This window comes from Schistocerca nitens, chromosome 4 (assembly GCF_023898315.1).
Source record: "Schistocerca nitens isolate TAMUIC-IGC-003100 chromosome 4, iqSchNite1.1, whole genome shotgun sequence".
Taxonomy (NCBI): Eukaryota; Metazoa; Arthropoda; class Insecta; order Orthoptera; family Acrididae; genus Schistocerca; species Schistocerca nitens.
The window spans coordinates 245,231,019-245,375,197 of NC_064617.1; the positions used below are offsets into that span (position 1 = coordinate 245,231,019).

Here is a 144,179-nt window from a genome sequence, read left to right on the forward strand (position 1 = left end):
AAACCAGATGGCAGTTATAAGAGTTGAGGGACATGAAAGGGAAGCAGTGGTTGGGAAGGGAGTGAGACAGGGTTGTAGCCTATCCCCGATGTTATTCAATCTGTATATTGAGCAAGCAATAAAGGAAACAAAAAAAAAAAGTTCGGAGTAGGTATTAAAATCCATGGAGAAGAAATAAAAACTTTGAGGTTTTCTGATGACATTGTAATTCTGTCAGAGACAGCAAAGGACTTGGAAGAGCAGTTGAACAGAATGGACAGTGTCTTGAAAGGAGGGTATAAGATGAACATCAACAAAAGCAAAACGAAGTCGGGTGATGCTGAGGGAATTAGATTAGGAAATGAGACACTTAAAGTAGTAAAGGAGTTTTGCTATTTGGGGAGCAAAATAACTGATGATGGTCGAAGTAGAGAGGATATAAAATGTAGACTGGCAATGGTAAGGAAAGCATTTCTGAAGAAGAAAAATTTGTTAACATAGAGTACAGATTTAAATGTCAGGAAGTCGTTTCTGAAAGTATTTGTATGGAGTGTAGCCATGTATGGAAGTGAAACGTGGACGATAAATAGTTTAGACAAGAAGAGAATAGAAGCTTTCGAAATGTAGTGCTACAGAAGAATGCTGAAGGTTAGATGGGTAGATCACGCAACTGATGAGGAGGTATTGAATAGAATTGGGGAGAAGAGGAGCTTGTGGCACACCTTGACTAGAAGAAGGGATCGGTTGGTAGGACATGTTCTGAGACATCGAGGGATCACGAATTTAGTATTGGAGGGCAGCGTGGAGGGTAAAAATCGTAGAGGGAGACCAAGAAATGAATACACTAAGCAGATTCAGAAGGATGTAGGCTGCAGTAGGTACTGGGAGATGAAGAAGCTTGCACAGGATAGAGTAGCATGGAGAGCTGCATCAAACCAGTCTCAGGACTGAAGCCCACAACAACAGCAACCAGAGGTGCAGACGTTGAAGTGATTTAAATGTTGAAATGTATTAGCAGCATTAAACGTTCATATAAGGTTCAAAATTTAGTGAGTAGAGCAATGAGTGGTATAACGGACGTTTCATTTACTATATGTAGTAAAGAGTTACAGTGTTTCGTTATCAGGGTAAACATTTATGTACATCTTGTATTAGCTGCTTGCACATATATTTCGGTGCAACCAAATGCTGTACAATACTACACCATTTTAATAAAGAAACCCTTACTGAAAATACTAAAATCAAGATAATGTGAACAGTAGTCCACGAGTTGGCTGAATATGGATCCCGCCATTAGTCAGCTGAACGCGATGTTGGTTTCAATATAAGGATATCATGACGGTATATATTGTCTATGTTCTAAGGCAGTTTCACTCGTACCAGCATTAATGTATGACATTAGATGTAATAAAGTACATTAACAGCAGAAAATCGCATGCCCTTTTACTGATGAGAGAGCAGTAAACCTACATAAGACATCCATTTATGAGAGCCACAATTTTGTTGGTACAGAGACTGTCCCATGGGGTAGTACTTGGCAGTGAAACTGGCAGCAGAGTTAGACCCGGCTGGCCGCTCCCCACGCTGCCCACGTGGCTACGATGAAGCAGACGACGGCCAGCGTCTGGTAGCCTGGTGACGTCACTGACGCGGCGCCGGCTCTGGTCAGCGAATAGTTGAGGAAGTCGGCAAATTTGGACACGTCGGTGTACACGCCAGGGTAGTCTGGCAGACCGCAGTAGTAGCCAAAGCTGACTATTCCGGCAAGTGAACCATTACACACGAGTGGCCCACCACTGTCTCCCTGTGGAGAAGAATGAAGTAGTCAGTAAAAACCAAATATGAATAAATTTCATGAAGAAAACTACCTAATCATATTTTACCTCTAATATTGATTAAATATATGACTGTGTGACACTAACTAACCTTAAAAGCGCACCGTCACATTAACGGTTATAATAATATTTTAGACGATTTTAAATAAAGCAACATCTAAAGTAACTGAGGAAGATAAAAAAAAATGGTTCAAATGGCTCTGAGCACTATGGGACTTAACTTCTGAGGTCATTAGTCCCCTAGAACTTAGAACTACTTAAACCTAACTAACCTAAGGACATGACACACATCCATGCCCGAGGCAGGATTCGAACCTGCGACCGTAGCGGTCGCGCGGTTCCAGACCGTAGCGCCTAGAACCGCTCGGCCACTCCGGCCGGCGAGGAAGATAATCTGCGGCCCTACTTTCCTTGGAAAGATATCCCATAGCCACAAAAATCACATAACAGCTGAACATACAGTTTCCACTCTTTGCAAACAATGCAGTGCTAACATAGTTTAATCATTTCTCATAAAAGTTTCTTAAGTTCGAGTATTACTGTCAGAATAAAGTTACTTATAGTTTAATTGTTATCTTTTCATGAAGTTTAAATGTCACCCAAAGACAGAGAAGAGTGAGACACCACAAAAGAATTATCCACATAGGACGGAAATAGGTATATGTGATGTACAGACAAACAAATGATCACATTTTCAGAAAAATTGGATGGTTTATTCAAGAGAAAGAGCTTCACAGATGGGTGAGACAGTATTCCTTAGGTCCATTTCTGGGAATTACGCAAGCAACTATTTGGCTTGTCATTGGTTGACAGAGTTGTTGGACATCCTCCTGGGGAATATCGTGCCAAATTCTGTTTAACTGGCGATTTAGAGCATGAAAATTCCGATACGTATGGAGGCCCCCGCCCATAATGCTCAAAACGTTCTCAATTAGGGAGAGATCGGCCATCCTTGCTGGTCAACGTAGTGTTTGACAAGCACGAAGAAAAGCAGTGCAAACTCTCGCCGTGTGCGGGCGGGCATTATCTTGCTGAAACGTAGGCCCACGATGGCTTGCTAAGAAATGCAACAAACCGCAGCGTAGCATATCATCAACGTATCGGTATGCTCTAAGGTTGCCACGCATAGCAACCATAGGATCCTGATATGAAAAGAAATGGCAACTCAGACCCAAACTCCATTTTGTCAGGCCGTATGAAGGGGCGACAGACAAGTCTCCAGGCACGTCTTCGGCCTGGAATCTCACTGACTAGAGTAGAATTATTTTCAGTGATGAGTCCCGCTTCGAACCGAGATCTGATGACCAGATGACCAGCGAGGACATGTCTGGAGACGCCCCGGACAGCGGTGGGATACTAACCTCACTGTCGTCCACGATACGTCTCTTCAGTCAGGAGTAATGGTCTGGGGGGCCATTTCATTTCCTAGCAAAACCTCATTGGTTGTCATCCGCGACACCCTTACAGCACAGCAGTACGTCAGCGATCTTCTACGCCCCGTTATGTTGCACTTCACGGCAAGCCACCCTGAGCTTACATTTCAGCTAGATAATCCCGGCCCCCTCTCCCCCCGCACACGGTGAAAGTTTCTGCTTCTTGTCTTTGTGTACGCAAAACCATACCTTGACCAGCAACGTCGCCGGATCTAGCTCCAATTGAGAAAGTTAGCAGCTTTATAGGCAGGGCTTTCCAATCATCTCAGGATTCTGACGATATAATTCACCAATTGTACAGAATTTGGCATGATATCCCTGAAGAGGACATGCAACAACTCTGTCAATCAATACCAAGCCGAATAACTGCTTGCATTAGGGCCAGAGGTGGACCAACGCTCTATTGAGTTGGTCAATTTGTAAAGCTCTTTCCCTTCAATTAATCATCCAACTTTTTTCTGAAATTGTGGTCATTTGTCTATCTGTACATGTAAAGCACATTTACTCGTTTTCATCCCATTCGGATAATCTCTTCGTGGTACGTCGTCTTTATGGCTTACAGTGTTTACACGCTGCCCTCCAATACCAAATTGGTGATCCCTTGATGCCTCAGAGCATGTTCTACCAACCGATCCCTTCTTCTAGTAAAGTTGTGCCACAAACTTCTCTTCTTCCCAATCCTATTCAATACCTCCTCATTAGTTATACGATCTACCCATCTAATCTTCAGCATTCTTCTGTAGCACCACATTTCGAAAGCTTCTATTCTCTTCTTGTCCAAACTATTTAGCGTCCATATTTCACTTCCATACATGGTTACACTCCATACAAATACTTTCAGAAAGGACTTTCTGACACCTAGAAAAATAATGTCGATTTTGATCAGACGATGGCATATGCCACCTGGAGTGTAGTAGATTTACTGATAATGGTATCAACGTCGTCCGCCAACAGATAGCGCAATGGCAGATCTACCAGAGCGCTATCTGTGTCTGTCCTTTAATAAGGAATGCTCATAAGCAGAAGACTCAGTGTGGTTCAAAAGAGTGAAGCAAGCAGCCGATCATGCCATGGAGTCGTACTCGTGCTTCCTACAGGCAACTGAACGAGCTTGAAAAGGGTGAAAATGTTGTATTTCAAGTGCCTGGATGGTCCTTTCGCAGAATCGCCACACAAGTTGGACGTGTTGCGTCAGTTATGTAGAGATGCTGGTGGACACGTGCACATCCTCACAACTGCAGACAGGGTTCTGGACTTCCACGCAGCACAGACGCTCTAATGGCAGCAGTGGCAGATCTTACAGCTACCAAAGCACAGATAAGAGGGTTTCTGCGCCCAGACGCGTCAACACGAATCGGCTATTAGCAGTGGGAGTATGGGCATGCACACCTATAGACCATCTTCCGCTCAACTTTCGTTTGTGTGACACAACTCCTTGTTGTTGTTGTTGTTGTTGTTGTGGTCTTCAGTCCTGAGACTGGTTTGATGCAGCTCTCCATGCTACTCTATCCTGTGCAAGCTTCTTCATCTCCCAGTACCTACTGCAACCTACATCCTTCTGTATCTGTTTAGTGTATTCATCTCTTGGTCTCCCTCTACGATTTTTACCCTCCACGCTGCCCTCCAATACCAAATTGGTGATCCCTTGATGCCTCAGAGCATGTTCTACCGTCTGATCCCTTCTTCTAGTAAAGTTGTGCCACAAACTTCTCTTCTCCCCAATCCTATTCAATACCTCCTCATTAGTTATACGATCTACCCATCTAATCTTCAGCATTCTTCTGTAGCACCACATTTCGAAAGCTTCTATTCTCTTCTTGTCCAAACTATTTAGCGTCCATATTTCACTTCCATACATAGCTACACTCCATACAAATACTTTCAGAAAGGACTTTCTGACACTTAAATCTATACTCGATGTTATCAAATTTCTCTTCTTCAGAAACGCTTTCCTTGCCATTGCCAGTCTAAATTTTATATCCTCTCTACTTCGACCATCATCAGTTATTTTGCTGCCCAGATAGCAAAACTCCTTTACTACTTTACGTGTCTCATTTCCTAATCCAATTCCCTTAGCATCACCCGACTTGATTCGACTACATCCCATTATCCTCGTTTTGCTTTTGTTGGTGTTCATCTTATATCCTACCTTCAAGACACTGTCCATTCCGTTCAACTGCTCTTCCAAGTAATTTGCTGTCTCTGACAGAATTACAATGTCATCGTCGAACCTCAAAGTTTTTATTTCTTCTCCATGGATTTTAATACCTACTCCGAACTTTTCTTTTGTTTCCTTTATTGCTTGCTCAATGTACAGATTGAATAACATAGGGGAGAGGCTACAACCCTGTCTCACTCCCTATTTGTTATTGCGATTTTTTCCACCAGCGTAGTATTTTCACAGATCGCAGTACATACGAGTGTTGGAACTTAAATAGTGGCAACTATTTATTCACAGTCGATACAAAAGAGCTACATGTTTGCAGCTGTTACTGTCCTTCAAAGTAGTCACCAGCGTTGTGTAGAACCCGTTGCCAGCGATGTGGAAAGCGTAGTATACCGTTAGCAGAGTCTGTTCTTTTCATGGTGCGAATGGATCAGTCTGCTGCCTGTCGAATCTCTGGAACAGTTCTGAAGCGAATCCCACGTAGTGGTTCCTTCATCTTCGGAATCAAATCAAAGTCACAAGGACTTAAGGCCGAGGAGTATGGTGGATGGTACAGTACTTCTTAGTCCCATGGACAGAACAGAGCAGCCACAGCTTGCGCTGTATGCGTCCGCGCATTGTCGTGCAAAATGATGGGTGGGTTGCGCAGAAAGTGTCGCCGCTTCTTTCGCAAGGCTGGTTGCAGGTGATGCTCCAAAAACGAACAGTAAAACTGTGCATTGACGGTCTGCCATGGAGGATCGTAGTGCGTTAGGATAACACCATCATAGTCGTACACCATAACTTTCACCATACTGGGGCTGTGACGCACTTTCGACTTTCACGGCGATCCATAACGACGCCATTCGTTGGATTGGCGTTTAAGTTCTGGCTCCTACGATGTGGCCCATGTCTCATCCAGTGTTACGATACGTCGTAAGAAAGCCTCTCCTTCGCGCTCATAGCGCTCCAAGTGTGTCTGAATAGCATCGTAACGCATCCATTTCTGCATTTCCGTCAAGTCATGCGGAACCCATAGTGATGGAATTTTTCGCATGCCTAGCTGTTCCTTCAGGATGAGAAGCACAGTCGTATGCTCTAATCCGGTTTCGTGGGTGAGCTCACGAATCGTATGCCGTCGATCACTGTCCACTAACGCGGCAACAGCATGCACTTCTTCTTCAGAGACGCTAGGACGACCTGCCCGATGCATGTCTGCCAGTTTGCTGACTTTCGTTGAGGGCTTTTACCCAACCACTGTTTTGTACTGCAATGCCGATTCCCCGGACGCCTCTTGAAGACCTTGATGACACTGTTGTGCTGTACGACCTCTGACACATTCAATCTTGATCCAACTTCGTTGTTCCTGTTTCGAAAAGATAGTGACACCGTTACGTTAGACAGCTTGCTCACAAGTGACTGTGTTTCCTTCGATTGTGCGCACGCCGGCGACTTGGGACGGGCGAGGCCATTTGCTCGGAGGTAAGTTAGGTATGTCAACAACGTGTGCTATCAGCGACGATAGTAGCTTCCATTGCATAGTGTCTCCACAGCAGTGTTGCCACTATTTAAGTTCCAACTTATGTATATAGAAATGGCTCATAAATAGTCGCTAAATATACACGAAATATAGGAAAAACATTATCTACGAACGTCCGAAAATTGTGAATCACAGCATAGACCTGCACGGCGCAACTGGTGCCGTCAGAGCGTCACTTGGAAGATGGAGTGGCGCACTCGGTTCATGCACAATGTTGGTAGACCCGTTTTTGCCGTTCTCGTAAAAGAAAGGATATGTGTTGTTCCAACAAGATAATGCTCGCCCACACATTGCCCATGATCTCAACGTGCTCTGCAAGACGTGCAGCACTATCTCTGGACTTGTCTCCAATCAATGTGTGGGATATGATTTGGTGAGAAGTGACTCGTGCGACTCCTCAACCAACAACTCTTATAGAGCTGCGCAAACAGATCGAACAGGTGCGCCTATCGTATCCTAGAACAGCATTCACCATCTGAACGATCGACTGGATGCTAGAGTCAGCACCTGGATTGCCGCTCGTGGCGGCTACAACACGTACTAATATAGGTGTTTCAGCATCGGTCGATACCCGCACCTCAGAACCGCTTTTGCTATTCATCTGTAGACGTAAACATTTCATGTACTCCATATAAATTGTTGCAACAATAAATTTTAAGTGAATTGGAAACCGCTAAAAGGGTGTAACATTTTTTTCCCAGCAGTGTATTCCCTCCGCAACTTAACTAGACTCTGTTGTGTTGGCAGAAGAGCCAACACCGTGTTACAACTGGAGGCCGAAATGCACGCGTTTTAGCCCACGCAGCCTAGCGTGAGGAGAGAAGGACTATACTGACGTGATGTCTGGAACATGACAAGGAATGAGAATTCAGAAAGCGGACGTAATTAGTTTGATACTTAACTTTAATCCATTAATGATGAACGTCGCTCTTGACGGTACATGATTCACAGTATTATATGTTCAGGATACATAGTAACTGAATATGGCGCCTTGCTAGGTCGTAGCAAATGACGTAGCTGAAGGCTATGTTAAACTGTCGTCTCTGCAAATGAGAGCGCATGCAGGCAGTGAACCATCGCTAGCAAAGTCGGCTGTACAACTGGGGCGAGTGCTAGGGAGTCTCTCTAGACTAGACCTGCCGTGTGGTGGCGCTCGGTCTGCAATCCTGATAGTGGCGACACGCGGGTCCGACGTATACTACGGACCGCGGCCGATTTAAAGGCTACCACCTAGCAAGTGTGGTGTCTGGCGGTGACACCACAGACTCAATCCGTAAACTCTTTTCTACATAATGTAATGATTGTCTTTGTTGACATACACTCCTGGAAATGGAAAAAAGAACACATTGACACCGGTGTGTCAGACCCACCATACTTGCTCCGGACACTGCGAGAGGGCTGTACAAGCAATGATCACACGCACGGCACAGCGGACACACCAGGAACCGCGGTGTTGGCCGTCGAATGGCGCTAGCTGCGCAGCATTTGTGCACCGCCGCCGTCAGTGTCAGCCAGTTTGCCGTGGCATACGGAGCTCCATCGCAGTCTTTAACACTGGTAGCATGCCGCGACAGCGTGGACGTGAACCGTATGTGCAGTTGACGGACTTTGAGCGAGGGCGTATAGTGGGCATGCGGGAGGCCGGGTGGACGTACCGCCGAATTGCTCAACACGTGGGGCGTGAGGTCTCCACAGTACATCGATGTTGTCGCTAGTGGTCGGCGGAAGGTGCACGTGCCCGTCGACCTGGGACCGGACCGCAGCGACGCACGGATGCACGCCAAGACCGTAGGATCCTACGCAGTGCCGTAGGGGACCGCACCGCCACTTCCCAGCAAATTAGGGACACTGTTGCTCCTGGGGTATCGGCGAGGACCATTCGCAACCGTCTCCATGAAGCTGGGCTACGGTCCCGCACACCGTTAGGCCGTCTTCCGCTCACGCCCCAACATCGTGCAGCCCGCCTCCAGTGGTGTCGCGACAGGCGTGAATGGAGGGACGAATGGAGACGTGTCGTCTTCAGCGATGAGAGTCGCTTCTGCCTTGGTGCCAATGATGGTCGTATGCGTGTTTGGCGCCGTGCAGGTGAGCGCCACAATCAGGACTGCATACGACCGAGGCACACAGGGCCAACACCCGGCATCATGGTGTGGGGAGCGATCTCCTACACTGGCCGTACACCACTGGTGATCGTCGAGGGGACACTGAATAGTGCACGGTACATCCAAACCGTCATCGAACCCATCGTTCTACCATTCCTAGACCGGCAAGGGAACTTGCTGTTCCAACAGGACAATGCACGTCCGCATGTATCCCGTGCCACCCAACGTGCTCTAGAAGGTGTAAGTCAACTACCCTGGCCAGCAAGATCTCCGGATCTGTCCCCCATTGAGCATGTTTGGGACTGGATGAAGCGTCGTCTCGCGCGGTCTGCACGTCCAGCACGAACGCTGGTCCAACTGAGGCGCCAGGTGGAAATGGCATGGCAAGCCGTTCCACAGGACTACATCCAGCATCTCTACGATCGTCTCCATGGGAGAATAGCAGCCTGCATTGCTGCGAAAGGTGGATATACACTGTACTGGTGCCGACATTGTGCATGCTCTGTTGCCTGTGTCTATGTGCCTGTGGTTCTGTCAGTGTGATCATGTGATGTATCTGACCCCAGGAATGTGTCAATAAAGTTTCCCCTTCCTGGGACAATGAATTCACGGTGTTCTTATTTCAATTTCCAGGAGTGTAGTTATGAAGTTTTTAATAGTGACACTCAAACAAATTTTAGGAATCTGGTCAGAAATATGTTACAGGTAGAATGATTTGGATCAATGATAATCTATATGCATCCGTAAATGAAACTATATTGGTAAAGCACCACGCAAAAGATAGTGGCCGACGTCACTTACAATACTAAAGGAAAAAATAAATTACTTTGAGACGATGTTCGAAACGCTGCATCGGCATCGGCAAGTAGTAGATGCTTTTAGACTCAGCGTTTAATGCTTCACACATGGCTCTTCTCGTAATTAACTAAAACCACGAAGCACTATCTCAGCATTCCAGTTCTTTACCAGCGGTGGCAACGGTCATTCGAGACAACAGTAAGTTTCAGCCTCGAATTCAAACCGACATGCATTCACTACAATGGCTGACAGCACATCGTCGTCCGTTGGCACGCTCTCAACGCCACTTCCACCTTCTCCATTGGCGTGCTTTTGCCTCCTTAACACAGAGATGCTTTCCTCCAGTTTTTCAAAAAATGGTTCAAATGGCTCTGAGCACTATGGGACTTAACATCTGAGGTCATCAGTCCCCTAGAACTTAGAACTACTTAAACCTAAATAACCTAAGGACATCACACACACCCATGCCCGAGGCAGGATTCGAACCTGCGACCGTAGCGGTCGCGCGATTCCACACTGAAGCGCCTAGAACCGCTCGGCCACACTGGCGGGCTCCAGTTTTTCTTATTATATAGTTACAATTATATCGATGCTATACACGGATTAGCAACAATATACACTGACGGAAAAAACAACGCAACATCAAGAAATAAATAATGCAGCGTAATGATCTTTCAGGAATACATTTGTCTAGGTAACATATTCAAATTATTGACATTGCGAGATCAAAGGTTAATGCAAATTTGAAATGCTGGTACATTAATAATCAGTGTAATCGACAGAATGTTGAATGCAAGCACGCAAAGGTGCATGCATTGTGTTGTACATGTGCCGGATGTCAGTTTGTGGGATGGAATGCCATGCCCGTTGGCACTTGGTTGGTTAATGCAGGGACGCTTAGTGCTGGTTCTGGATGATGGATGATGCTGAAGTTTTCGTCTGATGAAATCCCTTATGTGCTCGATTGGATCTGGTGATTGAGCAGGCCAAGATAACATATCGACACTCTGAAGAGCGTATTGGGTTCCAACAGCGGTATGTGGGCGTACGTTATCCTGTTGGAAAACACCCCCTGGAATGCTTTTCATGAATGGCAGCACAACGTGTTTGGATCATCAAATTGACGTACAGAGTTGCAGTCAAGGTGCGCTGGATAACCACGGGAGTCTCCTGCTGTCATACAAAATCGCACCCCACACCATAACGCCAGTTGTAGGTCCAATGCGCCTAGCACTTAAGAGATGTTGGTTGCAGGCCCCAAACTGGCCCCGTTCTTGCCAACACATGGCCATCACTGGCACCGAGGCAGGACCAGCATCCATCAGAAAACACAACAAACCCCCACCCTGCCCTCCAATGAGCTCTCGCTTAGCATCACTAAAGTCGTAAATGGCAGTGGTTTGGTATCAGTGGAATACACGCTGCAGGGCATCTAGCTCAGAACTGTCCATCAAGTAACCGATTTGTAACCGTTCGTTTTGTCACTGTGGTGCCAACTTCGGCTCAAATTGCTGACGCAGATGCAGTACACTGCGGCAGAGTCATAAGCTAAACTAGATGGTCTTCCCTCTCGATAGTATCACGTTGACATCCGGAACCCGTTCTTCCCGTGATCACCGCCGCCAGCAATCACGTACAGTGGCTAAATTCTTGCAAAGCCTTTCTGCAGTATTGCAGAAGGAATACCCAGCTTCTCGTAGCCTTATTACACGACCTCGCTCAAACTCAATGACGTACTGACAATGGCGTCTTTGTCCCCTTAAAGGCATTTTTGACTAACATCAACTAACCACATCCAATCTCAAAAGTAAGTAACGCTCACGACCGTAACAGCGTGTATTTAAAACCAACCTGATTTGCATCCTCGTAGTGACGCTACTAGCGGCACTCTTATGCAATTGGGGCGAAATTTGAGTATACGTCTTGTTGTGGATTGGCAGGAGAGCCAACCCACGAAGTTTAGAGGAAGCCGAAAGGCACGCGTTTAAGCTCACGCAGGCTGGCGTGAGGTCTGGAACAGGATAAGGAATTCAGACTAAAAAAAAAGGATGTAGCTGGTGGAATACTTAACTATAATCCATTAATGTTGAACGTAGCTCTTGTCTGTACATTATTTACAATATCAATAGTAACTGAACATGGCGCCTTGCTAGGTCGTAGCACCGAGCGAGGTGGCGCAGTGGTTAGACACTGGACTCGCATTCGGGAGGACGACGGTTCAATCCCGCGTCCGGCCATCCTGATTTAGGTTTTCCGTGATTTTCCTAAATCGCTCCAGGCAAATGGTTCCTTTCAAAGGGCACGGTCGACTTCCTTCCCCGTCCTTCCCTAATCCGATGAGACCGATGACCTCGCTGTCTGGTCTCCTTCCCCAAACCAACCAACCAACCTAGGTCGTAGCAAATGACGTAGCTGAAGGCTATGCTAACTATCGTCTCGGCAAATGAGAGCGTATTTTGTCAGTGAACCATCGCTAGCAAAGTCGGTTGTACAACTAGGGCGAGTGCTAGGAAGTCTCTCTAGACCTGCCGTGTGGCGGCGCTCGGTCTGCAATCTCTGATAGTGGCGACACGCGGGACCGACGTATACTAACGGACCGCGGCCGATTTAAAGGCTACCACCTAGCAAGTGTGGTGTCTGGCGGTGACACCACACATCTTTCATATGTATAAACACGCCTTTCAACTTTCGTTTTTGTCGCACAATTCCTTTTTGATGTTACAACTTTTTCCCGCCAGTGTAATATTTTCACAGATTACGTTACATATATAGAAATGGTTCGTAAATAGTTACTAAATGTGCACGAAATATAGGAAAAACATTATCTATGAACGTCTGTAAATTATGAATGACGAAAACGTCGATGTTACAGAGTGGCAGGACGCGCCTACGGACTGGGGGGGTGGAATATAGTATGCAAAAACTGTTTGAAATATATTTCATATAGGTATAGTGGACAGTAATTACAGGTAATAGTGCACGAGTAGTGGTAAGTACAGCAGGTTTTTTTAGTGGATGCTGTCGTAATTAACAGCAGTAATCACTGTGGTATGGTAAACAGTAACCTATTAGCTGTAGTAGTACATGTAATTTCATTAGATACCGATGCACAGAAAACAATACTAACTTTAGATAGTAGTGATGTGAAAGAGAGAGCTTAAATTGTACGTAACGGGTAAGAACTGAAGAAATAAATTATTAAATAATAAATAATCTATGGGTATTTCTGTGAGAAGTGTGCTGAAGATGAAATATATTGCGTCATCATCTACTCGAAGAAATCTATGACGGAAGTGGGACACACGTCGTGATTACTACGAGGACTTAACACGTGCGAAGGGACTATTATCTATATAAGGACAGTAGACTCACCTGGCAGGAGTCTTGGTTGCTCACTCCTCCAGCACACAGCATTCCTTCCAGTACGAGCAGCTTCGTGCTGCAAATCGCTATGTCCGTCACATTCACTGTCACGTACTTCAGCTCATTTGAAGTTTGCCCATGCTGCAGAAATAAGATATCAAGCTTATAGCAGCACACTATAGCACACCACAGAGGCATAACACTGAGACTGTACAATTCATCGGCCTTTTCCAAGCGTAAGACGTGCAAGAAGCGATCCACAGGCCAATATGATGTTTGAAGCTTACTGGAAGATTAAAACAGTGTTCCGAACCGGGACTCGAACCTGAAACTTTTGAATTTTTTGCGAAAATCCTGTACAGGCAGAGCTAAACTACTGTCCTTTCAAAATTGCTACACCATGATGATGACGTGCCACACACGCGAAATTTAACCGACAGGAAGAAGATGCCGGAGCGATTAGCTTTTCAGAGCATTCACACAAGGTTGGCGGCGGTGGCAACACCTACAACGTGCTGACATGAGGAAAGTTTCCAACCGATTTCTCATACACAAACAGCATTTGACCGGCGTTGCTCGGTGAAACGTTGTTGTGATGCTGCGTGTAAGGAGGAGTCAACAGATGGGGACGTTTGCGAGACAACAACTATCTGCACGAACAGTTCGACGACGTTTGCAGCAGCATCGACTGTCAGCTCGGAGACCATGGCTGCAGTTACCCTTGACGCTGCATCACAGACAGGAGCGCCTGCGATGGTGTACTCAACGACGAACCTGGGTGCACGAATAGCAAAAAGTCATTTTTTCGGATAAATCCAGGTTCTGTTTACAGCACCATGATGGTCGCATCCGTGTTTGGCGACATCGTGGTGAGCGCACATTGGAAGCGTGTATTCGTCATCGCCATACTGGCCTATCACCCGGCGTGATAGTATGGGGTTCCATTGGTTACACGTCTCGGTCACCTCTTGTTCGCATTGACGGCAATTTGAACAGTGGACCTTACATTTCAGATGTGTTACGACCCATGGTTCTACCCTGCGAAACCCTACAGGATAATGCATGACCGCATGTTGCAGGTCCTGTACGGGCCTTTCTGGATACAGAAAATGTTCGACTGCTGCCCTGGCCAGCACATTCTCCAGATCTCTCACCAGTCGAAAACGTCTGATCGATGGTGGCCGAGCAACTGGCTCGTCACAATACGCCAGTCACTACTCTTGATGAACTGTGGTACCGTGTTGAAGTTGCATGGGTACCTGTACATGTACACGCCATCCAAGCTCTGTTTGACACAATGTCGAGTTGTATCAAGGCCGTTATTACGGCCAGAGGTGGTTGCTCTGGGTACTGATTTCTCAGGATCTATGCACCCAAATTGCGTGAAAATGTAATCACATGTCAGTTTTAGTATAATATATTTGTCCAATGAATACCCGTTTATCATCTGCATTTCTTCTTGGTGTAGCAATTTTAATGGCCAGTAGTGTACATAGGAGCGATTTACGACTCGCTCCCACAGCTTTACTTTCAGGACTACAAGGGTGATGATGATGATGATGTTTGGTTTGTGGGGCGCTCAATTGCACAGTTATCAGCGCCTGTACAAAGTTCCAATCTTGACACACTCCATACTCGCCACTTTCATGAATGCTCAGGACTACAATTCGCGCAAGGTACTGCGCCTGTGGTCGGCGGTATTGCAATCGACAGCGATTGTGTCAAAGACATCGCAAGGTCAGGTGACCTCTTCGACAAGTTATCTGAAGAATGTGAAGTGACGGGCAGGTGGCGTACAGAAGTGGACGTTCCGAGTGGAGAGACACTCATGTGTTTACGAGTCACTCAGACGGAAATGCTGCCGACAGCAGTTCAAATGGCTCTGAACACTATGGGACTTAACATCTGAGGTCATCAGTCCACTAGACTTAGAACTACACTACTGGCCATTAAAATTGCTACATCAAGAAGAAATGCAGATGATAAAAGGGTATTCATTGAACAAATGTATTATACTGGAACTGACATGTGATTACATTTTCACGCTATTTTAAGTGCATAGATCCTGAGAAATCAGTACCCAGAACAACCACCTCTGGCCGTAATAACGGCCTTGATACGTCTAGGCATTGAGTCAAACAGAGCTTGGATGGCGTGTACAGGTACAGCTGCCCATCCAGTTTCAACACGATACCACAGTTCATCAAGAGTAGTGACTGGCGTATTGTGACTAACCAGTTGCTCGGCCACCATTGACCAGACGTCTTCAATTAGTGAGAGATCTGGAGAATGTGCTGGCCAGGGCAGCAGTCGAACATTTTCTGTATCCAGAAAGGCCCGTACAGGACCTGCAACATGCGGTAGGTCATTATCCTGCTGAAATTTTGCGTTCCGCAGGCATCGAATGAAGGGTAGAGGCCCGGGTTCTAACACATCTCAAATGTAAGGTCCACTGTTCAAAGTGCCGTTAATGCGAACAAGAGGTGACCGTGACGTGTAACCAATGGCACTCCATACCATCACGCCGGCTGATACGCCAGTATGGCGATGACGACTACACGCTTCCCATGTGCGTTAACCGCGATGTCGCCAAACACGGATGCGACCATCATTATGCTGTAAAAAGAACGTGGATTCGTCCGAAAAAATGACGTTTTGTCATTCGTGCACCCAGGTTCGTCGTTGAGTACGCCATCGCAGGCTCTCCTGTTTGTGATGCAGCGTCAAGGGTAACCGCAGCCATGGTCTCCGAGCTGACAGTCCATGGTGCTGCAAACGTCGTCGAATTGTTCGTGCAGATAGTTGTTGTCTTGCAAATGTCCCCATCTGTTGACTCATGGATCGAGACGTGGCTGTACGATCCGTTACTGCCATGCGGATAAGATGCCTGTCATCTCGACTGCTAGAGATACGAGGCCGTTGGGATCCGGCACGGCGTTCCGTATTACCCTCCTGAACCCACCGATTCCATATTCTGCTAACAGTCATTGGATCTCGACCAACGCGAGCAGCAATGTTGTGATTCCATAAACCGCAATCGCGATAGGCTACAATCCGACCTTTACCAAAGTCGGAAACGTGATGGTACGCATTTCTCCTCCTTACACGAGGCATCACAACAACGTTTCACCAGGCAACGCCGGTCAACTGCTGCTTGTGTACGAGAAATCGGTTGGTAACTTACCTCATGTCAGCACGTTGTAGGTGTCGCCACTGGCGCCAACCTTGTGTGAATGCTCTGAAAAGCTAATCATTTGCATATCACAGCATCTTCTTCCTGTTGGTTAAATTTCGCGCCTGTAGCACATCTTCGTGGTGTAGCAATTTTAATGGCCAGTAGTGTACTTAAACCTAACTAACCTAAGGACATCACACACATCCATGCCCGAGGCAGGATTCGAACCTGCGACCGTAGTAGCAGCGCAGTTCCGGGCTGAACCGCCTAGAACCGCTGAGCAACTGCGGCCGGCCAGGGTGTTAGCTCTTGGGGGATGGGCAAATGGTTTCTGCGCCGTCGAACAGTACCGCGTTTACCTGCACTGCGGTAAACGGACTCGTAGTTAATATTTGCTGGCGTTACACTAATGTTCGAGTCCTTTCTAGACGGGAACAAATTTTTCCAGATACATATTGCGGCGTACGACTGAGCCTACCTCTACGTGTGTGTTCACAAGAAAGTAACAGCCACATTCAACAAGCAGTGCTGCGCTGCGGGCACTCTCATGTGATGCTTGTCGGGTCATTTTGAATTGGACGATGTTATGGTGTTGGGACCTGGGTTCGGAGTGTGTTTTACGGTACACTGCTGTTAAACATCACCGACTTCTGGCTGCATACGTTCTTGCTTTTCCGTCTTAGTCTAAAGATTAACGCCACCGGAATACTTAATCTGAACAGTAATTATTTCTATTTCCTTAGAGATACACAAGGATTACAGTAGTTCATCCGAGATGATGTATCGTATATTGCGATGCCTGTCTGGTTCAATATTATTGAACTTCTTGTTTCCTATTTGTGGCACAAAGTAAGATTGTGGTCTACGATTTTTACTGTCGTGGCTAACATACAGCTTACCAAGTAAACACGGCTTGCGTTAAGTCTGAGATTTACTCTAGATATTTTTGAGGTGAGATTAGAAGTGTTGAATGTCTCGCTGGACTTTATTATGATTTTTTTGAGCTATTGCGCCTCACCTTAAAACATTTTGCAATCTGTCTGGATGTCCTTGAAAAGTTACTGTCACGGAGTAAGCGCTACTGTTAGTTCTGGCATGTGTATGACCTAACGCCGTTAGCCTGTATCTAAAATATGCATGTTTTAGGAAACATAATGCATTATGTTCAAAGGTATATTTTGAACCTGGGTTATATTGTAATGAAAGAGGACGTCAGTAGCTCCACTGATCGTTAAGAAATGTTTGGCATATGAGAAATGTATGACGTAAAGGGTGCTGCGACTTCGATAGATCAAATTATCTTCCATCCAGCCTGTCATTTTTTGTAACCTTGTTATTGTTCTACTGAAAGGTTCTGTATTTTTTATTAACATGATTAAACAGTCTTTACCTAATGTTTTTCCTTTTTTTTGTTATATTTTTGCACTGAGGAGATAAAAGTCTTGTGGTAACGATATGAACGTATGTTACGGAGGTAGTACCGCGTACGCCGCGTACGTAAAGTATATAAGGGCACTGCACTGGCGGAGCTGTTGTTTGTACTTGGATGATTCATGTGAAAGGAGTTCCGACGTGATTATGGTCGCACGATGGGAACCAACAAACACTGAACCCGGAATGGTATTGGAGCTAGCCGCATGAGACATTCCATTCGCAAATCGTTAGGGAATTCAATATTCCGAGAATCACAGTTGCAAGAGTGTGCCAAGAATACCAGATTTCAGGCATTACTTCTCATCAAGGGCAACGGAGTGGCCGACGGCCTTTACCTGACGATCGAGAGCATCGGCGTTCCCGTAGGGTTGTCAGTGATAACAGACAAGCAACACTGCGTGAATAACCGTAGAAATCAATGTGGGACGTACGATGAACGTATCCCTTAGGACAGTATGACGAACATGAGTGCCTTTGCTGACAGGACAACAGCTGCAGCGCCTCTCCAACGTTAGTGACCATTTCGGTTTGAGTCTACACGACAGGAAAACTGTCACCTGGTCATATGAGTCCCGATTTCAGTTGGTAAAAGCTGATCGTAGGGTTCGTGTGTGGTGCAGACCCAACGATGCTACAGACCCAAGTTGTCAACAAGGCACTGTGCAAGCTGCTGGTAGCTCCACAATAACGTGGACTGTGTTTACATGGGATGGACTGCGTCTTCTGTCCCAACTGGACCAGCCATTGACCTGAAATGGATATGTTCGGCTAATTGGACAACATTTGTAGCCATTCGTGGAGTTCATGATACCAAACAACATTGGAATTTTTATGGATAACAATGCGCCATGTCGCCAGGCCACATCTGTTTTCGATTGGTTTGAAAAACATTTTGGACAAATTGAGCGAATGATTTGGCCGACCACATCACCCGATGTGAATCCCATCAAACGTTTATGGGACATAGTCGAGAGGTAAGTTCGTGCATAAAATCCTGTACTGGCAACACTTTCGCAATTATGGACGGCTATAGAGGCAGCACGGCTCAATATTTCTGCAAGGGACTTCGAGCGACTTGTTCAGTCCATGCCACGTCGAGTTGCTGCATTATGCCGGGCAAACGGAGGTCAGACACGAGATATCCCATGACTTTTGTCACCTCAGTGTATGCTTCTTGTTGTAGAACTTGTGTCTGCTGTATTTACACTACAGGAAACTGTTTTAAAGTTGTTGAGACGTTGTGGAAATTTTTCTGAATTTTTGCGAGGTATTCATTGTTAAAGATATTAGGCAATATCTGTGAACTGCAGTGTTACATTGATATTAAAAACTTCTTGAACTGATATTTTGTGAGTAACGATTTTCTATTCTGTATAACATATAAACGTTTGTTAATTTGGAGGGTTATTTATTCTTGTAATGAATAAACTATTTTATATATATGTTGTATAAAATTGATGATGTAAGGGAGCCTCTGATTGCACTTATACTCCTATCTGCCAGCTCAGTAAGACACAGTGATTTGAATAGGGTGCTTAGACTAATTAAGGGCACCGTATGCAGGAGAACTTCTGTGAAGTTGGAAGGTAGGAGATATGGTAACGGTGGAAGTAAAGCTGTGAGTGCGTAGGCATGCCTGGATAGCTCAGGCAGGTGTTCCGGATTCAAGACCTGGTCAAGCACACAATTTTTATCGCCTCTCAAAAGAGGGTACACTCCGCTGCAGGCTAAAAAATCGTTCTGGAAGATGACACTTGACTTACGTCATTGCCCAACTTAAACCCAATGTTGAATTTTATTGATATTATCACCACCTCTGTGTCAGACCGAGAACTTTCTAATTTCCTTTGTTTCGCATATATAAAGTCATATATTCAAAGTCATGTAGATGAAGTTGCGTAACAATAAGAAAATATATGAAAGTATTATGTAGAAAAAACTGCATATAATATATAACATTCACCCTCTTCAATGATATACTGTCGTATGTTAGGCATGGTTAATAACTTTGTTTGCGTTCACAGCATGTCAATGACTGACCTGTCTCCTTTTTAGTTGCTATAAGCGATAGTTTAATATCTCTACGTTGCAAACATCAGTCTCGTTGCAGTTCAGGCACCATCGCAAGCCAGACGAGCTTAAAGTTGCATAGAGTACAGACAAGGAAACACGTATTTGATCTTCACTCCTGGAACCACAGGTTGACTAAGTGAGTGATATGCAGTATGTCTGTAATCGGGCACGGCCATACATTAGGGCTTCACCTATAGAACCTAAGAAGACAACCAATCAGTCCTAAACCCGGTTCCGATGTAGGTAAGACGCAGCAGAGCTTGCCTCGTAGAGCATAAAGGTAGTGACTATATCAGTTGTCACAGAGCTCACAGTCCAAGCACATACCACAACTTCAGCTTCGCCACCTGAGGACGACGGCTCGGACCGGGACACCAGGCTGTTCGAATTAGCCTGATAGTCAAGGTGCAGAAGTGCCATTATGGATAGAACATCACATGCACTCCATTGGTTCTGTACTCTTTCCAACACGGGTTTACAGAAATAACTCATCAAAAAAAAAGATTTTGTCCATCATCACGCTAACAGTCATACTTAATGTGATATTCTCATTTAAGTAAGACGCGACGCGAAATTCGAGAAAGTTTGCAATAAAATATATGGGCCGCTATGATTTTGCGTTTGGTGAATATTACATCATATGTTACTGGTAAGGAAATTTCACTAAGTCTGCAATCTCGAGAAAATAGTATTTATGTAGCGTGTTCACTCAGAAGCGCACGCATACGAGAATGAAATATTCATAACATACCTCAGATCTTCTAAATCGTTCGAGATATCGAAACGAGAATTTGGTAAATAATAGCACACAATGAGGGGAGTATTTTTCCATATGCCGAACATAAGGAACTTTCTTATCTACGTCGATTTAATTTAAGCTGCAGTTTTTTTTATTTTTTTTCAATCCAGTTCTGCAATTTTTTTAAAAAAATTCCTTGACTGCTACTGAAAAGAGAGTTTTCTAGTATGAAAATAAACGTGAAATTTCTTATCTTTCGTTTCAGCAAGCTGACATAATGAGGTTTTCCTCTGGACGCTTATTGCTTTTATAATGAGACATTGTTTCCTATAACAGTAGCTATTGCAAGGTGAGTTTGTGCAGTTCATACTGTTTTGGCAGAATAGTAAAATTAAGCCTGTCAACAAGAGAAATGTAGCTGTTCCTTATAACCGATAACGCCACTTCAAATGAGAAATGTTTAATGACTCACACAAAAATAAATTGCGAATTCTAGGAGGAATCCCGTAACCCACCATATTTTTAATAGTGAACGCCTAGAATGGAAAACAACCATATTTTTAATAGTGAACGACTGGAATGGAAACTTACCAAAGGATTTTCTCACTGTTTTTCATCTAAGAAATTTGAAAATAATTCGCAACAAATAGTGTACAATATTTCTGTTCCAATCCACATTCAGTGTGAAGTGGTGAACTTCCACAACACAATTATCTTTCAACGTGTTAAAGATGGATTATATATATTTACAATCTATTTTAACCTTAATGAGTAGTTTTAAGCGTTTTTTTCAAGCGGTTCATAAAGTAATACAGTGCATCTTTAATAATGAACACCTGTAACTTAAAACGTAACAGAAGGATTTTCTTTCTACTCCTCAGTTATGTTTGACATATGAAAAAGTACAGCAAATAGCACACGATCTTCCCATTCCCATCCCTGTATAGAGCGAGGGAGTGAATCTTCTTACTACAAATATCTTTTGCTTCATCAGTGATACAGACTTTGACGAATAGTTGGCAAAGTTCTGCAAGTTGTCATTGTGTTCACAGCTTCAGAGATGTGAAACGGTTTCATTGGGTCCGTTTTACACTGCGGTAAAAATGCGGTATTGTTCAATTAGAAATAACAAATCTGGTTCCTGCGTATCTGTGGACAACAATGTTATAAAACATGATAGTCATTACTTTATGAGCCGCTTGAAAATACGCATTAAGGTTTATATATATATATATATATATATATATATATATATATATATATATGTGTGTGTGTGTGTGTGTGTGTGACAGACGAAACTCAGGCACTACAGTATACAGTACAGTTGTACTACCAGAAGCCCTCTATGCATCAGAAATGACCACAATCGTTGCATTAGGCATCACAGAGACAGAAAAGATAGAACGTAATATCCTGAGAAAATTTTTGGAGCAGTACACAGAGATGGTACATGGATGAAGAGACCAACCAGAGAACTATATGAACATATAGACAGACTCACAGACATAATCAGAAAACGTTGGATAATATTCTTTGGGCACATACACAGAATGAACAACACCAGACTCACAAAGAGGATTTTCGATGTGGTCAACAGCTCAATCAAAATAATCAACTGGTTTCATGAAACAGAAGAAGACCTAAAACAAGCAGGAGTCAATAAAGAAATGATAGACGAAAGAGACAAATTCAGAAACAAAATTTGAAGTAAAAGAAAGGAAGAGACCGGGGAAAGTATGGACAGAGGTTTTGGGAAGAGAAAAAGCAGAAGAAAACATTAAAAAGGCGAAAAGTGAATAATCATGTAATATTCAAATTCAATCACTGTCTTAAGGGATAAGCACCATTCATATATATGTAAAGCATAGGAAACCATTGGACGTATTGGACGGTAGCAAGTTCGATCCTTCCTACCATCCAGTGTCCAATTTTTGTGTCGCTCTCTAGCTCGGTTTGAGAAAACCTAATGAAGAACACGCTTGGCATCTCAGTCTCTGGCAGGCTAGTTCAATTTGCACGTGGAACGACTTGACTGGCTAACTTCAATGCTTATGAAATCGGAAACAGCGCAATGTATGGAATTAATATTTAGCTCTGCAACACCCTTACAGAATTTTTTCTGACCATCCTGTATGGACACAGGGTTGTTCATTAGTACGTCTTGTGCATAAAATCTATAAGACATGAAAGAAAATGGCACACGGTGGATACAGTACCTCTCCAAGTTTTTAACTCAAATTACAGGTGCTGAATATGAGCACCGTTTGCGACACGGCAGAAGTCAATACGATCAGAAGGGCAACTCCTTGCAATTCGGTTATATCATGGAAAGGTAAACAGCAGCAGCCCGCTTTGAAAATCCGTTCGTTTGGTTGCCTAACTGCAGAGGCGAATTTATTTGGTGTGATACCCGTAGCAGACGCCTTGTCTTCATCTTGAGCTCCCTTTGTCAAACTACTACGAATCAAACGCCGGACAGATGTTCTGTATCTGGCGCATTGTCAGAATAGGATATACGTTCTACGTTTTCTCCAGAGACAGCTCTGCTGAGATACAATCAACAGGTGCATCACAGTGGGCGAGTGAAACGGCACAATACTGGAAGCGTACATCAAAGTTGAAACACGCCAGATAATACGATTTCTATGGGCAAAGCGTCTACATTGCTCGCAGATTCACAGCAAAACTCAGCTATATATGAACTAAATGCAGTGTAGCGTCTAGTCATGCAGTAATGGTGCTAACAATTTGACCAAGACGACACAGACGTGGGTGATGATGATCGGGAAGGAAAGCCATCGACATCGACCACAGGCGACTATATCTAGGCAGCTGAGGAAAATATTCGCAAGAATCGCAGAGTGGCTATCGTGGACATTCCCGAGCAGACTAGCATCTCGAGAGGCAGCGTTCATTCCACTGTCCCATGTCGTTTGCAGTATCGGAAATAGTCTACAAGCTTGGTTCAGCGATCAATGTTGCATGTACTCGAAGGTGCAAGGTCTACCGTGTCTCTGGACTTAAGTGTCAGCCCCCGTTAGCTGAGTGGTCAGCGTGACGGAATGCCACGCCAAGGAGAACGGGTTCGATTCCCGGCTGGGGCAGGAGATTTTCCCCGCTCAGGGACTGGGTGTTGTGTTGTCCTCATCATCATTTCATCCCCAACTCCGACACGCACGTCGCCCAATGTGGCGTCGAATGCAATAAGTACTTGCCCTCGGCGGCCGAACTTCCACCAATGAGGGACTCCCGGCCCACAATGCCGTACGCTCATTTCCATTGGACTTAGGGTTACCACATGGACGGAAATAACTTCATAAGGCACATCACAATGGTTGCTGTGATATACGACCATCATTTTACTTCTGCGCCAAACAGAGCGTCTATACATCTTAAAACGCAAAGTTGCGCCATGAGCAGGGAGGTTCAGGGCCACATTTTTCGTCCTCTGTGAAGGAGATGTATACACAGAGTTTATACCAAAAGGCATAACCATTAAAGCAGATACGTAATGTGCAAAACTGACATCACTGCGCCACGCTATAAAAAACAAGAGGCGTGGAAAACCAAGCAAAAGTTTTTTTTCTTCATGAGAATGCAACACCATACACTGAAGCGGCATGGAGAAATGCATCAAACCAATCTTTGGACTGAAGACCACAACAGCACAACAATGAAGTGGCAATAGTCACGGGACACCTCCCAGTATAGTGTCGGAACTCATTTTGTCCGGCGTGGTAAAACATCTCCACATACCATAGACTCAACAAGTTGATGGAAGTCCCTTGCAGAAATATTGAGCCATACTGTCTCTACAGTAATTGCGAAAGTATTACCAGTGTAGCATTTTGTGCAAGAACTGACCTCTCGATTATGTCTCATAAATACTTGATTGGATTCATGTCGGGCAATCTACGAGGCCAAATCAGTCCAGCCGAATTGTTCAAGATGTTCATCAAACCAATCGCCAACTATTGTGGCCCGGTTAAACAGCGCACTGTCATCCGTAGAAGTACCTTCGTTGTCTGGGAACATGAGGTCCATTAATGGCTGAAAATCGTCTCCAAATAGCCGAACATAACCACTTCCAGTCAATGATCGGCTCGGTTGGACCAGTGGACCCAGCCTGTTCCACGTAAACACAGTAAACACCATTATGGAGCCACCACCACCTTGCACAGTGCCTTATTGACAACTTGGTTCCGTCGCTTCGTGGAGTCTGTAGCAAACTCTAACCCTACGATTAGCTCTTACCATCTGAAATAGGGACTCACCCGACCAGGCCACGTCCAACCGACACGGTCACAAGCTGAAGAGAGGCGCTGTAGGCGATGTCGTGCTATTAGCGAAGGTACTCGCGTCGGTCGTCTGTTGCCATAACGCATTGACGCCAAATTTCGCCAGACTGTTCTGACGAATAGGTTCGTCGTACGTCCCACACTGATTTCCGTTGTTATTCCACGCAGTGTTGCTTGTCTGTAGGCAGTGTCAACTCTATGAAAAAGCTGCTAGTCTCGGTCGTCCGTGGTGAAACGCAATGCCCGAAATTTGGTATTCTCCACACACTCTTGATACTTTGGATCCCGGTCTACTGAATTCCCTAACGATTTCCGAAATGGGGTATTCCATGCGTCTAGACCCAGCTACCATTCCGCATTCACAGTCTGTTAATTTCCGTCGTGCTGCCATAATCACGTCGGACACATTTCCACATGAAGCACCTGAGCACAAATGACAGCTTCAGCAATGCACCCTCTCATAGCTCGTGTTCGCGATATTATCACTAAGTGCATAATCCTATTCCACGAATTTTGTCACACCAGTGTATATGTATTGTCACCTCAGTTTCATATATTTGTGTCACCTGGAAGTGAAGTGAGCACGTTCTATAGAAGTTATATGGTCTGCAACAGTAGTGTGTAACTTACTTTTTGAAGTCGCCTTGTATACGTATTAGTAGAGATTCAATTAAGTTTAGTAAAATAAAAATAAAAACGTTGCTCTTCAACTTAATCTGCCCTCTGGCACCTATCTAAATAATAGTTAAGTTAAAGACGGTTTAATATTAATATTAAGCACTTTCTTAATGTACTTCATATTCATTTAGGAATCAACAAGTTTTGCATACAACACAGTACACATAGCATAGGCATCCAAGAAAATAAAAACGACAGTCGGTAAAACCACAGTGAACTCACCAAGGTAGTGACACCCCATCCGCTCACGTTGCACGGCGTATTCGTCGTAGGAGTACTGTCCGAGAATCCGATGGGCTGCACGTTACGACCCCAGATTAGTTTCTTCTTAGTCTGCAAATCCATCACATAATTCAATCACTAACTAGAAAACCAGCGAAGAAAAACTAGATTTCATACTTTTTGCCATTCTACACTGCAGATAAATAAAAAGGCATTAGGAAACACAAATATAGTGACGGAAGAAATTATGACACCAAAAAATAATTAATGTAGGATAATAAGATTTCTGGAATACATTTGTCTATGTAACGTATATAAATGATTAACATTGCAATGTCACAAGTTAATGTAAGCGCGAGATAAGCTATTGCAAACGTGAACGGCCAGAATGTTGAATGCAAGCATACAAACGTGGCAGCATTGTGTTGTACAAGTGCCGGATGTCAGTTTGTGCGATGGAGTTACATGACTATTGACTTGGTCGATTAATGCATGGACAGTCGGTGCTGTTGTGGATGACGCTGGAGTTGTCGTCCGATGATGTCCCATATGTGCTCGACTGGATACACATCTGGTGATCCAGCAGGCCAGGGCAACATGTTGACACTTGTAGAGCATGTTGGGTTACAACAGCGGTATGTGGGCAAGAGTCATCCTGTTGGAAAACAGCAATGGAATGCTGTTCATAAAAAGCAGAACAACGCGGAATCATCAGACTGACGTACAGTTTTCCAGTCAGGGTGCGTTGAATAACCACGAGAGAGCTCCTACTGTCATACGAAATCGCATCCCAGACCATAACTCCAGTTTGGTTGCAGGTCCTCAACGTGATGATACCTCCTAACCAAAACATGACCATCACTGGCACCAGCTTTCATCACAAAACACAACAGACCTCCACTCTGCCCTCCAATGAGCTCTCGCTTCACGCAACTTGTGATTAGGCTGTTTAGGTTTTTATGTTGGTGACGCCACGTAGCGCTCTGTATTAAAAATCGCTGACTGCACTGTGTGCAGTCTGCGGCTGGTTGGGCTCATTGTAGGAAGTTTTTCACGAGTGTAGTGTTCGGTAGTTGGATGTGAACAGCGCGTAGCGTTGGGCAGTTGGAGGTGAGTCGCCAGCAGTGGTGGATGTGGGGAGAGAGATGCCAGAGTTCTGAGATGTTAATATGAGAGGACGATCTGGACGTGTGTCCGTCAGCAGAAGGAAATTTGTTAAACTGGATGACATGAATTTATATTGGGTGCTCCACTGATAGTGACCGGGCCAAATAATTCACGAAATAAGCATCAAACGAAAAAACTACAAAGAACGAAACTCGTCTAGCTTGAAGGTGGAAACCAGATGGGGGGCTATGGTTGGCCCGCTAGATGGCTGGCGCTGCCATAGGTCAAACGGATATCAACTGCGTTTTTTTTTTAAAAATAGGAACCCCCATTTTTTATTACATATTCGTGTAGTACGTAAAGAAATATGAATGACTGGTTGGACCACTTTTTTCGCTTTGTGATAGATGGTGCTGTAATAGTCACAAACGTATAAGTACGTGGTACCACGTAACATTCTGCCAGTGCGGACGGTATTTGCTTCGTGATACATTACCCGTGTTAAAATGGATCGTTTACCAATTGCGGAAAAGGTCGACATCGTGTTGATGTATGGCTATTCTGATCAAAATGCCCAACGGGCGTGTGCTATGTATGCTGCTCGGTATCCTGGACGACATCATCCAAGTGTCCGGACCGTTAGCCGCATAGTTACGTTATTTAAGGAAACAGGAAATGTTCAGCCACATGTGAAACGTCAGTCACGACCTGCAACAAATGATGATGCCCAAGTAGGTGTTTTAGCTGCTGTCGCGGCTAATCCGCACATCAGTAGCAGACAAATTGCGCGATAATCGGGAATCTCAAAAACGTCGGTGTTGAGAATGCTACATCAACATCGATTGCACCCTACCATATTTCTATGCACCGGGAATTGCATGGCGACGACTTTAAACGTCGTGTACTATTCTGCCACTTGGCACAAGAGAAATTACGGGACGATGACAGATTTTTTTGCACCCGTTCTATTTAGCGACGAAGCGTCATTCACCAACAGCGGTAACGTAAACCGGCATAATATGCACTATTGGGCAACGGCAAATCCACTACGGCTGCGACAAGTGAAACACCAGCGATCTTGGCGGGCTAATGTATGGTGCAGCATTATGGGAGGAAGGATTATTGGCCCCCATTTTATCGATGGCAATCTAAATGGTGCAATGTATGCTGATTTCCTACGTAATGTTCTACCGATGTTACCACAAAATGTTTCACTGCATGACAGAATGGCTATGTACTTCCAACATGATGGATTTTCAGCACATAGCTCGCGTGCGGTTGAAGCGGTATTGAATAGCATATTTCATGACAGGTGGATTGGTCGTCGAAGCACCATACCATTGCCCGCACGTTCACCGGATCTGACATACCCGAATTTCTTTCTGTGGGGAAAGTTGAAGGATATTTGCTATCGTGATCCACCGACAACGCCTGACAACATGCGTCAGCGCATTGTCAATTCATGTGCGAACATTATGGAAGACGAACTACTCGCTGTTGAGAGGAATGTCGTTACACGTATTGCCAAATGCATTGAGGTTGACGGACATCATTTTGAGCATTTATTGCATTAATGTGGTATTTACAGGTAATCACGCTGTAACAGCATGCGTTCTCAGAAATGGTAAGTTCACAAAGGTACATATAACACATTGTAAGAACCGAAATAAAATGTTCAAACGTACCTACGTTCTGTATTTTAATTTAAAAACCTACCTGTTACCAACTGTTCTTCTAAAATTGTGAGCCATATGTTTGTGACTATTACAGAGCCATCTATCACAAAGCGAAAAAAGTGGTCCAATTAAAACATTCATATTTCTTTACGTACTACACGAATATGTAATAAAATGGTGGTTACTGTTTAAAAAAACGCAGTTGATATCCGTTTGACCTATGGCAGCGCCATCTAGCGGGCCAACATAGCGCCATCTGGTTTCCCCCTTCAAGCTAGACAAGTTTCGTTCTTTGTAGTATTTTCGTTTGACGCTTATTTCATGAGGTATTTGTCCCGGTCACGATCAATGGACCACCCTATATATATATATATATATATATATATATATATATATATATATATATATATATATATATGGTGGTCCCGAATTCATGGTACAAACTTTAATGGTAGGTGCAGGACATTGTAACAAGGATATATTGTATAGGAATGTATAGTCCCAGGTGACGCGGTGAGGCGTAAACAGGGGAAATAACGGCCGAAAGGAAAACGAAAGATTTTATTGAAATCGTTGTTGACAAGTGTCATGTTTACAGTAAGTGTTCAAAATTGCGTCCACCATGAGCGATACATGCTTGACAGCGTCGGTGCAGCGATTGGCGTACACGTTCAAAGATGCCTGGTATTTCACGCACACCTGCAGCAGCTACAGATATGCGAGCAACGAGATCCTCATCTGAGTCAACTGGAGTCTCATAAACAAGGCTCTTAAGATGTCCCCATAAAAAGTAATCGAGGCAAGAGAAATCAGGAGATCGGGGTGGCCAAGGGACTGGTCCACCACGCCCAATCCATCTAGCACCAAACGTGGCATTCAGGTAATTCCGTACAGCAGTGCTGAAGTGTGCTGGCGCTCCATCGTGCTGAAACCACATGCGGTTACGAATGGCGAGCGGAACATCTTGCAGCAGTTCTGGTAACACTTCTTGCAGAAAAATAAGATAGCTTTCGCCACAGAGTCGCGTGGGTAGTAAGTATGGCCCAATCAAAAAGTCGTTCACAATACCAGCCCACACATTAATACCGAAACGTTGTTGATACGCATGTGGACGCGTTGCATGTGGATTATCTGTTGCCCACACATGGGAATTGTGCGCATTAAAGACACCCTCGCGTGAAAATGTCGCTTCATCTGTAAATAGCACATGACCTACGAAATCCGGCTGCAACGCACATTGCTGCAACAACCACTGGCAGAAGTTCACGCGAAGAGGATAATCTGCCGGATTCAATGCTTGTACTTTTTGAAAATGGAAGGGGTGTAAGCGATTTTCATTTAACACTCTGCATACAGTCTGATGACTCACATGTACGTCACGCGCAACAGTTCTTGTGCTTGACTCGGGTCTATCAGCCACTATGTTCAAGATGCGTTCTTCCAGTCGTGGAGTGCGTACAGCTCTTAATCGACCAGCGTCATGTCTGTTGACGTCGAACGTACCTGTTTCACAAAGTTGACGATGTAACCGTTGAAAAATTCTATGATCCGGCATTCGTCGATTAGGATACTCCGCGCGATACATTCGTAACGCAGCTCTGGCGTTACCATTTGCACGGCCGTACATGTAATGCATGTCTGCTTTTTCTGCATACGTAAAGTCACCCATCGTCTACGGCAGCACAATTGTGAATGGCGCTTGTCCCTACTGCGATACATCATGTTCATCTACTGCCCTCTACCGGCAGTGACACCAACCGATCACTCCATTTCTCTTTCCCCTGTTTACGCCTCACCGCGTCACCTGCGACTATACATTCCTATACAATAAATCCTTGTTACAATGTCCTGTACCTACCATTAAAGTTTGTACCATGAATTCGGGACCACCCTGTATATATATATATATATATATATATATATATATATATATATATATATATATATATTGGTGAGTCAGTCACCTAACGTTACCGCTGGATATATTTCGTAAACCACATCAAATACTGACGAACCGATTCCACAGACCGAACGTGAGGAGAGGGGCTAGTGTAATTGTTTAATACAAACCGTAAAAAAATGCACGGAAGTATGTTGTTTAGCACAAACCTACGTTTTTTTAAATGGAACCACGTTAGTTTTGTTAGCACATCTGAACATATAAACAAATACGTAATCAGTGCCGTTTGTTGCATTGTAAAATTTTAATTACATCCGGAGATATTGTAATCTAAAGTTGACGCTTGAAACCTCCGACGTTCAGTTGCGTGTTGTAACAAACACGGGCCACGGTCGGCGAGCAGCATCTGCAGGGACATGTTTATGATGGCGACTGTGTTTACGAGTGTGGCTGTAGTGCACTGTTGTGGTTTGGTCTAGCTGTCGCAGTGTCCGCATGTAGCGCTTGCTGCTGTTGTTATTCTGCATTCGTCTCCGGACGCAGACCAACTGTAGTACAGCGTGTTACCAGACGTATGTGATAGTGTAGTGTTGTAGGAACTGTGACCATGGTGTATTCGAACTCTGAAAAGGCGGAGATGATACTCATCTATGGCCAGTGTCGACGAAATGCAGCTGAAGCCTGCAGGGTGTATGCAGAACGGTACCCGGACAGAGAGCATCCAATGTGCCGCACATTGCAAAACATCCACCGCCAACTGTATGCAACGGGTATGGTCGTAGCACGCAAACGGGTCCGTAACAGGCCCGTCACAGGAGAAGTGGGTGCAGTTGGTGTGTTAGCTGCTATTGCCATGAACCTACACATGAGTACACGGGACATTGCGAGAGCCGGTGGACTGAGTCAAAGTAGTGTCATGCGCATACTGCATCGTCACCGCTTTCACCCGTTTCATGTGTCGCTACATCAGCAATTACATGGCGATGACTTTAATCATCGAGTGCAATTCTGTCAATGGGCATTAACAGAGAATGCGTTGCAGTTCTACCTGTTTACCGATGAAGCGGGTTTCACAAACCACGGGGCAGTGAATCTACGGAACATGCATTACTGGTCCGTGGACAATCCTCGCTGGCTCAGACAGGTAGAGCGACAGCGACCGTGGACTGTAAATGTATGGTACGGAATCATTGGCGACCACCTCATTGGTCCTCACTTCATTGCGGGGGCCCAAACAGCTGCAACATACATCGCGTTTCTACAGAATGATCTGCCAACGTTGCTCGAAAATGTCCCACTGGAAACGCGTCGACGTATGTGGTATCAGCATGATGGTGCACCTGCACATTCCGCAATTAACACTAGGCTGACCCTTGACAGGATGTTCGACGGGCGTTTCATAGGACGTGGAGGACGCATAAATTGGCCAGCCCGTTCTCCTGATCTTACACCTCTGGACTTCTTTCTGTGGGGTACGTTAAAGGAGAATGTGTACCGTGATGTGCCTACAACCCCAGAGGATATGAAACAACGTATTGTGGCAGCTGCTGCGACATTACACCAGATGTACTGCGGCGTGTACGACATTCATTACGCCAGAGATTGCAATTGTGTGCAGCAAATGATGGCCACCACATTGAACATCTATTCGCCTGACATGTCGGGACACACTCTATTCCACTCCGTAATTGAAAACGGAAACCACGTGTGTACGTGTACCTCACCCCTCATGGTAATGTACATGTGCGTCAGTGAAAAAGACCAATAAAAAGATATTAGCATGTGGACGTAATGTGCTGTTCCAGTCTCTTCTGTACCTAAGGTCCATCAACGTTCCCTTTGGATCCCTACGTAATTCGGTGCTCTCCGATACACACGATCGAACAGCGGAGGAGTGGTACTCAAGCGTCAACTTTAGGTTACAATATCTCCGGATGTAATTAACATTTTACAATGCAACAAACGGCACTGATTACGTATTTGTTTATATGTTCAGATGTGCTAACAAAACTAACGGGGTTCCATTTAAAAAAACCTAGGTTTGTGTTAAAAAACATACTTCCGTGCATTTTTTTATGGTTTGTATTAACCAATTACACTAGCCCCTCTCCTCACGTTCGGTCTGTGGAATCGATTCGTCAGTATTTGATGTGGTTTAGGAAATATATCCAGCGGTAACGTTAGGTGACTCACCCTGTATATATATATATATATATATATATATATATATATATATATATATATATATATATATATATAGATCATGAAATAAGCGTCAAACGAAAATACTACAAAGAACGAAACTTGTCTAGCTTGAAGAGGGACATATTCGTGTAGTACGTAAAGAAATATGAATGTTTTAGTTGGACCACTTTTTTCGCTTTGTGATAGATGGCACTGTAATAGTCACAAACATATGGCTCACAATTTTAGAACAGTTGGTAACTGGTAGTTTTTTAAAATTAAAATACAGAACGTAGGTACGTTTATATATATATTATAACTTTTGAACATTTTTAAGGTAAATACATTGTTTGTTCTCTATCAAAATAAGGCATAGGTTATTGTTAGTCAGGGCTATTCTTTCGTAGGGATTATTGAAAGTCAGATTGCGTTGCGCTAAAATATTGTGTGTCAGTTTATAAATGTTGAGAATAAGTAAAGAGAAAACAGTCTCATTACGTTCAGTTTCACTCTGGAGTTTGAAAATCAAGTAACGTAGAAGTTTTACCAGCACCGTTATTCTCTACATTGAAAGGGGACGTTTCAAACTGAAGTCGCAGATGGCGGTGATTTGGGGTCAGTGGATTTATGTGATTGCCGTGAAATTTGATTTCAAGTGTAGAAACATATCTACCAGCTTTCATTTATGGCCCACATCTCTTTCTTGGTGTTGCGATTTTTTCCCGTCACTGTTGATAGTACCCATAAACAAGAATCCAACAAATGCGATGTGTTCATGTAAATAATGACAGAAACAAAACTTCTATAAGAGGTAACAATATCACACTATTCGTCTCTGAAAAAATTTACTGAAATAAATTTAATCTGCATGTATGAGACTGGTCAAAGTGAAACATTTTACTTTTATACGAAATAAATTTAAGATAGTGTTACCAAAATGGTGGAAGAAATCTAATACTGTTCATCCGATTTTGCTCAAAGTCGATATCTGAATATTCCAAGGTAGCATATCGCTAATTCATGGGGATAAAAAACACCACATCCAGTTCCATTTAGTATATCGAAGGAAATTTAAACATTTTTGTGCATTCAATAAGAATAATTTTGATTCTCAATTATACGAGCGCCCCATCCCAAGCCTGCCCGTCAATCCCCTCCAGGTTTGTGGGTGTTCTTCACGGTCTGAAGAGCGTTCACTTAATGGAAAACTTATTTCACGTCTCCGGACCGTTTACGAAATACACTGACGGAAAAAATCTCAACATCAATAAAGAGTTGTGCGACATAAACAAAAATCCGCAGGCGTGTTTCTACATCTGGAAGACGATGTCATTTCAAATTTCACACCAGGCCTGTGCGAGTGGCGCTAATAGAGGCAGTATGAGGATGCAAATCAAGTTTTCTTTAAATACGCATTGAAAAGATGTTTAGCTATGGTTACCTTTGACGATGAACGTGGTGACCTGAGTCAAGAATGCTTTTCCGGCCATGAAGACGCCGTTATCAAAACGTCACTGACTTTGTACGAGGTCGTGTAATAGGACTACGAGATGATGGATGGCCATTTTGCTATATCGCAGAAATACTTGGCATGAATTTAACCACTTTACATGATTGCTGGCAGCGGTGGTCATAAGAGTGTACGGTCGCAGGAAAACCGCACTTTGGACGGCCACGTTGCACTACATCTACATCTACATGATTACTCTGCAATTCACATTTAAGTGCTTGGCAGAGGGTTCATCGAACCACAGTCAAACTATCTCTCTACCATTCCACTCCCGAACAGCGCGCGGGAAAAACGAACACCTAAACCTTTCTGTTCGAGCTCTGATTTCTCTTATTTAATTTGATGATCATTCCTACCTATGTAAGTTCGGCTCAACAAAATATTTTCGCATTCGGAAGAGAAAGTTGGTGACTGAAATTTCGTAAATAGATCTCGCGGCGACGAAAAACGTCTTTGCTTTAATGACTTCCATCCCAATTCGCGTATCATATCTGCCGCACTCTCTCCCCTACTACGTGATAATACAAAACGAACTGCCCTTTTTTGCACCCTTTCGATGTCCTCCGTCAATCCCACCTGGTAAGGATCCCACACCGCGCAGCAATATTCTAACAGAGGACGAACGAGTGTAGTGTAAGCTGTCTCTTTAGTGGACATGTTGCATCTTCTAAGTGTCTTGCCAATGAAACGCAACCTTTGGCTCGCCTTCCCCACAATATTATCTATGTGGTCTTTCCAACTGATGTTGTTCGTAATTTTAACACCCAGGTACTTGGCTGAATTGACGGCCTTGAGAATTGTACTATTTATCGAGTAATCGAATTCCAACGGATTTCTTTTGGAATTCATGTGGATCACCTCATACTTTTCGTTATTTAGTGTCAACTGCCACCTGCCACACCATACAGCAATCTTTTCTAAATCGCTTTGCAACTGATACTGGTCTTCAGATGACCTTACTAGACGGTAAATTACAGCATCATCTGCGAACAACCTAAGAGAACTGCTCAGATTGTCACCCAGGTCATTTATATAGATCAGGAACAGCAGAGGTCCCAGGACGCTTCCCTGGGGAACACCTGATATCACTTCAGTTTTACTCGATGATTTGCCGTCTCTTACTACGAACTGCGACCTTCATGACAGGAAATCACGAATCCAGTCGCACAACTAAGACGATACCCCATAGGCCCGCAGCTTGATTAGAAGTCGCTTGTGAGGAACGGTGTCAAAAGCTGTCCGGAAATCTAGAAATACGGGATCAACTTGAGATCCCCTGTCGATAGCGGCCATTACTTCGTGGGAATAAAGAGCTAGCTGCGTTGCACAAGAATGATGTTTTCTGAAACCATGCTGATTACGTATCAGTAGATCGTTCCCTTCGAGGTGATTCATAATGTTTGAATACAGTATATGCTCCAAACCCCTACTGCAAACCGACGTCAATGATATATAGGTCTGTAGTTCGATGGGTTACTCCTACTACCACTAAAGAGAGGGAAGACCGTCTGTTCGGCATATGGCTCTGGCACATCGCACTGCATCTGCAACAGCAATTTGACCAGCAGTTGGCTCCACAGTAACAGAACGAACGGTTCAAATTGGTTACTTCAAAGACAGCTCCGAGCCAGACTCCCTGTATCGTGCATACCACTGACCGCAAACCACCGCCGTTTGCGACTTCAGTGGTGTTAAGTGACAGCTCACTGGAGGGCAGGGTGAAGATCTGCTTTGTTTTCTAATCAAAGCTGGTTACGCGTCTGTGCCAGTGATGACCGTGAGTTGATTAGAATAAGGCCAGTTGAGGACCTGCAAACGACCTGTCTCCGTGCTAGACACACTGGACCTCTGGGGTACAATTTTATATGACAGCAGGAGCACTCTCGCGGTTATCCCACAGGGCCTAAAGGCAAAATTTCACGTTAGTCTGGTGATTCGACCTTTTGTGCTCCCATTCATGAACACATTCCAGGAGTCTTTTCCAACAGGGTAACATTCCCTCACATACGGCTGTTGTAACCCACCATGCCCTACACAGTGTCGACATGTTACCTTGGCCTGCTCGATTACCAGATCTGTCTCCTGTTGTGCACATATGGGAAATCAGCGGACGACAAATCCAGCGTCATCCACAGACAGCGCTGACAGTCCCTGTATTGACAGACCAAGTTCTACAGTCATGTACACTCCTGGAAATTGAAATAAGAACACCGTGAATTCATTGTCCCAGGAAGGGGAAACTTTATTGACACATTCCTGGGGTCAGATACATCACATGATCACACTGACAGAACCACAGGCACATAGACACAGGCAACAGAGCATGCACAATGTCGGCACTAGTACAGTGTATATCCACCTTTCGCAGCAATGCAGGCTGCTATTCTCCCATGGAGACGATCGTAGAGATGCTGGATGTAGTCCTGTGGAACGGCTTGCCATGCCATTTCCACCTGGCGCCTCAGTTGGACCAGCGTTCGTGCTGGACGTGCAGACCGCGTGAGACGACGCTTCATCCAGTCCCAAACATGCTCAATGGGGGACAGATCCGGAGATCTTGCTGGCCAGGGTAGTTGACTTACACCTTCTAGAGCACGTTGGGTGGCACGGGATACATGCGGACGTGCATTGTCCTGTTGGAACAGCAAGGTCCCTTGCCGGTCTAGGAATGGTAGAACGATGGGTTCGATGACGGTTTGGATGTACCGTGCACTATTCAGTGTCCCCTCGACGATCACCAGTGGTGTACGGCCAGTGTAGGAGATCGCTCCCAACACCATGATGCCGGGTGTTGGCCTTGTGTGCCTCGGTCGTATGCAGTCCTGATTGTGGCGCTCACCTGCACGGCGCCAAACACGCATACGACCATCATTGGCACCAAGGCAGAAGCGACTCTCATCGCTGAAGACGACACGTCTCCATTCGTCCCTCCATTCACGCCTGTCGCGACACCACTGGAGGCGGGCTGCACGATGTTGGGGCGTGAGCGGAAGACGGCCTAACGGTGTGCGGGACCGTAGCCCAGCTTCATGGAGACGGTTGCGAATGGTCCTCGCCGATACCCCAGGAGCAACAGTGTCCCTAATTTGCTGGGAAGTGGCGGTGCGGTCCCCTACGGCACTGCGTAGGATCCTACGGTCTTGGCGTGCATCCGTGCATCGTTGCGGTCCGGTCCCAGGTCGACGGGCACGTGCACCTTCCGCCGATCACTGGCGACAACATCGATGTACTGTGGAGACCTCACGCCCCACGTGTTGAGCAATTCGGCGGTACGTCCACCCGGCCTCCCGCATGCCCACTATACGCCCTCGCTCAAAGTCCGTCAACTGCACATACGGTTCACGTCCACGCTGTCGCGGCATGCTACCAGTGTTAAAGACTGCGATGGAGCTCCGTATTCCACGGCAAACTGGCTGACACTGACGGCGGCGGTGCACAAATGCTGCGCAGCTAGCGCCATTCGACGGCCAACACCGCGGTTCCTGGTGTGTCCGCTGTGCCGTGCGTGTGATCATTGCTTGTACAGCCCTCTCGCAGTGTCCGGAGCAAGTATGGTGGGTCTGACACACCGGTGTCAATGTGTTCTTTTTTCCATTTCCAGGAGTGTATTTCCGTCCCACAAACTAACATCCGGCCCTGTACTAAAAATGCGTGCACGTTTGCATGCTCGTATTCAGCATATTGGCGGTTCCACTGGTTATTAACGTACCAGGTTTTTCCGATTTGCAATGGCTTATGGTTCAAATGGCTCTGAGCACTGTGGGACTTATGATCTAAGGTCATCAGTCCCCTAGAACTTTGAACTACTTAAACCTAACTAATCTAAGGACATCACACACATCCATTCCCGAATCAGGATTCGAACCTGCGACCGTAGCGGTCGCGCGGTTCCAGACTGAAGCGGCTAGAACCGCTCGGTCACACCGGCCGGCGCAGTGGCTTATCTTGCGCATACATTCACCTATGATCTCGCGATATTAACCATTTAAATATATCACAAGACAAATGTATTACCGAAATTTTATTATCCTACATTAAATACTTTTTGGTGTTGTGACTTTTTTCCGTCCGTATATTTTCGGTGGTCACGTTATGGAGATCATACTGTGCAAATGCGAACTTAATCTGAACTCACACATGTTTCCTGCGTGTTTTTCGTTTAACAAACCCGCGATCCTCAGTGGATCATTGAAATGTGACTTATTCCGCTTGTTTGCCGAGACTGTGCTACACCGAAATCATCTGCTTGTCAGAGGATATCTATGCTATAGCTAATATTTGTCATTTTTTGCAATCGAAACGTTTCATTAGCTCCTGCTATTCACTGTTGACCCTCGCCGCTATTCCTCCATCTTGAAATTGCTTTAAAACCACGACAGTGATGTTAACTGAGTTCTCGTGATATTTGCCACATCGTGTCGGCAGTAGAAGAGATGTTAGCGGCGACAGCTGTGGGGGGGAAAAAACTTGTTTTATCTCCAGCTGGATTTGTATTTTTAATTTCCTGGCAATGTACATAACATTTACCGTAAAATGTTTATAAAATGACTCACGGGTTGTTCCAGTTGAAATTTGGAAATCTGTGGTAAGGTCTTATGGGACCAAACTGTTGAGGTCATCGGTTCCGAAGCTTACGCACTACTTAATCTAAATTTAACTTACGCCAAGGACAACACACACACCCATGCCCGATGGAGGACTCAAAGCTCCGACGGGGGGAGCCGCCCGGACCGTGACAAGACGCCCTAGACCGCGCGCCTACCCCGCGCGGCTGTTCCAGTTGAAATTTTCCCATGTATGATGCTCGAATGTTACAGCTAGATGCAGCATATGGCGATAACTCCTACGATGTTTAGTGAAATATGTAGTAAACACGACATCAGGTCTCGAGGTAGTCGACTTTGAACGTGGGTTGATTATCGACCTGTGGCTTATAGCATATTGGTGATGACGCAACAACTAGGATTCCCTAGATCAACAGTGTCTATTATGGTTCTTCAACATCGCACTGTCAATGTTTCCATACTCTTAAACAGAATTTAGGACGATCACAGATGCTTGAAGAACGCGCGTCACCCGGCCTTCCCAGAAAATTCCGGCCTTCGGCATACACTCATGTGACAGAAGTCATGGGACACCATCTAATATCGTTTAGGACATCCTCTGGCCCGGAGTAGTACAGCAACTCGACGTGGTATGGATTCAACAAGTCGTTGGAAGTCACTTGCAGAAACAGTGAACCCTACTGCCTCCACAGCGGTCCATACTTGCGAAAGTGTTGCCGGTGCAGGATTCTGTGCACGAATTTATCTCTCCATTATGTCCTGTAAAAGTTCGATGGGTGGCCAATCACTCGCTCGAAGTGTCCAGAATCTTCTTCGAACCAACAGCGAACAATTGTCGTTCGGTGACGAGGTGCACCGTCACCCATAAATATTCCATCGTTGTTTCGGGACATGAAGTCCATGAATCGTAGGAAATAGTCTCCAAGTAGCCAAACATAACAATTTCCAGTCAATGATCACTTCAGTTGGACCAGAGGACCCAGTCCATTCCATGTAAACACATCCCATACCATTACGGAGCCACTACCAGCCTGCACAGTCCCTTATTGGCAACTTAGGTCCATGTTTCTGTGGGGTCTGCGGCACACTCGAACCCTGCCATCAGCTCTTACCAAATGAAATCAGGACTCATCTGAGCAGGCCACACTTTTCCAGTCGTCTAAGGTTCAACCGATATGGTCACGAGCCCAGGAGAAGCACAGTAGGCGATGTCGTGCTGTTAGAAAAGGCACTCCGGCGGTCGTCACAGATCATTAACGCCAAATTTCGCCCCATTGTCGTAACGGTTATGACTGTCGTACGTCCCACATTGATTATGCGGTTATTTAAGTCATTGTCTGTGTTGCTTGTCTGTTAGCACTGACAAATCTACGCCATCGCGGCTGCTCTTAGTCGTTAAGTGAAGGCCATCGGCCACTGTGTTGTCCATGGTGACAGGTAATGCCTGAAATCTGGTATCCTCGACATATACTGAATTTCCGAAATGGAATACTGAATTTCCGAAATGGAATGTCCCATACACCTAGCTCCAACTACCGTTCTGCGTACAAAGTCTGTAATTCCCGTCGTCCTGACATAACCATGTCGGAAACCTTTTCACAAGAATCTCCTGAGATTAAATGACAGCTCCGCCAATGCACTGCCCTTTTATACCTTGTGTATGCGATACTACCGTAATCTGTATATGTGCATCTCGCTATCCCATGACTTTGTCACCTCAGTGTAGTGGTCTCGAGGTAAAGCTAGTGTGTGGGAGCTGATAGGTCGCATGGTCGAATCCCGATCGGACGATGAAATACTTGAGTTTCCCTTTCATCTAGCCTTTACCCCTCAGGGTCGGGGAGATTCGCGATGAACAACAGCCCGTTCGGATCCAATGTTAAGCCGTACGTTCAGTTCCCTAGCAAAATAACTGAAGGTATGTTCGGGATATGCAGTCGATAAAGTTGTGTTGATTGAAGCACTAGCACCAGGCAGCTGAGTCATACAGTATTTTATTAGTTTAGCCATAGGGGGTGATAGGTCCCTCTACAGTGAGTCTGACTGTCCGCAGTTTGAATGTGGGGCTTAAGGAACCTATTTCTAACAAGACTGTATGGAGACAAATGCACTGCTTAGACTTTCTCACTATCGCCTAGGTGAATTCTACCAGCTCTTTGACACAGTTACATAGAACGAGATACTTTTTGACGTTGCGTCTCAATATACAAGAAATAAACACCAAACTAAACGACTGCAGTAGCAACCCCGATAGCAGAAGTCAGTGCTATCCAACACTGTACATACACTATGTGGCCAAAAGAACTATTTGGATACCACTACGTAATGCGGAGTTGACCATACGATGTCACAGTCGGACCTGCCAAAAAGAGACAGGAATCTTGTGTCACCAGTAGAAATGTGTTAACAGCAGATTGGGTTGGTCATGAGAGCACAGTGACTTCGAAGATGGGCTACTCATTGGATGTCACCCGAGTAACAAATGCATCCCTTCTACAGCTGCCAAAATCCACTAATGCGCCGCAGAAAGAGCTCCTTGACGAATGCAATACTTTTGAAGTCTCTCTCTGGTCAGCACCAAGCCAAGCTAGGGCAGATTCGCGCGCAACGTCTACGTCGGAATGTCAACCACGCAGGAACGCCAATACTGCACAACGTGTGGCACACAACGGAGGCCATTATTACGCATCGCTCAAGTGAGGTGTCTGAGTCGCCAATTCAGCAGTATCACCTGAATGAGAAGGGAGCATAAGAAATTCTGTCAACCATGCGCAGTTGAGTATCAACGCGTAAATCATATTCCAGAACGACTTTCAGCACACTCACACTGCAGAAAGTAATGAGGTGAAAACCTGAAACAAAAGTATGGACACCGCAGTATGCTGAAGCGCGCTGATTGGCCCAGAAAACCAGGCCACATGTCGTCATCAACCAGAGAATAATGCCATTGCCTCTGGCTGACAGCTACTAAGACTCTGGCTTGCAAGCCCTTCTTCTGTTCAGTTGCACAGAGCCTTTGTAAGCTGCAGTCTCTTCCTCCATTGATATGAAGACTTTAACCCTTCTAGCACCTACTCACTGGAGGCGAAACCGCAGGTGTTTGGCACATTGTCAAAATATTGTTGTCCCGGGGACAAGCACTAGCTGCTGCAGCCCCTTAACTTGCATCTGAGCAGACACCCTTCTCTACAGCCGTCATCTGGACGAGAGCACATCATGTAACTCAACACAACTACCTAGAGCTCCTTGCAGAGCTGCTGGGTGCTTACTAGCGTACTATCTTCTATGTCCACTAGTACTCCCTGGTAATCCTTGTTGTTGTGCTGTCAAGTGTCTCGGCTGAACGGCGATGTGTGCCAACAGTGGGGGTTGGCTATCTTGCACAGCACTCCTTGTGGATACATCAGCACATCCCAGTTCCGCATGCCCACTTCTCCTGGCATCGCCACTGCTGTGGAGAATGTGATTCAGTAGTAAAAGTCAAGACAATAAATTCACTAATATTGTCTCATTAGCGCCTCTGGTGCCCCATGTATCAACTCTATTGCACTCTATACTTCACCATCCTGCATCCGAACGAGTCATACCTTACATACATTTTGGTGTCAGCAGTGGTCACAGACCGTGCAGACCCCTGGCGTTGCTACAGCAGATACCACACCCTCACTTCACCTATCATTTCATCACTATGCAAGGCAGTCAGCGACTGTTTTTTTACCTTGTCCTTTTTTCGTTTGTTGTGCCACTGGTGGAGAATAGTGATGTTCGTAGGTAACTTAGGTTTACATTTATGAGGCTACCGGAGCCTGCAGTCTTGTCACAGGTTAAAGGGAGCTATAGGGAAGCGTATTTAACGCCAGTGAGGTGTAAATTCTGTAATTTGTCAGGGCACGGGTTGCAACGCACTAAGGCAATGCCAGCTATATGTGTCATTTGTACACGGGCTGGACATTTGGTGCAACACTTTTCTGAATCACGATGGGCTACGACACGGTGTAAAGAATAATTTAGTTCATTTTTGTTGTGTATTGTAAAGTGCAGATTTTCCAAAAAATTTTCTTTTCTTGTAACGGCAATTGTGAAATACACAAATTTCAAACGCACGGGCAGCTATTACAGGTGAGGCTATTGCCGCTTTTTCGGAACAGATAACCAGGTAATTCTCAGCAGAAAGAGTATAATGAGGAATCACATAGGCAAGTGGAAATATTACAAATCATTCAACAGCAGACACAGTCGGGTCAAGCGGAAGCAATATAGTGTTGACTGTACACCCTCCTTCTGTGGATCCATTAGTAGCCAACCTAATAACGCCTTTTTGCGGGAAAAGGACGGGCCGGCCGCTGTGGCCGAGCGGTTCTAGGCGCTTCAGTCCGAAATCGCGCTGCTGCTACGGTCGCAGGTTCGAATCCTGCCTCGGGCATGGATGTGTGTGATGTCCTTAGGTTAGTTAGGTTTAAGTAATTCTAAGTCTAGGGGACTGATGACCTCAGATGTTAAGTCCCATGGTGCTTAGAGCCATTTGAACCATTTGAACAGGGTGGCGACTTCACAATGTGTCGCGTCATGTCGCAAATCAAGTCTTGCAGTTTCTGGGTCAGTTCAACAATACCTGTGTACCGCATCACAGCTCCGATCTCTCATCTAGTGATTTTTGGTATCCCCATCACTAAAGACAAAGCTTCAGGGCATTCGATTTAAGAACTTTGAAGCAGTGCTCAACAAAAGTGAGGCGATTCTCAAGGAGACGTCGAAGAATGGCCTACAGCATGTGTTTGAGGACGGTCAGAGATGCAATAAAAAGAGCATTCAAGTAGGTGGGGAGGACTCTGAAAAAGAGCATGTAAACATTGAAATGGAGTAATAAACATCTGCGAAAGAAATGAGTCTGAGTTATTGTTGATCAGTCCTCGTACTTACAAATTCCACTTGATGAAGACTTACCCAGTTTACGAGTGCTAAAAATGTCCTTTCGCCTTTACTGTTAAATTATTGATATTCGTTATTGTAAGCAACTTTTCAACAGCTCACTGGATGAAGACTTACACCGTTTAGAAGTGCTAAAAGTGCCCTCTCGCCTTTACTGTTAAATTATTTACATTCGTTATTGTAAGCAATTTCTCAACACCTCACCCGTCTGTCCCCTACGTGACTACCATCTGGATGCTATCATTGTCATTGTATCCCCGTGAGAGCGCTTAGGTAATCTATGCACACGTAGTGAAAATATTAGTATTCTGGCCTGTAGAACAACGTTTGAAAGTATGTATTTTCCTGAAGAGCCTTTGAAAACCTAAATCATATTCTAAGCAAAGAAGGCGTACTCCATGTCAAATAATACTGACAATTTCATGTTCAAAAAACTATAAAGAACTTCAGTCCATCTAAGAGTAGATAAAATATTATCATCTCCACGTCATCCAATTGCCCAGTGCTTAAATGGGCTTTTAAACTGATGCAATTTAGCTCCTGACAACTTTGCCATTGGAATTCCGTTGATTCTAAAATGGATGTCTGCACTGTTTACGTCTAATGGTTAGTCCTAGTTTGCTGCAGTTTAATACATAACGTGTTTTTGCAACAAGTTGCTGGCGAGATAGTCGAAAAATTAACAATGATGTGACATAATAACTTTCATGATAGATGAAAATGTACATATGACTGTGATCAGACTAGGACGCCTAATCTTACCCTGAGAACAGCGATATCGTTCTGGTTTGTTGTGCGGTTGTATTTGGAGTGGACAAAGACTGCGGACAGCTTCACTCTGGAGCCGGACGAGATGTGCACGCTGCCCACTGACACGCTCAGATATTTGGCGGGTATTCTGCAACATCACACGTCCACACGATGCACCATTAGTTACACTCATATCTGCGTATATAACTTGCAAAGTTATTTTTATGCAGTTTGAATAAAATTTGCTGTAATTACCATGCAGCCAGCACCATAGTAACGTGGCGAAAACACAGAAGTAGTATTCTTCAAAACTCCCTATGAAAAACTAGGTACACAAGTCTCAAAATGTGGCACCGATAAGAGCCGGAAGCAAAATGCCAAATTTGTAAAAACACCGGGTCTACCATAATATAATGAAAATCTTTTTGGGCAAAGAACAAATTAGCAAAATCAGGAGTGACCATATACGTGAGGACCTTACATCTGAAAGGATGAAAGTTTCAAACAGTGCAATCTCTCAGTTCTGGTTGCAGACTGTGTGGAGCAGGGATATCGGGATAATCGTAAAGAGAGCAATGGAAAAGCATTCATTGAGTAACAATACGGAACTTAGAAGCCATTAATTTATTGCCAAATATACCAAAATGACAAAAGTCGTGGGATACCTCTTAATATCGTGTCGGACATCCTTCAACCGGCGCAGTACAGCACCTCAACTTGGTACGGACTGAACAAGTCATTGGAAGTCCACGGAAGAAATATTGAACCATACCACCTCTAAAGCCGTCCATAATTGTGAATCTGTTTCCAGTGCAGGATTTTGTGCACGAACTGACCTCTCGATTATGTCCCACAAATATTCGATGGTATTCATGTAGGACAATCTGTGTGGCCAAATCATTCACTCGAACTGTCCAAAATGTTCTTGAAACCAATCACGAACAACTGTACCCTAGTGACGTGGCCAGTTATCATCCATAGTAATTCCACCGTTGTTTGGGAACATGAACTCCACGAATGGCTCTAAATGGTCTCCAACTAGCTGAACATAATCATTTCCAGTCAATGATCGGTTTATTCCATGTAAACACAGCTCACACCAACATGGAGCTATCACCAAATTGCACAGTGCCTTCTTGACAACCTGCGTCCAACTCTTGAACCCTACCATCAGCTCTTACGAAATGAGATCGGAGCTCATCTGACCAGGCCACTGTTTTTCAGTCGTCAAGGACCCAACCAATATAGTCATCTGCAGAGCGTCGCTGCAGATGATTTGCCGTTAGCAAAAGCCTCGCGTCGGTCGTCTGCTGCCACAGCCCATTAACGCCAAATTTCGCCACATTGTCCGAAGGGATACGTTTGTCGTACGTCCCACATTCATTTCACGCAGTGTTGCTTTAGCACTGACAACTCTACGCAAACCCCGCTGCTCTCTGTCGTTAAGTGAAGGCCTTCGGCCACTGCGTTCCCCGTGGGGAGAGGTAATGCCTGACATTCGGTATTCTCGGCACACTCTTGACACTGTGGATCTCGGAATATTAAATTCCTTAACGATTCCGGAAACATAATGTCCCATGTGTCTAACTCCAACTACTACTCCGCGTTCATAGTCTGTAAATCCCCGTGGTGCGGCCATAATCGAGTAAGACACATTTCCACATGAATCGCCTCAGTACAAATGACAACTCCGCCAATGCGCTATCGTTTTATATCATGTGTACGCGATAGTACCGCCATCTGTATACGTTCGTATAGCTGTCCCACGACTTTTGTCATTTCAGTGTAACCATTATATTCATTAGTGACATAATCTCAGGCATATGGTTCCTCAGTTGCTCTTATTGTCTCCTTTATTATTATTATATTCAGTATAATTACCCTTTTATTGCCATTGTCTCGCATCATCACACATTGCTCATCTTGTCGCTATGTTTTATCAATCTTACGCAACTTCAACCTTTACGCTCTGTACCAGACAAGTATACCTGATCTTGAACTTTCACGCTCTGTGGCAGACAAGTGTAACTGATCTTGAACTTCCCACTTCCTCTGGTTTCTAGCTATCATTACTAAAAAGTAACATGGTAAAGCAAAATATCTACACTACTGGCCATTAAAATTTCTACACCAAGAAGAAATGCAGATGATAAACGGGTATTCATTGGACAAATATATTATACTAGAACTGACATGTGATTACATTTTCACGCAGTTTGGGTGCGTAGATCCTGAGAAATCAGTACCCAGAGCAACCACCTTTGGCCGTAATGACGGCGTTGATACGCCTGGGCATTGAGTCAAACAGAGCTTGGATGGCGTGTACAGGTACAGCTGCCCATGTAGCTTCAACACGATACCACAGTTGATCAAGAGTAGTGACTGGCGTATTGTGACAGGCCAGTTGCTCGGCCACCATTGACCAGACGTTTTCAGTTGGTGAGAGATCTGAAGAATGTCCTGGCCAGGGCAGCAGTCGAACATTTTCTGTATCAAGAAAGGCCCGTACTGGACCTGCAACAAGCGGGCGTGCATTATCCCGCTAAAATGTAGGGTTTTGCAGGGATCGAATGAAGGGTAGAGCCACGGGTCGTACCACATCTGAAATGTAACGTCCACTGTTCAAAGTGTCGTCAATGCGAACAAGAGGTGACCGAGACATGTAACCAATGTCTCCCCATACCATCACGCCCGGTGATACGCCAGTATTGCGATGACGAATACACGCTTCCAATGTGCGTTCACCGCGATGTCGCCAAACACGGATGCGACCATCACGATGCTGTAAACAGAACCTGGATTCATCCGAAAAAATGACGTTTGGCCATTGCACCCAGGTTCATCGTTGAGTACACCATTGCAGGCGCTCCTGTCTGTGATGCTGTGTCAAGGGTAACCGCAGACATGGTCTCCGAACTGATAGTCGATACTGCTGGAAACGTCGTCGAACTGATCGTGCAGATGGTTGTTGTCTTGCAAACGTCCCCATCTGTTGACTCAGGGATCGAGACGTGGCTGCACGATCCGTTACAGCCATGCAGATAAGATGCCTGTCATCTCGACTGCTAGTGATACGAGGCCGTTGGGATCCAGCTCGACGTTCCGTATCACCCTCCTGAACCCACCGATTCCATATTCTGCTAACAGTCATTGAATCTCGACCAACGCGAGCAGCAATGTCGCGATACGATAAACCGCAATCGCGATAGGCTACAATCCGACCTTTATCAAAGTCGGAAACGTGGTGGTACGCATTTCTCCTCCTTACACGAGGCATCACAACAACGTTTCACCACGCAACGCCGGTCAGCTGCTGTTTGTGTATGAGAAATCGTTTGGAAACTTTCCTCATTTCAGCACGTTGTAGGTGTCGCCACCGGCGCGAACCTTGTGTGAATGCTCTGAAAAGCTAATCATTTGCATATACAGCATCTTCTTCCCGTCGGTTAAATTACGCGTCTGTAGCACGTCATCTTCGTGGTGTAGCAATTTTAATGGCCAGTATTGTATTTTAAGGGGTCTTAAGCTTTTTAAACCATTTCCTTAATCACACTTACAGCATTCCACAATGCTGGAAGATATTTAAAAAATCATATCGTTTTTTACCCAGTAAATTGGTACTATTGGTCACGCACTGCATGACGCATCATAGGGAAGATGTCAAAGCGAGAAATAGTTAAACTACAGTGAGACTAATGCACTGGCAGTCTAATTAAACAAGAACCGTATTCTGCATGGAGGTATTCCTCTATCAGTTCCGTTTCTTTGACATTTCAATAATAATTCACTTTGTTGATATGCACAAGATACGACAGCAGGCCTTGCTTCTTTCCTTTTTGCACGTGTTTATTGGCAAGCAGACAACACACAGGTAAGTTTTTTGCAAACGTGCACACTAAAAAATGTTGTGGATACGAGCTGAAAATGTAACAAACAAGATGCAGTAACGAAACCAGTAAGCAAACAAGCATCGGTTTCGGAGTTCCAGTTTCATTTACTATCGGTACAAATAAAGTAAAAATGGAATTCAATGGATTACGGAAGCATGCTTTTCACATCACTTCCTTCTATTTCTGTGGCCGAGCGGTTCTAGGCGCTACAGTCTGGAACCGCCCGACCGCTACGGTCGCAGGTTCGAATCTTGCCTCGGGCATGGATGTGTGTGCTGTCCTTAGGTTAATTAGGTTTAAGTAGTTCTAAGTTCTAGGGGACTGATGACCTCCGAAGTTAAGTCCCATAGTGCTCAGAGTCGTTTGAACCATTTTTGAACCTTCTATTTCTGTTTATCCGTAATAAAGTAGCAAAAATCAAGTTACATTAACGAGGCCAAATGTGTCGTTTTACTAGAGCAAAGACGCCCTCAAGAACAGAAACACGTTCGAAATTGCCTTCCTTACAACATGTTGCCCATGTAAGCACTGTAACTTTAGTGTTTAAAACAGCTATTGCGAACACAGGACAGAAATAACGAACAAGAAGCAGTCGTAAACAGCAGTCTGCTAATGTTTTGGGCGCCTTAAAATGGTGGGAGGTATCGCCCACTCTGGCTTTAAAGTCTGTAGTGCCACCTTCCTTCTTTTTTTACCTCCATGCTTCTTATATTCCTTTGAGTTTTATCTCTGGTCTGTGTGTTTTGTTTTGCATATGGCTGTCCCTTTTCGTATTCTATCATGTCAATACGGTGTTCAAGACAGTATTTATGTTTAAAAAATGTGTGTTCATTTAGAATTTCGGGGTCTAGTGAAGCAGGGGGGCGGGGGGGGGGGGGGGCAGTGAAGCAGGGGATACAACCCGTTAGCTTTGACCAATGACGTCAGAATTGCCCAGAGAGCATTTATTACACAGATGAAAGAGCTGACAAGAATGTTCAGAAACGAATGAATACGAGAGACGAAAAATATAGTTGACATATATAAAGGCCAGTAGTATTTTCACATTAAGGATATCGCGTGTTTGTATCGTATTATTTCTCTGGAAAATCAAAGGGAAAAAATATATGGAAAATATTGTTAGCATAGAATACATCACGTCACGTATATATGAGTTGTATCTCGAACCTCATTCGAACTGTATTGTTTAAGTGCAGTACGGGATACAAGTTTGGCCTACGTTGATTTCTTCGTATTCACTAGCATTAGTGTCCGGTTGTTCAGTTGAACTATGTACCCCTGCTTCACTAAACCTTAAATGAAGCATGGGATACAAATTTTACATGTGTTGTTTATTTCGCCTCCACTAGGGTAGTCCGGGGCAATGCCGACACCTTAAGACATTTTTAATTTTTAAATTTTTACTGATTTAGTTACGGTTTTTATTGAGGTACCTGAAGTTTAATTGGGGATTTCTGCTTTCATTAAAAATATAGTTTTGTTAAACTAATTACATTTATAAAGTGAAAAACGCGTATATAGCAATGTCTACTGGATGTCGGTATTTCCCCAGTCGCCGGGGCAATTTCGACATCACTTTGGGGTAATGTCGACATTAGTGAGAAATAATAACATGAATGTATATCAATAAAATGTATATTGTTACAAAGTTATAGATGATACTTATAATAGTACCTCATGGCTATAGATAAATATGACAAATAAGTCTGAAAAGAAAACAAAACATTTTAAGAAGTAGAGCAAAAGTCACAAATGTAGTTTTCAGGAGAATCATAGCCGCTACAGTCTGCGTGTGCCCACTTCCCACAAAATACACACCGATACCACAGTTCAGTTTTAATGCCGTATTCCCCACAGACCAAACACATTTCACAGTCTTTGGGAAATAAACCTATTCCGTCGTCCATTTCATCGTCGTCGCATAACGTTGACTCATCTATTTCTTCTTCAGGAGATGTTTCTTCAAAAGAAATATGTTTGCTGCAACTTTCCTTTCCTCTTTTTTTTTTTTCCTTTGGATGTGGCCTTACATTTGGTAGTGCTTGATTTTATTTTGCGTTTACCCTTAACTTGACCTGACTGCTTCAAAAGATTAAGTTTAAGTTTTGGAACAATCTTTGGGTCATCAATTACCTTTTCTAATCTACGCTTAGCTTTCATATCTTTAATGACTCTTTTCTTCTGTGCTTCCTCCATTACAGTTTTCATGGGTGTGGACGTCATAATAATGGAATGTTGCTTCCTGTCAACTTTTTGTTTGACACCATCGTGAGGTTGCTGTTGCTGTTGTTGCATAGGCGATAAAGCTTCTAGGGCTTCTCTGAAGTGAGTTGTATCCTGAGAGATTTTTTGGAGAAGGTGTTGTTCCAGGATCCGAACTTGAGGAGCAAGCTACTGGATTAGCATAAGGTCCAGAGAAATTCAAGTTGGTGGTTCTCTAGGAACGCTGTGAATTTTCAGCCCTTGCCTGATTTGTGTTTGCAGGCTGCTCAGTGACTGCATTATTCCCATCGTGAACACCATCGCCATTCGTTGGTTCATCAACATATTCTGGGTCAATGATGACTGGAGTTTGGAGTCTGTTCTCAGAGATAAAATCCAAATCACTGGGTTTGTACGGGAAGATCCCTGCTGCACCAAATCCTGATACACCCTTCTCCATGGTTGCGACATTCATGTAAGCTTCATTGAAAATCGAAGCAATATCATAAACTGATATCTTCTCGAAGCGATTAGCTGTCACACTGAATGTTGAATTCCTTCTTGAGAGGACTGTAAAAAGCCAAATCTAAAGGCTGCAATTTGTGTGACGTATGTGGTGGTATAGAAACCTCGTGAATATAATTAGCTCTACAAAACCCATAGCTATCTAGAGAAATGTGACTTCTGTGGTTGTTCATAATTAATAACACAGGGTCTTCCTTGGTTGGTTTGGCGTTCCCTTTGAAGTGCTTAAGCCAATCATTGGAAAGATCTTCGTTTAACCATCCGTTATGTGAACATCTATATATGGCCCCAGTTGACCCTCCTTTTTCCAACTGAGGAGACATCTGCTTCCAGGGTAGATGAATATGGGTGGGATGTAAATTCCAGAAGCACTTAACCGCGCAGACCACCATAATATTCCTCCCTCGTTCCCAACTCGTTGCAGAGCCTACCTGATGTTGGCCTTTAGGGGCTAAAACCTTTCCTGGCTTTTGAACTGTTGATATCCCAGTTTCATCCATATTGAATATTCTTGTTGCCTTAAATTGATGTTTTTGATATTCTTTATCCAAGTTTGAAAAGAATAAATCATCTTCAGATTTATTAAAAGCCATAATTCGGTTGAGGCTTGTTGCAGAAGGCTGCCTAAGGCTTAAGGTTGGGTTCCTTTTGCGGAAACCGGCCATCTTAGTCCTCACCTACCATTTTTGTTCCTTCATTAAAGCTGTGCTTAACATATAAGTTTTCTGCAAGGTCGTATGCAAATCGGCGTAAGTCTGTTAATGTGATACCATAGAATTGGTTTGACAATTGCTTTATATGATCAGCTAGAATAGCTTCCTGTTCGGGTGTAAAATAGGGTTTTCTTCCTAACGCTGGTTTGGCTGCTGATTTTGCTTTTAAGCGATCATGTAGCGTAATTCTGGGCATTCCTTATGCCGCGGCGACGCTCTTTACTGATCTACCACTTTCATCTAACTCAAATGCCCTTTTAAGAGTTTGTTCATCCCATTTACCCTTCTCAGTCGTCCGTTTTCTCGATCTTACCATCTGGAATACAATAAAAACAAACGTTTAGGCATTAACAATCCCTTATAAAATATTAGGACAGATGGGGAAATACCGACACCCTGTCGATATTGCCCCGTAGTGGGATGTTGGCATTACCCCGGAGGGACAAGATGGCGGATACCTAACCCTACAGACTACTACACACTTTGAAATGTTACAACTACTATAACAAAATGTTCGTTAAAATATGTAATATCTAGTTGTATATGTTGTATTTTAGTAACACAGATGATTGGAGTATTACCTTAACTAGTTCAGAAGTCCTTCTTTACACCGAAAACTATAAAATTTAACGATAACGATACTGGCATGCGTAGAAGACAGAAACACACTGAGCGTTAGTTGTGGTGTCGTCAGCAAGGGGGCAGCATTACGGAGCATCGCTCAGCTATCAAAACCTATCGTGTCAGTATTGCACCAGGTGTCGGCATTGCCCCGGTCTGCCCTATCACTATCAGTCTGTTCTTATGTAGACATTAGTGCTATCGATGCAGAACGAGCTACGTACATAATATTTGTATCCCATACTTCCGTTGACCTCTATATGTGTACACTGCTAACGAACACGTGGAAATGGACGTACGTTACATTTGCAACCTGTGCCTCAGTTGAACTACGCGAAGAGGCTATAAGACGACACATATACAATTTGTATCCCGTACTTCACCAGGGGTACAGTTTTGTTTTCGCCTTCGATGCTAATAGCATCCCATTCTTTACTTGAGCTATATAGCTATACACAACATTTGTATCCTGCTTTCCAGTTGAAATATATTGGTAAATCTCATGAATGTAACATATGTCGTTCTTTTTGAATACGTAGTGTCAGGGTAAAGATCAGATGAAGGACGGGATACAAATTTCAGTTGCGTCGGCCGTTTCGTCTTCAATATTGCTAGTACAGATTCGAAAAAAATCGTACTGATACTAGTGCTGTGAAACGAAAGAAGAACTACAGCTGCGAAATTTCTATTACGTACTGGACTTCACAAAAACATACGTACTGGTGTAATGCAACAATGAAATACGTCAATGGTCCAAAAAATATGCGGATGGTCTCATTCAGTGCAGAATTGTATGCCCTACAATTTTTAATTCTACTATGTTTTCGATATTGTGAGTCATTTACGAGATATAATCACAAAACCGAAAAATACCCCTTTTTCGGGTACATTTTTGTCCCCCACCACTTTTCCACAACTCCAATGAGGGGGGAAAACCGAGGATAGTCATATTGAGCCACAAATGAAGCCATTAAAACACTAAAACCTTTTGTAGCAATTATTTCCGATTTGTCTAATTTTTAGGTTTAACCCTACTGGATTATAATATTTCTCTTTTATATTACTCTGATGATCCTACGGTGTTGCCTTTCCTCACATGCCTTATCTGTTCCAACATCTATTTCACAGAGAAGAAGCTCTGCATTGTGATAAAAAGGAGAGTGGCCACAGCTGAGAAAAACTCGTGCGACCGTAATGTGGCAGTGAGTTGAGTGTGAGTTGTAACGTGCTCTAGACAGATAGTATATACCATTCTAAAAACAGTGTAACTGTAAATGAGCTGAAGAAATTCGAGCGAGATAAATATATTAAATCGTGTCATGGTGTCAGTGCACTGATATTTCCGAAGTAATATCACTCAGATTATATATTTCTGTTTACAGTGTATCAGTAGTCGCTGTAACAAAAATTTATTAATACTGCTACCGTGTATGCAACTTCTTAAATTCATTTTTTTTCGTCGCAATACACGTATGAGTATCTATGGGGCGGAAGTAAGTGAAATGAAGCTATTTCTTCTCAACTGCCTATAGTGCAGAGCCCATTATCGAAGTTTCCACATTTTTCGATTGTAGCACATTTCTGAAATATAATCTTTGCAGTTGATGTAGTTACTGTGTTGCCTGAGATCTGCAAATACAAAGATATGTTCTCCTCAGCGTTCCTTCTACATGCAAAGTCTCATTGTCTTTAATTGTAGTCGCTGACAGAGGAGGGAAGTTCTGTTTGATATTTTTCTGTTTTATTAAACGATTTATTAATGTCTTACTATCGTTTCTACGAACAGACATCAGTCATGCAAACAGATATCTAGGCTAATTGACTAATATAGCAAGAAATCGATAAAGCGAAAGCACGTTTCGTGGAATATCAAAGATGACGTACTGTTCCTCAGGGAAATTATAGGTATAAATTTATATCTTATCTTCTGTCACTTTTAAGCCACAGAAAACATTTTCTATAGTCTGAAGCCTTAAGGTAACTTACTCATGAACGCCTGGAAAATTACAAACAACTTTGTTAAAGTTTACATGCCTCTAACTAAAAAACGTGAACTCTTCGTGGGATGAAAATTGTAATATGAATGGTTCTTGCTGAACATTTTAATATACAATTAATCACATTAGTTTACAAGTTGACTTCATTGCAGTTTTATTTGTGAAGGTTCATACTTTGAACCTATGCACTAACTAACTATCTCAGTTAGAAGCTAAAAACTTCATTACACATTAACATTTCTTTCTAAAGTGCAGACTACTATCATACTATTTCAGCCACCTGTTTTTATTCTAGAAATATTTACAGCCGAGAATTAAAATTAAGGTTAGTTTTTTATAAGCAATGTGCGTGTATTTTCCGGCATGTTGATAGTACATTAGCGTTTGTAGTGTATTTTCCTCCAAATAGTATCTTGAAATATCCGAAAAAATTTCAGGCCCCTAGCTCAAATAGATTTTTTGTGCATTAAGTAAACTTGTCAGAAAATATAATACTCGGGAACTTCAATTTTATATTTCATCTGTGACTAACCTCTCTTGTTCCTAATACACTCCTGTTACATAATCAGCTTAGTTTACATGTTCCTCATCTCCTCTTTTCTTCTTTCTCCTTGTTATTCTGGCGTCTTTGGTTGCCTCAAGGACCCGCTTTCCAGCTTCGCCTTCTCTCACGAAATCAATTGCCAACAGTGATGGTCTCATATCGAATCCAGCATATATTCCTAGCAACTCTAGAACTTTACACATGCCAACTGCCTCAAACTAAAACAAATTACAGGCATAGTAACTATCGTGAAGGACAAAATAGCAGAAACTGCAACTACATAAAAATTTATAAGGGAAACAACACTCAAAAACCAGACACACGAAGGAAAGCATATCTTCTGATGCGGTTGTCAATTTGACTAACAGTTGTATAGGAGTCTAATTACAACACTGACATCTGAAAGCATCGGAATTGTTGGTGTAGACATACGCCAAGAGGTCTTTAAGTTGATTTTTAACAACTTCCATACGCCAAGATGTCTTTAAGTTGATTTTTAACAACTTCCTAATGTCCAATTCAGTACTTTTAACCGTCATTTTGTTAAAAGAAACTCTAAATATCGATTTAAGGTGAAAAAAAACGATTTTTGGAGCAGATTCACTGGTAAGTTGCCTTCAAGTCAGTTGAATTCGAATCTATACGAAAGTATTGAAGAAAGCTTGTAATCAAATACTCATGCTCCGTAAAATAACTCTGTAATGAGATGTTTTGGTATTTTTTAGTTGGTACAAGGTAAAGAATATGTTTGTCAGGCGGGGTGTTATAACATTCTCAGCTTTCCCACGTATTTGCATTGCACTCTCTTTTAGAATCTGGACTTTAGTAAAAATGGCAAGGTAGTGTTAATCAGAACACAGCGAGAAGTTGTGATCTAAATGACAATAGATGAATTCATCCTTAACATCACAAGACAACAAAAATGTCTAAAGAAACGCCACACAACCATTTTTATTTGACAAACGCTTTCACTAACATGGGGTCTATGGTGGACAAAGTGATCAGCTGGGGATCAATACACGACACTAACCGGAACACTAATCGCTTTATCTGACTTCATACACATGAATCAGGGTTATGGCAGAGAAACTACACCACCATCAACCATCTATACACTACTATTCCAAAAAAGAAAAATATGGTTCAAAAGAATAGGGTGCTGAGAAATATATATTGGAGCCCTACGCTGTAGCAGCGAGTACTTCACCCTCTTGCTGGTCAGGGCGGCACACCACGATGCGTTTGGCGACTGAAGTCATGGACGGCCGCAATCTGTTATTAATGGTGCGTCCCCGAAAAATGCAAGTACGCAGTCTCACGTTCGGTTAATTTGGAACGCATGTACTTTCCTATGAGCCTCTGAAACCCCTGTGGATTCCAGTGTGCAGGTGGACCCGTTTGCTGGTCTGCCAAACCAATTTGACTCTGTGCCACAATTATGCATGACAGAATATGTCAAATGTTTAGACGGCTGACTTAAGACAAATAAGTACACCCACGTGTCACTCGTTGTGTACATGATGTTAGAAGCAGTACCTCTGATGGTTCAGAAAGAGACTGGCACAGGCTCTAAATGGCACACTAGCAAAGGTCACAAGTCTCACATTTTAGATAGAGACCTTCAGTTCTTTACTAGTGAAGCGCCAGTACAAGAATTATAGGGGTGCCGTGGTCCCGTGGTTAGCGTGAGCAGCTGCAGAATGCGAGGTCCTTGGTTCAAGTCTTCCCTCGAGTGAAAATTTGCCGGCCGGTGTGGCCAAGCGGTTAAAGGCGCTACAGTCTGGAACCGCGTGGCCGCTACGGTCGCAGGTTCGAATCCTGCCTCGGGCATGGATGTGTGTGATGTCCTTAGGTTAGTTAGGTTTAAGTAGTTCTAAGTTCTAGGGGACTGATGACCTTAGATGTTAAGTCCCATAGTTCTCAGAGCCATTTGAACCATTTTTTTTTTAATTATATTCTCCTTCTGTCCGCTTTCCTCCTCCGCTCGGTAGCAAAAGCCTATTTACATCTTAGACTTCCCCCACTTTAGCACAAGCCAATCACAAGCTGGAGCACGGCATTAGAAAGTCAGAAAGCGCCCCTTGTTCTGCATACACCGATTTGACCAATCAAAGACTTTAAGGTAATTGGGAAAAAGGAAAAAGATTCAGCTTTGCGGCCTCTTTCCCACGATTTTACGCGTGTCTTTTGCTAACAACATGACCAGGCTGGAACCACACCCCTCTATAAACAGCTTGTCATCTCCCCTGTTGCGTCCATTGCGAAGTTTCCAAAGAACGGCCATAAACTCGCTTAAAGCCTCGTGCTTTCACAATATGTTTTGTAGCAGAGTCTGGGCATCTGGACGTCAGTGACCTGTCCCACGGAAATTCGCAGAACGTTCACAGTTACCTCATCGGCTTCCTGCCTAACAAGGGCCCATCCTCTGCCTTATTACCTGTCTACAATACGCTGGCCATTGCAGCGGCGACTTCTCGGCGCTAGTCAGTTTTTTTATTTTTTTTTTATTTGTCCTTTGAGTGTGTACTCAATTTAGCCATCGGCAACACATAGTGACAATGTACACATAATTGAATAAACAAATACAGAAATGCATATTTACAAGAATAAAAAGCTTAACTGTTACAGTTTTGTACATAATGTTTTAAAAATTGAATTGAATTGGAAAATAATTAAAAGTGTCTTGGCCTACAATTCACACCAATTCTGAAATCTCTTCATCAGCAAGACATATTTATAATTTACGTACACCATTAAAACCTACAGATTGTAACCAGTACTCTTGATGAAGCTATCACTTTATATAGACGAACGTCTTTAGTACACAAAAGAGAAGAAGCTGATTGAGGAAGATGGTAGCCCATACTCAGCAAAGTCTTCAGAAAGACCAACCGTTCACGGTCAAATTTGGGGCACATAAATAAGATGTGGTTGACATCAGCTTCCGACTCAGGATCACACTCACATGCTGGTGAACTGTAAACGTCATTCCGATGTAGATGTTGTGGGAAAGAGGCATGATTGAAGCGGAGTCTTATGATGGTAGAAATTGTGGATCGGTCCACATGTGTCTTCATGAACCACGGCCAGTTTACCTGGACGTGGCTACCTGTTTACCTGGACGTGGCTGCCTGCCAACCGGCGCCAACCAACGTGTCTGCACAATGAGACCGCAGAACTCGGCTGTCCGAAAATGTTTCCAACCAGGTTCTGCAGAAGAAACTCGCTTCCCACAGCCCACCGTCGCCATGCTTTTACTACAGTCGTTTAAATCGGCACCCTGTTCCTTTGAACGCAGGCAAAGTTACCATTATTCCTTCCCTAAAGCACGCAAGTAAGAGCATTAACTACTGCCCACCATTTCATCATGATGTATGAAGTCAAATCGCAATAAAGATCATATTCCCTAAGAACATGAAGCGGCATAACACCGAATCAGAAGTGAGAGTGCTCTGCAATCTCTCAGCTAGATCTTAGATGATGCGACTGATGAGAACAAACATTTTCCACCACTATTGCCTTATGGGCTGTGGGCATCTAGTTTCTTACATCATTATGTAATGTACATGGTGGTTATAGCTACATTTTCGCTCCTTGAGAGTGCCCTCACGAAAGACGAGTAATCGTAGCTCAGCGAAACTTTGTGGAAACATTTGTAAAGACATGCAGAAGAGAAATAACGAATAAACTAGTGAAAGAAACATGTCTTAATTTCCTCATGAGAGGGTAAAATTTCATAAATGCGTAACAACTTTCCGTTCCAGGTTACAAAAGTTGCTCAGTGTGATGACTATATGCATCCACCAAAGTATGGGACCGCACTGGAGGTACCACTTCACAGTTGTTCACAGCACTTTTTGAACGGTGGACCATGGAATGTTCACCTGCCGTGACACAGATCGTGCACTGCTTGAAGATCGCTCATTGCGTCCAGCAGTCTCAGCAATGGCAACATTAACTTATTCAACAATTTGGGGTGCACCTGGCCGTCGGCTTCTCCCAGGAGCAATACACACAGCGGGAGTTAATTCGAACTTCTGAACCATTTTCCTCAACTCCCGTGTGGAAACAGAACCTCGCCGTATTCCTTTAACGTGTCAGCGTTGGCCAAGAGTAGCGGCTGCATGGAAAACAGATTTATGAGTAAAGTCTTGCTCATGTTGTCCAGACCCATGTTGGCTGTCTCCAGCTCAAATACACGTCCACGCTTGTGTTTCCACCCAACGTCACCGTACCAGTACTGGCGCCCAACGAGAGGCACTAACACTACCAACAACGCAAATACTGCGGCGCACAGCATGAAAATCATTCCAATAAAATTAGATACCTTTATGGTAACTAGTTTTCCGTCTGCTTGCATTACTAGCAAGCACATATTGACGTGCCTCCATGGTAGAGATGTGCGGTGGCATTCGATTCGGAAATGGCGGGATGATTCTGATGCGGGTGGTATAGCTTTTAATATTCTATATAGTGTTTTTAGAAACAGAATCGGGTGTAGCTCAATAAACTGTAGAAACGATGAACAAGAAACACTGCATTTTAGACGTCCTTTGTCTGCAAAAAGCTGATTAGCCACATACGCATTAAATGACATGAATATTGGACAAGAGAATCTTTAGCTGTTTGATTAGGCAAACTCGCAAGTGTTCCATATCTCTCCGCTTAAGAATGAGTAATTCTGTGACGCGTTGTGTCCATTTGTGAACACAAACTTTGAGTTTACAGTCGGTGCGACATCCGCAGTCGTCCATTTATCTCAGCTGCCTTTTGAGAATATAACAATGTAATTAATTGATTGCAATTGTTCTTCTGCAATTGTACTCTGCGTAATAACCTGACATTATTCATTGCATATTTGCGTATATTTAGCCGCAAAAGCTAATCTTTACAGTTCTCCATGCGTTAACAGTTGGTGTGAATATACTAAGGCACATCATAATTGCGTGTTATATATGTTGAACCTTCTCATGATCCAACATTTTCGTCTGCTGACATAGTACTGTATGGAAATATTTTCAGACGCAATGAAAACGTGAGAATCAATTTAATGTATGCATTTAAGTGAAATAAATGCAGTTTACATGATCTGAATTCCACAGCTTTTTCCTTCGTTGTTTCTGAAGGTTAAAAAAAACTGGTCACACATTCAGTCCCCGAAATTGTTCGCCTTTTATGAATAAGTTTTTGCTTACGCTGCCTTTGTGCTTTTGCCATTTTATAAAAGGCGCAAAATTTTGAAAAGTGAATGTGCAACCAGGTTTTATCTAAGTTCAGCCTCCGATAAGAACGAGGCAAAAAGCATTGGTTTTTCAGTAGGCGTAAACAATCAGTATCAACACTTAAGAAATTTTACGACAATTTCATAAAGAAATACTGTTTTAAATCTATAAATGCGAAATGTTGAAACTTATTATGCATAGGTATCATATTTCCAGAATGCCCACAGATCATTTATATTTAAAGGCAATGGGCGTCTCGTGAAAAATCATCTTTAATTGTAGTAAGCTTAAGGAGGAAAAACTAACAATAATGGATAACATGTAACAATTGGCTACGGAAGATGGGCACACTAGCAAATATATAATTAAAAACCAATGGATTGTTCAGATAGTAGTGCGCAGCATGGGCATATGACATTATAAAAATTCAGCAGTGACATAAATGTGTATAGCTCATAATTGTAATGGACACAAAAGTCTAGATACAAAATACATTTAATGTACCTCACGTACAAAAGTCTAGAGGTTGCCCTTCTTCACAAGAAATACAAATGGTTGATTACGATAATGATACAAATATCTAGTTCTAAAGATGAATCTTCACCATTCTGGATGCATTTATAATAAGGATGTTTAACACAGAGCCAAGATGATAAATTTTTCAACTGCATTTTCATTTATTTCATTGGAACTTTCTTGTGGTACACTACATTAACAAGTCGAACTTTATTATTCAAATTATTGTTGTGTGTTTGTTTTAGTGTTAAATATTCTGACAGTTAGATAGTATTGATTTAATTACTTTGTAGCTTCTTCCATTCTTTGCTCAATGAGACTGAGTGTTTTAACCTGTTCTTTCGACATCTAAAATGGCCTGTCGAGCACTGACATTGCTGATTGTTAGTGGTCGTTAGGAGACGTAAAGACCAAATTTGTTAAAAATGTTCTGGGTTATAAATTACTTGGAAGAATTTTTGATACCTAGCTTTTTTGTATTCTCAAAATTAATTCGTGAAAATGTGGATCTTACTGTGTAGATGAGGAGACGATATCCGGCTGTTGCGACTCTGTAGTTTGGTCTACTTAAACCTAAAGCCTGTGTTAGACATGTCTTGAGTTCCGAATTTGTAAATACATCATACAGTGTAAATGATCAGGGTCATTATGTACCACATTAGTGTAGCTATGTTTATCAAAAGGGATTATTTCATCACCATTGGATTATGTACCGCCTCAGACTGCTACCTATGAAAAGACAGCTTAAAAAAAAGTTATAAACGTAATTACGCACAAAACACACTCAGATTAACCATGACTGGCAGAAGCATCTGGCTATGGTTTTCTTGAAAAAACTATTTCAGCATTTACCATACGTGGTTTCAGAAATTAACAGTCAACCTAATTAATGAATGCTGCAAGGAATCATATACTGTTGTGCACAAATGCAGTTCTTGCATTCACAGCACTATTGAATACCGTACTTGATTTGGAGCTCTAGTTTTCCTTCCTTGGCATTCTCCAGAATGCACCAATATGTAACTCTGTTCCATACATGTACGCTATGCTCTGTACCTCACAACCGTAGCAATATCGCTCGAAAAGTAATTGAATACTTCAAAATATTTTGAATCCCATCTTTTACAGACAGAAATTCTGTGAGGCTATTTACGTAATTGTGATATTTGTGTTAACATGCAACATAACGCGTAAGCTACAGGTTTGTGGACAAATCTATAAGATAAATAGTGATATGTGGGAGGAGTGTTTGAGATTTATTCACTCACACGTCTCCTTTGCTGTAGAGGACACAGTGGGCTGCCGTGACGAGATTGTTAGCGTCAGCGATGGTGGCGCCGCAGAACGGCCGACTGCTGCCTCTCATCCACAGTCCAGCCTGCAACAGGAGTGCATTTGACAGTGTAAATCACAACATTCTCCTAGAAATACTGTAGATTTAAATATTTAATGACTCGTGTTTTATTTATGGGAAAACAATGAAGACGAGGAGGTTTCTCTGCCGGAAATGTAAAGCTGCTTCATTTGTTATGTAAACGGCAGATTTTATTCTTTTGCAGATGACACAATTATTACAATCAATACCGAGAGAAATAGAATTAAAGAGCAACTTGCAAATGCAGTATTTAAATAAATTACTGACGAATGTCCTTGCACTCACTTAGAAGGAAAGTTACAGCACCACGGATGAATTTGAGTCATTGCTAGAAATTCATAAATGTGAACGAATATTCATATTTTCGGTATTCAGATTGAAGATAACTTGAATTGAAAACAAATTTTAGAGCTTCTCAGAAAAGTCTGATTAGCTACATTTGCACTTCATGTTATGACAGAATGTGAAGGGAATGAATTAGGAAGGTACCAGACTTCGCTTATTTTCAGTTTGTTACTTCTGTGAAATTATACTCTAGGTATTGTATGTCTTGTATGTTAACCAGGGAGATGCTCCGTCCCCGCCGCAGCCGCAGTGGTCCACAACCCCACGACGACTACCGCAGTCCACTTCACCCCTCCGCCGCCCCACACCGAACCCAGGGTTATTGTGCGGTTCGGCCCCCAGTGGACCCCCCAGGGAACGTCTCACACCAGACGAGTTTAACCCCTATGTTCGCGTGGTAGAGTAATGGTTGTGTACGCGTACGTGGAGAACCTGTTTGCGCAGCAATCGCCGACATAGTGTAACTGAGGCGAAATAAGGGGAACCAGCCCGCATTCTCCGAGGCAGATGGAAAACCACCTAAAAACGGTCTACAGACTGGCCGGTTCGCCGGACCTCGACACAAATCCGCCGGGTGGATTCGTGTCGGGGACCAGGTGCACCTTCCCGCCCGGAAAGCCGTGCGTTAGACTGCACGGCCAACCGGGCGGGCATATTCTAGGTAACTCACCTATAAGATAACGTTTTCAGTGAATAAAAATAATGCTCAGTGCTCATTTATAGCCATTTTGTAAACAACTAGTTAAAGACTCTGGTACTTGAACAACAGCAGAGAACACATGCGCATTGTGTAACATAACTGTTTAGTCACATGTCACTAAACGACGATAAATAAATTTATTGCTGTTGCATTGTACTAAATTTTCTGGCTGAAGGAACAGGGCCTTTGAAATCTTGAGTTTGAGCCCATAAAATTTCCCTTTTGCTGTAAGTGTTCAGAGAGGCCAGCTGCAGGCTTTATGCGTTGGGCGGTGAAGTTGCGGACATTCGAGAGGTTTTTCCCAAATTCCCCAAAGGACTCTTTAGCTGCATGAGGTCGTTTCAGGTAACGGTAATCCCAGACTGGTGACCGCAAAGGGTCTTTCTCTGTGCGAACTACGAGAGGTCCCTGGGAGAGGGGGTTAGTTAGAAATGTCCACAGACTGAAGCGTATGCAGTTAATGAGCCACCTCCATTTCACCGTACAAAGCGTGGGAAACAAGCTAAATTTTGCGCCCAGACAAATTTTCAGCCAGTCAAGGTAAGAGCTCGTCCAGAGCCAGCTGCTAGTCAGTTTACGAAGTACAACAAGCGCTTGTTGAGAAAATTCTGTAGGATTCCCCTGAATTTTGGAAGATACGGAGAAATTCTCGGTTGCCACAGTGGCAAAATTCGTGAATCCTCTCCTCCAACCGGTGGCGTTTAGTAGCGGGGTGGAACGTAGACAGAAAACGACACTCGGTGTTTGAACCACGGGGCGGCGATTCGTCGTAGATATATCAAGAGGTGTCCGGCCCCATCCTGGCGCTTCTTTCGTTGCTTTTTCTGTAAGAATCGCGTTTAGCGTTTGTGGTGCTTTTGCTCTATGCAGCGCCGAATTTGAGTGTTTATTCCACAGCGTGAGTTTCCTCTTTGTAGTAATTCTTTTATGTAGGTAGCATTCACGTGATTTCTGCATTTCTAAAGTATTATTTTATCCGTTTTTGTTGGAGAACACTGCAACTCTTTTCGTTTATTACACTGTAGGAAATTCTGCAAGCAACCACAAGTTTTCTTGAAATGATTTTATTACACCATTACTAGTTTCGGGCCTGAGACCATCCTCAGAAGGTAGTGCTGACTTCTTGCAAGTTTTACATTTTTGACCTAAAATGTAACAAATATCCGCACCCAGTGACACCTGTGGGCAGAGGATGACACGGCGGGTCGGTAGGTACCGGACGGAGTTTAGTTTTTAAATATAACAAAACTTTTGTCCCACATAGTTTACAAAAGATTTTACATATACCCACCTAAAATTTAACAAAGTTTTTATGATTACATACAGAGGAGTCCAGAAAAATGTCGACCTCTTTGGTAGTTAATATCTTTGGAACAAAATGGCATATTGTTGTAATTTTGCACATTAGCGTAGTCCATTGTTTTCTCAACAGATCTTGGCGCGCGTTTTCCAGCAGATGACAGTGCAGCAATGAATGAAGTACGATTGTTGTTTGAGAAAAGCAAGTCCGTATTGTGGTGGTACTGGAAGTACGAAAATATGATGGAGGTACAACGGCAGTGGTATAATGTGTACAAAACTCAGCCACCAATACGTACAACAACTTGTCGTATTTGGGATAAATTTGAAGCCGACGGTATTCTTCAGGATGTGCATTAGGAAAGGTCTGTCCGACCAAAAGCACAAGTGCAGCTTCCAGCCCTGCTGAGTGCAACGTTTTACTAGGTCACCTCAAAAACCTGTGAAGCAGGGCGCGCGTGAGATTTCCAAGATTGCTGCCCGCTGTGAACGAGGACGACCCGGTTTGAAGGATGGATAGAGTACTGCGAGTGGTCTGTAGGCATTCTTCGCGAGGATAAACGTTTTGCAGGGATGGTTATCTGGTCTGACGAGGCGCAATTCAAACTGAACGGTACTTTAAACCGACACAACTGCGTGTGCTCGGCTCCTGAAAATCCTCACGTTCACTTGGACAAACATGTTAACCTGCCGGGTGTTAATGTGTGGTGTGGTCTGTCATCGCGCAATTTGATTGGCTCATTCTTCTTTGAAGTTGCCGTAACTGGTGAGATGTATCTTCATATCCTGTAAACACCGATTGTGCTTGCCATGTGAGAGGTGTTTAGAAATCAAACATTTTAACTACAACAAGATGGCGCTCCTTCTCACCACCACAGAAATGTCAGTGCCTACGTGGGTGAAAATGTAACTGGACCAATGGTAGGTCGAAGAGCATCCACCACGATTTTCTGACTTAATACGTACCATGAAAAATGAAATTTATCAACAGAAGCCAGCTATACTGGACAATCTCCGAGAAACCATCGAGGCGTCTTGTGCGGCTGTCACATTAGCAACACTGACAACCGTAGTTCGGTCAACGGTTCAGCGGACATCAACGTTGTTTTGCTACTAATGGGGGTAACTTTGAACACGTTTATGTGTTTCCCCTCATCATGCAAGAAATGTACCGGCATGTCACTTTGTTCCATTAATATTGACTATCAAAGAGTGTACACATTTTTCAGGACCCCTCTGTAGTTTTACGCTACACAAATGTAAAACTTGCAAGAAGTCAACGCTACCAACTGACGAGGGGCTCAGGCCCGAAAATAGTAATGGTGTAATGAAGCCATTTCAAGAAAATTTGTGGTTGGTTGCATTATTTCCTTCAGTGTATTTTACAAAGTGATTTCAGAACTAATACGCAATTTATCACACTATTGACTAACGTAAATTATTTTTTGTAACTCGACGCCCATTAATTTTTATCCTTGCTAAAGAGAACTCAGCTGTAGTTTACCTTTATCTGAGAAGCATTTTGAAGAGAAATAAATTAATTTTTAAGGACATCGTCATTATTTTTACCCTACAACTGTCTGATGAAGTGACCTATAATCTTAATAAATATCGCCAGTCAGTTCTATATGATTGAACTGTAGTCTCGCTGTGACGGTGCTCCGGTGTAAAACAGGTGCCATCACGAGGAACATCTTTCATTAACCAGGAAAATTAATTGCTGCAGTCCCCGATTTGTTTATTTTTGTACGAGGGTAATCCCAAAAGTAAGGTCTCCTATTTTTATATAAGTACATAGACTTGTTAATTTCTACAATGGTTTACATCAGCTTACAGCTTGAACATTTAGCTACTATTCGACATAATCACCATTTCTGTCGATGCATTTTTGTAGACACTGTGGTAGTTTTTGTATGCCCATGTCACACCAGCTCGCCACCATCCTGTTCAGAAAGTTATGAACCTCTTCTTTCACCTCGTCGTCGGAGCTGAATCGCTTTCCGGCTAAATGTTCTTTTAACCTAGGGAACAGGTGATAGTCACTGGGCACCAAGTCAGGACTATAGAGTGGGTGGGTGATTATGTTCAACTGAAACTGTTACAGGAGAGCAACGGTTTGCCGAGCGATGTGTGGGCGAGCGTTGTCATGCCCTTGCTAAACATTCCTCTTCTCCGGTTCTGAATTGCCCGCTTGAGTTTTTTCAGAGTCTCACAGTACCTGTCAGCGTCAATTGTGGTCCCAGCGATTCAGCTCCGACGACGAGGTGAAAGAAGAGGTTCATAACTTTCTGAACAGCATGGCGGCGAGCTGGTATGACATGGGTATACAAAAACTACCACAGCGTCTACAAAAATGCATCGACAGAAATGGTGATTATGTCGAAAAATAGCTAAATATTCAAGCTGTAAACTGATGTAAGCCATTGTAGAAATAAACAGGTCTATGTACTTATTAAAAAAATAGGAGACCTTACTTTTGTGATTACCCTCCTGTGTTGGGCAATTAAACTCCATCTGCATTTGCACTGAGCAGCGTGAGTGATTATCATTGCCAGTGTCATTCCACTGAGTTGTGAACCTACAAGGAGTAGAATTGCTTATTGACTTTATAGTGAGTTGAGTTAGTAAGTGTGGCAGGCAGCTTGCACTTACTGCTGCCGAATCCCAGTCGAATCACATGCACCGCTACAAACAATACGCAAAAAACCAACCAATATCACAACTGTTGTGAAATTTGTTTATAATCGATTCTAGTTCAGAAGACATTGTGAAAATCAATTGTTTATCCCTCGCATAAAAAACTATTCTGTTATCATTCGCTAAATAGGGAGTGTTATTGTGCTACGAAAATCATTTATCTCTTACCGAATGATATACTGTATAACACTATGATTCCTCCTCTTACTTAACAGGAGAATACACAATATGAAGTTCTGAAATTCACACGGACATGAACAACAAAAAGCGAAGACGAGACAAGAAAGATGATTTTTAAAACTTTTGACGTAACAAGAGCGCCCAGAGAAACTTGCAGGCAAGAGGTGCTACAGTTCTTGATGTCCAAAGTGGCGTTACACACTGGCTTAGCGACGCCAAGGTATTCTGGCGCCCTAACAGGTGAAACATCCCCTTAGAAAAATTATACATGACTGTGCTTAAACTGACACACAATATTTTTAGCGCAACGCAATCTGACTTTCAAATATCCCTACAAAAGAATGGCCCTGACCAACATTAACCTATACCTTTCACAAATCACTTACCTCACAAAAATCTTCGTTACTCACGCTACTGCAATACAGCGAGCGCCACTACCGCCAGCTAAATAAAAGATTCAAACTACTGAAGGCACTAACTACTGATAGGCATAGTTAGCAAATGAAAGATTTTAATACAGAACAAACAATGTATTTACCTTAATAGTGTTGAAAAATCATAATATACATAGCAGTTCATGACATCCAGTCTTACAAATTTCAAAACTCCGCCATTTCTCTCCCCACATCCACCACTGCTGGCGGCTCACCTCCAACTGCGCAACGCTACGCGCTGTTAACAGCCAACTGCCCAACGCTACAATGGCGAGTATTACAACAATGCAAAGCAGCCACAGACTGCACACAGCACAGCCAGTGATTTCCATACAGAGTGCTACGTAGCGTTACCAATAAGAAAACATAAACAGCCTACTTACATAGCCCCCATGCTCCACACAAAAAAATTTACGAATTATTTTGGGCAGTGGCCAATAATGATTTGAAGAAATTTTTCATAATTACAATAACAAGGATATCAGATGCACACACTTATTGATACAATGTTGGTCAAAAGCTAAAATTTTCTCACAGTCCATAAAGACAGTCCTGATCATTCAATCACAGTAAAATTGCAATTATTTTTTCTCAAAGTCTGAGCAGTAAAAGAAAATGCACACGGAAGTAGTGGATTTCCATGCAGTCTTGAAGAAGTAGTCTTGTCCTTCCAACGGAAAGACAGTGCTGACTCTTGACATGCAGACAGGTAATGGGCCACAACAGAGCAAACCCACCGCAGAGTCAGTCGAAGTTTTGAAGAATATTGGTAGGTAGGTCATCACAGAGTAGACCCACTGTAGTCCTGGTAGAGATTACAGTATTGGTGGGCCACCAGAGGTGCAGACCCAGTGCAGTCCTTGTAGAAATAATGGTATTGGTGGGCCATCAAAGATGCAGACCCACTGTAGCCCTTGTAGAGACGGCCAGCAGCCATCTGTTGCGACTGTGCAGGTGCACATTCACCATCGAAGAGTCTTGCGGACAATATAGCATGTCCATAAACCACCACTTGTGCACTCACAAAGTTTTTGGAATTGTCCTTAGAACCAGCAATGCTGTTAACGAGTCCCTTGCTGAATTATTAACACACAATTGCAAACACTGTCAGTCCCTACTTCTCACATATTGTCCATATACTATGACCAACAGAAACGTGTGCAGTGAAATGTAACTTACAAGTTACTTAATTTGATGAAGTGGTGTCAATTACAATTTTATAACATAAGAATACAATAGCAAATGTACAAAATACATCATTAAAGAACATAACAATACAAATAACATTTGTAGTAATACAGGCTTTACAAAAGACTAGAAATAAACATGTACATCAGTGTTACAAGAATTATGACATAAGTACATACATAAAAGATCAGAATAACTTTCGAAACCTCAACATGAGCATTAAAACAAAACAGAATAAATAATGTCCAAACATCTTTACGAAGAAAATAACATAGTATTTGAAAAATTCTACAACATAAATCTTATTAGCTAAACACATAAAGACAGGAAAAACACAAATATACAAGGGTACACAAACACATAGCATAATAATACAAAAGGAAAGGACAAGGTTTGTTTTACTGCAGTATTTTGCAAACAAAACTTTCTTTACTTCTTGGAGATTCATCATTATTCCCAAAAAGTCCTATCTATACCTGCTTTCTGTATTCTATTCATATTTCTTTCAAAATAATTATTTCTCAATGCACAATACTCATTTTTGCCAAATCTGTTTCATATAACTTCTCAATGCATTCTTTCCCTATTCTTCATAGTTAGTTTCTTATATAGTATCCCCCCTCTTAAGCTAACTTAAATCTACTGAGCTCAGATGCTAAACTAAGGGATGAGGCAATGCAGCAGCATAAAACAATTAATACAAACAGCAATGAAAAAAATGGAAATTGTCAAAGCAAGCTACAGTAAATCTAAATTACCAAGCCATGCAACATTACAACTAATATGAGCCAATGTGCAGCAACAAGAAAAATAAATCAGTAGTAAAACTAGCTTAACAGAGTAATACAAAGTGAAATTTAGTAGCACTATGCCTGGTAAACAGCAGCAGAAAATGCAATAACTTATGTCTAAACATGACATAGCTCAAGCAGAAACAATATTACACTAAAGATAACAATGCAGATAAGGGAAATGTATAATCACATCTTAATGTCTATGTAATTAAAGTGGTGCACCACAACTATTTCTACAAAAGAAATTACCAAGTACTTGAAAAGAAAATTATATATGCAGTTACGGTTATTAGTCCCTTCTTATTGTTCTTTCTATTCCAAGAGCTCCTTTTTCGAAGAATGTGGATCATAAAGTAATTATTTAATAGATCTGTTGACAGAAAGTGTTCACATTAGCAAATGCATTTAATTTTATTTTATAAAACCAATGCTGCAACACAGCTGGAAACCAGATATTAAACAAAATGAGCAATCTCTCAACTAGAAAGACAATAGATGTAAAATGTTTCCCATCATTTCATTAGGCATTTTAGTAAATATCGTAAATTAAGAGCTCCACAGTGTAATCATATGTTTTCAAGTTTGAGCGTGTCGTATTTGCGATGCTTTCTACAAAGAAATGTCAATAGCGAGGATAATGACCTCTCTTTCTTTTTTTTTCTCCACCTGGGCCTCTGAAAGGCACACACCAATGGCTTTTTTCCAGGCGATTGCCGTACAGCTGGGTGCCCGCGACGCATTACGTGCAGGTGGTCACTTAACTTTCTTACCGAAATATTTACGACAGCAGTTTCCGCTACAGTGGCAGTCTCATATAAAAAAATTTCACAGGTTGAGAATTTGCATTACAAATGTGTAGAAACAAAATCCTATAAATATAACAGTGTCCAAAAAATTTTCGTTGGCATTGTGATACATTACGCATATACACACATTTCATAACTCTTAAAGTACGAATCTTGGTTTCCAACAACCTTTTTCACAAACCAGAGTCCCTAACCACTACTCATTATTCCTTACCTTTTTACACATATACATATTCGTCGACACTTCTTCAATATTTCATCATAACAGATACGTAGCATAATCAAATAACTCATATAGCATCATCTTATTAATCATAAACATACCTCAGCAGCATAATACACATCGTCGTCGTAATAACAACATCATAACACCTCAGTCAAATCTCAAAAACGTCGTAGCTTTCTGCAATAATTTCAAAACCTAAAGAAAATTCTCTGCTCATTTCAATAGTGCCATCTACTTCAAATGTACTTTAAAAATCATGCTCCCTTACCAAATACATCATTCAAAGCTCTCATAGTATCACCATGGTTCCGAAAAAATATGAACAGTTCACAAAGTACAGACAAAATACAATTTCATAAGTGTGAAGTTATCCATCTGTGTAATTGTGTAAACATGTGTCACTGACGTAGTAAAAAAAATGTTTATCTCTCAGTTAAATGATCAGATAGCTGTGTAATTTGTGTGTTAGAGAAATATGGTACCGATGTGTAAAGTTGTATAAGCAAATACCATATTAGCTGGGGCTCCTTGTGCTTGCCAAACACATGGTACACAAAGTAAGCGTGTACCCCCCTGAGGATTTATGGAATTATACCCTCAGGTGTTACGGATTACAGCAATGGAATGAAATGTATCACGGAAAACCTTTGTATGTTTGTAATTCAAAAATCTTTAAAAAGAAATGTTTTATGTACAAAATTAATCACTCAAATGCGTGTCCTGTAGCGCTAAATGTGCGTCTTGCTGTAAGATAATTATGTGGAAGTGTCGTAGTTATCGTCCTCTGTAAGCAAAGGTCTGCTGATGTTAATGTACTTACCTCACCATAAACAAAAGTGAAATGCTTTGTGTATAGATATCATAGTTATTACATACCTTACCGTAATCAAGAATGTACTGTAATATAACGTATTGTTGTGCTACGGAAAAGGCTGTCTCATTGTAGCTATACCACAAAAGTTACTACTAAAACATGTTTTACTTTCCAGAATAATACATAAAAACTGTGCAGATATAAAACAGATACACCACAAAAGCAACAATGTAAATTATGTCACATATTAGTAGCGTCGTGATATAATCGTGTATCTATCAAAGAAACCAAATGCTAAGTCATCTTTACTCTCACCAAGTGAACTTCAAATCCAAAATGTATTTTCAAGTAAACCAAAATATTGCATTAAAATCTCATTAGCAGTACCGGTATATGTTCTAAGTATGTAAGCCTTATAGTCGTTACATAATCGTGCAACTAACAAGCAAGGATGTACACACACAATAACACTGTGACGTCTGTTCACTATAACAATGCATTCGTAATTTCTGTTTAAATAAGTTCTCTTGGTTCTTGATTGGATATTTAACTTCAAACATTGTTGCATGGTAACAGTTTCTAAGTCTGACAATGCATACTAGAAATGTGAAGTGAAAAGTTTTATGGCAAAGACAAAGTTAAAAAGCAGATTATCTTTCAATAAACGGTTTTACACGTGAAATGTTGTGTAAACCTTTACTCTTCCTAGTACGCAGAGTTTCAACCTGAACGCAATTATCATGCGGTATACGACGATAAAGAATACTGGAATTTTTCTCAAGGTTAACGTCTATGTTATTTTTCTCTGAGCCAGCCGGCGCACGCGGCTGCCTGCGGTGCGAGTCATTGTCTGTCTCTTTGTTGGCGTGCGTCGTTATTGGGATTAGGAGACCTAACTTCTACAAATTCACCTTGTCGAGAGTGCCCTGCTCTGTTTGAATCCCGCCAGTTCTGATGGAATTCAGGTCTGTCGTTTTATCGGTAGTTTACATAGTTTCTTGTTTGTCGGTCATGTGGTGGAGAATTTCTCCCAGAATCATAACTGCGTGCTAAACTGTTGCGTCTGAAGTTATTCTGTCTCCCTTGATAATAATTGTTTTTGTTCCCATATTGTCTGTTTCTGTGGTAATAGAGATTATAAACTACGGAAATGCGATCTTTCTCTGTAACTATTATTACTCTGCCAATGGTTGTCACATGGGTGGTGTCTGTTTTGCTCACGATTTGCGTTGTAAGAATAGACTTGTCGTGTCCAGTTATTGTTTCTGTCATCACGGAATTGTGACGGATGTGACCTGTAGTGGTTGTTTTCCTGTTTTCGCATTCCGCGACTGTCTGTGTCAATTTCTAATTCTTGTAAGAGTCCCTGAAAAGCTTCAATGTCGTCTTTGCAACGTCCTGCCAAAATAGTATTTCTTAAATGTTCAGGCAATTTCATTAAGCAAATGCGGATGAGTTCTGAAGGGCTGTATGGGTTTGAAAGATATTGATTCTTATGCAACATGTCTTCAAAATATTTGACAAGGCTGGAAAATTCAGATTGTTCAAAGTGTTTCATCATCATGATGCTATGTTTTACTCGGTCTTGTGTAGCTTGAGACCAATATGCTGAGAGGAAGGCATGGTAAAATTATCGTTCACTGTGACAATCATGAATGACCGATCGCATTCTTACAGCTGGTTCATTCTCTAAATAGCCACACATAAATTCTAATCTGTGTTCTAACGACCAGTTGGGAGGAAAACAATGAGAGAATTGATGGAGCCATGCTTGTGGATGAATGTCGTTGCCAGAATTCTTAAATGTTCTGATTTCACGTGTAGTAATGAACAGCTTATAGTCAAAATCATCATGTCTGCGAGTCGCATGTCGGTCATTGTTACGTCGTTTCGGCGGTTCCATCTCAAAATTCGGTGTGCCTTGCCAATTTCTTTCATAATTTCCGAAGTGTCCTGTGTTATTATTTTGTGGTTGTTCCGTATTTCTAAGTCCCTCTTCCCGTGTTGGAGCGCGAGTGTCCTCTGAAATATGTAATTTTTGTATTACTTGTGCCAACTGATCTTGTACTTCCCGGATTTCTCTTTTGTGTTGCGTATTAATTTGATTCTGATTTTGTTTGAATTTCTTAATTTGTTCATACTCTTCTGTGTCAGTGATGGCTACAGGTCTTGTGTCATTCAGATCATCATCTACCTTTGTAGATAGTGAACAGATCCGAAAGTTCGGCTACTTTCTCTGATAGTGTATTTATTTCCTCAGTGTGTTTTTCTGAACCAAGATTCAGAGTATCTACTGTGTCCTTTAAGTTTTCCTGAGTTTTTGCAAGTTGCGTAACCGAATCGGTAGATGCAACTGAGTCAATTTTAGCTTGCAAGGTGTCGTGATTTTCATGAACAATGGTTTGCAGTTCTTTTATGGCTGCTTTGTGATTCTGTAATACATTTTCATGCCGCGAAAAAATAGGTTGAAAATGCTCACAAATTTGTGGTTTTACTTCATTACAGACTTTTTGACATTTCGATTCAATGTTATGTAACTCAGTAGTTAAATCTTCACGTGTTTGTTCAAGTGTGGTGTCTAACTTTTGAAGCTTTTGCTGTGTTTGTCTCTGATTTTGTTCCATTGTGTCTAACTTATGAAGCTTTTGCTGTGTTTGTCTCTGATTTTGTTCCATTGTGTCTAACTGTTGCTGTGTTTGTCTCTGGTGTTGTTCCATTGTGTCTAACTTTTGAAGATTTTGTTCCATTGTGTCTAACTTTTGAAGCTTTTGCTGTGTTTGTGTCTGATTTTGTTCCATTTGTTGCATTAACTGTAATAACAATGCATTAGTGTCTGGAATCTGTTCCTCTACGCTTTTCGGCAGTGCATTTGCACCGGCAACATTCACATTTTGACAGGCAGAAAATGTGTCTTGACTTATTTGAGAAAACGGCGAGGACGCAAAACCTGAATCTACAGTATTTGCAAAATTGTGTCCTGTCATTTCGGATTCCTGAGGCGAGCTGTTGCCGAGCGATCGATCGATAATGCTTCCCTGTTCACTAATTGTTTCACTGCCATGCCATTGTTTGCCACCCGCTCCATTTCCCTATGCACAATTACCAAATTACTACGTTGAACATTAGTTAATTCATTACACGATGGCGCTAACACACTGCTTTCGTCTTCACTGTCAGTTCTCAGTTTACTTTGGAGCCTAGTATTACGTTTTTCACACGCCATAATTGTCACAATATTTCACACGATAACACAGAAAAGCACAATTTGAAGAGCAAAATAAGACAACACAGTAACATAGCAATGGAAATAATGTCTACTTAATTGCAAGCGCAGCTGCGAAATACTTGGTGCATATCTACATGCATGTCACAACTGTTTTACTGTACAACAATGAAAAACTACAATTACAAAGGAAATTCTCTCTATGATTACGCGCTAGCAATAAACAAAGGCTACACTAATTACACAAACTACAAGAAAAAAATCAGAAGATTCCAGTGAGGTATCCTCGGCTAAGGGTCGACATATGAAACGTCCCCTTAGAAAAATTATACATGACTGTGCTTAAACTGACACACAATATTTTTAGCGCAACGCAATCTGACTTTCAAATATCCCTACAAAAGAATGGCCCTGACCAACATTAACCTATACCTTTCACAAATCACTTACCTCACAAAAATCTTCGTTACTCACGCTACTGCAATACAGCGAGCGCCACTACCGCCAGCTAAATAAAAGATTCAAACTACTGAAGGCACTAACTACTGATAGGCATAGTTAGCAAATGAAAGATTTTAATACAGAACAAACAATGTATTTACCTTAATAGTGTTGAAAAATCATAATATACATAGCAGTTCATGACATCCAGTCTTACAAATTTCAAAACTCCGCCATTTCTTTCCCCACATCCACCACTGCTGGCGGCTCACCTCCAACTGCGCAACGCTACGCGCTGTTAACAGCCAACTGCCCAACGCTACAATGGTATTACAACAATGCAAAGCAGCCACAGACTGCACACAGCACAGCCAGTGATTTCCATACAGAGTGCTACGTGGCGTTACCAATAAGAAAACATAAACAGCCTACTTACACAGGTAGCTGTGATTATACGGTAGCGGTAGCGGATTAATTTCCTAACGAGTTATCTACAGCTGACAGAACATTAAGAGATTATTACAGACTTGATTGCTGATCACCACTTATGATTGATCTACATGTTCCCCTACTTTGCTTCACGCCATGCCTATGACAATCTCCTTCCGATGCGGCCAATAGTAAGAACTTGTCTATGGATAACTTGAGCGTGTAAAGCAGGGATTCCCAAAGTGGTCGATATAGACTCCTTGGGGTCGATATCGGTTTCCCAGGGGTCGACATAAACGAAAACTGATTTGGGGGCTCGACGAGGTCTAAAAATCGACCACTATTAAATTAACACAAGTTCTTATTCAAAACTTTCAAGATAGGTAGGTATTGTATTGTTTATGTTGTGTTACGTGTACTAAAAATAATTAATATTTTTGTAGGAAATAGAATTGTTGTAGTAATGTAAATTCTCAAGTTCGTACAAGATGAAAAACTCGGCAAGTCTGTGTGGACAAGTTTGTTCGAGCGTACGTCTTTCAGGCGCGTTTTGACTTGCTCTCTATTTGACGCTTACGCGACTTAACACGAACGAATTCATGATCAAGTCCAAACATGTTCCTGATATTTTACTATTTAACGAGCTTGCACTTAGGTTGAAAGTTCATTTGCGTTTTGAAATTCGTTGGAGCTTGAACGATAATAACTCATATAAGTACTCATTTATTTCAAGAGATTACAAAGTTATTACATAGCTAAATTAAGTGAAGTAAAGTGACTGAAAAAGAGGTAAACACAACATACAACATATTTGTAGGTAATTTGGCCATGGGGGTCTGAGGTAACAGTTCATTTTGGAAAAGGGGTCACTTGTCCAAAATAGTTTGGGGATCCCTGGTGTAAAGCATGATTTACACCGCAGCGAACACATACGAACTAGATGCAGTTAACAGTACCCGAGCACGAGCAACAGCATTCAGTCTTGTTCGGTTCGCATTCGGAAGTGTTCGTTCGTGTTCTGCTCCTTAACGGTCTTTCAACGAACGATCAAAGAAACTTCGCGTTTCCTCCGCTTCGGCAGTCGCAGCACAAAGAGCATTCGTCTGCTGTTTCGCGCGAGAACTATTTTTGTTACTGAATGCATGCCACTTGAGCGATTGAGTGGTCAGAAAACAGTATAATGTTGCTAGTAGAAGAATACAGGCATCGTAAGTACTTCTGGAACACGAGAGACTCATAGCACAAAATGCGGAGAAAATTAATATGCTTGGTAGGAAATTCCACAATCACTCAAAGCTTCCAGTGGGTACACGGAAAAGAAGGTACACCAAATACTTGCTTCCAGCCTGCGGAAAGGAGTGAGTGGGCACAAGCAAAGGTATTTCTTTTTAATAAAAAGGATCAGCACAAAGAATTGTCTTGAAGTGAACAAATACGAATACGTATCTATAAATGTGTCTATAAATGAAATTACATGAAAGACCCGATCAGTCTCGCACATTAGACTCAAGACAGATGTAACTTCATTGCACATATATCACTGTAATTTTAAGAACTTTTGACTTAATGTCCGAATAAATAAAACTTGATTTGATTTTCTCCCGATCTGTCTATCTCCCCCCCCCCCCCCGTCCCCCCGTCCCCCCGTCCCCCCGTCCCCCCGTCCCCCCGTCCCCGCCCCACGAGATATACTGGTACTGGTACGGCAGATTTTATCGGGCAGCATGTATATTTCATTTTATTTCAGCAGGGCTGCATTTACGCATAGGCCAAGTCGGCCCGGATCTAGAGCGTCGAAGAGGGAAAGGATGCCGACGCCACTCACCTGGTAGGGGAAAGCGCCCTCGAGTGCGTTGCTGCCTCCCAGTATCCGCGACCCAGACGTTGTCGAGGATGTCGGATTGACTGGAGTGACGTTATCACGAGCGGGCAGGCTTTGCAATGTAGTCGCACCATCTGTAAGAGATGTTCCATCAGGCATAATGAGATGAATTTGAGGCTTCATACCTGTCATTAAACCAGAGTAGCCGAAGTTGTTAAGATAAAGCTAGAGCGGAGGTTGACAGTTCGATTTTTATTTTAAGGACCAAAATAAACTGATTCAAAAAAAATCACAACACCAAGAAGGAGTTGTGCGACTTAAACGAAGGTTGGCTGTACAACTCTGTAATTTCAAGGACACTTCCGAGCCAGACTCCCTATAGCGTGCATTCCACTGATAGCAAGCAACTGCCATTTGCAACTTAAATGGTGTCAAGCCAAAGCTCATTAGAGGGCAGGGTGGAGGCCTGTTTAGTCGGCCGATGTGGCCGAGCGGTTCTAGGCGCTTCAGTCAAGAAGTGCGCAGCTGCTACGGTCGAAGGTTCGAATCCTGCCTCGGGCATGGATGTGTGTGATGTCCTTAGGTTAGTTAGGTTTAAGTAGTTCTAAGTCTAGGGGCTGATGACCTCAGCTGTTAAGTCCCATAGTGCTTACAGCCATTTTTTTGGAGGTCTGTTCTGTTTTCTAATGAAGCTGGTTTTGCCTCGGTGCCAGTGATGGCCGTGTGTTGGATAGGACGGCAGTTGAAGGCCTGCAACCAGCTGTCTGCGTGCTAGACAAATTGGACCTACACCTGGAGTTATGGCCTGGAATGTGATTTTGTATGAGAGCAGGAGCACTCTCGTGGTTACACCATGTACCCTGACTGCAAATTTGCACGTCAGTTTCGTTCTTCGACCTGATGTGTTACCATTCCTGAATAGCATTCCAGAGGGTGTTTACCAACGCTCCCTCACATACCCCTGTTGTAAACCAACATGCTGTACAGAGTTGCTCAAAAATGGTTCAAATGGCTTGAGCACTATGGGACTCAACATCTGAGGTCATCAGTCCCCTATAACTTAGAACTACTTAAACCTAACTAACCTAAGGATATCACACACATCCATGCCCGAGGCAGGATTCAAACCTGCGATCGTAGCAGTCGCGCTGTTCCGGACTGAAGCGCCTAGCACCGCTCGGCCACCGCGGCCGACTACAGAGTCGACACATTTTGACTTGGTCTGCTCGACCACCAGATCCGTGTCCAGTCGAGCACATGTGGGACATCATCGGACAACTCCAGAGTCATCCACAACCAGTATTTATGATCGCTGTATTGACCTACCAAGTGCAATAGGCATGGAACTCCAACCCACAAACTAACAATCGGCACCTGTACAACACAATGCATGCGCATCTGCAGGCTTGCATTCAACATTCTGGCGGTTTCACCGGTCATTAATGTACCAGCATTTCACTTTTGCAATGGCTTCTATCGCTTTTATATTAATCTGTGATCTTGCAATGTTACTCACTTAAATACACTACTAGCAATTAAAATTGCTACACCGCGAGGATGACGTGCTACAGACGCGAAATTTAACCGACAGGAAGAAGATGCTGTGATATGCAAATGATTCGCTTTTCAGAGCATTCACACAAGGCTCTCGCCGGTGGCGACACCTACAACGTGCTGACATGAGGAAAGTTTCCAACCGATTTCACATACACAAACAGCAGTTGTGCGTCGAGTGCACAGACGGCGTTATTATACGTTTGACTCACAGTGTGTGGAGGGTGAAGTTCAGTCCAGAGGCGGTTCTGTTATTTTTGGTTTTTATTTATTTATGTTCATGGTTTGGGGCCGCCCATTCAGGTTACCATTAACATGGATCGGGTTATTTATTGGAAAATTCTTGGTGCCCAAGTGGTTGGTTTGATGAACACCCATGCATCTTATCGTATCTCAATTCGCCTGCTAAATCACTTGATCTCAATCCCCTGGAAAATGTCTGAGGCTATAGCAATCAACATCCACACAATTTAGCAGCTCTGCGAGATCTAAATAAACGCGTGGGTTTAAGTAAATATCAAATATTTGAAGAAGCTTGTAGATCCTCTTCCTTGCCAAACTGAGGCCATTACCAGGAACACAGCTGGTTATACGCAGTATTATCGTGATGTCACCTGAAGGGCTTACTAACTTTTTGTCCTGTATGCTTAATTCAAGAATCAGATTTGTAGGGAGTGTTGGTGACCTACAATTTCTTATAATCAGACCGCGCATAAGTATCCTATGCTACATTTCACACCCCTCAACCGTTCCACATTCAGTTCCCAATGTCCCATGGAGTGAGGGCATGGGATTCGGTTGATAGCGATTCATCCATCGAATAGGGACGTTTAGTTTGCTAGTGTACTCTGTCTTCTTCCACCAACATCGCAAATACATAACACTCCACGTAGCACTCTTCGCTATTAATTGTAGAAAAACATGTTGTTAAGTCACAATACCCACATATTCCAAAGAACACACAATTATGTATGTGGAAAGGAAGAAATCTGGTAACAGAGAAACCACTCTTGGAGCAACCTATTGACTGTAACTTACTCTTGTGCTGTTGGAATAGACACCTTTGTCCAGCATACATACAAACATAAATATACAACATTTTAATTTTTTCTCTGGGTCAGTGTCATGAAAGAGATTAAATTTAGTTCAGTCTTTCAGTCATGACTAAGATTTTTTGGAAGATTTCCCATGTTTAAATTGAGATGAACAATTACAAGTACCAGCCAGAGTACGGTACAGCAGCTCAACTGTGCTTAAACTATGTAAATCAAGACCAGCAAGGATGTTGTAAAGATCGATGGAAGAGACCTAATCGTTATTGTTGCAGTCATCACCCCAAAGGCTGGTCTAAGTGAAGATCTCCTCGCAAGTCTACCAATTGCAAGCCTCTTCATCTCTGCATAACTGCAGGGTATCCATAGGTGTGGAACCACCCCTCCAAAACAAAAAAGATGGAAAAATAAATATTTTAAGTTAAGTAGTTTGAAGTGGGAGAGGTGGAGAACCTGTTAAGCTCTCTTATCAGTATGATGTGCATTTTGGAAACCACCATCTTCGGTGTAACTCACGTGACATATCAGAAAAAATAAAGAATTACACAATAGAAACAATAGTGTCTTTTATTGGAGTACAACTTCATTCATTCTGGATTTATGCCCCATTTTGCATAATCAAGGCAAATGCTGGTGATTACTCAAAAAAGGTTACGGGGTGTGCTTGGCGTGTTGTCCAGCACATTTCAAGGTTATTACTATTTGCTTCACCCATTGCTCATAGACTTTAACTAACACATGTACCGAACTGCATACACAACCATCAACAATCCGCTCCCTGGTATATCCAAGGTTTCTGATGCTCACCACATACACAACTACCTTCGCATGTCGCCACATTGATTTAAATTCGATGAATGTAGCAAGCCCTCCACAAGACCTCTACGACCTATTCATCACCAGGAAACTATGAATTTCGACGCGCCAACCACCGTCTATGTATTCATCCAGGGAGGGTTAACGTCTGACTGGTCTCAGTGATTCTGTTTATTTGCCTCTCCGTTCTCAGAGAAATTAGTATATTATGCTAACAATAAGTCATACGGGTAATGGCGACTTGCGTCTAGTTTGCGTGTTACCCATTCTACAAACTAAACCGGACGATCTGGATCGTCCTCGGTGAGATAAAACATTCGCATTTTGTGAAAGTGCCGTTTATGAGTGGCCAAAATTCTCCATATTAATGTACAGCGGACACCAGTTTCTTATTAGTTGCTCTGGAGGCACTCTGGACTAACGCTGTCGTTTTGTTCATGTAATTCTCTATCACCTGAATGTGTCACACGATACCCTTTCCATTTGAAATTTACGAGTAACATCCAAGATGGTGGCTATCAAAATGGTCGCTATGTTGGCATCACAGATTCACAGGTTTCCTCCTTCTCTCGTCTCATACTACTTGACTTAAAATTTCTGTTTATGCACCTGCTTTTGTTTCAAAAGTGTGTTCCACACCTACGGACCACACTGTACTGTAATTTACATTCATTTGGACTTGGTTAGTGTAATCAAGCTGTGGTTTTTCTCTAAAAATTTTTGGCTTCACAGTTCTCCCTTTAATTACCAAATTAATCATTCCATGATGCCTCAGGATATGTCACATCAAACCACCAATTCTTTTAGTCATGTTATGCCATTTAAGCTGTTTTCCCTCCAACTCACTTCAGTCCGTTATTCGATCTACCTATCTAATTTTCAGCATGATTCTGTAGCTTCACATTTCATCTTCCATTATCTTTTTGTTTGTATTATTTATCGTCCACGTTTCAGTTTCATATATGGCTACATTTCAAAAAAAGATACTATCAGAAAAGACTACTTATCATCCAAATGTAACCGACAAGTCAAAAGATCACGAACACTAACAAACGCGAGACTGAATGCCCCTTGGTGCCGTTGCAGCTACGTGACGTGGTAAGGAAGGTATATGAGTGGGACAGACACGAATGGGGGAGCATTCTAGCGACATACGGCCCGCAAATAGGTAAATCCACATATGTAAGCGCCTTTGATAAATAGGAGTTTGTTATGGCTTGGTGCTGGCAACCAGCATCTCGGAAACGGCGAAACCGGGCGGGTGTTCGTATTCTACAACCATGAGCACTATGGAACCGCTACTAGGCGACGAAGTGTTGGATTTTCAGGCCCCATGACAGATCGTGGAGGTTGGAGACTTGTGCACTGTGTAAAGCACAGCGGTCTACGGCAGACCTGATGACAGAGTACAATGCTGGTGCAGCCACAAGTGGATTGGAGCAAACTGTGCAGTGCATATTGTTGATCCCTACATTTTCTCAGACTGATTCAACGACTTTGCCAGTTATGATTGCAGTGGCCACAGGATACCCGAGATTGGACCATGGATCAATGGAAATATGTGCTCTGGTCAGATGAATCGCGTTTCTTGCTTCACCAGGTCGATGGTCACGATCGGATATGCCAACATCCGGATAAACAGCTGCTCGAAGCAAGTACTGCACCGAGGATGCATGGCGACAGGGCCAATGTTATACTATGGACGACATGAACCTAGGATTCCGTGGGTCCCGTGTAGTGATCGAAGGCATCCCGACAACTGTGGACTACTTGAACATTATTGTGGATCTCCTGTGTCCCTTCATGCCTGACGTTTTTCCCGGCAGCTAGTAAATCTTCCAGCAGGATAACTGCCCATGAAATACAAGACCAGAACCCTTTTGCAGTGATTTGAGGAGCATCATCGTGAATTCATGTTGAAGTCCTGACTAACAAATTAGCCTTATCTGAACCTGATAGCACGCATGTAGTTCGCTGTCAGGTTCCAGTTCCAATCCCGACAAACCATCGGTCCATAATTTATGGGAATTGTTTTGATCTGCACATAGACATTTGGTGCTGCATACATACAAAGACCTAGCAAGGACTTGTTGAATTCATGCTACACAAAACTGCTTCTGTATTGTTTTCCCAATGTGGATCAACACACTATTAAGTATGTGGTCATAATAATAGTTCATCAGTATATAGTAGATATAGCTACATTTTCCTTTTTCAAAAATGCTTTCCTGCTACTGCCATTCCACAATTTATATTCTCTTTATCAGTTATTTTCTTCTCCAATCTGTCAATTGTAGAGTGTCTGTTCATAATCTAATTCCCTCAGCATCACCTGACATACACGAACCCATCACATTACCATGACCACCGCCTGTGTTCGACGGCATTGTACAGTAACCATAGACTGCAGGTAGCAGCAATAGCAGTGGAGGGTGTATAAAGGGTGTCGGGGGACACAAAAAACACTGCAGTCGTTTCCATAATGCAAAAACGGGGTGATTTATGTGGAGTCCAAAAGAGCATGATCATTGGCTTCCATACCAAAGGTGGAAGCATTTCCAAAATGGCTAAGTCTGTAAACTGTTTTCGTACGCCATAGATAAAGAATGCAATGCATGGCAAAATGGCGCTATTGAAAACTGGCGCCAAGGCTACTGAGATGCGCCATGGGCCATAGATGACGGGGGTGAATGACTGCTGCGAAGATGTACACAGATGAAAAGATATGCAACTGTTGACCAACTGACCTCCCAGATCAATCAAGTGGCTACCAATAGTGTCTCCTAGCCTTTGGTCTAAGATAAAATGCAAGATTAATGTTGCATTTCTTCTGAACTCAAACTGATCTTCAACTAGGTTGGCTTCCATATTCTTAAGAGACGCAAAGTGAACAAACCAGCTGTACCAGTAAAAATCATATCAATCATTAATTTCCAGCTGTATGAAACGCAAGTTCACTGGAAAAAGACATTCATGCATTGGCACAAAAACTGAGAAAGGCACAACACGCTGGTTTGATAAAGTGACGTTTTGTACGCGAATGCATGTCACAGCATGACGATTACTACTGGTACTTCTAGTCTACACTCAACTCGCCTTCTCCATATGCAAAATCGGAAGATGGATTTTACTAACAATCAAAAAAGCAAGGCGTCTTATTTCAGTTGTAAATATGAACTGTAATTAAAAGCATTTTGTACAAAAATTTCTTTTGTAGTTCTAATAAATTACATAATGACCACTTCCTCCATTCCTGACAATCTCAGGTTTTACTAAAATAATTCGTTAAAATATTAAAAGTGTAGACCAATGGATATATAAAGCTGTAAATGTCATAAAATAGTAAATATAAACCTGGGAATCAAAGACTAAAAGTGAATCAGTGCCTTAAAAAATTAAAAGTGTGAAACACTGAAAGCACAAAACCATAAAAGTCTCAAATTAAAATTCTAAAAAGTGAAACTGTATAAAAACTCTCATTAAAAGATTAAAAATACGGAACATTGAATCTACAGATAGCAAAAGACATAAGAAAAGCAAAATTATAAAACTGGCGTTATCTCGAATACTAAGAATTGAATCAAGTGTCATTAAACATTAAATATATAAAATATTGAAAGTATAGAACTATGAAAAGCATAAAACAATAAATTATAAAAGTGAAATTATGTGCAGAATCTTAAGTTACGGAGAACAGGGTGTGACAGGTAAGGTTAATTGCAATTGCTTCTGCTTGGTGGCGTTTCATGGCACATAATTATACTTTTAATAATTTTCCTTAAGATCCACCCTTGTTAAACTCATGACAGCCTCACCATTCCCTTCCCCCTGCATCCTTTCCCCTCTTCTAATCTCCCTCACTCCATTTTTCCCCTCCCCTCCTTCCCCTTCCCACTTCTGTACCTTCATCAGATACCAATTTAAAACATTGATCGCAGTTGCAAAATGCAGTGCTCTGATATGAGGTTTTGATACAGACAAGACAAGTTGCTGATACAGCGACAACGACACAGGTAAATCTACATTTATGTACAGTCCTTTGATACTTGTAAAATAATAGAAATTACGTATTTAGTTTTACCTTTTTTATGTCTGTAGATGATCCAGCGTGTTCAACACATGTAACATATTTAAAAATGTGCGTCTGAGACTGAAGAATTCAAAAGTGACTGAAATTGAGGTAGCTGAAAGTAAAATGGGGTGGGAATTCCATCTGAATAAATTTTGTACATTATTATATTGAGATAATCTTTAATTTAGGTGTTTCTGACTGTATCAGGGCCCATTTCTGAAAGATTTCGAAAGAAATGGTGAATATGATTTTAAAATTCTGGAGTTAGTCAGAATCTCTGCAGGATTTGCAATATTACTCTATGTAATCTTTCCTTGGGCAGACAGTAGAATCTTTAAGACTCTGAAAAGTCTCTTGAATTACTTGTTGTTGTTGTTGTGGTCTTCAGTCCTGAGACTGGTTTGATGCAGCTCTCCATGCTACTCTATCCTGTGCAAGCTGCTTCATCTCCCAGTACCTACTGCAACCTACATCCTTCTGAATCTGCTTAGTGTATTCATCTCTTGGTCTCCCTCTACGATTTTTACCCTCCTCGCTGCCCTCCAATGCTAAATTTGTGATCCCTTGATGCCTCAAAACATGTCCTACCAACCGATCCCTTCTTCTAGTCAAGTTGTGCCACAAACTTCTCTTCTTCCCAATCCTATTCAATACCTCCTCATTAGTTACGTGATCTACCCACCTTATCTTCAGCATTCTTCTGTAGCACCACATTTCGAAAGATTCTATTCTCTTCTTGTCCCAACTAGTTATCGTCAATGTTTCACTTCCATACATGGCTACACTCCATACAAATACTTTCAGAAACGACTTCCTGACACTTAAATCTATACTCGATGTTAACAAATTTCTCTTCTTCAGAAACGATTTCCTTGCCATTGCCAGTCTACATTTTATATCCTCTCTGCTTCGACCATCATCAGTTATTTTACTCCCTAAATAGCAAAACTCCTTTACTACTTTAAGTGTCTCATTTCCTAATCTAATCCCCTCAGCATCACCCGATTTAATTTGACTACATTCCATTATCCTCGTTTTGCTTTTGTTGATGTTCATCTGATATCCTCCTTTCAAGACACTGTCCATTCCGTTCAACTGCTCTTCCAAGTCCTTTGCTGTCTCCGACAGAATTACAATGTCATCGGCGAACCTCAAAGTTTTTACTTCTTCCCCATGAATTTTAATACCTACTCCGAATTTTTCTTTTGTTTCCTTTACTGCTTGCTCAATATACAGATTGAATAACATCGGGGAGAGGCTACAACCCTGTCTCACTCCTTTCCCAACCACTGCTTCCCTTTCATGCCCCTCGACTCTTATAAGTGCCATCTGGTTTCTATACAAATTGTAAATAGCCTTTCGGTCCCTGTATTTTACCCCTGCCACCTTCAGAATTTGAAAGAGAGTATTCCAGTTAACATTGTCAAAAGATTTCTCTAAGTCTACAAATGCTAGAAACGTAGGTTTGCCTTTTCTTAATCTTTCTTCTAAGATACGTCGTAAGGTTAGTATTGCCTCACGTGTTCCAACATTTCTACGGAATCCAAACTGATCTTCCCCGAGGTCCGCTTCTACCAGTTTTTCCATTCGTCTGTAAAGAATTCGCGTTAGTATTTTGCAGCTGTGACTTATTAAACTGATAGTTCGGTAATTTACACATCTGTCAACACCTGCTTTCTTTGGGATTGGAATTATTATATTCTTCTTGAAGTCTGTGGGTATTTCGCCTGTCTCATACATCTTGCTCACCAGATGGTAGAGTTTTGTCACGACTGGCTCTCCCAAGGCGATCAGTAGTTCCAATGGAATGTTGTCTACTCCCGGGGTCTTCTTTCGACCCAGGTCTTTCAGTGCTCTGTCAAACTCTTCACGCAGTATCTTATCTCCCATTTTATCTTCATCTACATCCTCTTCCATTTCCATAATATTGTCCTCAAGTACATCGCCCTTGTATAGAGCCTCTATATACGCCTTCCACCTTTCTGCCTTCCCTTCTTTGCTTAGAACTGTGTTGCCATCTGAGCTCTTGATATTCATACAAGTGGTTCTCTTCTCTCCAAAGGTCTCTCTAATTTTCCTGTAGGCAGTATCTATCTTACCCCTAGTGAGACAAGCCTCTACATCCTTACATTTGTCCTCTAACCATCCCTGCTTAGCCATTTTGCACTTCCTGTCGATCTCATTTTTGAGACGTTTGTATTCCTTTTTGCCTGCTTCATTTACTGCATTTTTATATTTTCTCCTTTCATCAATTAAATTCAATATTTCTTCTGTTACCCAAGGATTTCTATTAGCCCTCGTCTTTTTACCTACTTGATCCTCTGATGCCTTCACTACTTCATCCCTCAGAGCTACCCATTCTTCTTCTACTGTATTTCTTTCCCCCATTCCTGTCAATTGTTCCCTTATGCTCTCCCTGAAACTCTCTACAACCTCTGGTTCTTTCAGTTTATCCAGGTACCATCTCCTTAAATTCCCACCTTTTTGCAGTTTCTTCAGTTTCAATCTGCAGTTCATAACCAATAGATTGTGGTCAGAATCCACATCTGCCCCTGGAAATGTCTTACAATTTAAAACCTGGTTCCTAAATCTCTGTCTTACCATTATATAATATATCTGATACCTTTTAGTATCTCCAGGATTCTTCCAGGTATACAACCTTCTTTTATGATTCTTGAACCAAGTGTTAGCTATGATTAAGTTATGCTCTGTGCAAAATTCTACAAGGCGGCTTCCTCTTTCATTTCTTTCCCCCAATCCATATTCACCTACTATGTTTCCTTCTCTCCCTTTTCCTACTGACGAATTCCAGTCACCCATGACTATTAAATTTTCGTCTCCCTTCACTACCTGAATAATTTCTTTTATTTCATCATACATTTCTTCAATTTCTTCGTCATCTGCAGAGCTAGTTGGCATATAAACTTGCACTACTGTAGTAGGTGTGGGCTTCGTGTCTATCTTGGCCACAATAATGCGTTCACTATGCTGTTTGTAGTAGCTTACCCGCATTCCTATTTTTTTATTCATTATTAAACCTACTCCTGCATTACCCCTATTTGATTTTGTATTTATAACCCTGTAATCACTTGACCAATTGCTTACTTAAATTACTTGAATTACTTAAACTTCGCCTTTTCAATAAATGAAGAAATTCGAAAGTGTGTGAGAAGTAAGCCAGAGTCCTCATTTCATATCTACTAATATAGATAATGGTGACAAAACCTACTTTCGAATACAAATCTTTCTAAGTGCATATATGTCATTATTGCTGAGCTAATGTCTACACGACCTTATAGGGAAATCTAGGCTCTTGTTCAGAGTTCATTGTTATCCGCTTCTGGTCATTTATATTTGCCAAATAGCTCCTACCTGTTTGACTGTACATGCTGTGTAGCATTGAACAGCAGCCACTCAAAAATTTTCTGTCCAAATACAGGAGTGTCCCAACGACTTTAACTCCAACACACATCTCACATTCCAGAACATCCCCTCCACTGTGCCTTCTCTATTACCCTGATGATAACGCCTTAACTATAGTCCATCTAACCTTTCATTTATCTTATCATTCCCTGCAGTCGACCTCAACAGCTTCACCTCCATTTTTCATCTATGGCCACTGTCTATCAATCTATCAATAACTGAGGTTATAATTATATCTGAAAAATAGTTCATGCAATACTTGCCTGTGACTTCTACCTAATAATCCACAACCATACAATCAATTTGAAGAATACTCTGATACCTAGAATTGTCACATGACCTAACACTCATTTGAAATTCCCATCTACTGGTCTTCCAAAGGAAATCCCACAGTAGAGTTAAATTACTAGCTGGCCAAATACCTCAACCATAGTCCATACATACGAGACCATATTCCACGCATTCTCACGTACATAAATGTACTGTGGACATCCTCTCTTCTTGAGTTTTATCTCTCGTTTAAGATCATGCCTCCCTCACCCTAAAGATACAAATCTCCTCAAACATCTGTAACACCTTCGTCCATTTTCTTTCACTAGACTAACTAATAACGTTCCGCTATAAGATCATCCCTGAAATCTACCCATTCTATTAACTGTAACTTGCCTCATCTGTCTCATCCTAAATGAAAGATAGCTTCTCATTCTACTTGCCTAACTGAAATTCTACTCATCTTCTGTTCCCTCATCACAACTATGATTTCCTTCATTGATGTACATCTCAAATATATTTTCATACTCAAATATAGTTTCATAAGCGTGTTGTCCAACACTATACTCATCCAAATTCAATGCCTACAGTTACAAGGAGGCTCATCATCACTGTGCCTTCAGAGCAGAAGAACTCCCATCACAGTCATTACCTCACGATATCACCACTGCCTTCTTTTACTAAAATTTTATTTTTATATTATTTTTATTTCTGTAATCCCAACAGTGAATAGCAGCTATAGGGTGACAATTATTGAACTATATGAAATTAAATCGTCACAATTTCTAAATGGTTTGCATTAGAACGTTCAAACTGCACGGTTGGCCGTGGGGCACGATGGGAGTTCGTATGCGCATGGTGTGGCTTAGCCCTCGTTCATTTGGATGGATTCGTCAGTTAACAAATTTGGCGCATTTGAGGGACTGAGAATCCGATTTCGCGATCGAGAAGTCTCTTCACCCCCAACGGGTGACTGTCTGGAGTGCAATGACCAGTCACGGAATAATCAGTGCGATATTCCTTGATGGCACGGTGACTTTCGAACAGTACGTGAAGCTCTTGCAAGATGATTTCATCCCCATTATCCAAAGTGACCCTGATTTCGACAAGATGTGGTTCATGCAAGACGGAGCTCGCCCCATCGAAGCAGGAGGGCGTATGATGTCCTGGAGGAGCACTTTCGGGACCGCATTCTGGCTCTGGGATACGCAGAGGCCACTGGCCTGGGTCTCGACTGGCCGCCGTATTCTCCGAATCTGAACACATGGGACCCCACAAACACTGATGAGCTGAAAACAGCTAATCAGGAGGTCGTCGACAGCATCGATATTCCGACACTTCAGTGGGTCATGCGGATTTATCTGCACCACACCGTCGCCAATGACGGCAGGCACATTGAAAATGTCATGACCTGAATCCGAATACCTTTAGTGACGTTTACATGTTGAATAAAGTGTGTGCAAGCCGTAGTTTGTAACTAATTTAAGTTTTTTTCATATAGTTCAATAATTGCCACCCTCTACCTGGTCAGTACTAGCATGTCCCCTATTGTGAAATGTAAATAATAAATAAACAGACAATGAAAACATTTTTCACCTTGTTTTCAAAACCAAAACAGACAGGAATTTGAATGTCTATGGCCACCACGGCTAAACGTGTTTACATGAACCTGACATGTATTTTGTGGCGGAGCCGTCAAATTGTGGCATGCTGCCTGCCTATTGCTTCAGAAGCGTCCCTGAAGCCGTGCCGCAGTAGAAACTGTTTTAATTTATCACCGGCGTCCTCTCCCGTTAGCAATTTCATTTCTGAGAGAAATCCATTACAGCCAGATAAACTAGAGGATCGCGCCGGATCATCTCTGTAATATCGTTCCTTCCAGATACGCCGGTTGCGTAGTTTTCCACAACAAACTCAAGAAAAAGTTTACCAGTGACCAGACAAAGTTCTAAATCAGAAGACAAGCTCCTAAATCTTTATTGGAAAACGCCCTGGGAAAGCTAAGAAACTGATTCCGCCACAGAGTGGAAGATTCATCTTGGTGACTTCTATTTTCCTACAACCTTGCTGTTTTAACATGGGATTCACATTTCAATATGTACCTTGTTCTTCATGAAAATGAAGATAGACCTTTCTCAGATACCTCAAAGATTAAAGGCTGGATTGATAAATTACAATGTGTCTACAGAATACCTCTGTTTCCTTACACCAGAAAGCTTTCAGGGATAAAGTAGACTAAGTAAGGTCAATTATGTCACTACCAAGAGTTCCGATACGGAATTCCAATATGTAATAGTAATACTAATTCTTTTTCATTCTTTTCGTCACGAAAATTCAATAAAACTATTTTTTACTACACAATATCAACACTGTAGCAATAAATCTTCAAAAGCGAAGTACCTAATATATATCCATTATCATTTTGCGCTGGTTCATTTGTAAATTTCTGAATTGTAAAAACAGTTGAAACAGACAGAATTTTCCACACTTTACTCCTTCATTTATCCTTTCACTAACTATGAGACAGCTTCATAAAGTGATTTTCGTAGTTCAGTTACTTCATTGAAAACCCTCATAACACTTTTGCCATGTGTCAAGTTGATGAGGTCAGAATGATCTCCATGTGTACATGATCCTAGGCTTTGGAAATTAGAGAGTTAGTTCATCCTAAAGTAAGAATGATTTTATTTCTAGTAGATAAGATTTCTTTGTTTCGTCCATAGTTCGTAATACAGCCTAAATCCGAAGTCCACCGACCAAATTGCAGGAGCTGTTCAAGGACATTTGTGTATTTTGGTGTTAAGAAGACGTGGTCCCTTGGTGGCCCAAAACAGAATAGTAACGAAATTATGATTTATTTACTTTGTTACCCCCGTTACCTTTGTTTCTGAGTAAGTACCTTCACCACAGTGAATAAGCCTAAGGTATACAATCACCAAAAATGAACTACACAAACCATAGAATAATGCAACAACCCTTACAATCAGGTAGTTGCCAATGGTCTGCAGTGCGTGGTAGCTGTCGCTGCGAGATCAAAGCAGCATTTCTGTACTACATACTTCGTGTCATTGTTGACGCACAACGAACAATTAAAAAACAATCTATGGCATTTTTTTTCGATGTGGTTGAAGTTCATCCTGCATATATCTGCTAAACACCGTGTTCATATCGCACGAAAAATGCTCCGTACAATCGAAGTATCTCTTCACCTTTATGACGACTTGAACTCTGACAGGGGCACTTTTATTCAGCTGTCTTAATCTTTGTGATGGAAGGACAGCCCATTCTTCCTCAAGAGCCGAAACCAGAGAAGTAAGTGGTGTAGGTCGCTGGGGTCTAAGTCGACATTCTAACTACTGGGTTCATGTCGGGACTATGGGCAGGACAGTGCATTTCGGGAATGTTATTGTCTGCAGACCTCAGCCTCACAGAGCTGCTTTATGACAGCGTGCATTGTCATGCCTACACAGTCAACCACTCCGAACTGTTCCTCTACTGAATGCATTACACAAAACTGTAAAATGTGTTCATGTCCTTCCACATATAGCATTTTCTTAACCGTACTAAGGGGACCACACACCAAGCATTGAAAACACAGCTGAACAGTAAGATCCCCCCCTTCGCACTTCACTATTGGCATTACATGTGGTGGCAGGTAACATTTTCCATTCATTCGCCAAACGCAAGCTCTTCCATCGGATTGGCACAATACACAGTATAGCATGAGTCATCACGCCAAATCTCTAGTTTAAGCTATCCACTGTCCAGTGGCGTCACTCTTCACATCAGCATAAGCGCCGCTTAACACAGATTGCAGAAATGTGAGGCTTATGAGGAGCTGCTCGACCACTGTAGCCTCTCCCCCCTTTTAACGCACTGCGCACAGTTATTGTGCTAAACGGACTGCTGATAGCACTTTGAAACTCTCGAGTGATTCCTTCCGCTGATTTCATGCGATTTTTTACGACCACCATCCTCAGCGCTCTACGGTTCCTGTCCGTCAACACATGAGGTCTACCTGGTCTTGGTTTAGGTGTGGGTGTTCCTTAACGTTTCCACTTCACAATCACATCACCAGCAGTCGTCTTGGGCAGCTTTAGAAGGGTTGAAATGTCCCTGACGGATGTTTTAGTCAGGTGACATCGAATGACTAGTCCATTTTGTAAGTCACTGACATCTCCTGACCAACAAACTTAGCTGTCACTGTTTCTCTGCTTACAACACAAATACTCACCTGTATTAACGTGCCACAGCAATGCCTCAGCGACGTGGTTACCGACGTCGCTGGCGGCGCAGCGTTCCTGTCTATCGTGCTTTGAAGGCGATAGACATTGATCTTGCTGGACAGTTCAATAAACAACAATTAATTGGAGGTCCAAACGTATTTCGTGGACTCCGTTTGAACTTTACATGTGATGTACATGCCGTGTTTGGAGGTAATACATGGCTCACACTTGCTGTAGTATGGGGCAATCATTGTGATTATGGTGGCCTTGAAGCTTTCCCAGATGCAAATATTCTTACATGGAAGACATGGAGTATAGCAGAGACAACAGGACTCTTAGCAAAAGTTCCATATGGTACACTTGTTCCCAGTATGCCATTTGTGTTGAGTACTAGAAGGAAGAAGAAACTAAATGCCGATGAGTATCTGTTTATATGGGCTAAAGTTGGTAATGGAAATTGTAAAATAAAAATCAATGGTGACTGTATGTTATATTACAGACAATAAAGTTTGTCCTACCCGAGAACCATCCTTATCTATCCCGTGAGATTTTTTTTTTTTAATTAGAAACAATGTTCACTTATAAGTTGGTGGCCGTGCGAGTCTTGGTTGCTCGCTAGGCGGGTGACCTTGAAGCGGACTTAGCCGCTGCGCTGGCTGCCGCGCGGCTTGTGATTGACTGGGTAGCCTGTGGCGCTCGATTCAAACGGCCTGGTCAACACAAATACTCACCGCTTCTAGTGACATTTAGCGATCGATTTCCCATTACGTATGGGAGTCACATACTTTTGATCTGATGGTGTAATTACTTCCAGAGGATACTCGACCAGACACTATGGAAAGGACTGTCAAGCACAGTACGACGCCCAGAGGCGGTATTTTGCTACATCCCATCTTCTTGTGAACACTTCAGTTGTTTTGCTATCTGACTACCTGCAGGTTGGTCGTAAGTGCAGTAGTAGCAAACTCGTCCTTGGAGGCGAGCAAAGGCTAGGCAGAAAATCAATAACACTCAATTCGTTGCCGGCTGGAGTGGCCGTGCGGTTATAGGCGCTACAGTCTGGAACCGCGTGACCGCTACGGTCGCAGGTTCGAATCCTGCTTCGGGCATGGATGTGTGTGATGTCCTTAGGTTAGTTAGGTTTAAATAGTTCTAAGTTCTAGGAGACTGATGACCACAGCAGTTAAGTCCCATAGTGCTCAGAGCCATTTGAACCATTTCAATTCGTTAAGACTCGGATAATACATACGTGTGGTTTGTTGACAAGCTGTAATGGGTGTTCGACGGAAACGTTTTAGACACGTCACCTCTCAGAACAGTCCGCCCCAACAGCTGAGTGGTCAGCGCGACGGATTGCCATCCTACGGGCCCGGCTGCGATTCCCGGCTGGGTCGGGGATTTTCTCCGCTCAGGGACTGGATGTTGTGATGTCTTCATCATCATTTCATCCCCATCCGGCGCGAAGGTCGCCCAATGTGACGTCGAATGTAATACCAAAGGGCCTTCCGACCAATGACGCCAAACGCTCATTTCCATTTACCTCTCAGAACAGGTGCTGAAAAGTTTTACCGTGTGGCATAAAGGGTGTCAATGAAACCACCCCTTCCCCTGAGGCCTTGATTAGCACACATTTCGCGGTCGGAAACTACAGTTCGCAGTGTGTTGAGCAACAGGCTCACGTTCTCAACAATCTGTCACACTGCTGACGATTCAGTCCTTCTCTAACGACATTGAACGTGACCACATCCCTTTGAAGCACTGTGCGACTGCAGTTATAGCTCTTGTGTACAGGCTGGGACCACTAGGGGCCAGTCAAAACCATTTGACGATATTTGAACTCGATCGAAAGCAGCAAAGCGTGTTTGTGTTTATTCAGCCCTCCCACTTCGCGGTCTCGTTTGGCGTGCTCACGGATGGGTGCATCATTGACAAATGCATGAATAAAACAGCAAAGGTTCCCTCAAAGACTTCAAAGTTTGGCAGCACCCCCGGCGCCACCCACTCGCCTTTGTTGAGCACTTTAAAAATGTACCTATGCAGAGACAATCGGTGACGAAGTCCTAGGCGCTTACAGACATACAACCCCTTTTATACCCCTGCGATTCCGTATGGCTACTATCAGGCCCAAGAGCAGCAGCGTAAACTGCCTAGGACTCTCGTCACGGGTTATCTTTGTACAGGTACATTTTTAAGTTGCTCAATAAAGACATGTAGGTGTCACTCAGGGTGTTGTCAAACTGAGATTGCAATTTTATTCACTCTGTAACGGTACCACCGGTAGCCTTAAACGGCAATCGATGCTAAAGTTATACCACTGCGAGCATTTTCGAGAAGTTGAGACCGTGAGATAACCTAATGGAAACAGAACAATCAAACTGAGATTCGTTTCCGAAACCCTCCAGCAAAATATAACCAACAGTAAACGGTGGGACAGGAAGATGCTTTCTCCCAGCACAACAGTAAGTTGTAATATTACATATTAAAACCAGTCGCCAGCTTAATTAGGCATTCTTGTGTCAAGCAAAATGATAAAGCAGAAGGAGATGCTAAGGCTAACCTAACCTTCCTTGACACACACACTAAACTCTTTCCTTATATCTGTTCATATTACAACACAGTAACCCAATCTTGCAGATAAATGTGCTACACAAACAAACGGCCAATGAGATAGTAAACAGTAACATATGCCTTCCAACAACACGTACCTTAAATGAACCAGGTGTAACAGTTTATAAAACCGATAACCGACACACATGAAACTAGTAGCACTACTGTACAGGGAAAAGCTTGAAATGATTCTGAATTTAAATCAGCGTCTAATGATCATAATCTGTGACTTCTCTGCTTAGTACAGGGTCTCCATGTCTGTGCATTAACCAACTTGTATTAGAATAGATAACACAGTAAATTGTTATTTCTTAAACTCAGTTTGACGCAACTAACCAGAATGCAAATCAAACTACACTGGTTCTGAAAGAGCCTTTGCATTGCTTCATTAACTAACTAGTCTAGTACATAAGAACCCTTAAACTTTCATTGTTTGAAGAACCATGCTCATTAACAAAACTACACCGGTTTGGATGACAAATGGTAAGTATTCTTATCATTAATGATTAATTAAGTGAAGCAAAACAAACTATAACTCTTTAAATAACAAATGTACTTTGTTATGGAGCCTTTTGACCTATCCAAAGGATAATTGGTTGTACAAATGACAACGTAACATTAAATTCAATTTCAACCATTTTCTCATAATAAATTAGGATATTCAGAATTAAATTCACTAGGACAGGATTCCTATCCAGATTTGTGATTCGGGATATTCACGGGTGTAAGATAAGAGTTTTTAGCAAGACTACAATTACACTCCTGGAAATTGAAATAAGAACACCGTGAATTCATTGTCCCAGGAAGGGGAAACTTTATTGACACATTCCTGGGGTCAGATACATCACATGATCACACTGACAGAACCACAGGCACATAGACACAGGCAACAGAGCATGCACAATGTCGGCACTAGTACAGTGTATATCCACCTTTCGCAGCAATGCAGGCTGCTATTCTCCCATGGAGACGATCGTAGAGATGCTGGATGTAGTCCTGTGGAACGGCTTGCCATGCCATTTCCACCTGGCGCCTCAGTTGGACCAGCGTTCGTGCTGGACGTGCAGACCGCGTGAGACGACGCTTCATCCAGTCCCAAACATGCTCAATGGGGGACAGATCCGGAGATCTTGCTGGCCAGGGTAGTTGACTTACACCTTCTAGAGCACGTTGGGTGGCACGGGATACATGCGGACGTGCATTGTCCTGTTGGAACAGCAAGTTCCCTTGCCGGTCTAGGAATGGTAGAACGATGGGTTCGATGACGGTTTGGATGTACCGTGCACTATTCAGTGTCTCCTCGACGATCACCAGTGGTGTACGGCCAGTGTAGGAGATCGCTCCCCACACCATGATGCCGGGTGTTGGCCCTGTGTGCCTCGGTCGTATGCAGTCCTGATTGTGGCGCTCACCTGCACGGCGCCAAACACGCATACGACCATCATTGGCACCAAGGCAGAAGCGACTCTCATCGCTGAAGACGACACGTCTCCATTCGTCCCTCCATTCACGCCTGTCGCGACACCACTGGAGGCGGGCTGCACGATGTTGGGGCGTGAGCGGAAGACGGCCTAACGGTGTGCGGGACCGTAGCCCAGCTTCATGGAGACGGTTGCGAATGGTCCTCGCCGATACCCCAGGAGCAACAGTGTCCCTAATTTGCTGGGAAGTGGCGGTGCGGTCCCCTACGGCACTGCGTAGGATCCTACGGTCTTGGCGTGCATCCGTGCGTCGCTGCGGTCCGGTCCCAGGTCGACGGGCACGTGCACCTTCCGCCGACCACTGGCGACAACATCGGTGTACTGTGGAGACCTCACGCCCCACGTGTTGAGCAATTCGGCGGTACGTCCACCCGGCCTCCCGCATGCCCACTATACGCCCTCGCTCAAAGTCCGTCAACTGCACATACGGTTCACGTCCACGCTGTCGGGGCATGCTACCAGTGTTAAAGACTGCGATGGAGCTCCGTATGCCACGGCAAACTGGCTGACACTGACGGCGGCGGTGCACAACTGCTGCGCAGCTAGCGCCATTCGACGGCCAACACCGCGGTTCCTGGTGTGTCCGCTGTGCCGCGCGTGTGATCATTGCTTGTACAGCCCTCTCGCAGTGTCCGGAGCAAGTATGCTGGGTCTGACACACCGGTGTCAATGTGTTCTTTTTTCCATTTCCAGGAGTGTATTATTATAAAATCAACTAAGTTTCACAAATACCTGGTCCATTTACAGAGCGCCAAATACAAACAATTTAGTGGAAGGTTGGTGGTACTGGTGCCGTAAGTTGCGGTGGCGGCGATGCAGTCATAGCAATACTGCTGGCCTCAATTCGAGGCCTATAAGTACTGCCCTTAAGCTCTTCTGGCTTCAGAACTCCATAAATATGAGCCACAATAATCCTCTACTGCTAGCGAGGTGTTAACCATGCACTGCTCAGCCCAGACTCCTTACTCGTCACGAAGGACGAATTGCCACTTGCGCGCCAACCACACCTTTTCCACTCCGGCAGGCTACTTTCGTAGCTGCGGGGCTTGTCCACATCTTTTGCATTCAACCCTACGTTCCCTAACTTTTGACCAAGTCATTTACAGTACATTATACAACAATTATTTCAGTAATTCTTCAATTTCTCCAGGCGAATTACGTGACGAAATAAATCTCGGGTGAACAGCCTGGTGTGAGTGTACAAAGGACACAATATATCGGCAATGGACCTTGCTGAAATCATCAGGTGTGCTGATGTATACAATCAGCACATCTGGTAATGGCAACAAAGTCGATCGCCGAAATATTGTGTCATTTGTACATTCACACCAGGCTGTTCACTCGAGGTTTATTTCGTCAATTATTTCAGTAGTTATTTAAATTCACAAACATAACTTGAACAACATCGTTCAAAAGTTTCACATAACTGAAACATGTATACATAGTCAAAGAATTTCCATGACAGATACAACATTATACATAAGCAAGACTACAAATTGACACAGAAATATTAATACAGATACAAAATAGGTCAAAAATAGGTGTTGAAACACATGTGTCAATGTTGCACCTCCACGTGACCATACCACAGGCTGGTGCGAAACATTGAGGGCTGTAAAAGCATAAACAACCTTTGTTACTTCGAATTATGCACAAATTTCGTTGAATGGTTCTGAACGGTCCCGGGTGGTTCCATCCTTAACATCAGAGCAAAAATTGCGGCCGCGCTACATTCCAAAGGGATGTAGTCACGTTCATTGGAGTTGCAGTTACACGGCGTCCGTAAAGAACGGGTGTCAACAGTCTTAAAGGTGGTCAAGAACGTCGTCCTGTTGCTCGTCACAAAGCAAACTGTCGTTTTCGAGGGCGAAGTGTGTGGGAATCAACGCCTGAGGGAAACAGCCGTTTCCTTGGCGGCCTTTATGGCACCCCTGAGGCCTTTTGGTGTCGATACCAATCAACCGGTGTGACTGAAATGATTTCCTCCGCTACTTGTAAGAAAACAACGTGATTTTACCGACAGCCTTCGCTGTTCTGACCTCAAGCTCAGAAGCGTCAAAGGAAGGAGTGAAATGCTAAGGATGCGACGACCTTCTTAACGTATGACAAGTACACGGTGGCGTTGAGCAGATTTGTGGTGAAACTTGGTGTCAGTGTGACCTTACGCCTAACAAGAGATTCTGAACTCTGGCTTTTTTGTCGCATGTGTCAACACCAACTGCTTTAAGCGTCTCCGAGGCCAATGGTGACGTCGCTGGGCGGCACCCTTTTGCAAGATTACAGAGGAAGGTTGTAGGCACCTCTGAGCCAAATTTCAAACGTAATGCCTGGCACTGGGGGAAAATTACGGCGTTTCGAATAAGTGATCATTTAATTGTGTTGCAAAGTGTACATTCCCTCTTGTGGTTATCATTATATAGCCTTCTCCTCGCCCTTTTCTTCTCTTTAAGTACAGCTTATTGTTTTTGTGGTTTTCAGTCTGTATAAGACTGGTTTGATGCAGCTCCTTAGACTGGTCTATCCTGTACCAGCCTCTTCATCTCTGCATAACTACTGCAGCCCGTATCCACTTTAATCTACTTGCTATAATCAAGTCTTAATCTCCCTCTACATTTTTTACACCCCACACTTCTCACAGTTACCAAACTGACGATTCCTTGATGCAGCAGGATTTTCCCTGTCAACTGATCGCTTTATAGAGTCAGACTATGCCATAATTCTCTTTTCTCCCCAGTTGTATTCAGTAGAGTCCGCGCAATATACGGTGACCTATTCGCAGAGACCATTTTCGTCCAAAGCGCTGGGCGAGTCATTTCGTTTGTTCGGAAGGGGAAGCCGCCATCTTTGCTAGCTTTCGGCTGGTCGACGACACACTGCGATGACAGAATAGAGCACTTGCCCTGCGATGACTATAAAGTTATGATAGCTAGAATATGTTTTCAATAATTTTTTAACTATTATACTTTAAAGCTTATCCTTTTATTCCAACTACCACACAATCTCACGTCATCTCCATCAGCGAAGCCTGGATCCCAAGCTAGTAATGAATAAGAAAATAAGAATGCACAGTGAACGTATTATCGCAGCGTAGATAGACACGAAGCCCACACCTATCACAGTGGTACAAGTTTATGTGCCAACTAGCTCTGCAGATAATGATGAGACTGAGGAAATGTATAACGAGATAATAGAAATTATGCAGACAGTTAATGGAGGCCAAAATTTAAGTGTGATGAAAGACTGGTATTCTATAGTAGGAAAAGAACGAGAAGGAAAAATAGTAGGTAAATATGGGCTGGGAGAAAGGAATGAAAGAGGAGGCAGCCTGGCAGAATTTGCGCCGAGCATAATTTAATCATCTCTATCACTTGGTTTAAGAATCGTGAAAGAAGGTTATATACATGGAAGAGATCTGGAGAAACTAGAAGGTTTCAGGTAAGACAAAGATTTCGGAACCAGAGGTTAAATCGTAATATATTTCCATGGACAGATGTGGACTCTGACCACAATTTATTGGTTATGAACAGTAGATTGAAACTGAAGAAATTGTAAGAAGGTAGGAAATTAAGGAGCTGGGACTTTGGGAAGTTGAAAGAATAAGAGGTTGTTGAGAGTTTCAGAGACAGAATTAGTCAACAGGTGAGTAGAACATTGGAAAGAAATACAGTAGAAGGAGTGTGGGTAGCTTTAACATTAAGAGATGAAGTAGTGAATGCAGCAGAGGATCAAATAGGCAAACAGACAAGGCCCAGTAGAAATCCTTGGATAATACAGGACATACTGAATTTATCTGATGAAAGGAGAAAATATAAAAATGTAGTAAAGGCGAAAGGGAATACAAACGTCTAAAAAATGAGATAGACAGCAAGTGGATAATGGCAAAGTAGGAATGGCTTGAGAACAAATTTAAGGATTTAGACGCACATTTCACTAGGGGAAAGATAGATACCGCCTACAGAAAAATTAATTTGGCCTTCGGAGAAAAAAGAAGCAGCTGTATGAGTATCGAGAGCTCAGATGCGAGACCAGTCCTAAGCAAAGAAGGGAAAGCTCAAAAAAGGTGGAATGAGTACATAGAAGGTCTATACAAGGGAGATGAACTTGAAGGCAACATTATTAAAATGGAAGAGGACGTAGATGAAGATGAGATGGGAGATACAGTATGATACTGTGAGAATAAATTAGCACAGCACTCAAAGGCCTAAGTTGAAACAAGGGCCCAGGAGTAGATAACATTCCATTAGAACTACTGATAGCCTTGGGAGACCCAGTCATGACAAAACTATTCCACCTGATGTGCAAGGTGTATGAGTTAGGTGAAAAACCCTCAGACTTCAAGACGAACGCAATAATGCCAGTCACAAAAAAGGCGGTTGCTGACAGGTGTGAAAATTACCGAACTGTCGGTTTAATAAGCCATGGTTGCAAAGTACTAACACGAATTCTTTACAGACAAATGGAAAAACTGGTAGAAGCCGACCTCGTGGAAGATCAGTTCGGATTCCGGAGAAATGTAGGAATACGTGAGGCAATACTGACCCTACGACTTATCTTAAAAGATAGGTTAAGAAAATGCAAACCTACATTCATACAATTTGAGGACTTAGAGAGAGTTGTTGACTGAAGTACTCTCTTTGAAATTCTGGATATAGCAGAGGTAAAAACAGGGAGTGAAAGGTTATTAACAACTTGCACAGAAACGAGACCGCAGTTGTAAGAGTCAAGGGCACGAAAGGATAGCAGTCATTGAGAAGGGAGTGAGACTGGGTTGAATCTTATTCCCAATGTTATTCAGTCTGTACAGTGAGCAAGCAGTAAAGGAAGCTAAACAGATATTTGGAGTAGGAATTGAAGTTCAGGCAGAAGGTATGGGAAAGAGAGGCTAGCAAAGCTTATAGATGACAGCGTAGTGGATGGTAGTGGGATCATTCATGGAAAATTTCCTGTAATAGTTAAGTGTTAGAGCGGCACCTCTTTTAGATTGAAGTCAACTGATAGGTATACCTGCTTAAAGGAAGCCCCTCTAACTAAGGGATCACCTGCAGAGGACATCATGTTTCAAAGTAGAGAAGGAATTAGATATATCATCAAAATATAAGAGGTATTAGAGATAAAGTTAGTGAACTGCTTAGAGATATTGACTCTGCAATTGTTGGTACATCGAAGCACCACTTGAATAATTTGATAAGTCAGATACTTCCTTTACCAGGATACGGGTTAGCTGGCTGTTTTTCAGGTAGTTCCTTGCGCAGTGGGGGAATGGCTATGTACGTAAAAAGCAGTATTCCATTTGAGTCCATAGATGTATCACGGGCCTGCACTGAACAGATATTTGAATCTTGTGCAGGAGCAGTTGAATTTAGTGAAACTAAACTTGTAATTGTTGTTGTTTATAGGTTCACTAACCCTGACTTCAGAGCATTTCTGTTCAAGCTAGAGAGGGTTCATAGTAAGTACCACAAATTAGTTACATGTAGTGACTTCATTATTAATTTTGTATATGATGGTGCAATGAAAAGGATGTTGGTAGATGTCCTAAATTCATATTATCTGATGTAGATCGCGTTTTTCCAACTACAGTGGAGGGGAACAGTAGCACAGCCATAGACAACATTTTTATTCATTCTTCATTACTACATGGGCATTCTGTTAGTAAAAGGGTAATGGCCTTTCAGACCATAATGCACAAATTTGAACACTAAAAGGCTTTTGTATCTAAACAAATGTCACATACAATTACAAACTATGAAGGAAAGTTAATAAAACGGCAGTAGAGAGTTTTTGAAACCTTGTCAAGGAACAAGAGTTGCAGGATGTTTATAGCGCCAATAACATAGAAGACAAATATAATGATTTCATTCACACATTTCTCATGCTCTTTGAGAGTTGCTTTCCATTAGAATGTTCTAAACGGGGTACTAGCAGTAAAAGGCAGCCTGGGTGGCTGACTAGTGGAATAAGGATATCATCTAGTTCAAAGCGGGAATTATATCAAAATGTTAAAAGTAGTCACACTCAAGCTACAGTAGTCCATTACAAACAGTACTGTAAGGTGCTTAAAAATGTTATTAGGAAGACAAAGAGTATGTGGTACGCAAATAGAATGCTAATTCACAGGATAAAATTAAAACCATATGGTAAGTGATGAAGGAATTGTCTGGTCAGCAGCAGTAGGTAGACGATATAAAGTCAGTTCGTAGTAAAAATAATTCTGTTACTGATGAATCAGATATATGTACAGTATTTACCAATCATTATCTGGGCATTGCTGGTGAATTCAATAAAAATTTAGTCTCTACAGGGAATTATACAAATCTCTTGGAAAATGCTTTTCGAAGATTGATGTCTGAAATACTCCTCTGTGAAACAGACAAGATGGAGATTGAGTCAATAATTAAATCACTGAAGACTAAGGACTCTCACGGATGTCATGGAGCGCCTAGCAGAATATTAAAGTACAGTGCTGCTTATGTTAGCCCTGTATTTAGCCATTTTAGTAATTTTTTCTGCAGGAATGGTCAGTTTCCTGAACTATTAAAGCACTCAGTAGTAAAGCCACTATATAAAAAGGGAGCAAGGGATAATGTAGATAATTTTATACCTATTTATATGGCATCTGTACTTGCTAAAGTTGTTGAAAATGCTGTGTAAGTAAGGATAATTGATCATTTTATATCACACAATTTGTTGTCAGATGTACAGTTCGGCTTTAAAAGTCGTTTAACAACTGAAAATACTGTGAGGTACTGGATGGGTTAAACAAAAGGTTTCGAACGCTAGGGATATTTTTGGATTTAACTAAGGCATTTGATTGTGTTGATCACAAAATATTGCTCCAAAAGTTGGACCATTACAGAACATGGGGAATAGCTCACAGTTGGTTCACCTCTTAATTTAGCAACAGACAGCAAAAGGTCATTATTCACAGTGTTGAGAATGACTGTGATGTCGGGTCTGAGTGGGGTACGATCAAATGGGACGGGGGGGGGGGGGGGGGGGGGGTGCCCCAGAGATCCGTGTTGGAGCCACTCCTGTTCCTTATTTATATAAATGATATGCCCTTTAAAGTACTACTAAAATACTAAATAGTATTATGTGTAGCTCTAAAATATTTCTGTTTGCTGATGACACTAGCTTGGTAGTAAAGGATGTTGTGTGCAACATTGGCTTGGTTTCAAATAGTGGAGTTCATGACATGGCTTGTAGAAAATAAACTAACTCTAAATCACAGAAAGACTCAGTTTTTACTGTTTCTAACATACAATTCAACAATACCTGACGTTTTAATTTCACAAAATGGGCGTATGATTAGAGAAACTGAACAGATCAGATTTCTAGATGTTCAGATAAGTAGTAAACTGTCATGGAAAGCTCACATTCAGGATCTTGCTCAAAGATTGATTGCTGCCATTTTTACTATTCGAATGGTATCTGAAGTGAGTGAGCGTTCGACACGACAATTAGTCTGCTTTGATTATTTTTATTCACTTACGTCGTATGGTGTTATATTTTGGGGTAACTCTTCCCATTCTAAAAGGATATTTTTGGCCCAGAAACGGGCGGTTAGGGCAATAAGTGGTGTAAGTTCGCGAAACTCTTGTTGAGTATGGGTATTTTGACACTGGCCTCTCAATATACATATTCTTTACTGTCATTTCTTGTTAACAATATTAGCGTATTCCCAAGAATAAGCAGCTTTCACTCAGTTAATGCTCGGCAAAAACCAAAGCTGCATTTGGATTGGACTTCGTTAACACTTGTGCAGAAAGGTGTGCGGTATACTGCTGCCCCCATTTTCAATAAGCTACCACAATAATTCAAAAATATTAGCAGTAATCCATGAGCTTTCAAATCGAAACTGAAGAGTTTCCTCATTGGTCACTCCTATTCTGCCGATGAGTTCCTCCAAAAATTAAGCTCATTCTTACGTTGTATTGTTGATTGAGTTTACTTAAACTTGTGGCTTGACATTTTTGGGGGTCATAAACATATTTATCTGCTATTACTTTTAGATTGTAATTTCATGTACTGATACGTTCCATGACCCTGGAGTTTTTCTCCTCAATTTGGTCCTACGGAACTTGATGTGTAAATAAATAAATAAATAAATAAGAAATAAAAACTTTGAGCTATTCCAATGACATTGTAATTGTGTCAGAGACAGTAAAAGAGTCGCAAGAGCAGTTGAACGGAATGGACAGTGTCTTGAAAGGAACATATTAGATGAACATCAACAAAAGTGAAACAATGATAACGGTATGTGATCGAATTAAATTAGGTGATGCTGAGGGAATTAGATTAGGAAAAGAGACACAAAATGTAGCAGATGAGTTCTGCTATTTGGGCAGCAAAATAACTGATGAGGGTTGAAGTAGACAGGATATTAAATGTAGACTGGCAATGGCAAGAAAAAGGTTTGTGAAGAAGAGAAATTTGTTGACATCGAATACAGACTTCAGTGCTAGGAAGTCTTTACTGAAGGTAACTGTCTGGAGTGTAGCCATGTATGGAACTGAAACATGGACGATAAACAGTTTAGACAAGAAGAGAACAAAAGCTTTAGAAATGTGATGCTACAGAAGAACACTGAAGGTTAAGTGGGTAGATCACGTAGCTAATGAGGAGGTACTGGCTAGAAAGGGAGAGGCAAGACATTTGTGGCACAACTTGACTGAAAGAGGGTTCTGGTTGATAGGAAACATTATAAGACATCAAGTGATCACCGTTTAAATACTGGAGGGAACTATGGTGGAGAGGGGGGGGGGGGGGGAATCGTAGATGGAGACCCAAAGATTAGTACAGTAAGCAGATTCAGAAGAATATAGGTTGCAGTAGTTATTTGGAGATGATGAGGCTTGCACAGGATACAGCAGAGTAGAGAGCTGCATCAAATTTTGAGCTGGAGACATCGACAACAACAAGAAATACCTTTCTATAAAAAGCGAAAACTGAAATTATAATCATGTAACCAACTTAAAAATTTTATTGTAGAGTCCCAAGATGAGTACAGGATTACTGAACTACAATCATTAACTAATGTCTAAAATTCTTTACTTATAAAGTTTTAAACTCTGCTGAATTAAAATTAAGTATTCTTTCCTAACATTCTATAAATCAGAGTTTAATTGAAGGGTATCACATTTTATTTAGTTCCAATGAGACAGTTACATGTTTTCAATAGTTCCTAAAAATTTCATAGTATAAGCTCATACACATTTTGATAAAAGACTTCTACTAATGCAAAAAATGTAAAACTGAGAAAATGCAGTTTAAATATTTAGTTCATATACTGTATTTCAACATGTAATATGATTTTGTATTTTAAAATACTCTAATGCGATACTCTTCATTCTGCAGGTTTCTCTTCTCTTTCCTTCTAATCTGTCTGGTCTACAGTTATAGATAAGGCATTGTTCCATCAACTTTTTTGAGCCAGTTCTGATCGAGGCGTAAAATGCTTTTGCTTTAAATCGACCTGGATCTAAACAAACTCTCTTCAGCACTTTAATTCTGCCAGAACTTCTCTCGGTGAAATATAAATTACATCATAGACACCTTTTCTAGCGAATTAAATCCACAAAATGTACTTTCTGAACATGTATCCCAAGTGATATTATTTAGGACTTAGTTTGCATACTGTATTGTCCCATGAAAACACTTTCTCAGTAAGTGTGGGTTTGCAAGAAACCTAAATGTAGGATTAATTGAGTTCATAACAGGTTCTGACAATGAGTGTGTAAATGTGTTTCATTTCTTGAGTTGTACTTCCACCCGTCATCTTTCTGGCATGGACTATGCGTTGGTGTTTGACTGGCAGATTGTTTGTGAAAATAAATTGCCCACTCAGCACGCCTTATTGACTCTAAATTGTTGGTATTTTGCCTAATGGTTCTTCTATTAAACAACTGAAAAGAATCCGTTTCTTTAGAATAACCCTGCCTTTCCTTCCTAGCTGTTTTACATTCTCAAGAGCTTGACATTTCTTCTCCTTTAGTAAGTGATGAAGCCCAGCACCAAACCTCTTTTGGAAGTGGCCAACACATTCCAACTTTTCAATTGAGTATTGTATGGTTCATTATATACGGCAGTATTGAAAAAAGAAAAGTCCTCATCATCATTTTCCAAATGTCTGAAAAGCTGGGTGTGGCTGCGAGTGCAGAATTGGAATTTCTAATGTGGCTACCAAAATAAAATTGATACACAGTATAGATTAAACTTTGCAGATTAAGAAAAAAAATTTGAAAATCGATTTTTCGAACCCAAATCCATGACATTCCCTCTTAAATACACAGAATATCTAAAATTGTAATAGCTTCAGCTAATTGGCAACTTTTTTTTTGTTTTTTGCAAATAATATGTGAGTTGCTCCGTCTTTTCAAAATAAACTACACATAGTGAATGTGGATGTATAAAAACATGCAAACAAGAAAATTTTGTGTATCGCTGCAGTGCAGTGTGGTAAAAATCTAACGCAAGTGTATAAAAGAACGCTTGAAACAATGTAGCAACCAAAAAACTGACTATTGGAGTGTTTCAAGTAAAAGGAAACTTCAGAAAGCTGCAGAATACAGAATAGCTCCCATATTACTTGTAAATCTGTGGCTGCAGAAGAGACACCTCAAAAACAAAAATACAATATTTATATATTGTTGCTCCTTCAAATAAGTAACTATCGATGCATTACGACTATTAACAACTAAAGTCATGACCCAATGTCAAATGCAATGACATCTTGTACTTTCATTGTTTTATTATTTAAGAGACAATCGCATGAATATTTCACAGTGCCGAGGATCTGACAGAAATGTCGGTAGTTAAAATTCTTCGGCTGTGCGTTTTCATTTTTCAGTAGCCGTGGTTCATAAGTACCATAACTTTCATGATAACAGAAAAGTGTAACACTAAACAATCGTGGTTGATGATAGTACAGAGTGAGTCAAAAAGGACTTTACAACTTTGGAATCATATAGAAATTTTTTGAGATATCTTACAGTATCGGCAGACGTGTCATTTTGTAGTAAACGACGTTAAGTTTGATTCACATAACGCATCAGTACCTCATTCTACTACCAGAAGCGCCATTGTACTGCACAGTTAAAATGGCCACTTTAACTAGTGCGGTGTGCGCTCACCTTGTATTTTGGTTTCATGAAACGAACTCTGCAACAACTGTTCGTCGAAAATTTCGTAGCGAATACGCTAAAGAACCTCCAAGTAGGTCTACAATATACTCATGGGACAAGAACTGTGATGAAGGGATAGCACAAGTCACACCCAATTTACTCCAATGAGTGTGGGGGAAAATGGATCACCAATGGGATGTTTGCAGCATCACAAATGGTAGTCACGTCGAACCAAAATGACACTTGATACTTATTAAAAACTTTAGGTTGTTTGCTACAAAATAACACATCTGCCAATTCTGTAAATTATCTCAATAAATTTTTATATCATTCCAATGTTGTAAAGTCCTTTTTGACCCACCATCTATTTATTAACTTAAAATATCCTTCTGAGTTCTATCTTTCTCACAAAACCGCTCAAGGTCGAGCAGAGTAAGACATTGGACTCAAACAAAGGAAGACAGTTCAAAACCCCGCTCATGGAGTGAATTATTGCGGCTCTGATCATCTCCTCAGAAATTTAAATCTCATTTATCACAAATAGCAGTCCGGAATCAACTTGACAGAAATTATGCGATAAATCAGAGCTGGCAACACTATTTCCAACTTGAATGTTTAATTGGTCAGATATCTCCCTCACTGTAACTTGAAGATACACACATGCAAAGGCTTCGAGAACTATTGCTTGTGCAGGGTTACTACTGATCAGGAACACCAACGAGGAGAGTCCATAACTTTCCGATACAAACACAGAACCTACTGCTTCATCTTTTGCAAATTTGATGCACTGTGTCATCTTATGTTCGGGAAGTGCTAACACATTTCAAAGGAAAAGACACATTGTTCTTTGATTGGGTACTGCAAACCACCAGAACGGCAAACTATCTAGAGGCAAATATTCTTAGAGATATAAGGTAAAACGATACAATAAAACTGGTTCTGGGAAAGATAAGTACCAGATAGAATCAGTCTCAGAAAATTTATCTTTTGTCAGACCTCATACTCGAAAATTTCACTTCATATGAGTCTTTTTTAAGTGATCGTCCACTACCACCCAGCTACTTCATTTTTATGAAAGTTGTTACAACATAAAGACAGTTCATAACTGGAAAAAGCTATGCAGTAGTACATTAATGCAAACAGTTCTTAAGTTGTGTGTGCAGTCTCCTTTTTTTTTTTTTTTTTTCATGATTGAAATCACTGAGTTCTTCTGGCCGATCAATACTGTTGTTACTACTTCTCTGCTGATTACACAATACTCCCCACCTTCCTTTATGCTGGAAGAGTCATCTCTCATGACATCTATTGGCCAGTTCCGTATTACATACGGGTGTCTGGGTAATTTTGATCAGATAGTGTAGCTTGCATCAACAAATTACTCTGTGTACACATACTCTGGGGTAATTCATCGTTGAGTAGAAAAGTATTCCTTGCTCAAAAACGTGTAATCAGAAAAATTGCTGGAGCCCACCCACAGTCATCCTGCAGACATCTATTTAAGGATCTAGGGATCCTCACAGTAACCTCACAGTATATATATTCACTTATGAAATTTGTTGTTAATAATCCAACCCAGTTCAAAAGTAATAGCAGTGTGCATAGCTATAACACCAGGAGAAAGAATGATCTTCACTATGCAGGGTTAAATCTGACTTTGGCACAGAAAGGGGTAAATTATGCTGCCACAAATGTCTTTGGTCACCTACCAAACAGCATCAAAAGCCTGACAGATAGCCAACTAACATTTAAAAATAAATTAAAAGAATTTCTAGATGACAACTCCTTCTACTCAATGACTGAATTTTTAGATATAAATTAAGGGGGGAAAAAACAACTTAAACATTAGTGTCATGCAATATTTTGTGTAATGTAATATCTTGTACAGACATCTTTTATTAACCTGACACGTTCCACATCATTACGAACTGTCGTATTCATGATCTATGGAACAAGTATTAAGCTAATCTAATCTAATCTAATCTGTCTCACGTCTACCGTTACTTACAGGTAACACATGCGCCCTACATCTACAGTGTCAAAATTGCAGTATCACACAAACTTTGATAGACACAGGCTGAAACTTTAGAAAGCATAGTACAACTCTTTTTCTGATTACCGAACCAGACTCAGAACAAACAGACAAATAATTACTCGTAATTAGTTACGAATTTTTTAACTTATGTTCAATTTTTCCTTTAAAAACTTCACTTTTTCCCTCTGTAAGTAAAAAAGCATTAAAGATAGACGTATTTTAGTGATTCAGTAATTCCAGTGTACTGAGTGGTAACAAGGTATAAAATTAGGTATAGATATCTGTAACAGCTCATGAGATAATGGGTTAACTGTTTTAAAAATGTCATTTTCAGGTAATCAAGTTCAATGCTTTGGTATCAACTCTCATATGGAGGCACTGTCATGAGCTGGAAAAACGGTCAGGGGAGCATCAATACAACACCTGCCACAAAGAAGATATGATACACTCGTCTTCTGATGGACGACAATGAATACTGGCTGAAATAAGGGTGGCCATGGCCGTTAGGGAAAAAAAACTGTGCTAAGGATAAGAAAACTAGTGACAAAACCTTATGGTCGACATCACCAATAATTTGAATTCATTAAGCTTCTTAATGCAAAGGGAAAATCATTTGGTAACAGATATTGCAGACAAGGCTGATGTTGTCAAATAAAAATAACCCATGGAAAAATCAGCTACTAGTTCTTGAGATGAAACATTTCCTGGAACTCAAGGGAGTCATTTTGTGGCCAGACATGACTGACTATGTTTCAATAATTGAAACATTTCATTGTGCATTCTCAAAGCGAGTCCAAGCCTTTGTTCAATGAAGACTGATTTCGATTTATTTATCAGCCCAATCTAGCTTTTGGCTGCTCATGTACACCCTCACTACCTCCAACTTAAGCTGATACATGTAAAGTCCATGTAGAATAAGGTGGCTGATATGCAGCGACCAGCTTTCGTCAATAGCGCTGGGCAAGTTCATTCACTTGTTCGGAAGTGGAGACTGATAGTGTCTTGTCACCTTTCAGCCTGGCGGCGATAACAGAACCGAGACGCATGCCCTGCAATCTCTCTCAAACGCTCTTACAGAAACCATTCAATAAAAAAAAAATTGTTTTTGGTTTACTTGTAGCTTTATACTTCAAGTTCGTGATGATGTGCCCATCACTTCGTTAATGGTCGTAGTTGTTGTGATATTCACTTGGAAGTATGACACTACGCGGAATTCGAAAAAGTTTTCAATGGGAAATAGGGGTCGCTATGATTTTGCGTTTGGTGCATGTTACATAACATATTGCTGCATTCGAAAATTAGCTAATATATTGAACTTTGCCTTAGAATTTGGCGGAGGTCTCTATCTGTTACCAATCTAGAGAAAATTGATCTGATATAGCACACTCATTTGCAATCGCGCCGGGCCAACGATAAAGCCAGAGGAAATATCTAAAACATTCCTCATATTCCTCATAAATGGTTTGAGATACCGAAATGAGATTTTGGAAAATGATAGCACATAAAGGGGAGATTATTTTGCCACATCTTTATTATGCAAACATTTATTATCTACAGCGTTATTCCACTAACTACAGACTTTTTCGATGAAAGAATGTAATTTTTAAGGGCCATCGATAGTTGGTGAAACGAGAAATGTTACACGTTATGGAACAATTTAAGTGAATACACTACACGTTTATTTTGTTCCGAGAATGTGCTTTTTCATAAGACACTGATCTTACTTGTCTCCAGTTTCTGACGTAAAGAACTTAATAAACCGCTGTTTCAGAGTTCTCTCGCAATTGCGTCTACACAACATGTTAGTGAGGTGGAGCTGTGTGAACCCCGCTGTGTTTTGGCAAAAGAAATTTTAACATAGCAACAAGTGAAATGTGTAAGTTTCACTAGAAATTCGCCACCCACGACGCTTCTCTGAAAGTTAAAAATGTTTAACAAGTCACACGAAAATAAATCGCTGCTTTTTTGGCAGAAATCCTTTTATGTGCTAACCAAAGCAATGGTGACTGATCATTTTGAATGGTCACCATGCAAGTGAGGGCTTGGAGGGGGTCCCATTTAATATTTACGAAAAATGTGAATGTAGGTTTTAGTTTAGAACGACACTTCCTCTCCAGCGTTCAGCATTTCCCCTACAGCGCCTTTCTGCAACCCCCACCACTACGACCCTCTCCACACATGCCCTTCCATCTGTGCATCTACTGGCCATGATTTTCTGTGTGGTCTCTGCAGTTTAGCACCTAACTCAATGACCTGACTCTTATAAAATGCTACCGTCCTGTTTCAGTATCACTGTCACTTATCGTTATCATTGTACTTCTCATCTCCGTTGTCCGCACAGTCGACCGTGTACGACACCGCACATTCCACTGACTCATCTTGCAGAAACGCCAATATTTCATCCGCCATATCTTTCTCACTCTACGTAATTCCTTGGGTTCCTTTCTGACGAAATGTCAACTTCGTCTACAGTTCTTGTAGAAATAATGCTATGTTTGCTCTGTTTATCGTTGCCATTGCTATGTTTTGTATCAACACCACTAGCACTGCCCGCCCCCGTTAGCTAAGTCGTCAGCGCGGCGGAATGCCACGCCAAGGGGCCCGGGTTCGACTCCCGGCTGGGGCAAGAGATTTTCTCCGCTCAGGGAGTGGGTGTTGTCCTCATCATCATTTCATCCCCATCTCCGACGCGCAAGTCGCCCATTGTGGCGTCGAATGCAATAAGTACTTGCCCTCGGCGGACGAACTTCCCCGAACGGGGGACTCCCGGCCCACAATGCCGTACGCTCATTCCATTCCACCACTAGCACTGCAGCACTGTTGCTAGTTACTCGCCGACTAAGCGGTTCACCTACACTTCGTAGCCTCATGCTAAGCTCACCTTTGGATACTCCAGTCCCGCCCCCTGCTGCCATTAGCAGCCAATATTGTGATTGCATGGTAGGCAATACGCCGGGTGTCGAATGCCGTAAACATCATTGGCCTTCGGTAACTCACTCCTTGTTTCTACCTTCGACCGATATGAGCATACGTATTGTTCGTTAGTCTGAGACTCTTATCAGATAAGGTTGATAGAGGAGAGCGAATGTGTTACGGAGATGTTCATTCAACACAGTGACAGACGCTACAAAAGAGGTGCGATGCATCATTGAGTGGTTTCCTGTTAAAATTTCGAGATTGACCAATATATTGCTATCACTTAACGTATATCTCGCGGAAAGACCGTGAGCAGAAAATCAGAGTGATTCGATCTCACACACCGACTTACCAACAATTGTCCCCCCCCCCCCCCCCCGCACACTATTCACAACTGGAGCAGGAAAGGAAGGTACACAAACTAATCTCCACAGCACACCGTAAGTTGGAATGCGGAGTATAGATGCAGGCATACACATAGTCGCCAAAAACGAATGGCGGAGTGGATCCTTTCTACAGGTCTCGACCAGTTCCCTTCCCCTGCCTTGTTCGTTTCAAGTTTGTCGCCAGTCTCGAATAACCTCGTTATTTATGCTGCGTTAAAAGCGAATCTTCCTTCCAACTACGTTACTGTGCGGACGAACAACAAGTGACGGGTGCGAATAACAAGTGACGGATGCGGCACCTTAGAAATGTTCTAAGTTTTGAAATGTAGTTTTCTCTGTTATTTGCTAAACATCTATATGTGCAAGAGTAGATGTGGAATTTGTTTTTTACTCACTGGTTGGGATCAACAACGCCACCGAGATGAGAAAGAATGAGGCCGGTGTCCTAGACATACCGACAGCCAAGTTGATTATCGCTTTCAATGTGGTCTGATTACTGAATGGTGCTGCCTGTCCGAGAGCGAGAGTTAGCGACTATCTCTATTGCAGATAAGATACGTATAGACGCCAAATGACAAGTATGTACACATGTCAGTGTACCGCACAGCACTTCCGTCGACAGGGGAGGGGGGGGGGGCGGAGGGACTCCATTCGCTGTTGGATTGAGGCGAGGCCGTTTGCGATAACGTCCAAAAGTCATTTATTGAATCCAAGATTATGCGATGGGTGCTCGAACGCACTCGTGTTTTAATTCACGCAACACATGCTATTTTTATTAAGTCTGATATCGTTACGAGGAAAGTACATCAATTTAATTACGTTTCCATGCATGCGGAAAAATTGCAAGATTTAAAAGAGATTAGATAGCAGAAAGTTCTAAAGAGATAAAAATTACAGTGTATTTAACTAGCTTAGCGCCCACTGTACCGCTCACGTAGACTGTATGGTCTCCAAAGATTTATTTATTTTCATATTTAATTATATCTATAATTATATTTTTTTATGTTGAGTGTTAATTGTAATAAAATGGTGGGTGATACGGATTTAAAGTTATCATGTTTGGATTCGAAACACAAAGAGTCACAAAAATAAGTAACTTCCATTTAAATAGTTTATTCAGTGTCGGTCTTGTTTAGTTCTCGGTTCGATACCTAGCTACATGAAAGAACAGCCTTAAGAAAAGTGCCGAAAAACAGTAAATAACTGCAAGCTATGAGATTGCAGGATAGTGAAAAAAGAAACAAAATGTGAAGAGAACACAAAACTATAAGAACATTCTATTTTAACTTTTCTTGTCATATTCGCATAGAGTAGCCTTTGAAAGTGTTTGGATTTTAAAAAATCACTGTTTACCTTCAAGCAAATGTTGACACATGTCGGGGACCGTCTCCGAAGAAAGAGTTTCAACCTATCATTTTTGGATAGTGTCGACTTGTCTTAATGAATTGAGGCAACATTCACCACAATGGTTCAATACGTTTGTTTTCGAAATAAACTGCTATCACTTACTTGTACATGCTCCTAAATAAACTGATAACAACGAAACGTACTCAATACATCCTCGACAATGAATAGGACATCAGGCAATTGCAACGGTAGACCACCAGAATGGTGTAGATATGGATACGATAAATGTTTTCTTTTGGAAATGAAAAATGGTCGCCTCCGAAGATGTGGCACAATGCCATCACATTTGCATGGGGACATTTGTAGGAGCGACTAAAGCTCCCTTCTGTGGGTGGAAAATGAGCATGTGATGAACTTGAAAATGATGGATCCATAATAACTGGATTTAGACGTCCTAAAAATGTTTACTATTGTTTCGAGTATCGTGGCTGACAAAAATTACAGATATGCCTAGACGGCATCGACGTGCTCTGTGCATGTATGTAATCGAACTTCAGTGGGAGGCGGTATAATTGTGATGAATTTCCTAATGCGTAAGACGATATCTTATCTACGTTTTGACATATATACCTGTGAGGGAGATGTGAATGCCTGTCGTCTTAGTCATGGATAGTAATGGCGTGCAGATGCAACCATGCACCACCACATCAGACATACGACCATTGATAATGGGTGGTGACCGCAGCACAAATTAGGAACAGCGGCAAGCTTAGAGAGTCAGGAGCGACCTTGAGCGTCATACACTACTGGCCATTAAAATTGCTACACCAAGAAGAAATACAGATGATAAACGGGTATTCATTGGACAAATATATTATACTAGAACTGACATGTGATTACATTTTCACGCAATTTGGGTACATAGATCCTGAGAAATCAGTACCCAGAACAACCACCTCTGGCCGTAATAACGGCCTTGATACGCCTGGGCATTGAGTCAAACAGAGCTTGGACGTCGTATACAAGTACAGCTGCCCATGCAGCTTCAACACGATACCACAGTTCATCAAGAATAGTGACTGGCGTATTGTGACGAGCCAGTTGCTCGGCCACCATTGACCAGACGTTTTCAGTTGGTCAGAGATCTGGAGACTGTGCTGGCCAGGGCAGCAGTCGAACATTTTCTGTATCCAGAAAGGCCCGTACAGCACCTGCAACATGCAGTCGTGCATTATCCCGCTGAAATGTAGGGTTTCGCGGGGATCGAATGAAGGGTGAGCCACGGGTCGTAACACATCTGAAATGTAACGTCCACTGTTCAATGTGCCGTCAATGCGAACAAGAGACGTGTAACCAATGGCACCCCATACCATCACGCCGGGTGATACGCCAGTATGGCGATGACGAATACACACTTTCAATGTGCGTTCACCGCGATGTCGCCAAACACGGATGCGACCATCATGATGCTGTAAACAGAACCTGGATTCATCTGAAAAAATGACGTTTTGCCATTCGTGCACCCAGGTTCGTCGTTGAGTACACCATCGCAGGCGCTCATGTCTGTGATGCAGCGTCAAGGGTAACCGCAGCCATGGTCTCCGAGCTGATAGTCCATGCTGCTGCAAACGTCGTCGAACTGTTCGTGCAGATGGTTGTTGTCTTGCAAACGTCCCCATCTCTTGACTCAGCGATCGAGACGTGGCTACACGAACGGTTACAGCCATGCGGATAAGATGCCTGTCATCTCGACTGCTAGTGATACGAGGCCGTTGGGATCCAGCACGGCGTTCCGTATTACCTTCCTGAACCCACCGATTCCATATTCTGCTAAAGTCATTGGATCTCGACCAAAGCGAGCAGCAATGTCGCGATACGGTAAACGGCAATCGCAATAGGCTACAATCCGACCTTTATCAAAGTCGGAAACGTGATGGTACGCATTTCTCCTCCTTACACGAGGCATCACAACAACGTTTCACCAGGCAACGCCGGTCAACTGCTGTTTGTCTATGAGAAATCGGTTGGAAACTTTCCTCATGTCAGCACGTTGCAGGTGTCGCCTCTGGCGCCAACTTTGTGTGAATGCTCTGAAAAGCTAATCATTTGCATGTCACAGCATCTTCTTCCTGTCGGTTAAATTTCGCGTCTGTAGCACGTCATCTTTGTGGTGTAGCAAGTTTAATGGCCAGTAGTGTATCTTGTTGTATGCCTCTAGGCTACGAGCGGTGGTGCCACCCATTCCGCTTCCTATCACACATGCATATTGTCCACTGCATCTGCAGTGGTGTGGAATGGAAGACGCAAAGTTGTGTCTTATGCTGAGAGGTGAGTCTGCCTTTGTGTAAGTGACTGTTTACTGCAAATGCTTTGAAACAAATGGAGATGATGCTGTTGATGTTTGTACTAACGAGCTAGTTAAGTCACACGAGATTGTGCGGTTCGCTGAATCATCTAATAGTGGACGTTTTCCTTATTTCGTTCACTCTGCCCCTTTCCTTGTGAAGTGTTGGCATATCTGTGTACGTAGAAGACAGTTATGAGCTGTTGTACAGTGTAATATCGTTGTTAAAAACGACGAGAGAGAGGTAATGGTTAGAACGAAACAGTGCTCCGGGATAAAAGCTATACCTCTTGTATAACACAAAATATGTTGATAAGATTATCGTCCTCGTTCGAGGTGAGGAAGGAGTTTAGCGATAAACGTACCCTCGACGACGAGGTCATCAAAGTTGGAGCTGACAGGATAAGGTTGGGGGAAAATCGGCCCCGTTCTTTACAAGGGAACCGTTCTGACATTCGTTTGTAGCCATTAAAGGAAACCACGCCAAAACTAAATCTGCATGCCTGGACAGGAATGTGTACCTTGCTTCTACAAATGCATGTCCTGTACCTTCAGCACTGCACCACTTCAATTGGTGTCGTCACCGCAGCAATGAACCATCAAGACTCGTCACACTCCCTGGCTCTGAGCACTATGGGACTTAACTTCTGAGGTCATCAGTCCCCTAGAACTTAGAACTACTTAAACCTAACTAGCCTAAGGACATCACACACATCCATACCCGAGGCAGGATTCGAACCTGCGGCCGTAGCAGTCCAGACTGTAGCGCCTAGAACCGCTCGGCCACTCCGGCCGGCGTCACACTCCCTCATGAAGAGACGCTGCAGGCAGTTTTCGTATTCATTCGAGAACACTGGTGCATAAAAATATGGCAAAAACTAAAGAACAATTATTCAGTGCGAAACAGTGGGTGTGAAACCAGAGATGACATAGGTTATACACTCCTGGAAATGGAAAAAAGAACACATTGACACCGGTGTGTCAGACCCACCATACTTGCTCCGGACACTGCGAGAGGGCTGTACAAGCAATGATCACACGCACGGCACAGCGGACACACCAGGAACCGCGGTGTTGGCCGTCGAATGGCGCTAGCTGCGCAGCATTTGTGCACCGCCGCCGTCAGTGTCAGCCAGTTTGCCGTGGCATACCGAGCTCCATCGCAGTCTTTAACACTGGTAGCATGCCGCGACAGCGTGGACGTGAACCGTATGTGCAGTTGACGGACTTTGAGCGAGGGCGTATAGTGGACATGCGGGAGGCCGGGTGGACGTACCGCCGAATTGCTCAACACGTGGGGCGTGAGGTCTCCACAGTACATCGATGTTGTCGCCAGTGGTCGGCGGAAGGTGCACGTGCCCGTCGACCTGGGACCGGACCGCAGCGACGCACGGATGCACGCCAAGACCGTAGGATCCTACGCAGTGCCGTAGGGGACCGCACCGCCACTTCCCAGCAAATTAGGGACACTGTTTCTCCTGGGGTATCGGCGAGGACCATTCGCAACCGTCTCCATGAAGCTGGACTACGGTCCCGCACACCGTTAGGCCGTCTTCCGCTCACGCCCCAACATCGTGCAGCCCGCCTCCAGTGGTGTCGCGACAGGCGTGAATGGAGGGACGAATGGAGACGTGTCGTCTTCAGCGATGAGAGTCGCTTCTGCCTTGGTGCCAATGATGGTCGTATGCGTGTTTGGCGCCGTGCAGGTGAGCGCCACAATCAGGACTGCATACGACCGAGGCACACAGGGCCAACACCCGGCATCATGGTGTGGGGAGCGATCTCCTACACTGGCCGTACACCACTGGTGATCGTCGAGGGGACACTGAATAGTGCACGGTACATCCAAACCGTCATCGAACCCATCGTTCTACCATTCCTAGACCGGCAAGGGAACTTGCTGTTCCAACAGGACAATGCACGTCCGCATGTATCCCGTGCCACCCAACGTGCTCTAGAAGGTGTAAGTCAACTACCCTGGCCAGCAAGATCTCCGGATCTGTCCCCCATTGAGCATGTTTGGGACTGGATGAAGCGTCGTCTGACGCGGTCTGCACGTCCAGCACGAACGCTGGTCCAACTGAGGCGCCAGGTGGAAATGGCATGGCAAGCCGTTCCACAGGACTACATCCAGCATCTCTACGATCGTCTCCATGGGAGAATAGCAGCCTGCATTGCTGCGAAAGGTGGATATACACTGTACTAGTGCCGACATTGTGCATGCTCTGTTGCCTGTGTCTATGTGCCTGTGGTTCTGTCAGTGTGATCATGTGATGTATCTGACCCCAGGAATGTGTCAATAAAGTTTCCCCTTCCTGGGACAATGAATTCACGGTGTTCTCATTTCAATTTCCAGGAGTGTACATTAGTAGAACATGGAAAGAATAACAATCTGTTTGTCTTCAGTCCGCTCTCCAGAGAAAGAAACGAATATAAAATAGGCTTTATCATATCAAATGGACTAACAATAAAGCTCATTACATTTTTTTCAAAAACTTAACAATTTGTACGGTATGCGATACTCCCAAAGAAGATGTCAGCCTCAATTCACTTACTACAGAAATATAAAAAAGGATTTCCTTTCGAGCTTAAAAACAAGCTTGTAGAATCATAACACTCTCCGTACTTGATTATGGTGATGCTACTCTCCAAGAGCTTTTGTACGAAAGCTCATCGGCTAGAACTGGCGATGAATTCTTTTGTAACATACATTGTGACTCACGCTATCTCGCCCATATCACTCCTGCCCACGATCAACTATCGTGGCTACATCCCGATAACCGTAGTGACTAGCATGCTGTGTCGTTGCTCTGTCGCCTTCTCGGTCATTGCATTCTCTGTAATTTAACTGCCATTCTTACTCTTCTGTGTGAACAGCACGGCAGAAATACTCTTTCTCAACAAAGTTAAAATCCTTTCTCTGCCATTACGTAACACCATAACGTTCTCTAAACCTTTTTCTGTATCAGGAACCCGACTTCGGAACAATCTTCAAAACATCAGAGTAATTATATTCCGTCCATTCTTCAAAAGACAGCTAGTGGCCCACCTTATACCATAATAGCCATCTCTCCCATGTACTAGTCTGTAGCTCACTATCGCCAACGCGCCTTACTCCATGTTTCCCTTCCCCCTTCGGCAGACTTACTCGTGACTTATTGAGGCAACAGCAGGACTTAAGATGGCATGGAATATTCATTGTCTGTTATTATAAGTATTTACTTCAATGTGATTTTTCAAAATGTGTTATAGGATACCAATTCAGAACAATGACCAGCATCAATAGAGAATCGAGCGACAAAGATCGTACCAGTATCGGTGACCGACAGCAATAGCAGTTCGACCGCCAAAAATGCCACAGAATATGGAAACTGCCGACGAAAAGATGATACGACGGCCATATATGAAATGATATTATTGTTAAAAGTATCAGTACATTTGTTTGTGTACGTTGTTCCAAAATCGTTTTACATGGGTCTTGTGGTTAGTTACGGTATAGATATCGTTCTGAGAAGTCACAATGAAGTTGTGCTGAGAAGCCAGTTCTCGGTGAAGGCGTGCGGACAGCTACACTTAACCGCAGTGGAGTGGCGGAACTCGCGGTAGTAACAGAGTTTGGAGTACTTACACGCCGAGTGATCACTGACCTGATTTAGTTAGAAGTATATTTGAAGGGTTTGGTAGGTCGACTGCAAAAGGTGATTACAGTAGATTTGTTCAATCCTGCAAGTTTGTGCAGATGAATTACTGTCTATTTGGTTCACATTATTAATAACTGAATTGTCAGAAAAGGAGATCTTGCTAAATAATGACGTAAAGAGCGGGCGTTTAGAGAACTGTGCTGAGCCCAAGCGTTTATTGTCTGTGAGTGAGTCGAGGTACGGTCAGGTACTGATCGGAATTCCTACGTTTAGTATTTATGATGTTCCTGTCGTTGAGGGTTTGCCGGTTTTTTGTGGATATGTAATTGGCACTCTCTGAAAGAACTGAGTGTACTTATTCGGAGAATTAGCGCGCGCTAATGCGATAGTGTGGTGCTTCGAGGGTGTACAAGTTGGATGGGTAGTTTGAACTGAGCGCTTGTGACTTAATTTGGAAAATAATTTATTGGATAGGCACCAGAGAACTTCGGAATGGAACTATACTTTGGTCGTACAGTGTGAATTGCCCGTAGACTGTGAAGATCTCTGTCGTAACAGTAAATAGTAACCCACTGGAACCATTGCGTGCAAGTACGTGATAGTACTATCATTGCTATCAGCTCTGAAGTGGCAAGTGGCCATTAAACTAGGATAGTGGGACGCGATTCGCCAACACCTGAAGACGTGTAATTTTCTTGAACTCTTTAACTTCAGGGTCTAAAATGGTCATGAAATTCAGGTTCTTTGTACATATTTCACTTTGTTTTTAATTGTTGCGCAGTGGGGTCTAGAATCATCTACTGCTGTCGAATTTTGATGTAAACGTAAAAAGCAAATAAAGCGTCGGTACGTCAAGTGAACAAACCAGGAGTTTCCGAATATTATTTGAAGGAAAATAAAGTTATCCTCAAAACAATTTAAGCCCCCAAAGAAACTGAAATAATAAAATTAAACTAAAGAAAACGAAACTTCGGAAAAAAAGTTCGGAAAAGAAAGATATAGACTTAAATATATTACTAGTTCGTTGTTAGTTACGTGAACGAAAAGAACAAAGTTCGAGCATTCAGTTTAATAGTAATATGTCTAACATAACTGATATTATCTGGGTAGAATTAAAAGCGAATAAAAAAATAAATACTATCGTTATAGGTTCTTGTGTCCACAGAAATATATCACAGTAAATATTATTTTGTTTATTGAAAGAAAAGCGGGATAACACGGTGTCGACTGATATTATATCGCTGACTCAGTGCTGAATTAGCGGTATTGTTTTATTGAACAACATTAATTCACAAATTGCGGCGAAGCTACTGTAATTGCTGACTGCAAAATACTTTAAGTAAATTAAATTCTTAAGCAGTAGGTTTGTTCCGAATCAACTTACCTTGTTTTGATAAAGACGCTAGTTGAAAATATATGGCGATATTAATCATTACGGGACTGAATCGTACACAACAGTCAGCGATGTAATTGTGGTCGAACAGCGCAACATGGCGCGCTGTGTTATAACTAACTAGTACTAAACATTAGCTGCAAAATCATTTTAAATTTACTGTTATTACAAATTCATTAAATTGAGCTACTTTTAAGTAAATTCAACATAAAAGGGTTATATACAAATTATCAACTGAGCGCGACGCTAGTAGCTAATATGTAGCAGCGTCGTACAGTCTCTCGTTAAACAGATTGCTTACCAACAAGCAGTACGTTATAGAATACTAAAACACGTAACACAAAACAAATAAAGACTATATATAAATATATATACTGTGGTTTAACTTGAGACAGTTAAATATCTCGAAAGCGACACATCGTACGAAAAAAACCTTCTAGGTGAATAGTTAATATTAGCAAAGGGAGCAAAGGGGATGTCTGTCAGTCCTACAACTAGCCATCTCCTGGCCATCCCTCCTGCGTTGGCGGTGTCAACTTTGTATTTTAAAATATATCAAGTGTGCCTGTCTTTGCAGTTAAGAACTGGCGCATCTGCTTCTGCATTTCATTTACGACTTAGATGTAAACCTTTCTGCTCTAACGGTTGATATTGATGTTCAAATGTTACTTAAGTATTGTAAATGTGATAGTGCACTATAAATAATATGACCAGACATTGACATTTCTGCTAAATAAGCTACTTGTATGGTAACGTACTTTTCTGTGCCCTAGGGGGTTGATTGTGGTGAGTCACCAAACCATCAGAATGCTTGATTTTGGTGGCCACCCTTGAACCCCACCATCAGGGTGACTGATTTCGGTGCGTGCTACCATCCAACCTCCGTAACACTCGCGCTGGCCGCTACGTGGTTACCAGTGGAATACAAACCACAACCATTGTAATAAGGTGAAATGTCCATAAAGTGTTTGTGACAGGCACACTTGCCCTGGATGCTCACCGAAATCAAGCAACCCAACGTTGAGAGGAAAGGAGACCCACTGAAATCAAGCGCCTGGAGTGGTAGGAGGCAAGGGGCCTCACCGAAATCAAATACCCCAATAGTGAGAGGCAAGGATACTCAACGCTGTCAAGCATCCCAATAGAAGGATAGTTCTTTCAAAATCACATGAAACTGTAGGGAATGTTATTACCGGTTATAAGAAGCGGCTGGCCGGTGTGGCTGAGCGGTTCTAGGCGCTTCAGTCTGGAACCGCGCGACCGCTACGGTCACAGGTTCAAATCCCGCCTCGGGCATGGATGCGTGTGATGTCCTTAGGTTAGTTAGGTTTAAGTAGTTCTAAGTTCTAGCGGACTGATGACCTAAGATGTTAAGTCCCATAGTGCTCAGACCCATTTGAACCATTTATAAGTAGCGATCAAAACGTTTCCTGTACAGTCCAGAATCGGTGTGCCAATCACGCAAAATCGCCGTAATCATTGAGGCAATCACCCCACCAACGCTCCAGGTTGATAAAACACAGTGTCCCGCTGCGTGAAGAAGTCCGTAACAGCCTGCTGCAAATCCTCGCCAAACAGAAATCGTCGATCCGTCAGGTTTTTTCGGGCGTCTCCCACTTGAGCACTTCAGTTGGCGTACCTCCTACGGCATTTGGGATATGGCGAAGTGCGTTAACATGAAGCAATTGTACTCTTGGCACTTCATTCCCGAAGGCGATTTGCGGCAGACATGCTGCCCCACACACATCCTTCATTGTCCGATGAATGTCTACCGGTATTTGTCCTTTTACAGACAAGAGAAGAATAACAGCACGTTAGTCCTCTTTGGAAGCATTTGGTAATAACGTCGTCATAGTTCATGGTTCCTCATTTAACTCACGCAGGTCTCCAGACACGAATACCACACTATCCCTTGCCTACATGTCGTTGTTTAACTCCTGCATCAGAGACGAGCTACGTTGCATTTACGCTGCATCAACGCCCTCAGACGGAAACTTTTTGATCGTCCACTATATTTAAAAGTCCAACAACGTACTCGTAACTACTTAACGATACCTGGTACTAATGATAGATGCAGATGCGGTCTTGTACACAGTTCAAAAATGGTTCAAATGGCTCTGAGCACTATGGGACTCAACTGCTGAGGTCATTAGTCCCCTAGAACTTAGAACTAGTTAAACCTAACTAACCTAAGGACATCACAAACATCCATGCCCGAGGCAGGATTCGAACCTGCGACCGTAGCGGTCTTGCGGTTCCAGACTGCAGCGCCTTTAACCGCACGGCCACTTCGGCCGGCCTTGTACACAGTTTCTTGTGCGGATTCAAATAAGTAAAATTTGGTATTGTGCTGGATCGGGGTAACATGGAGCTTAGAAATAGGGCACAAATAGATATTCGTTCATATAAGAAGCATTAAATACCGTTTTAATCTATGCAGTTCTTTAAGATTCACTGTCTTTCACTGTCGACCAATACTTCAAGTACCTGATGGCCGCTGTTTGGATATTACCTCATGTATTCTGTGCATAAAGTTTTTTTCCACAGCCCAGGATAAGTTTTATACAAAATTACGTGGATATTATTCCGGCACAGTGCACTTGACGAGCTACAACGATAAGAGGGAAAAAAAAAAAAAGCTCCGTCTTTAGGCCACAAGTGGCCCTTCCGGGACCGTCCGGCCGCCGTGTCATCTTCCGAGGAAGATGCGGATAAGGAGGGGCGTGTGGTCAGCACACCGCACTCCCGACCGTTAGGACGGTATTCTTTGACCGAAGCCGCTACTAATCGGTCGAGTAGCTCCTCAATTGGCATCACGAGGCTGAGTGCACCCCGAAAAATGGCAACAGCACATGGCGGCGGGATGGTGACCCATCCAAGCGCCGGCCACGCCCGACAGCGCTTAACTTCGGTGATCTCACGGGAACCGGTGTAGCCACTGCGGCAAGGCCGTTGCGATAAGAGGGAAGACTGCAAATAATAAGAGAATATAGAAAACAAAACACAAACTTGAGTAGACAACGCATTGCTTCAGTTAAGATGACAGTTAGCACAGTAACTCACAAGAGAAACGAAGTTGTTTAGTCATTCTAACATTCCTTTAAATTGATCTTCAGTACCAAAAATGTAATCCTGGAATTAACTGCCGGATGAGATGCACAAAGCTATTCAAGGCATGGAGAAAGGAAAAATAATGACGAAAAATATCGTAACATCAAAAAGTAATTAATGTAGAGAATGAAATTTCGGGAATACATTTATTTATTTATTTATTATCATCCCAATGATCACATTTGTGATATATGATTTGTCAGGATACATTTCAATAGCTATATAATATCTTTACAAAACTTTTTTCTATGCTGAATTCATATGGATCTATCTTATGTTTAATACAATATACAACTAATAAGTGTTTTTATAACATAATTTCTTATGTGCTTGACAGACGTTTTCCTTGATGTTATGATTTCTTTTGTCACATTTATGATATCATGTATTCTTATACAGTTGAGCAGAGCTATTCACTTATACTGTAGTGACATTTGTTAAGCATAAGGTTCTTAATCTTCTTATGTGCTGGACAGACATATTCATTGATGTAATTTCATTTGTCACATTAATTTAAACATATATTCTTATACAGTTGCACAGAGATATTCACTTATGCTGTAATAACATTTGTCAAGCATGTGGTTCTTTATATTCTAATACAGTTGAGCATAGAAATTCACTTACACTGTAATAAAATTTGTCAAGCATGTGATTCTTTATAACAGTTTTAAATTTATCCTAATTTTCCAGCTCTTTGATATGTTTTGTTAGTGCATTAAAAAGTTTGAAGCCTTGATTACATACATGTTTCTGACTTCGGGTCCTTGTTACAGCTTGTAAGTGGAGATCTTTACATTTCCGTGTATCGTAATTATGGTAGTCTGTATTGGTTTTCATTTTGTCCTGATTTCGTTTGATCACCAACAGACATTTGTCTACAAAACATATTTAAGCGATTAATATTGTAAGATTACAGGTTAATGTAAGCGCAAGATAAGCCATTGCAAAATGGAAATCACAGTACATTAATAATAATCGGTGTAACTGCCAGAATGTTGAATGCAAGCGCTCAAACGTGCATCATTGTGTTGTACAGGTGCCGGATGTGAGTTCGTTAGACAAAGTTCCATGCCTATTGGGCTTCGTTGGTCAATACAGCGACCGTAAATGCTGTTTGTGCTTGATGCTGAAGTTGTCGTCCGATGATGTCCCACATGTACTCAACTGGAGACAGACTGGTCATCGAGCAGGCCAAAGCAACATGTCGCAATCTGTATATCATGTTGGGTTACAACAGGAGTATATGGGCGAGCGTTATCCTCTTGGTAAACAGGCTCTGGAATCCGTTCATGAATGGCAGCACAACAGGTCAGATCATGAGACTGACATACAATTTTGCAGCAGGATGCTTGGGATAGTCACGAGAGTGCTCCTGCTGTCATGCGAAATCGTACCCCAGATCATAACTCCAGGTGTAGGTCCAGTGTGTCTAGCATGCAGACAGATTGGTTGCAAGCCCTCAATTGGCCTTCTTCTAACCAACACATGGCCATCACATGTCCATATATCATAAAACAGCACAGTCTCTACCTACATATGTTCATTCCACCATTGCTAGTAACTTTTGCACTAAACTAGTGCAAAAGTTACTAGTGATGGACATGTGTGCTCGCACTACTTAGCAGCATTATGAATGTACATAACAGCAAATGACAATGGCATATAAATGTGTCAACTTGTATAAACTAGACATGGCTTGAAGCCAAAACATCTGCACTTGATAATGGCCTAAGGCCGAAATTGCAATAGTGGAAATAAGAAGTTTAACAGTCACTGGCGTAAATATGATGTCTTTCAAGAAACTACAAGAAAAGGCATCTAAAAACACACACCTTAAGCAACACAAAAACACCGTTACAAAGACAGCAGATGCTGAATGTGTTCATACATGCATGTGTGAGCTGACAAGCCGGAAGTACCGACTTGTACACTGCTGATGGTGGTATCTGAGTTAGAAGTCAGTTAAGCCACACTGAGCACAATGCGTGACGCTATGTGGTTGCATGAGAAACTAGTGGGGTGGAAGGTGTGGTACTGGTATCTAGCAAATTCTGAGTCAACTGCCAGCTGATGCACATTTATGTATCCACTCCATCCTTGCAACGGTCAGGGAAATATCATCATGCCCTGCTTTCACATCACAAAGAGTGTGTACTCAGCCCCAGATGTATAGTCAAAATATGGTGGTAGTCTGGAACAACAGGATATTTTCGTACATGTATGTGTGACACATGGCCAGTGGTCCTCTCTGTTAATAAATGAAGACTCCCATCAATCATTTTCACAGGCAATGTCCTTCCTAGGATATTTTGGATATATCACTCAGGTCTTCCCTTTTGTCAGCAAATGGGGAAACCCTCTCAACAGCAGCCTCAAACAATATGGCTCTCCGCAGAAACTGGAACATTCTGAGGTTACTTCTGAAAGCTCTCTCTCACACAAAAAACACCTGCAACAGAGAGACAGATAATACCTCTCCCAACTTGTCGAAACCAAACAATCCTTCTCCCCTGAAAACTATTTTCTTTCGTAAACAAAATTCCTGCCTAGAATATCTCGTGAACACTTGGAAACCTTTAAGCATTCTGGCTTGTAGCGATGGCTCCAAAGACATTTGTGGAACATCTGGACACTGAGGGAAATGCTTTCTGAGAATCGAACATGTCAGAAATGCACATATCATGACCACTCCATTCCAAATGTGTCTGTGCTTGCAGACCTGGGTTTTCACATGCTGCCACTCTGTAGAAGCATTCCTATTGGTTCCCACCATATTTGTCACTGACCTCCAGCGCTGGGACATTTCCAGCCCTCCCCACCCTCACCCCATCCCATCCCCACCTCTCCTCCTTGGTCCCTTCCCTCCCCTCCGCCAATGACTGCATCCATAGTTTCCTACACAACGACTGGAAACAAATGTTTATGGAGGAGCATAAAAAGAAAACTTTTTGGCAAATAATGGTGATACAATGGGATGGCTTGAAGATGCATTTTGCAGCTGATATAAATAGTTGCTTGTACTCAAACTGCCGACCTTGTCTGAAATCACTAGTTAGTCCACCTCTTCCACTGTGCAAGAGGCAATTGTCACCAACCCAACAGGTACACGACGTTACCCTTAGGAGCATCACACCAATAGTAGTAACACGCTAACTAATAGATGGTTCTTCCTGCAGTCAAACAGATGGGGTTACAGCGACCCATTCTCTTCTGCAGCCCCACACTGACCAATGCATGCTCCCAACAGTCCCATAAATCGTTCGCCCTTATATGAATTAATGTTGTAGAGAAAAAAGAATGTGACTTTTATCCCAACCTTTACTACCTCATTCATTCATCTGGATGATGTGAATAATACGGCACGATCTGAGAGAATACGTTTCGACTTTTGGCAGTCGTACAGGTTTTGTTGTTTCAGAATCTGGAGACACTGTATCTTCATGGTCAAGTTAGTCGTACACAGACTTGGTGAATGTATCTGTCAGTACAAAGCAGTATTGTCACCTGGCAACACTGGAGATATAAGGTGAGGGTGGTCGCTCACCAGTCCCAGCTGCTGTCAATGGAAGGACCATGACATGTCTGCAGCAACTGAGATCATCCAATGCCTCCCAGCAGAGTAGGAAGAAGCAGAAGAGTAGCTCCCCGCCCCCCCCCCCAACTTAATAATATTACATCTGAGACTGTCACAATTACATCTGTAGTTGCTATTATTATTATTGCATGTAACTGTTCTTCTCCTTCTTTGTTCAGCAGCATAACTAGGACATGCAGCGACAGTGCCTTCCAGCTTGTCGACACCTACAGAAGGACAACAGCCTAGCTTGTTGGGAACTGCAGCAGTGGCAGTGACCTCCAGCATGTGGGATCCTGTACCAGAACTGGTACTGTCTGTGCCACTCATTGATTTTTGTGACAAACATACCCAACAGCAGAGTAAGAATATACCTGTCCACAGGTAACAGAGGTGCACTGCAGGCTTTCAGTTTCTGCAGCCACAACCTGCTGAACAACATCGGCAGTGCACTGGGAGACTCAAACAGCATGGCACATGTCAGTATTGGACTCCAACATATGCACCATTCACTGAACTGTGTGGCATTCCAGTGATACTTCAATGAGAGAGTGTTGCTGTAGTGGATGAGAAGATAACAATTGCTCCCAATGTGCTACTACTACTATTCAATTCTGTATGTAGTTTAACTGTTAGTTGGTCAAAGCATCTGAATATAGGCATAGAAGCAGACGGTGACTGGTGTGTGGTGATTGAGATTGAGAATGTGATGAAGGGTGTTATTTAAGTACTCAGTCAGAAGGGGGTGAGGGTGGGGGGTGGAGATATGTTGTGCAATGCCAGGACATCAATGCTCAAATGACTACAGAGTATAGCCCACATCTCTTTCTCCCCCAGACATTTACTGTGGTGATCTCCTGCTCTCTATTACATCAGTGTAAGATAATGCAGTGCTCATGGTGAAATCTGGAATCCTATCAATTTACTTATGGCACACTACTGCTACAAATTTATTTGGACTAAGGATGATGCTATCTCTTGAGTTAGAGAGGCTGAACCACCGGCTACCATGTATTCAAGATGCACACAATGATGTGAGGTATTTTCGTGTGTATAATATACATGTGAATGGTTTAGGACAGTGCTTCAGTTCAAGTAGTTGTGCAGTGCCAAAGTCAGCTACTATTGCTTCAATAGATATAGAAGCCATCCACACTAAATTTATGGATGGAGTACCCGAGTTTGTGATGCTCCTATCAGGGAAATATGAGCAGAATTTAGTGCATACAAGAAACAGTTATTCAGAAAATACTGTACTGCTGTAAAAAATGAACCAGTGGATTTTGATGTGAAATTTTTTAAAGAACCAGATTGTGTCACAAAGAACTGAAATGTATATGTCTGTTTCCAAGAGGAACTGAATAAATGAATTCATTGTCATATATCATTATTGTCATTTACAAAAAACTATCAGACACACACATGCATGTGACAGTAGTTTTGATCTTGAGCGCAGAAGAGGATAGTGAGATGTAACAGTCCATTGAAACCCATTTAAAACGTATTTTTCGATTCAATTTGAAATAAACAGGAATCAATGATGTAAACAAAAGTTAGTGGTATAGGTAAACCTATACATATAAAATTGTTACAATGAAACTGGTTACTAAATTATAATTGTATTGAAGTATATATGTCCTGTAATTGGTAGGAATATTTAGGATTAATGTAATTAGGTGAAATCCGGAACAAATGATCAAGTACAATAATCAAAGTCATTTTTTTGAAACTGAGATGGATTTGTGTCAAAACAGTATCTAAATTAAAGTTTGTGGTATTTAAAGTAAAAACCAACTGAGAGAATCAAAATTAATTAGAAAATTAAAATGTACTTAGCAAAAATGTTATAGGTGACATGTAAAAATAGGCAGTTCTCTAGGTGTTTTGTCAATAATAAATAAAAGATCTATTTTGCCACATTCAATGGGAGACTTGAAAACATATACATTGGCAGGAAGATTTTCCGAACCATGTACTTTTTGTATTTAATAAAAATAGTAAAAATATTGTTAATACTTCATATTTTGAGCATTTATACACTCTTAAAATGTTATATGCTTGAAAATTCATCTATGTATTTGATCTATAAGAGCTAGTGCAACTGCTGAAATGAGTCATTAATTTTGAGGTAACAATTTTAAGTGTAATTTTATTTAAAAAAACTTATAACAATACCGGTTGTTCGAAATTGTGCATAAAAGGGGCAGCCATTTTGGCACAAAAGGTCAGTACTTTATGATCATTCAATGGAGTAAGGTGTATGTGAGTGTCTTATGACATTTTGTGCAAGAAGCATGTAATTGCTTATGTGAGTACTTTATGTGAATTCATGCAGTAAGCATGGTGGACTTGGCAAATTGTATGGAATATTTAAGAATACTGATCTATCATTACACCAGTGTACATAAAAAGGTTAAAAACTAGATGATATAATAAAAAGAAGTTCTGAAACATAATGTTCAATTTGAGACATTCTTGGCATAAAACACCAAGCTACAGTGGACATACAGTAACTCAGTGACTGTTGCAGCAGCAGATCGACAAAAAGGAATGGATGAGTACTCCCTTCAATATTATATGAATTTTAATATTTGCAGTATTTGGTTTGACAATTCTTTTTGAAATGTATTGAAGTTGCATTACTAGCAAATAGTAGTCAAAGTGAAAGAACCCAGCAGGCAGGAAATTTCACAATAGGATGGAGTATAACAGTGTAGAATTCTGTGATGTAAGAATCCAAAATCAGGAATACTGTATGAGAAAATGTGTTGTAATAGTTCATATGACCACACAATGGAGCAGAAAAAAGGGGACAATGTGTTACTATACATGGATAACATATTTGAACAAGACAGCATCAAAGTGTTTAACAACACACACAACACACAGCAAAAACGGCACATCATACATCTCATTTCTCATTAACTGTACTAGTGTTTGCTCAGAAAAATGTACTATAATAGTTCATGCAGACATGTGGATCACTTTGGCACAGTTGATATAGTAGTCTACCATACTACCATTTGTAGTAGCAAATTTGATAGATTCAAAGGGTTCCTAAGGAACTGTAGGATTCTCAGTTAGCTGTACCATACTGACCCACACATTCTTTTAATGGATGGCAGTATAACTTTTAAACCAACACCAATTTTCACTGTAGACATACATTGGTGTGATTAGAATTTAATACCGATGCAGACAGAAAGTTAAACTCCATCCATCCTTACTACAAACAGAATGTGATATAATGCCTGAGCTAGCACTGTATTTTTAAGTGATTCTTCTCATAAATTAAAAGGATTCTACATTGTACATCGGACATCTAAGATTTCCACAGCATAGAACCTATCCCAGTATCTCAAGTCTGGACCAGTATACTAGACTTCCACACTGTTGTACTCCATCTTAAACTGCACCTCTTTCTTATTGCTCCCATGCATGTTTCTGTCTGATAGGTTATTTTGTAAATAACAGTGACAAAGTTGAAAGTAACAAATTCATATAATTTCCTTTCAAATAATTGTTTTTGTATGAACTACATTCTGCTCCTGTTTCCCTCAAACTTATAAGAATGGAGGGGAATGGAGGAGGTGCGGGGATGGTAGTACGGGGGGGGGGGGGGGGGGGGGCTTGTGCTTTCCCAGTTCTGGAAGTCAGCGACAATAAATGAATTCATTTATTCAATTTTCTTAGACACAGATGTATATAAATGATAGATACATTTCACTTCCTTGTGATACAGTTTGGTTCTTTAAAAAAAATTACCTCAAAATCCACTGTTTAATTTTTCACAGCAGTACAGTATTTCCCAAATAACTGTTTCCTCTACACATTAAATTCTGCTTGTATTTCTGTCAAACTGATGGAAGGGGAAGGGGGATCACAGGAGTTGAGGTGTGCTTACACCAAGTTTGTAAATAAAGGAATTTGCGAGTAATAACAACATGCACCTGAAAATTACAAGATGCCGAGACCCAATATTTTGTGCCTGAATTGTAGATACTGGCCTTTTCGTTTTCAATAAAGAAATTTAGAGATTATATGATTATAGGAAAACATATATGTAATCCCATCATTGAGTGTTGGCAATGCTAAAATCATCAATATTCAGAGACAGTGGGATCATACATTGGGCAATGCTGGCCGAAGAATATAATCTCAAGACCAGATTCTATAAAGAAAAGCAAAATAACTTTGCTTATTAGCTCAGCCATAATCTGGTGCAGGATGTCAGAAATGATCAGTGTTTCCTGCAGACTGATAGGATAACAGCAGTGATGATAAACTGGGACCAAGCATGCATCCACAATTATGGAAAAAGACTGCCAATGCACAAGACTTTTTACAGCAAGAGCTCTGAAAACAGCTGCATCTTAAACCAGTTTTATTAAGGCACTACCAGTTCCATTGCTTATAGCCAAATCATCAGACAGATATCCAAACAAATAGAAATAAAGAGTGATAATGATTGAACCCCTATACATCTACGTAATGTCAGAGCCATAAGCATTAATTATGAGATTAGATAAAAACACAAGTGTACTTACAAAAATTAAAAGATGGTAAGCAACATGGCTGAGAATATAGAAGGCCTAACCTTCATAGTCAAAACCATAATGTCCATAGACTGGATAGCCAAAACATAGGGGATGGAAAACAGTCTATGCCATGTAGCAAAAGCACACCGATTACCTAGACTTGCGGTCAAACACAAGAAAAGTCAGCGACTTCATCCTGAACATTGTTGAGGGAGATGATCCACAGACATGGAATTCTGCACTGGTGAGTACAATCAAGAGAAATGTCTCCCACAAAGGTGGATGAATTGGCTTCCAGAGGGATTAGCGGAGGATATAATACTGAAGTATCATTGCCATCTTGGCCACAGTATGCCACGAAACAGTACCACACTATCAATATGAAATGAGAGTACAAATGGTTACATTGATCAAAAAGGGTAGCAACATGTGTCAGGCTGTGAAACATGTGAATGCTAAGAGATGTGGCAACTTTCATGCTATAGAACCATACACACCGAATGATCTGCTATGTGTACATTTCTATAGGTCACTGTCTAAAGGATTAGTTGGGTGACAATACTGCTTTGTACTGGCAGATGCATTCACCAAGTCTGTGTACGACTAACTTGACCATGAAGATACAGTGTCTCCAGATTCTGAAACAACAAAACCTGCACGACTGCCAAAAGCCGAAACGTATTCTCTCAGATCGTGCCGTATTATTCACATCATCCAGATGAATGAATGAGGTAGTAAAGGTTGGGATAAAAGTCACATTCTTTTTTCTCTACAACCTTAATTCATATAAGGGCGAATGATTTATGGGACTGTTGGGGGCATGCTTTAGGATATTATGTCAGACAAGCTTTCAGCATGCATCAAATTTTTGCCAGGAATAGACACATACCTCAGTGAAGCAGTTCATTGTAGTATGGGTGTAGTTCAGTTGATTCATACTTCAATAGAAGCAAAATTACTGTTTCTGAGAAGATTGTAGAAGGTCAAATCAGATATGGTAGTGGGAAAATCACAGAGTGTATCAAAAAGGCACCATAAAAGGCTGACACAAGAGCAGAAATGGCAAGGGAAAAGCAGTGGAAGTTTTTTAGAGTGGAAGATCGGAACCTCATCAAAAATCACCAACAATCCAATACTAGGAAAAAATATATAGCAAAGTTCTTTCATTTATACACTGGGCCGTATAAAATAGAAAGTGTTCTAATATCATTGGCTTATCAGTTAGGAGAGGGCACAAAAGAAGCTGCAAGAACTATGATGGTATATTTCATAGGGTAATGACATATTTTATGAAAGGAGATTAATTTTAACTGGTAATGAAGCAGCAAATAGTTTAGTAGTTTATATTTACTTGTAATTTAATGGGATGAATATCAAATACCAGTACTTTGCTGTATGAAAGTGGCAGTTGTATCAATATGTTAGGCTGAAGAATTTGAGAGACTATGGCAGCAAAGAAGGTTTGCAAATAGTGGAAAGGGCAAGTTTTTATAAAGGGCAGTATGGACTGACAAGCAGTTAAAATGATAATATACTGCAAATGATGCTGTGGGTGCAGTGAGACCTTTTAGATACACTGACAACAATGAAAGTATTTTAATTTCAAGTCTACTACTACATACTTATGAGAGTGAATAATTATTTAATACATCTTATTTTATATTTTTGTTTTCCTTTTACAATGATTGTTTTCCCTATTTTTATTAGACATCTAAGATGAAAACATCCTTAACAAGCATTTAAAGTGTCTGTTGATTAAGATTTAACTGTATAAAGATTTTGTGCCATAGAAATTTAAGGCTTTTTCAATTGTATGTGTGTATAAATGTCTTTATATTTCTTGCCCATATTTGTTACAAGTTGATAGTCCAATAAAGATTACCCTATTACAAGTTATTGTTGTTGGTATGCAGTCTTATGTATAGAATTTAAGTAAGTTTGTGGGTCCAGATAGAGAAGCAATTATCAGAAATGCATATTTATTGTGTTATGGATGCAAGCAGCAAACACTGCATTACAACAACTTAGCTCATAGTAACTGTTCAAAGCAATGACCACCAGTCTCAATGCACCCATAGCAACAGCCCATGAAGTTGTGCTACACTCTCTCAAAGATTCCTTGTGTCTGTTGTACCAGGATACGGGCAGCGTGGACCCTAGTGGGCAGTTCTTCATCTGTTTCTAAGGGGGTTTCATACACCAATGTCTTGACATAGCCCTACAGGAAGAAGTCCAGAGGTGTGAGATCAGGCAATCATGCTGGCCATGGGACAGGACCTCCCCTTTCAATCCAACAATGAGGGTATGTGTTGTTCAGGTGCTCATGGAAATTAATATCAAAGTGTGCTGGTGCACCAATCAAGTTGAAACCACATCCTTTCATAGGCAACAATGTGTACAGTCTCCAAAAACTGTGGCAGTACAATTTGCAGGAGCACCAGATAACATGGGCCAATCAAATGGGGAGGCATAAAATAAGGCCCTATTAGGTGATTTTGGAAATTGCCCACCCATACATTGACAGGGAGTCATTGATAGTGACCACCAATGTGGCAACTTGGGGATTGTCCTCACTGTTGCAGCAGAGTTGCCTGTTGTGGCAGTCGAAAATATCATCATGGATGAACGAGACCTCATCTGTGAACAATACAAACTGTACAAAATTCAGCACTGTGTGGATAATCCATTGACAGAAGTTAACATGGGGCTCAGATTCTGTTGGTCCCTGTGCTTTCACACATTCTTTATGATAGGGGTGTAATACCTGTTCCACCAGTACTCTTCACACTGTATCCTCCAGAAAGTGTGTTTCATGGTCAAGGTGACAGGTGTTTATTGCTGGGTGGTCATACAATCTCCTCAAAGTCTAGTGTTTGAACATGTCTTTGGTGAAACCTTGGCTGGCTCTGTGTGGTATGAATGACCTTGTCTCTTGTAAGTTGTACCTGTGAGATAAACTTCCTTTAATTAGGATGACACCTGTTGGGAAAGCATTCTCTGTGTTGCTTTTTGGGCACAAAATCCTGCCGCACCATATATGAACTGCAAGTCTGCCAACTCTTGTGACGAGTAACATTCCATCCTTGACTATGTGTCATCTACTATACACAGTAACGCACCTCACCATGGGCACATCACAAGCTGCCTGATGCAAAGGGTAACAGACACCAAGGATAGTGGTGTGCATGCAGCACAGGTTAATGCACTGATGCATTACACACAGACATCACTTGACACAAGTGCTGTGAACTACATTGTGTACAGTATGTCTGTTTGATGGTCTGGGGGCATACACTCTTTATCAGCTGCTGTCTGTTCCGGTGTATAACAAACACCCAGGATTTTTGCAAGAGTGCAGCAGAACTGCATGCATCATTGCAATACATGAATTGAGAATAGAATCCATCATTTTGAACAATTACTACAAGTTACATTGTTGCTATACAGTGTATGCTGTGTATATCCATAACAAAATAAATAAGCATTTCTGAACATTGGTCCCCTATCTCAATGTAATCGGTCATAGCCCCACTATCACCTGTTTCAATTTGCCCCTAAAGTTTTGGGACTCCATACAATAAAGGTGACAAAAAAAAATTGAAAAAGCTTGCAGGTATCAGAAAAAACTATGAAAGTTGGAGGCAAATAATTAAATTGGCAAGATAAAGAGCACAAGTTGACTAATCAGATGAATGCATTTGCCCATATAAAGCCTTTAAAGCTTTTAAGAATGCTAGGGAAGAAATCTTGCTGGTGTCACACACATTGCCAAGCTCACTGGGCATTTAATACATTGGTTCTGACTATAATGATAATCAGCTGGTCACTGCCAAAAGATTTCTGCTTATGTTAAGGCATAGCCATGGATGTAAACATGTAGCCATAGCCAATGCCTCAACACATGTCACATGAAGGAACACCACTCGACTCTCATACACAGTCAGCTATGCTGTGGACAGACTGAATATTGTGTGATAATGACATACACTGAAGCACTCCCATAAAAACTGACCTGCCAGTGTATTATTCCTCTCATAGTGACAAAAACTAAAAACCTATGAAAAAAGCTCAGAGAGTTAAATATGTCAATTTTTTTGTCATAGTGTTTCATAAAGGGAGTGGCAAATGGCTGTGGGGTTGTGTTGGTGTAACTTCCTAAGAAAATGTAATTCACTTTATTTGGAGATTAGGAGATATAAACAATCCAGAGTGCATACCAAATAAGCAATGATCAAAGAACTCAGCATTCAGAAAAGCAAAATATTATTTATTAACTAATTGAGATGATGCATTTTACTTAACTTGTGACAATAAAATCAACTGACATTACAATTAGGGGGCACAAATACATAAACAATTTAACATCACAGTAGTACCTAATGTTAATCTTCTTTTGAGGGCAGGGAGCACACACAGATGCAAACCACATCAATTGAGCACATTTTTACTGAATACACTACATATGTATGGACTGAATCCCGCCAATTTCGATACATTACAAGGAAGTAAGCATGTCAAAGAACAACAAGAGGAAGACAGTCCACATCACTGACACCCCAATTAACTGCCGATGGGTTTTCAGCTTCACATTGTTGAATGCCTGTGTCAAACAGTCAGCAACATTCTTCTCACTTGGGATGTATTCCAAACTTATGTTGTTGGCTTCCACCTCCTCTTGCACAAAGAAGATCTTCAGATCCATAGCCGGCTGAAGTGGCCGTGCGGTTAAAGGCGCTGCAGTCTGGAACCGCAAGACCGCTACGGTCGCAGGTTCGAATCCTGCCTCGGGCATGGATGTTTGTGATGTCCTTAGGTTAGTTAGGTTTAACTAGTTCTAAGTTCTAGGGGACTAATGACCTCCGCAGTTGAGTCCCATAGTGCTCAGAGCCATTTTTTCAGATCCATATGTTTAGTCCTTTCAGAAGCCTCATGATTTTCAGGGAGTTTCTCCACATGTTGATTGTTGATGAAAATCTTCATGGGGTGGTGCAGGAAAAAATCTTCACCAATTTCACTGAGAAAGCTGTTCATCCACTTTGCTTCTCTTACAGTTTCATTCAGTGCAACAAACTCTGCTTCAACAGTGCTCAGTGCCACAGTTCACTGTTTCCTGCTGCTCTAACTTACAGCTGCACCCCAAAATGCTGTCAAATATCCACTAATGGATTTACTGTGGTTTGGATCAGCTCCCCAGTCTGCATCAGTATACATCACGAACTTCTTACCAGTCTTACAGAAAACAAGTGCATCATTCATTGTACCATGCAAATAGCGTAGTGTATGTTTGACAGTATGCCAGTGTTCTTCACTTCGATTGCTGCTGAACTGGCTCAAGTATGTTGCTGGGATTGCTAAATCTGGCCTCGTACCAATTGCCAAGGCTTCCATCTGTGATCCTGTATCTTGATGCCTCATGTTCAGTGAGTTTGTCTTCATTTGTTGCATTTGCAGCTTTTAATTGATGATGAGTGGAGTTTGCACAGGTTTACAGTTTTCCATTTGAAATTTCTTTAATATTTCTTTAGCATATGCTGACTGGTCTAAAACCAGGGTGCCATCTTCACTCATAATTTGAATTGATTGTACATGCCATGCAACTCCAAGATCCCTTACTTCAAATTCAGCACTTAAGATATTTTTCATCCTTCCTATTTCAGTTTTGTCTCCATACAACATTGTATCATGTACATATGCAGTTACTATGAGTTCACGTTCGTATAGCATAGTAAACACATGGATCAGCTATTGATCGCAGCATCCATTTCTTGCACAGGAACTCATTAAGTGTTTCGTTCCATCTATTGGAATGATCCAACCCATAGATGCACTTTTCTAGTTTGGAGATCCACTCACCATTGGGCAGTTCTTCTTGATCTGGTATGCCATTGAATTTTCTTCTTAGTTTGTCAGTGGCATCTGTGAAACCCATGGGTAGTTCCACATAGACCACATCACTCATTTCAGCCATCAAATACACTGCAACAACATCTAAACGGTGAACTTCCCAGTACCGTTCAGCTGCTATTCACATCAGTAGTCACATAATTTTCATTTTTACTACTGGACTGTAACTTCTGACAAAAATCTATGCCGGGTTTTTGCTCATTTCCTAAAGCTACCACTAGTGCTCTGTGCCTAGCAATTCTTCCATTTTCATCATATTTCCATTTGGAGACCCATTTTGTTCATATTGTTTTTGTGTTATTGGTACTTGGTACAAATTTCCAGGTTCGGTTTCACAGTAGATTTTCCAATTCTTCTAACGTTGCTTCTAGCCATTTGTTTCTATCTTCATCTGATATGGCTTCCCGTATGCTTTGTGGATCATTTTCTCTTGGTGTACTCTCATTCTCTATTGCATATACCTTCTTCTCTTCTTTTGTCTCATAGTCTGTTAGCCATTTTGGTGGACTGACTTGTCATCCAGAACATGTTCTGTAGTTTTCATTTATTTCATATTCTTGAAGTTGACAGTCATTATCCTCTATTGTGGGGTAAACGCTTTCAGCACTATCATCCTTGTCAGCACTCTCCTTCTCAATGTCAGTGTTTTCAGAAGGCACACATGTTTCCATAACTTCACTTCATTCAATTTCAGGTGCTTCTTCTGTTTCCATAATATCCACATTCTGTAATGCCCCTTCATCATCTGTGATGTTAGTGGTCTTCAGGTCAATCACATTTGCAACACTTTTGCTCAGTTTTGCAGCAAAGAGTCTTTCATCAAATCTACATCTACATCTACATTTACACTCCGCAAGCCACCCAACGGTGTGTGGCGGAGGGCACTTTACGTGCCACTGTCATTACCTCCCTTTCCTGTTCCAGTCGCGTATGGTTCGCGGGAAGAACGACTGTCTGAAAGCCTCCGTGCGTGCTCTAATCTCTCTAATTTTACATTCGTGATCTCCTCAGGAGGTATAAGTAGGGGGAAGCAATATATTCGATACCTCATCCAGAAACGCACCCTCTCGAAACCTGGCGAGCAAGCTACACCGCGATGCAGAGCGCCTCTCTTGCAGAGTCTGCCACTTGAGTTTATTAAACATCTCCGTAATGCTATCACGGTTACCAAATAACCCTGTGACGAAACGCGCCACTCTTCTTTGGATCTTCTCTATCTCCTCCGTCAACCCGATCTGGTACGGATCCCACACTGATGAGCAATACTCAAGTATAGGTCGAACGAGTGTTTTGTAAGCCACCTCCTTTGTTGATGGACTACATTTTCTAAGCACTCTCCCAATGAATCTCAACCTGGTACCCACCTTACCAACAATTAATTTTATATGACCATTCCACTTCAAATCGTTCCGCACGCGTACTCCCAGATATTTTACAGAAGTAACTGCTACCAGTGTTTGTCCTGCTATCATATAATCATACAATAAAGGATCCTTCTTTCTATGTATTCGCAATACATTACATTTATCTATGTTAAGTGACAGTTGCCACTCCCTGCACCAAGTGCCTACCCGCTGCAGATCTTCCTGCATTTCGCTACAATTTTCTAATGCTGCAACTTCTCTGTATACTACAGCATCATCCGCAAAAAGCCGCATGGAACTTTCAACACTATCTACTAGGTCATTTATATATATTGTGAAAAGCAATGGTCCCATAACACTCCCCTGTGGCACGCCAGAGGTTACTTTAATGTCTGTAGACGTCTCTCCATTGATAACAACATGCTGTGTTCTGTTTGCTAAAAACTCCTCAATCCAGCCACACAGCTGGTCTGATATTCCATAGGCTCTTACTTTGTTTATCAGGCGACAGTGCGGAACTGTATCGAATGCCTTCCAGAAGTCAAGAAAAATAGCATCTACCTGGGAGCCTGTATCTAATATTTTCTGGGTCTCATGAACAAATAAAGCGAGTTGGGTCTCACACGATCGCTGTTTCCGGAATCCATGTTGATTCCTACGTATTAGATTCCAAAAACAACATGATACTAGAGCAAAAAACATGTTCTAAAATTCTACAACAGATCGACGTCAGAGATATAGGTCTATAGTTTTGCGCATCTGCTCGACGACCCTTCTTGAAGACTGGGACTACCTGTGCCCTTTTCCAATCATTTGGAACCCTCCATTCCTCTAGAGACTTTCGGTACACGGCTGTTAGAAGGGGGGCAAGTTCTTTCGCGTACTCTGTGTAGAATCGAATTGGTATCCTGTCAGGTCCAGTGGACTTTCCTCTGTTGAGTGATTCCAGTTGCTTTTCTATTCCTTGGACACCTATTTTGATGTCAGCCATTTTTTCGTTTGTGCGAGGATTTAGAGAAGGAACTGCAGTGCGGTCTTCCTCTGTGAAACAGCTTTGGAAAAAGGTGTTTAGTATTTCAGCTTTACGTGTGTCATCCTCTGTTTCAATGCCATCGTCATCCCGGAGTGTCTGGATATGCTGTTTCGAGCCACTTACTGATTTAACGTAAGACCAGAACTTCCTAGGATTTTCTGTCAAGTCGGTACATAGAATTTTACTTTCAAATTCACTGAATGCTTCACGCATAGCACTCCTTACGCTAACTTTGACATTGTTTAGCTTCTGTTTGTCTGAGAGGTTTTGGCTGCGTTTAAACTTGGAGTGAAGCTCTCTTTGCTTTTGCAGTAGTTTCCTAGCTTTGTTGTTGTACCACGGTGGGTTTTTCCCATCCCTCACAGTTTTACTCAGCACATACCTGTCTAAAACGCATTTTACAATTGCCTTGAACTTTTTCCATAAACACTCAACATTGTCAGTGTCGGAACAGAAATTTTCGTTTTGATCTGTTAGGTAGTCTGAAATCTGCCTTCTATTACTCTTGCTAAACAGATAAACCTTCCTCCCTTTTTTTATATTCCTATTAACTTCCATATTCAGGGATGCTGCAACGGCCTTATGATCACTGATTCCCTGTTCTGCACATACAGAGTCGAAAAGTTCGGGTCTGTTTGTTATCAGTAGGTCCAAGATGTTATCTCCACGAGTCGGTTCTCTGTTTAATTGCTCGAGGTAATTTTCGGATAGTGCACTCAGTATAATGTCACTCGATGCTCTGTCCTTACCACCCGTCCTAAACATCTGAGTGTCCCAGTCTATATCTGGTAAATTGAAATCTCCACCTAAGACTATAACATGCTGAGAAAATTTATGTGAAATGTATTCCAAATTTTCTCTCAGTTGTTCTGCCACTAATGCTGCTGAGTCGGGAGGTCGGTAAGAGGAGCCAATTATTAACCTAGCTCGGTTGTTGAGTGTAACCTCCACCCATAATAATTCACAGGAACTATCCACTTCTACTTCACTACAGGATAAACTACTACTAACAGCGACGAACACTACACCACCGGTTGCATGCAATCTATCCTTTCTAAACACCATCTGTACCTTTGTAAAAATTTCGGCAGAATTTATCTCCGGCTTCAGCCAGCTTTCTGTACCTATAACGATTTCAGCTTCGGTGCTTTCTATCAGCGCTTGAAGTTCCGGTTGACAATTACAATACCGATTGCTGCTTGGTCCCCGCATGTCCTGACTTTGCCCCACACCCGTTGAGGCTGTTGCCCTTTCTGTACTTGCCCAAGGCCATATAACCTAAAAAACCACCCAGTCCACGCCACACAACCCCTGCTACCCGTGTATCCACTTGTTGCATGTAGTGGACTCCTGACCTATCCAGCGGAACCCGAAACCCCACCACCCTATGGTGCAAGTCGAGGAATCTGCAGCCCACATGGTCGCAGAACTGTCTCAGCCTCTGATTCAGACCCTCCACTCGGCTCTGTACCAAAGGTCCGCAGTCAGTCCTGTCAACGATGCTGCAAATGGTGAGCACTGCTTTCATCCCGCTAGCGAGACTGGCAGTCTTCACCAAATCAGATAGCCGCCGGAAGCCAGAGAGGATTTCCTCCGATCCATAGCAACACACATCATTGGTGCCAACATGAGTGGCCACCTGCAGATGGGTGCACCCTGTACCCTTCATGGCATCCGGAGGGACCATTTCCACATCTGGAATGACTCCCCCCGGTATGCACACAGAGTGCACTTTGGTTTTCTTCCCCTCTCTTGCTGCCATTTCCCTAAGGGGCCCCAATACGCGCCTGACGTTGGAGCTCCCAACTACCAGTAAGCCCACCCTCTGCGACCACCCGGATCTTGCAGACTGAGGGGCAACCTCTGGAACAGGACAAGCAGCCATGTCAGGCCGAAGATCAGTATCAGCCTGAGACAGAGCCTGAAACCGGTAATACCACATCTTTGGCAATAGTTATATTTCCTGTTGTTGGATGCCACAGTCTGTAGACCTTCATGGTTTCTGAGTATACAACCATTACATGATGCTGTCCTTTTGGTTCAAATTTACCACATTGGTTTTTCATTTTTGCCGAAGCACGACATCTGAATAATAGCAGGTGATCAATTTTTGGTTCCCGTCCATGTCAACATTTGTAGGGACTTTCTCCATCATTTGCTGTTGTTGGGCATCTATTTCACAAGTAATTTGTCATAGCTATTGCTTCACCCAGAAATTTTGTGGCAGTCCACTCTCTAACAACATACATCGTACAATATTTGAAAGAATTTGGTTGAACTGTTCTGCCACACCGTTTTGTTGCTGTGTGCCAAGGACAGTCAACTGCCTCTGAATACCTTCTTTTAACAAGTATGTTTCAAATTCTTTACTCATATATTCGCCTCCATTGTCTGAATGTAATGTTCATATTCTTTTCTGTTGACAATTTTCTGCATATGCTTCATATTCTTTAAATGATTGAAACACTTCACTTTTGTCTTTTAATAAATATATCACTGCATATCTCAAGTAATCATCAATAAATGTGAC

General features: G+C 42.2%; 1 protein-coding gene across 2 annotated transcripts; it reads right to left on the reverse strand.

The window, feature by feature from the left end:
* Positions 1-1,145: 1,145 nt before the first annotated feature.
* On the reverse strand, positions 1,146-113,898 carry LOC126253227 (trypsin beta-like). 2 transcript variants are annotated; one of them, XM_049954415.1, is made up of 7 exons: positions 113,793-113,898; positions 77,443-77,573; positions 61,935-62,044; positions 44,449-44,584; positions 25,816-25,926; positions 13,206-13,337; positions 1,146-1,783 (listed from the first exon to the last, which is right to left on the reverse strand). In XM_049954415.1, the coding sequence occupies exons 1-7, from the start codon at positions 113,848-113,850 to the stop codon at positions 1,538-1,540; spliced, it is 924 nt and encodes a 307-aa protein (XP_049810372.1). In that variant the 5' UTR covers positions 113,851-113,898; the 3' UTR covers positions 1,146-1,537. The 2 variants fall into 2 exon arrangements, with proteins under 2 accessions (XP_049810372.1, XP_049810373.1); XM_049954416.1 differs by lacking the exon at positions 13,206-13,337.
* Between the last annotated feature and the right edge of the window lie 30,281 nt (positions 113,899-144,179).

Coding starts and splice junctions, on each gene's coding strand:
- LOC126253227 (XM_049954415.1), bottom strand. CDS start 113,850: ATGTCTAGGACACCGGCCTCATTCTTTCTCATCTCGGTGGCGTTGTTG. Junction 77,574..113,792: donor GGCGTTGTTGATCCCAACCA/GTGAGTAAAAAA, acceptor CATCTCTTACAG/ATGGTGCGACTACATTGCAA. Junction 62,045..77,442: donor AGGGCGCTTTCCCCTACCAG/GTGAGTGGCGTC, acceptor CTCCTGTTGCAG/GCTGGACTGTGGATGAGAGG.